Source organism: Eublepharis macularius, chromosome 15, assembly GCF_028583425.1.
Source record: "Eublepharis macularius isolate TG4126 chromosome 15, MPM_Emac_v1.0, whole genome shotgun sequence".
NCBI lineage: Eukaryota > Metazoa > Chordata > Lepidosauria > Squamata > Eublepharidae > Eublepharis > Eublepharis macularius.
Window position 1 is genome coordinate 48,888,411 of NC_072804.1, and position 121,896 is coordinate 49,010,306.

At 48.0% G+C, this 121,896-nt stretch overlaps 2 protein-coding genes across 2 annotated transcripts; both read left to right on the forward strand.

The window, feature by feature from the left end:
- Window positions 1–22,162: 22,162 nt before the first annotated feature.
- Window positions 22,163–94,542, forward strand: SPACA6 (sperm acrosome associated 6). The gene is made up of 8 exons (XM_054998922.1): window positions 22,163–22,280; window positions 85,263–85,340; window positions 86,582–86,650; window positions 87,981–88,004; window positions 88,081–88,158; window positions 89,941–90,044; window positions 92,775–93,000; window positions 94,322–94,542. The coding sequence occupies exons 1-8, from the start codon at window positions 22,163–22,165 to the stop codon at window positions 94,540–94,542; spliced, it is 918 nt and encodes a 305-aa protein (XP_054854897.1).
- A 9,503-nt stretch (window positions 94,543–104,045) lies between these two features.
- LOC129343649 (protein BTG3-like) lies at window positions 104,046–121,005 on the forward strand. Its single transcript, XM_054999986.1, is given in 6 exon segments — window positions 104,046–104,118; window positions 115,763–115,944; window positions 118,601–118,738; window positions 118,988–119,120; window positions 119,122–119,190; window positions 119,466–121,005. Coding segments are annotated over 5 exon segments (693 nt in total). The 5' UTR covers window positions 104,046–104,118; window positions 115,763–115,771; the 3' UTR covers window positions 119,646–121,005.
- Window positions 121,006–121,896: the final 891 nt, after the last annotated feature.

Below are 121,896 nucleotides of genomic sequence, written 5' to 3' on the forward strand. Positions count from 1 at the left end.
CAAATCAGTTATACTAATGACACACTTCCAGTGATGGCAAGAGGCGTGGCATATGCTAATGAGTTATGCTAATGAGTTCCTCCAGCTCTTTTTCTACGAAATGACCCCGGGAAGAAGGAACATGTTCAGGAGTGAGGCAGTGTGAAGTAGTGTTGGACTAGGACCTGAGAGACCCAGGCCTCTTCCGCATGGTGAACTTTACATCGAGCTTTCTGCATGTTCAACCCATAAGGATTGGATCTGCTTTATTCATCGGTTCTGGCCCCACACTGCTTCAATTCTTTAATTCCACACTTTGAGGGAGTTGAACCAAAGTGGTGTCTGTTTTTTTATTTCTGCGCTTTAAAAATGTCTGGATTCTGCTGTGGGCTTTGAGAACGCATCAGTTTCCTCAGTGGACGGGCTGAGCTAAGGGCTCATCATTTTCCTCAGTCCATCCGCTGAGGGCTGGTTAGTTTCCTCAGTTGATCGCTGAGGATATTTGCAAAAAATGTTTTTTTGCTTTTTTTAAAATCAACTTTGCAACACTTTGCCATTTAATTTTTTTTAAAACCAGGGAAAAAACGTGATTAGTTACTGTTCAACCAATCAGGATGCAGGGAAATAAAGGGGGGCAGGGCCAAGCCTCACATCGAAGAAAGCATTCTGCACTCCAAAAAAGCCCCGGGTTGATTTTGCTGGGGGGGGGGGGGATTCCAGAATGTGTGCAAGGAGGAAAGCTGCAGGAAAATCGAGAAAGATCAGTTCTGCAGCAGTTGCATGCTTTCTTCGTGTGGAACGCAAAAAAGTCTGGGAAGCAGTTTGGAGACGGAATCGGAGTATTTTGATCATCTGTGCAGAAGTCCGGAGAGAAATCGATGCAGTATGGGGCCAGAACCGATGCAAAAGCCCCATGCGGAAAAGACCCCCGTTCCAAATCCCCACTCTGCCATGAAAATCTTTGGGCAGCTTTGACCCACTCACTGTCTCATGGCTTAACCTCCCTTGCAGGGTTCTTGCGATGATAAAATGGAAAAACGAGGGAACGATGTATGCTACCCTGAACTTCTTTGGGGGAAGAATGAGATAAAAATGTACCATATAAACCAAATATTTTGACAGAGATTGACAGTTTTATTGCTGTTTATTTAGATATATATACCCAAAGCAACTTAGAACATTGTTCTCCTCCCCTCCAATTTATCCTCACAACAACCCTGATAGGTTAGGCTGAGAGTGTGACTGGCTCAAGGTCACCTAGCAAGCTTCCATGGCAGAGTGGGAATTCGAACCTGGGTCTTCCAGAGCTTAGTCTGACACTCTAACCACTACACCACACTGCCTCTCCCATGGCAGGCCCATGAAATATACAAATGTGGCATGCATCTAAGTTTCAGGGAGGTAGTTTGGGAAACAAACAAGATTTTCAGGGTACAAGCTTTTGAGAGTCAAAGTTCTCTCCTTCGCATTCTTCAGAAAGGAGCTTTGGCTGTCGAAAGCTTACACCCTGAAAACGTTATTAGTCTCTAAGATGCCACCCGATTGAAATCCTGCAGCTTAGACCGTGAGGAAGTAATCTCCTTATCTCCCAGCCCAAACTTTCCCCTTTCCTCACACTTCTCCATCCCTGGGAGAGATAACAGGATCTTCAGTGGTTTGGAGGCGTGCCGTCTCATCTGTAACGCCACCTAGTAACAGCTCCATGGCAGGCAGAAATCGACAGCTTTCCTCAGTGGGAAGACTCAGAAAAAGCTGATTCCTGCCTGCTATACTGCCCAGGGAGGGGCAGAAAAAGGTGAACTCTTATCTGCAAGCAGCCCCTGTGAATGGCAAGATGTGATCTCTAGATTTGATCTCCAGGTTCGGCCTTTTCTTCTCTGCACCTACTACTGAAAACCTTCTTGATCGATCTATTTCCCACTTTTCACCATCATGGGGAACCAAAGCAACTAACATTATTGTTCCCCCCTCCTCTCCTTTTTATCCTCACAACCAGGGCTTTTTTTCTGGGAAAAGAGGTGGTGGGTTGCCAGCACAGGGGGCAACTCCTGGCGGGAGGTGGTGCCCCTGGTACCACATGTGTGCGCGCAAAGTGCGTGCACACTCCCAGGGCCAATGACGTCACTTTGGGTCAGCTGGAACAAGGAGGGAGTTTTTAAAAGTTTAAATTGCCCTCTGTGAAAATGGTCACATGGCCAGTGGCCCCGCCCCCTGATCTCCAGACAGAGGCACGGAGGGCAATCTCAACTCCCCTCTGTCTGGAGATCAGGGGGCAGGGCCACCAGCCATGTGACCATTTTCAAGAGGTTCCGGAACTCTGTTCCACCACGTCCCAGCTGGAAAAAACCCTGCTCTAGACCCATAAAAGGTTTTTCCGTTTTACTTGCAGCATTATTTTTTTTTAAAGATCCTGATGATTCCTAGAGAAAAGTACAGCTGGACTATTATATTCATCCTTATAATCTGAGGACACAGCTTGGAAGGCAATCTAAACTCCCCTCTGTCTGGAGATCGGGGGCGGGGCCACCAGCCATGTGTCCATTTTCAAGAGGTTCCGGAACTCCATTCCACCACGTTCCAGCTCACAACAACAACCCTGTGAGGTAGATTTGGCAAAGAGTGACTGGCCTAAGGCCAGCCAAGCAAGCTTCCATGGCAGAGAGGGAATTTGACTTGACTTGAACCTGGGTCTCCAAGATCCTAGTCTGATGCTAACTACTCCACCACCTTGGCTCATTGGTCCCTGTGATCGCCAGCTTCCTACAACTGCAGCAGCCCAAGAATAGCCAGCAGCCATGGCCTGACCCTTGAACTCACTGGGGAAGTTCCCAGTGGCTACTGGAGAGCCATTGGTGGCCAGAAGCAAGCTACACCGTGTGGTTTCTGAGGTGTCAGCAATTCAAAGGCAGCTGCTAGGGATTCCAGTAGGCATGGAGGGAAAAAAAACCCTGTCCCTTTAATAGAGGTTTAATGGGCACCATGCCATGAAAAACTTCACTTGCCCTATTTCTACACATTAAAAGGACTGGATATTTTTCTTCCAGGCCTGTTGGGTACCCCTAGATGGTGGCAGGTGTCAACTTACCCTGGGTCCTGTTTTGAAATCTCAATCCCTCTCTGTAGCCAACTTCCTAAAAGGTGGGCACAGTTTGGGAGTGGACTTTTCCCACCCAAGCTATCCCAGAACGAGACTCTGCCCAGCTTGGATGTATTAATTTATTTCATTTATACCCCACTTTTCTCCGCCAAAGCAGCTTACAGCATTCTCTTCTCCCCCACTTTCTCTTCACAACAACCCTGCGAAGTAGGTTAGGCTGAGCACGTGTGGCTGGCCCAAAGGTTCCGTAGCAAGCTTCCATGACAGAAGGGGGATTCGAACCTTGGTCTCCCAGATTCTAGTCCCACACTAACTACTATACACACTGCCTTGCATAGCATATAGGAGGATGAATTTCCAAGTTTTTATAAAAATATCAGAATGATGGCTAAGGTGACCAGATGTTTAGGAAGAAGAGCCTCTTGCCTCCCAGAGGGATTCAAGTATAGCGTTTTCTGCAGCATCAGGCGAAGTTGTACCTGCCAAAATTTTCTCTTCCATGCCACGAATAAAAATGTAGAATCCCGGGTGTTTCTTCACACCTCAGCATCCTAAGCGGCGAATGTCCACATTCGATATGATTAATTTTCCTGAAGATCAATATGTTATTTCTCCTTTCCCAACTCGCCACCAAAGGTATGAAGGGAGGCAAAGGCTTAATTTCCAGTTTAGAGCTTTCTAATATGTTTGTTATTAGAAAGGGATGGGGAAAGAAATACACATTGCAATCCTTTGCATCCTTAGGGCAGTCCAAGCCTTTTGATTTTGGTGGGTTTAGATTGGGTTAACTTTGCATACGATTGCATTCTGCATAGAGAGAGATTAGAGCACATTTCTTCCCCAGCCACCAAGGATGCTGGCATTCCAGGGCAGCTCTTTGAAGGCCACAACCGACCAATCAGACCAGGGTTTGGGGAGTGTGGGCTGGGAAAGGGGCTGTCTGGTTCGGTGTCCTTGGCTCACCCCTCCCCTGAGCCGAGCAGGGGGAGGGCCCGGAGATTCCTAAGAAGCTTCCAGATGCAACTAAGCAGAGATGCAGATGGAAGGGGAGGGGGCTGGTATTCAACTGTAGCAGGGCTTGCAGGGGGCTCACTGCAGAGCGTTTAGGTCCACGAGCTTGGATCGCACCACGCCCAGCAACTCCTACAGCATGCAAAGAGGTTGATATAGCATGCAAAGGGGCATTCTTCTACCAACGAGAGGTATGGCAAATACTACACTCCAGAGACTTTAGAATACCTGGAGCTGCATGGAGCAGGTTGCTTTTCCAGAGATCTTTGTGCGAGGCCAGATGTAGCAATCGGGCACTTTATTATTTTGCAGAGCAGAGGCCCCACCCAAACGGGGATCTTTGCCATAGTGTTGTAAGACCTGCCCTTAAAAACAAGTAACGGGCCAGGGCAGCAATTTTTAGAGCCAATATTCTTTTTTATTTTTACTTTATTTATTTATGCACATTATTTATTGTCTGCCTTTCTCAGAGAGATTCAAGGTGGATTACGTAGTGTAAGTCAATATGAACTGTGGGTGGAATGTCCCATAAACAATGCAATAAGTTACAGCAATGGTCAGTACACAGTAGTATAGTCTGCAGTCCCAATCCCTTTCCCAAAGTATCTCTCTGAACCATTTCAATAAAGTACGGCCCTCCTATCTGAGTAAAACAGCCCTGCCGAATAATTCAGCTTTGCATAGTTTGCAGAAAGCCAGGAGAGTGGGAGCTTTCCTAACCTCGTCAGGCAGGCCATTTCACAAGATGGGGGACGGCACTAGAGAATGCACAGGGACAGACAGTTGTAGATTTGACCATTTGCAGAATGGTACCTCCAGAAGGCCCTGGGGATATTCTGAAATATAGTCATAAAATACTTATTCTGGGAGCCCCTATAAGAATGACACAGCTGTAAGAACGGTAGGTAAAAGGTAAAGGTAGTCCCCTGTGCAAGCACCGAGTCATTACTGACCCATGGGCATTTTCTTAGCAGACTTTTTACGGGGTGGTTTGCCATTGCCTTCCCCAGTCATCTACACTTTACCCCCAGGAAACTGGGTACTCATTTTACCGACCTCAGAAGGATGGAAGGCTGAGTCAACCTTGAGATGGCTACCTGAACCCGGCTTCTGCCAGGATCGAACTCAGGTCGTGAGCAGAGCTTAGACTGCAGTACTGCAGCTGACCACTCTGCACCAAGGGGCTCAGGTTGATGGAAACCCTAAAACGGTATAGATGGGAGGGTACAGTGCAGTGTTACCAACCTCCAGGTGAGGCCTAGAATTCTCTTGGAATTGTAATTGATGGCCAGACAACAGAGATCAGTTCTCCCTGGAGAAAATGGCAACATTGGAAGATGGACTCTCTGAGATCGCACACCTGCTGAGCTCCCTTCCCTACCCAAACTCCATCTTCCCCAGGCTCTGCCCCCAAATCTTCAGGAATTTCCCGACCTGGAGCAACCCTGGCTGCCTTTTCTCCCAGCAATCCCGAATAAGGTTGCCAAAATTAATTCCAACGTACGGCATGATCAAAATACAGTAATTTAGTCGTTTGGGGAAAGGTGTAGTTAGTGGTGATGCTGGGGTTTTCAAGGCAAGACATTGTGATTTGCCATTTCCGGCCTCCACATATCAACCCCGGTTTCCTTTGGAGGTCTCCTAACCAATTACTAACCAAGGCCAACCCTGTTTAGCTTCCAAGATCTGATGAAATGGGGCTCGCCCGGACTATCCAGGCCTTTAGAGATTTCTCATATTCTGTGACTCCTCATAATCCGAGGCCCTAAAATGTAGCTTACTCGGTGTGCATCCTACTCCATAGATACTCCTAGTTTGCTTGCAGGTGAACTTGTTATGCTGTTATCCACTTATGGGGCTGGCTGGTTTACTATTAGCTTTATTATATTATTTTTTTTATTTTATACAGCCCACCTGATGTTTGGGCTAGAATTTTTGGTTCCTCACCATCGCAGATTTTATGCAAGGATTTAGGACTCGGTGTCACCTTAATATGTGGCATGTTCCAAGTAGCGCAGACGTTTGCAACTGGCTAGTTGTTACCCCCTCTATACCAATATTGCCGACGTGTTTAGTTAGTCCTTTTGGAATCGCACCTAGTGCTTGTATTACTACTGAAATAAGTTCGTTTCTCCCAGAGAAACAACTTCAAATCTTTCTTTTTAATTTTATTTTTGACTCGTTACAGAAACAGCTACCCATATCAACAATACAGTTCTAAAAAGTCTACGAACTAGAAAATACAATATACTAGACCAGCATTTTTCCTCTGGAGACTTTGCCATTTACCTAGAATCTTAGAATTCTATCCACTATTCTTGGTTGAATGTAAAATAAGATAACCTTTTCCTTCGGTCTAAAAAAAAAAGAACTTCAAATCTTTATTATTATTATTATTATTAATTAGTGCACTTTCCAAGAGATGTTCAGCAAGCTATATGTAGTCAGCTCCCTCCCTTTTTGACCTCATAACAACCGTTGTTGTCACCTGGGAGAGATGGCCAGGATTAGACAGATACATGGAGGGGCGGTCTATAATGGTTATGATGACTCAAGGGAATCTTCATATTCAGAGGTGTAAACCTTTGAATCCAAGAAGCAGGAGGAGGCAACATTTAGGAGAAACACTTGCCTGCTCTGCCCTCTGGAATAACTAGTTGGCCACTGTATTAGAAAGGGTGCTGGGGTAGAGGAATGGTTGGTGAAGATGATGGAACTTGCAGAGATGGCTAAACTTACTTCTTTGATTAGAGAAAAGTCATTATCTTTATTGCTACCTGGAAACCCCTTATAGACTTTTTGTTCGAAACGGAAAAAAATGAACCGATGATTTGTAATTCTAGAGTGTTACGTTTGTGATTTTTTGTTTGTAAAGTCACTTCTTCATATTTCTTTATATTTTTACAGGTTTTTTTCTCAGCTTTGTATTTCTTTCTCTTTTTTCAGTTTTTTGTTAGTTTTTATCTTTTGGTTTAAATTTTTTAAAAAATAAAATTCAATTTTTAAAAAAGAAAGGATGTTGTAGTGGACGAAACACTGGTTTGATCCAGCCAGGCTCTTCCGATGTTATGTTCTAGTTTCATGCTTGAGTTGGGATTCGAACCCATGTCTCCCTGGCTCTTGGTCAGCACTGTGTCTCCCACCCCACATTGGCTCTCCCCCCCCCTCTTTCAGCAAGGCATGGAAAAGGGAGCTTTCTGACCTTGGGTAAAATCCTAACATTCCCCCTTGTACCAACTGGGGATGTCAATTTCATTTAATAAAGTGGCCCTTTAACCTATCAAAACGTTTAGCATTTAAACAGTAACAAGCGCACAGTCTATTGAACCCACACATATATTCGGGCATATTATCAGCTCCGCTACTAATTTTTGTTCAAAGAAATGAACATTGTGACATGTTCCAATGTGACTATTGTGCACAAATGATCAGGGTGCAGGTAACCCTTTACCAGTTTTCCAGGCCTCGGCAAATGTTTTACTGCAATACATAAACAGATCCTTATTGTTGGATAGTTCAAATGTTTATTGTTTTACTTCCCTAATACCAACCAGGGAATCTCACACTTCAGTTCTGGTTCTGGATAAAAATAAGGCAACAGAAGACTCTGCTCTTCACTCAGAGAGCAGAACCATAAGTGACAAAAGGCACAGGTTGGACACTTGTCTGCTTCCCTCAAGTTTTGATGGGAAATGTAGGCATCCTGGTCTCGCAGCTTCGCTCTCCGCTGTCCAATGGACTTTTCAACTGTCACTTGTCCAACATTCTGCCAAGCTGCCTACATTTCCCATCAAAACTTGAGGGAAGCAGACAAGTGTCCAATCTGTGCCTTTTGTCACTTGTGGTTCTGCTCAGAGTCTTGCCATACGACCATTTCACCCCCATGTTTTTTATCAACATGGGCTGGCTGGTACCCTGGCTATGCTGGCCGAGGTTATCTTCTGAGTGCAGATGAAACGAGACAAGAATATAAAACTCAATTACCTGTAACACTGGAGTTGCAATTCTAAAATGGTCCCCATAGCACTGGTAGTGGTGGAGAGTGCCCTCAAGTCATGGCTGACTTATGGCAACTCCCTGGTGGGGTTTCCATGGCAAGAGACTAGCAGAGGTGGCTTGCCATTGCCTGCCTCTGCAACCCTGGTCTTTGTTGGAGGTCTCCCATCCAATTGCTAGCCAAGGCCGACCCTGCTTAGTTTCTGAGATCTGGCTCACCTGGGCTGTCCAGGTCAGGATACCCATAAGCATTAGACGACATCATTTTAGTACCTGCCGTGGTGAATCCAAAGGACCTTTGGTTTAAAGAAAAAAATAAGGGAAAATTTGTCACCTTTCTTAGCACCAAAATCTGCCTCATCTCGGCTTACTCCAAAGTTGCACCAGCTTACTTCATGGTGGCACCAGCCCCTGGGTACCGTATTCACAAAGTAATGCTGCCGAGTTGTTATGTCACGTATCACACATGAGGCTTCTTTCCCCCATTTTATCTGCTCCACAGCCTGTGAGGTAGGACAGGCTGAGACTGACTTGCCCAAGGTCAGCCAGCAAGCTTCCATGTCAAGAGTTTGAACTCGGATCTCCCGGATTCTCCTCCAACACTCTGCAACACCACGTTGGCTTTTAATAGTAACATTTAAGGTGCCAGAAAACATTATGGTTCTACTCAGGATCCACAGCGCTGGCAATGGGTATAAGGGATTGTGATTCTGATGCCTGGTGCATCCCATAGGGTTGCCAACCTCCAGGTCAGAGATCTCCCAGAATTACAACTGATCTCCAGGCCAGAGAGATCAGTTTCCCTGGAGAAAAGGGCTGCTTTGGAGGGTGAACTTTAGGGCATTATAACCCAACTGAGGTCCCTCTCCTCCTCAAACCCTGCTCTCCCCATGCTTCACCCCCAAATCTCCAGGGACTTCCCAGATTGGAGTTGGGAATCCTACTTGTCAGCCCATATAAGGTTGCCATCCTCCAGGTGGGGCCTGGAGACCTCCCAGAATTATAACTGATTTCTGGGCTACAGAGATTAGTTCCCCTGGATAGAATATCTGCTTTAGACAATGGACTCTATGGCATTATGCCCTGCAGAAATCCTGCCCTTCCCCAGACCCCACCCCCCCCCAAACTCCAGGAATTTCCCAACCTACACTGGCAGTCCTATACCCAAGCCTGACCTTCCACACAAGGTTGTTGTGAAGATAAGGGAAGGATTATAAACCCCATCTCTGAGCTCCTCGGGAGGGGATAAAAAACCGAGTCCTTAAATACAGAACAGGCCCGCCTGCCCTACGCCCTTCCAAAATCCAGCACCCCCCTGGAAGGAAAGGGCCCTGCGTTCTGCTCCCGGCGTCCAAGAAACAGCGGGGAAGGGAGCGCCAGAAGCCGGCCTCTCCCCCCGTCTCTGCGCTCAGCCTCCCCGGCTCCTCCCCGGCTGCTCCTCGCTGCAGCAGCCAGCAAGGGAGGGGAGGGAGGCGAAGAGATGGAATTTTTTCCCCTGGCTCCCAGCCAAAGACTCAGCCTGAATGCCCGGCCAGAGCGAGCGGCTGGGGGAGGGAAGCAGGAGGCAGCCGAGCGGCAGAGAACGGAGCCGCCTCGTTTCTCTCTCTCTCTGCAGCCAGCCGCGCAAGCACGGGCGCGGGAAGACGCGCGCACGGGGAGAAAGAGAGGCGCCGGGCAATGCGCCCGCAGCAGCAACGCGCGCCGTTAGGATTCCCAAAGGAGAGGCGCGCGTATGGACCTGCGGCGTTGCCAGCCTCCCGGTGGGGCCTGGAGATCTCCCGGAATCACAACTGATCTCCAGGTTGCAGAGATCAGCCCCCCTCCCAATAGCTGCTTTGGAGGGTGGGCTCAACGGCATCACACTGAGGTCCCTCCCTCCCCCAATCCCGCCCCAAGGCTGCATCCCCAAAATCTCCAAGAATCTCCCAGCCTGGAGTTGGCAATCTTAGCCGACCTAATGAAGTCAAGGAAGGGCCCTTTTCTGGGTAGAGGGGATAAATCAGTGGATTCGTCTTGCTAGGGGTAGGCTTGGCATTTGGGGTGAACAGCGAGGACCAACGCCCTCCTTGAGTAGGGTTAGTAGAAAAGAGTCCAGTAGCACCTATAAGACCAACGAAATTAGTGGTAGGGTATGAGCTTTTGTGAGACGCGGCTCACTTCTTCACTGCTTGGGTAGGGTTCTCAGTTTTTGTTGCTGCTGAGGTGAGGCCTGGCGATCCCCTGGAATTACTACTGATCTCCAGAAAACAGAGACCTTTCTCCCTGGAGACAATGGCTTCTTGGGAGGGTCGACTCTATGGCATTATAGCCCCCTGAGGTCCCCCCACAAACCCTGCCCTCCCCAAGGCTTCACTCCCCAGATCTCCACAGCCATGACGGCCCCTCCACGTGCCCAAACCTCTGTCTAGACTGAGCCACTGGAAGCCACTTGGGCTCTTCGACTGGCTTGCATGCCCAACGAGGAGAGAGAGAGGTCTTTTGAAAAAGCACAAGGCTGCTTCCCAAATCTCCAGCATTCATGCACTTCCGATGCTCCTGGTTTTATTGGGAAGGGACTGAATGGGCCGGAGACACAAGTCAGTCGTAAAGATTGCTGTGATGTTTCCCACAAGGACAGAAGCTGCTCTCCGGCATGGGCACCAGGCAGAAAGCTCAAGGGCAGGTTTCCAGCAAGCAGCCTGGAGGCTCAGGTCATGGGGAGGGGCACAACGCCCTGCAAAAATCAAAGGCCCCCAGGGCTTGAGTGCATTAGGGCAGCTGGCCTGTTGAGCAACACACAACCAGAAATGGGTGTGCTGTTTTCAGACGGGATGTATCTCCTCTAACATGGACATCTGGATACCAGCAGGCAGGGCTTTTTTTCAGGGGGAACGCGGGGGAACGGAGATCTGGAACCTCTTGAAAATGGTCACATGGCTGGTGGCCCCGCCCCCTGATCTCCAGACAGAGGGGAGTTGAGATTGCCCTCCGCACCGCTGAGTGGTGTGGAGGGCAATCTAAACCCCCCTCTGTCTGGAGATCAGGGGGCGGGGCCACCAGCCATGTGACCATTTTCTTCGAGGGCAACCCACTGAGTTCCACCACCTCTTTTCCCAGAAAAAAAGCCCTGCCAGCAGGGATGGAGCTTATTTCTTGGGCCTCTTCAATGCCTGCCTCCATCAGCCTTGACTTAATCCTGGATTCTTCTTTTGCCCTTCCCTCCGGCTTCCAGTCGGGCCCGTAGTTTCATGTTCATCCCTGCGAAATTCCACCCATTTCTTTCTGTTCCGTAAGCTAAAACCCCGGTTCGTCCTTCGGTCATTTTGCAAGAACGCAAGAACAGCCATGTTGGATTAGACCCAAAGCCCATGTGGTCCGGCATTTTCCCGAGCAGCTGCCCGTAGGAAGCCCGCAAGCCAGATGACTTATGTGGGGAGTGACAGCTGAAGCTGAAGGCCATAATAACATAACTGGAACTGGGGTGTGCCCTGGAGCTTTACTAGCATTAAGAGTGTCACAATGCAATCCTCAGTGTTGTTACACCCTTCCAAGCCATAAGAATATTGGAAGAGCCCTGCCGCATCAGACCGCGGGTCCATCTAGTACGGCATTCTGTCTCACACAGCAGCCAACTGGTTGCCCTGGAAGGCCAATGAACAGGGCATTAAGGCTCAGCCCTTCCCCAGCTGTTGCATCCTAGCATTGGTATTCATTGACAACGGTGGCTTTAGAAAGATGCAACTTCACTTTGGATGGCACATTTAGGCTATTTTTCTCATGTGCCTCTTCTAGAATTGGATGGGTCTGTGGACCAAGACAGGGCTGTTCCTGCTAGAAAGCACAGCGAGTGGATTGTTTTGCATGCGTTGATGGGTTATCGTTGGGTGCCTTTTTAACTTTTGTACCACCCAATGTCAACGAAAACTCACTACGTTTTGATGAAGACAGTTCAGGCATTCGCTTGAGAGTTTTGGCCTGCATATAGGGATCGGCCATTCATCAGCATTGTTCTGACTGACCTTGGTCTCTCATTCTGGAGTGCGTTTATCACCTTTTTTGTATTAATTTTGCCAGCTCTGCTCTTGTGCCTTTAATAGCAGTTTGGCAGATAAAGCCTCATCCCACGTTTGGAAAAGCTTCACCTGCTAATCTTTGGGTTCCAGGTTGCTGACAAAGGCATGAGAATGGCTTTAAAAATCATAGAATCATAGGGTTGGAAGGGATCTCCAGGGTCATCTAGTCCACCCCCTGCACAATGCAGGAAAGTCACAACTACTTCCCCCCCACACACACACATAAACACCCAGTGACCCCTCGCTCCATGCCCAGAAGATGGCAAAACACCATCAGGATCCCAAACCAAACTGGCCTGGGGAAAATTGCTACCTGACCCCAGGGTGGCGATCAGCTTACGCTGGGCATGTAAGGAGCCATGAGAACTAAGCACTGATGTAACCCTTCCTGCCCTCCTTCTCATGGTCTGCCTAGGTTCACAGAATCAGCATTGCTGTCAAGTGGCCATCAAGCCTCTGCTTAAATACCTCCAAAGAAGGAGAGCCCACCACCTCCCGAGGAAGCCTGTTCCACTAAGGGATCGCTCTGTCAGGGAGTTCTTCCTAATGTTTAGCTGAAAACTCTTTTGATTTGATTTCAGCCCGTGGGTTCTGGTCTGACCTTCTGTGCCAACGTTATCTGGGAGATGGCATAATTTCTTCACAAATATTGCAAAACCGCGACAGTAAACATATCAATATAGCTTTTATTCATTTCCCTACTTTCTTCTGTGCAAGCCTTAAGCTTACTTTGGTTCAGAGTATGCTCCCATTTCATCCCCTTCCACTGCCCCATGTATTCTTCCTCCTAAGCATCAAAGACCTTAGCAGCAGCCATAAACCCTATTAAACCTTCCCGGGGAAGCCAATTACCACCTGTAAATGCATTATACTTGATCAGCCAGAGATTAATCTGCCCAGCAGCGAAGTGGGGCTCAAATCGGGGGATTGAGAGAGAGACTTGCAGAACTCAGCAGGTGGGGGAAAGAGACTGGGGAGTCTGGCTAGCAAATTGGGGGGGGGGACTTGCTGTAGGTTAGAACAGAGCTGTGCCTGTAGGAAAACAGGGCCCCCAAAAGTGGATTGTTCCTTGCCGTTTTATTTCCTGTTAATTATGCCTGCCCCAGTTTGAGCCAACGATAATCCCTTTTTATTCTGCATTATTTTCCATTTGTCCTTCCAGTGGGATAGCTATTAATATACCAGAGCAAACAACAACAGTGTGTTAAGCCAGCAAGAGCTCAATAAGATGGCTAAAACGAAGGATGGATGGCAGGACTGGACGAGAATCTGAGAAATGGGGGTTCAGACCCCAAATTAGCCAAGACTGGAGATTGATTGTGTGTGTGTGTGTGTGTGTGTGTGTGTGTGTGTGTGTGTGTGTGTGTGTGTGTGTGTGTGTGTGTGAGAGAGAGAGAGAGAGAGAGAGAGAGAGAGAGAGAGAGAGAGATCACTTTTAGCTGGATTCTGTTGTCTGCACAGGAAAATCCAGTTGGCCTGTGATTACTACAATGTGCCGATTGTGCAAGTTCATGGGTGAATGCAGCTCCAGTCTCACATTTCTCCATGTGTGACCCACCACATCATGAGCATGACTTGGATACAGGGGACTTGGATCGATTGAGCTTCAGTTTACCTCTGGTAACCCCAGTTCAGATGCCTGATGATGCCCTCATCTCTTGGCAGTTGGGATGAAGGGGCTCCTGATTGGTCCTCTGAAAAATATCAGAGGTCTGAAAGGAAATCACATTATAGGTGGTGACTTTCACGAAAACGTTTGAAAAAAGACTGTGAAATCCCTTGTGTTTGAGTTACATAACCTTGCCAGATATGACTGGCATACAAGGCTGGCTCATCTTGGACACCAGGTTTACAGCTATTTGCTCTTGGTAGTTGCTCTTGGCAACTCCTGCTAGGATTGCCAATTGTCCATAATGGACCTGGAGAATCTAGATATGGCATGCTTCAGACCAGGGGTCATTTCGTAGAAAAAGAGCTGGAGGAACTCATTAGCGTAACACATTAGCATAACTTATTAGCATATGCCACGCCCCTTGACATCATCAGAAGTGTGCCATTAGCATAACTGATTTGCATATGCCACACCCCCTGACATCACCTATCCTGGTTGCTTTGGACCCAAACCTGGCCATTCAGGGCCGAAATTGGGCACAAAATGGTAAAAAGGGGCTGAAAATGGCCGAAAAGGGACCCAAAATAGTCAGAACTGGGCTGCTGCTGAACAGGAGTGTGATCCCCCACCCGTCAGAGGCCCGATCTGGGCCGTTTCAACCCCAATCCAGGACGAAACGGGCTCAAAATGGCCGAGAGTCAGGTGGGCGGGGGCCACCTGACATTTGACCTCTTTGGGGAACTGCCGGAACTGCGTTCCAGCATGTTCCCCCTCGAAATGAGCCCTGCTTCAGACAATGCTTGAGCTTTGCTTCCACATGGAAGTTTTGCTCCAGTTTGATATCCACACTGGAGGGTTCCTTTTTTTTTGAGCATCCATACAGTGTTCACCTTCCAGGATTTCTCCTGCTGTGCTCCCATCTTTCCTAAGTCTGGTTTGATAGCAATGTTTTTGGAAAGCTCACATGTTGACATTCCATATGGATGGGAAGGTTCACAATTTTGAAGGACATGCCATTTCAGTGCAATTTTCCTTGTCTATGCCCCTGCCACCTTCACCCCCACCCACACACCACTGGTTTTGTGTTTAAAATCACGTAATATATGACTCAATATGAGTTTAAGTCTTTATTACTTGTATGATTTAGTGGTTAGCACACTAAATGTATTAGAGAAACTTGGGTTCAAATTATCCCATTGCCATGAAGCTCATGGAGTGACCTTAGACCAGTCACATCTCCCTGCCTAACCTACTTCACAGGGTTGTTGTTGGTGGAGAGTGCCATCAAGTCATAGGTGACTTATGGTGACTCCTGGTTGGGTTTTCATGGCAAGAGACTAACAGAGGTGGTTTGCCATTGCCTGCCTCTGCAATCTTGGTCTTCGTTGGAGGTTCCCCATCCAATTACTAACCACGGCTGACCCTGCTTAGCGTCTGAGACCTGACACGATCAGGCTCACCTGGGCTAACCAGGTCAGGGTACTTCACAATGTTACTGTGAGGGTTAAATGAGAAATGGGATGGCTGCTGCCCTGAAGCAGTGAACAAATGCAGGTGGAGGGAACAAAAGATCCAATATTTATTCAATCTTTTATCCAACCCTAATTTCTATTTCCTTGTGGTAAGGTTTGCTAATGTAATTGATGTCGAACAGTTAAAGCAACAGCTTGTTTTGGAATCCGTTCATCTCTTCAAAATAGTATCTTCAAATGGGGCCTTGTGGAAAGGTGTGCAGGGCAGATGGAGAGGGAACAGTCTCGCACATCGCAAGATATTGTGCTTTATAATTATTCACCACCTGGATTCTCTTGTCCAAACTGGGAAATTCAGAAGGTGACTGATTATGATAGCACAGTTTCCAGTGGTGTATGGATCCTTCCAGACAGACAGCCAAGTTATTGTGAAAAGTTATTTCGCTTAGGGGAGTAATGAGAGAAACAAAATGAATGGATGAATTAGTTAGAGGTTAATCAAGTTAGAGGTTATGTCAATTTACTTTGTTATGACCTGTGGGGACTGTTATAGCATTGTTTCTGAGACTTTGGACCCCACAGTAATTTTGTTTATTTTTTATTTATTTATGTCATTTATAGTCCACCTTTCTCACTGAGACTCAAGGCGGATTACACAGTGTGAGATTAGTACAATCAGTAGCAGGGACATTTCCATACAGTGTCAAGGACATTTCCATAAACAATGCCATAGGGTAAATAAATACAAGTTTACAAAGACATAGCATTAGCAAAGAATCCAATACAGGGTTGAAGAAATGCTGAAACAGAACATAAATCAATTCTAAGACTGGTATTAGACAACTTGACGCACAGGGAGTACATAGGAGCACATATTTAAAGCAACAGATAGTATGTAATAGTGATGAAGTCTATGGTCCCAAACTCATTAGTGAAGCATCTGAGACCCCCTCCCTACAAAACAGCCCTTCTATCTGAGTAAAAATGTCCTTTCGCACGGCAAGATCTGGATTAGTTCCATCATATCAAATGAATGACATCTTAGGTGCGCCTATATAAAACCATGTGCAAATATGCGATACTTCTCCCTCGTGGATGGAGGAATCTCGCTTATCAGGTGAATAACGCATATATTTGTATGCCTAATCACTTGGCCCGCACACAGTGGTCATTTGTGAGGTGACACGCGAGGTTTGGTTCCCACCATAAAATTGCTTTTATTCTGAATAAGACCACTTCTGCATGCAAAGTGGATGCTCTACCACTGACTGAACTACAGCCCCACCTCTGAAGAAGACCCTTTAACTGGACTGAGCCCACCCAACACAAATTCATTCTTTCAGCAGTGTCACACTTGTTCCCCCACAGCATTTTGCTAAAGGCTCAATGGTAAAAACTCAAACATAGATCCTGCCTTATTAAAGAATTGGCCCTATGAGAGGAATATCAAGTCTATATCCTCCGCACCTCCCCGGCCCATTGATTTCAATCCAGGATTTTATAACTTGACGAAAGGGCAGCTCTAGTTCTCGCTATACACAAGTGCGGGGACATGTGTGAAGATTATCTTGCCACTGCAAGATGAACAATTTAACTGCTTACGGGTCAACCCCAAAATGGCTAGAAGGAGTGCAGCCTGTCGTTGCTAGGCAACCCTGAGGTGCTCTTTTGGCCTCCCTAGGCATCACTGCCAGGCAGCTGGGACTAAAAGGGAAGGTGGTTGTGGGAACGCAGCCAGAAGATGAATGAGGGGCATGTTTAAAAAACAGCGAGCGTACAGGCCTAGCGCCTTCTTCGGGAAATCGAGGACTAGGGCATGAGGTGTCAGTTTGGGCTAAAATTTTCCACACATCAGGTCTGCCTCAGGCTGTGAATTCTTGTAGCCTATTTTAAGCTTTAAAATATCCAGCCATTTTAGAGGACGAAACGAGGCCAGGAGCAAATTGCATTTCCTTTGTTAAAAGAGAGCCGATTTTTCACAACTTAGATTCTCTCTATTGCCTTCCTTATACTACATTTCTTCGTAGTCAAGGATGGGCCCCTTTTCGGCCTTTCTACAGCCTGACTTACCAGTCTATAGAAATGATGACGTTCTTTAGCAAAAACTTCATTTATAGCGAATGTGCATCAGGTTTCAAGGCCTGGGAAACACTTTTTCTGCAATTGGTGGCTCCAGAAATTAAAAATCATGCAGAATCCCTCTCCTCTGATTTCAGTCAGGTTTTTCCTGTTGCAATGTCCCAGCAAGCTACAATTGCAAAAGGTAAGCAATCTAAGGGAGAGGGCAGAGAAAGCACTCTGTATAGGATATCAGGGACTTCCTCTTGTCCACAAAAGAGACAGTGTGTATAGTGGTTAGAGCGTCAGGCTAGGATTCTAGGAGACCCGCCTTTGAATCTTCACTCTGCCATGGAAACTCACTGGATGATCTTGGGCCAATCTCTTTCTTTCAGCAGCAGCTACCTTACAAGGTTGTTGTGAGGATAAAATGGAAGGAATTGTTCTGGGGAGCAAAGTGGGGTATAAATAAATAAAAAAGAGAGTTAGGACTGAGATCTCTTGAAGAAAAAAATAGGGTTTACGCATTATCAGTTTGGTTGCTGGGCTGTATACTGTACAATATGAAGCACTGCTCGTATGAAGCATTGCTCGTAGTCCTTTGAAGTCAATGGATTAGGATGACATGGAAATTCCCAACATTTTAAGAGGGAGAGCCATCAACAATTGTGGATGCAGCATAACCAGTATTTATTATAAAGGTAGGAAACATAATAGGTTGCTATGCAGACATTTATTTTTTTTTATTTATTTACATTATTGATAGTCCACCTTTCTCATTGAGACTCAAGGTGGATTGGTGGTGGAGAGTGCCATAAAGTCATAGCTAACTTATGGCGACCCCTGGCAGGATTTTCATGGCAAGAGACTAACAGAGGTGGTTTGCCAGTACCTGCCTCTGCAACCCTGGTCTTCATTGGAGGTGTCCCATCCAATTACTAACCAAGGCTGACCCTGCTTAGCTTTTGAGATCTGACAAGATCAGACTCTCCTGGGCTAGCCATATGGATTACATAATGTAAATCTGAGAAGTGATAGGACTTGTCGGGGATGCTTTAGGCTGTTCCTGCATTGGCCAGGGGGTTGGACTAGATGGTCTATAAAGCCCCTTCCATCTCTATGACTCTATAGTTCTATGACTAGGATATCTGAAACAAAGCATAAGTATTAGATGCCATCTGTTATCAATGCAAAAAAGTGCATTGTGTCTATTGTGTTGGTCATAACTGCAGGAAAGTTCTCCCATTTCAAGCACTGGGTCAACAGTAGAACTTTCTTTTGCAGTCTGGGATTAGTGAAAAGGGTTTTCTGGTCAGAGAATGAGAATCCCAGATAGAGTTGCCAACTCTGGGTTGGAAAATTCCTGGAGATTTAAAGGTGGAAGCTGGGGAGGGTCCTCAGGAGGTTATATTGCCTCAGAGCCCACCCTCCAAAACAGGCAATTTTTCCTGGGGAACTGATCTCTTGTAATACTGGGAAATCTCTGGGGAATCTGGGAAATTCAAACACCTCTCATTTTGTATATTAACCACTGGTGAATTTACTAAGGACTGAGGGAGGATATATCCTGGCTTTCACGTAATGTGGAAACTGAAAGAATGTGGCTATTGGCCTTCCTCCCCCAGTTTCCATCCTGCCTCTGAACCCACTGTCTCCTTTCCTTTGTTCACTCCCTCATGAACGATGATATGATTAATGCGCAACCACGAGTGTAAAGAAACACATACCGCATTGTAGCCCATCTAAAAGTAAGACCTCTCTGTAGGTAATACCACACAACAGACTGACTCCAACAATCAAAACAGACAGGGAAATGTTCTATATATACGGATTTTAGCAGAAACAATAGTAACGCTACACTAATGCATAATGATGCTCAAATACACCCACACAGTAGTTCCACAAAGATAGATGTATTCCCTAGAATGCCTTTAGGTATCATCTGTGGCTGTGAAGACAAATCCATTAGAATTTCACATACAATGAGGCTCTGGACTCTGCACAATATACGGTGTTCGTATATCTTTACAACAGACTTGCTCCTCTTTGTTTTTTCCCCCCCTTGACTTTCCAATTCAATAAGTTAGCCAACAGCAATACAGTGCCTTTTTAGTGGTGGCCTAAGGACGGGAAAAGAGGTGTACTTTGTTATGGATGCTACAGAACATCAAATAGAATTATATAGTCTATAGATGTCATTTCAGAAATAAATTAGAAATGTTTCTTTCATGAGATGATAAGTATGGAATAAGATTGTAGAAAGGTGGGACTGTTATACGTTTATCCCAGGCCTGGAGAAACGAGGCTTGGGTTTTGTGATAAAGGAACACCTTTTTCCTCTTCTCCTTTTCGGGATGGGGTGGTGTTATGATTGCTCTTTATTAAAGTTTTATTTCTTCCTTTTGTTTTGTGATTGTCTATGCATTTAAAATTTTGTTGCATATAAAGGAAATGCCTGTATATGCTTTTTTAAAAAAAAATTAAAAATTGACAGCTAATCAATTTAGCTTTTGGTTTTACACCATCAAAACTAATCCAATTTAGTCTGCAGAACAATCTGATTTGCATTTGAGGACAACCGCAGATTTGGGGCTTATCACCAAGCCTTGAAACAACTTATCCCCTCCCCCTCTTTTTTGTGCTGAAGTGTTTTAGGGACCTCCAAAGCTTGCACACTTGTTTTGTAATAGAAGTGGTTTTGTGAAATTTTGTTTGGTCCTGATAGAAAGCATTATGCAGCATGGGCTTTGGGAAATTGGTTTAGATTTCTCCTACTTAGAGACAACATGGAATGGGTGTTATTCAAAGATGCCCATGGAATCTGCTGCTGCTGTTTCATTTCCTCTGTATACCTTAGGTAGACACATGTCACTGAACAGTGAATCATTCCCTAAATATTTCCACCACCACCCCCTAACATCTCGTGTTAGGCATGCCAGGTTTCTGTTCTTCTGCCAGTCCTGGGTTCAGGAATGCGCCGGTGACCCGTCTCAGTGGCATGTACTTTAAAATGGTTTTCTGGAGCTTCCAGAGAGTTTTGCTGCATCATCCGTAATTCTCTGCTAGCCGATTTGCTGCGCTTTCTTGTAGATTAGCAGTGGCTGGCATGGAGAACTGGGGTGGGGGGTGGGGAGTGATGCCGTGTGTAACCTTTCCTCCCAAAGGGAATGTTGGTGGAACAGCTGCCCCACAGGTGAGGGGGGGGGGCTGGCAAGTTCAGAGAGTGGCCATTGATTCTTTTTTCTTCTGGAATTTGCAAAATCAAAGGCTTAGGTCAGGATACTTTGCTATTCCATTTGGAGGTCATGAGAAAAAGTAGGATAAACTCTCATTCATAACGCTTTAATCCAGACTGGCTCCTTTCTTGTGACCCTGCCTGTGGAGAGGCAGATTTATCCAGCGGCTGGGGGGAAAAGATACAGGGTCTCTTGCTTCTAGGCTGCTTGGGAGTAAAGTGGAGGGATAAGGAATAAAGCCTGATTTGAATCCCATCTCTAGCATGTGCTTGGGATGGGGTAGGATAGGCTGGTTCAGTGAGCGGGGATTAGGATTCCCTTGTTTAAAAATAGCTGGCCCCAATCCACTGGGAGCAGGGGATGCAAGTTTGCTGTCTCCAACTAGAGAGAGACAGGCAGCAAATTTATTCACCAGTTAGGGAAATGGAGCTTTAAAAAAAATTAAAATGCTGTTTTTCCACTGGGAATCAGTGGAAAGATAAGAGGGAAATGTCCTCTCCGTTGAAGGGGGAGCTACCTAAGCATTCCACACATGCCATTAAGAATGCAATTCTAGACAACAGGCTTAGAAAGGTGTAACTTCTGTTTAGGGTCGTTTCAGGGGGGTAGCCATGTTAGGAGTACCAAATTCAAGTCCTGTAGCACCTTAAAGACCAACAATATCTGAAGAAGTGAGCTTCGGTTTGCCAAAGCTTTATACCATGAACAAATTTTTGTCGGTCTTCAAGGTGCTACCGGACCAGAATCTTGCTCTTCTACTACAGACCAACATGGCTACCCACCAGAAACTACTACTATTATAGGGCACTTAGGAATGCATTGGTGGTAAAAAGTGCTGTCAAGTCATAGCTGACTGATGGCAACCCTTGGTGGGGTTTTCATGGCAAGAGACTGATAGAAGTGGTTTGCCATTACCAGGCTCTGCAACCCTGGTCTTTGTTGGAGGTCTCCCATCCAATTCCTAACCAAGGCCAACGGGCTTGCCTGGGCTATCATTACCAGTGCAAAAAAAGGGGGAACTCCACACGTGCTCAGGAGCACCATTCTCTCCTGATGCAAATGTTCCTGGGGGCTCAGCTCCAGTCAGTCCCTCGCCTACCCCATTGCACTTGCAGGGAACAGTTGGGACAGAGGGAGGGTTGCCAACCTCCAGGTAGTGGCTGAAGATCTCCCAGGATTACAACTGACCTCGGAACTACAGAGATGAGTGCCCCTAGAGAAAATGGCTGTTTTGGAGGGTGGACTCTATGGCGTTAAAGGTCCTTTCCCAGGCTCCACCCCCCCCCACCAAATTTCCAGGAATTTCCCAGTCTGGAGCTGGCAACCTTACCAGGGGGGTGCCCCCAAAGCAGCCTTCCTAGGGCCGGCTGCAGAGAGCACCAGCTGTATGCAAGCCCCCCGATTTAGTGTGTGCAGGAGACAGGATGATGCCTGCAATGAATGCATTTGCTGCAAGCTTTGGAGGGGGGGGGGGAGTGTTGCTTAGCGCAGCCCGGCTCAAGCGAATCAGCAACTCCGGGACAAGAGGGAGGGCGAAAGGGAGGGAGAAAGGGAGGCTGGGCGCTTCGCCCGTCCTTTCTCTCCCTCCTCTCCCGCCCCCCCCTTTCTTTTCCGGGAGGGGATCCAATATCCCGCCCCCCCTGCAACCAATGACATCACCAGCACCCCCAAAGAGCCTCTCCCAGCATGCAGCGCTGGCGGGCCCCGGAGACTCGGGCTTCGTCGACGGCTCGTTGCCGGTGGAGACGCAGAGGAGGCGCCCGGCAGGTGAGTGCGCCGCCAGGCTTGCGAAGGAGGATCGGGGCGCTCCTCTCCTCCCTGCCCCGGCCAGCGTTGCACGGATCGGGGACGGGCTCGTGCCTCCCCGCTTTTGCACGCCCCGGTGCAATTGCCACCCCGCTCCCGGGCAGGCTTCCTCCCTCTCCTCCTTTCGTATCTCTTTTCTCCCTTTCTCTCCAGCCGGGCTTGGCTGCTGTCACCTTCTCTCTGCCCGCCCCCTTCCTTCCTGCTTGCATCCCCGCTGGAAGTGCAGGGGCTTTACTCCCGAGTAAGTGGCCTAGGAGCAGCTGCCCTGTCAGCGCCCCCCCCCCGATCTCCATCCGCTTTCTCTCATTGGGCTCCCCCCTCCCGGCCATTTCTGCCTAGAGAATCCCCAACCTCTCCAAATTGCCTGCCTTCACTTTCCTCCCTTAGTTCTGCATGGGGGGGGGGGGGTATGCTGCTCTCTGCATAGTCCCCTTCCCAAAATAACCCTCTTTCCTCCTTTCTACCCCCCCCCGGTCCTTTACTTCGTGCATTTCTATCCCCCTCCCTTCCTCAACCAACCTGGGATTCTCCCCCCCCCCCGCAAATCTTCCAGCTGCCTTTCAAAGTGGCGGGAGAGCCAATTCCACCCCCTCCCCATTCTATGGGGTGAATAGATGCCTCCCTCCCCTGCAGGTGCAGCAACTCCTGGCTGAACAGCCCCCCCCCCATCCCTCCCTGCTTCCCCTGCGGGGGCCCCTTTCCACTTTCAGCTTCTCTGTGCTGTGTATTTTCCTGTGCAGAAGGCTGGGGGGGGGAGGAGAATGCAAGAGATTGGAGGTCAAGTTCGGAGAGAGAGAATCAGGAGCAAGCAAAGAGGAGGGGAGGGAGAAATCTCACTTCCTACCCTCCCAGATCAGAGGCACAGAGGGGGGGAGAACAACAGACACCCCCTCTTCCTTCCCCATGCGCACCTTTAGGCGCACATTCTTTGTTCTTCGGGATCTCCCCTGCTTTGGAATGGGGAAAGAGTGGATCATGGCAGCCCAAATGAATCAGGTAGGTAGGTTGCTGATTTGATGTGTGTGTGTGTGGGGGGGAGAATAATAGGGGGCTATCTGAAGTTGGGGGCCTGTTAGAGGGCATTTTGTTTCATTTGAACAAATAATTTTTGATTCCCTTCCTGGCCCCTCTCAGCCAAGAACTGAGTTCTCCAAGTATTGACTTTACCCACTTCCCCCACCCCACCACTTTTTTTCCTGACACCTTTCCTAGGGTGGGGGCAGTATACAATCTGCATTACATGAAAAAAAAAATCCCCTTTTGGATATTGTTTCCGCCCTCCCTCTCTTTTGTACACCTTTGCTTCAGCTTGTCTGCAAAATGGGGCGAAACGGACACCTGGTTTCTATCCTTGGTTGCGGGAGAACCGGTGAAATCTTAGTGGGTTGGTAGGGGGGGGGGTTAGGATCCCCTTCTGCAGAGGAGGGGGATATCTAACAGGATGGAGAGGGTAAATCTCTTGGAAATGGGGCCTGTAGTATTTTTTTGCACAGTGGCTGTACAGGAATCTGATCAAGATACTATTAATTACTGTTGTTACGAATGATGTTCTTAACGAGGGTCTGGGATGCGCACACGCACACACAATGTCTTGGAGACTGCAGAAATTTGCTTTCCCACCAAGCCCAGTTCTGCCTGTCTCCCTTTGCTCTCTGTGAATCCCTCCCTCTCTTTCCTCTGTCCCTGAATTCTGCCATATAATTTATTCATCCCAAGATGCACCTCTCTGCAGTTGCAGGCAGGAATGGGGGAGGGAGACTAGAAGAGATCGACTCCCCCCCCCCCCATGACTGTACATTTTCCTGCTACTGCGGCCCCTTACCTGTCTGTGATGGAAAAGGGGGGGGCATCATGGAAGCACTGGGCATTAGCAGAGCTGAATATTTGTCAGATTTTAAGGTTAAGATTTAATGGGTGGGATGGAACATGAAAGTAGGTGGAGCCCAGGAGAAAACAGCAAGAATCGGTTGGGGTTCAGACAGGGCAAGGGAAATGGGGTTATTTTTTAGTGTTGGAGCAGCGTCTCTCTTCTCTGCCCCCCAGTTTATAACTTGAACTTTCAGACTGAAGGATAGACGGAGAAATGGGGTGGCAGGGAGAGTCTGTCTTTGGGGCAGATTATAAAACTCTTGTTTGGGTGTGAATGGGCTGTGGATTCTCTGTTTTGAAATAGATTGGCGGAGCATTTGAGAAGCTATATTTAGAGAGAGAGATTCCTGTCCCTTTGCCCCCCCCCCATTCTTCTTCTGCCCCCAAGCAACTGAGGGCTGGCTTCAGGACTCACGAACCCTTGTCCCCGTCCCCTCTACCCGAGCTGAGTTGGTTGCTCTTTTGAAGAGCTGTGGCACTCATGGGGTTAACGTCTGGCAGTCTCCTTGGTGGGGAAGGGCGGGTCTGGAATTAAAGGGTCAAGGGGGAGAGACCCAGCTGCAGCCTGTCTGTGAAGCCAGACAGGGTCAGAGGTCATGGGCGAGGTCAGGGGTCTCTCCCAGCCGCAGCCTCCATTCATTGGGAAAACTGTCACCTAAGCATAAATCAGTTTGCCTAGAAGGGAAGCATGGGGTCTAGAGGCTATGAACAGGGAGGAGAGCTCAGTGGCGTGGCTGCTGCAAACTGGGAATGCTTTGCTCCCAGAGCCTTATGTAACACAGCCTTGCGGTTCTCCATGCATGAAAGCACACCTCCCCTCCCTTCCATTTTTCTCTGAACATAGAGACAAAATCCATTCAGGGCTCCATGTTGCGCCATCATGAATGTACACACACATGTATGCATTGTGACGTGCACAGATTCACCCTATGTGCACCACCAGATGTTTACACGTGTTCATAATAAGCACATTGGTACTCTAAGGAAACAGATGCATATGTTCTTCATCCGAGTTCTCAATGCATGTGCATGCAAACAGCCTCTGTTAACTAGGTTCCAAGATGTGGCATCTTGCATCTTCTCAGAAATGGGAGGGGTGTTCTTTGAGTTTGCCTGTTTTTGACATCTATGGCTATGTTGGCTGTGCATAGAAAACAACCAAGGGCAGGTGTGACATATCCATGCTCCGGACTTGTGAACAAACATAAATGGTTATATACTAGTTTATCTCATTCCTAAATGCAGTGATGCAACTGCAGATTCTCTGCCTATAGAACCAAATGCCCCACGATGCACTCCATCTTCCCATGTACCTTCTTGCTCATTCAAACCTATATTTGACACCCTTTCAGAACTTTTGGCTCAACAAAGAGTCCAGTCCCTGCATGCTTGCTTCCATTTTTCCATATAAAAACAGACACTATCCTGCCCGAACGCACCTATCTCCAGGGCCACAGAGATACGCCTCTTCTCTGAAAATTATACTCATTCCACGTAGATGTTGGCTCAACTCATCCCTTACATGGTAGTAAAGTACGCTCTGATGCTCGGGGTGGGGGTGGGGGAGTCAAGGCCTGTCCACACAAAGGTGAGATCCCATGCATGTTTTATCTGTAACAAAATGATAAAACAGCACTTTTAGCTGGGATTAAATGCTGCCCTTCTGGGCTGCGATTCAGCAGAGACATTTCACAGGGGAATAAAAGCAGATCTGAAAATTCACATGTGCAGCTTCCAGGCGTTATGCAAAGGCCTGGCTATCGATTCAGGTGATATCTCAACAAGGTCGCTTCCCAGTGGTCATTTCTGAGAACAAAGCCTACGATGCGGCTGCCTCTGAGATGTTGCGTAGCAGCAGCTGGTTGGATTTGAATTGCTTGTGCATGGTGGCCAAGATTTTGCATTTGAGGGGGATAGAGACTGGGGGGGGGGCAGCCTTTTAGGTGTGAGAATGCACCCTATGTAAATTGCTTCCCTGGCTATTCTCCATCGCTACAACCACCATGCTCCTCAAGTTGTACCCGACTTTATGTGCAGGCAAACTAGGCTGTATCAAATGAGAGTAACGGGGTCTTTGGCCTGCTCTTCCTTACCAGGTTTACTGTGCAATCCTAAGCATGCTTACTCAGAAGTAAGTACCTCTGAGCTCAGTTAGACTTCTCTCCCACGTAAGCGTGTTTAGGATCGAACTCGTAGAGGTGTTCCAGTACTTAGGTGACTGACTTTGACTGTTCATTTTTGTCTCCATATGCAGTTAGACTAGTGCAAGGTTTTTTAATGTGCCTGACGATTGCTAAGTGTTTTGGCCCCACATCTGAAGCCAGTGAAAGTATAATGCTGTGTGCATGTGCGCATGAGTGTGAGAGAGGGTGGGGGAGAGTTGTGCATTTTGCACTGGTTAGGATACGCTTGTGCATTTGTGGTTAGCTGACTGTAATGCATCGGGAGAAGATTTGCACGTAAGTACCCCTGACAGGGTGTGCCGAGGTGTTGCGCGCCTGGGGACGTGTTTGCTTTGTGGAGTGCACATGCACAGCTGAGATTTTGTGCATACAAATGCATAAGTATGCAATCTCACAGTCTTTCTCGCTCTGCTCCCCCCTATGCACCACCACACACTTTCACTCCTTGTGTTAGAGCCAGAATCCTCTTAAGAAGTTCACCTCTCAACCAGCTCTCAGGTGGGTAGTGTGTATATGTGATGTGTGAGCAGGGAGGGAGTTGCAGCAGAGCAGGGGCAGGTGGAGGAGACGAGCTTGTTGCAGAGGCCCTACCACTAGCTATTCTTCTCCTTCCTGGCTCCTGGCCCTTCTTACTCTATTTCTCAGCCTATCCGTTTCCCCCATGGATCTCCTAGTCTCCCCCCATCTCTTTCTATGTTCACATTCTCTCTTGTTGGGTGGGGGGGGGGAGTGCAAATTTCTCTCTGCTGATGTCAGCTAATTTGAATTGTGGTCTGTGGGACATGAAGATGTGTGTGGGAGAGCCGCTGTCCTTTTGGATAGGTGCGGTCACCATTGTAGAAATAGATTTTTATACGGAGGGAGGCTGCAGCAGGATAAATTGTCCATGTTGCACTGTAATGTTAAGGTCTGCATCAGGTCAAGATGCAAAGGAAGACACCAAGATGGTTCTCTCTCCCTTCCTTTTCCATTTCCCCACTTCTCCACGTATAGAGAGGTCCCACATGGCCACCTATTCCAGCCAGTTTCCTTTCCTCTGTCTTTCCCTCCTAATACACCCCTTAATACCTATCGCAATAGACAGCCCTTCCTTTCTCTCCATGAGTCCATGTTTCTCCATTCATCATAATCCTGGATGCTGATCTCTTTCTGCTGGTGACAGGTAGCCTCCTGCCCATCTCTGTATCCACCGACCCACCCACCTATCCATCATTCCTAAGTCTCATCCCACCAATGTCCGCCATACAACCCTTAGCGTTTATCTCCGGAGTACCAATTTACCTAACCATCTGCATGTACGGTCAAGTATGTGCCGATTTCTCTTCTCCGTCACGCCAATTTCCACCCAGCTTTTTAACCCATTCCCATTTTCTGGTGGTAAGAGAGAACTTGGGGTTAGGGTCTGACCTGGATTATGGGACCATAAAGAGTGTATAATGCAGCCTGTGTGAACGGATGACACGCCTCTTCTTCCTTACTGGGTTGGAGTCAATATGATCTTCCTTTTCTTTCTCTGTGTGACTCTCATCATACATGCCCGATCGATCCCTGAAACATCTATGTGTCTCTAGGGTTCATGCAGATGTTTAGCATAGCTTCTGTTCGGTCTGTTATAGAGAAACAGAGTTTGATGAGGGCACAAAAGATTCCTATTTCCCCATCATTAGGGCTGTGAACATTGGGACAGACAATGGTCAAACAGGGGTGAAGGAACCGTTCTGAACACAGAGAAGAAAGAGCTGTATAAGAACCCTCTTCCAACAGGATCAGCCACCATGTTTCCTAGAATTTGGACAGGAAAGATGCTGAAATTGGAGGAAAACCTATGATGTATTTATTCCCATCGTACCGTACGTTATACCAAATGCGTAAGGTTGGTCAGGTGGGGGCAAAGCCCTGTTCTGATGTAGTAAGTTGGAATGTCGGGCTAAAATCCTGGAGACCCAGGTTCGAATCTCCATTCTGCTGTGGAAGGTTGCTGGGTGACCTTGGGCCAATCGCTCACTCTCAGCCCAACCTCACTCATTGGATGGTGGTTGTGAGAACCAAATGGAGGAGTGGAGAATGATGTAAGCTTTAGGTCCCCATTGGGTACAAAGGCAGGGTATAAATAAAGCAAATAGATACATGAATAATTTTTTCTTGTTCCCATATGAGGCACATGGGGAAGGCAAGAAGCTGGAGCTCATGCCAGCCTCTGGAAAGGGTGCCTCTTTTGTGGGGAGAAGAATTTCATTGAGGTGGGGCCTTCTCTTCCCATCTCCAAGCAACTGGATGCTTCTAGTCTCCCCCCACCTACTGACATTTCTTAATGCTTCCTGAATAAATTCGCCATCATGAGATCATGAGAAGGAGACTAGGGGATGTGGGTATCTGAGGCTAATTTTAGATAAATTTATTTATTTCTTTACATTATTTATAGTCCACCTTTCTCACCGAGACTCAAGGTGGATTACACAGTGTTAGTACGATCAACAGTATGCAAAGGCAACATATGCAAAAATTTGCAAACAAGCCGAAATCTAATATAGAGCCCAAACAATGCTGAAACACAGCATAAGTAATTAAACATGGCATATTAAACAGCTCAGAAACCACCCACCAGGAGCATACTTATACGGGGCACAAATGGTGCCCTTCTGGCAGCTGAACCGTGCTTCTAGCCAGAGATTTGAGGTTTGGTGCTCCCTATGAAATGGTCAGGATTATAGGATTGCCTTAAATTCCTTTAAAAAGAAGATAAACATATGGGAAAACACGTTAGGTCTCCTAATATGATTAGTTGTTTCTAACTGTCCTCCCACCCCCTGCTAAGTATCCATGGGGTTAACAGGGAAATAGTGAAATTCTGATTTGTTTTCATGATTATGAACCGGGTGGTGGTGATCTGAGATTAACAGTGATTTACACGTGTGCTCTTTTGGCATATGGTTTGTCTGTGTGTTCCCATAAGGGGTAGGGTGGCGATACAAAGCAGACCCCTTCCATGTAGGCAAAATCCTGGCCTGTGTTTCCAAAGCAAGGATTCCTGTGTCCTCAGAAACTGTAGTGACACCCCCATTTCACTTATAAAGCAGCCCATTTCCACCATCCTTCCAGACAAAGTCCTGCATTCAAATCTCTTCCCGTCACTCTCTACTAATTGCAGCTTTTTCTAGGTGCCAGATTTGGGGCTGAAATCAAAGCTGTTTCCTCTTAGTGAGGGGGAAAGCAAAGATCCCTGCTTTGTGACTAGGAGATGGAAGAGATGGGATTTATTTATTTACTGATTTATTTCATTTATACCTTGCCTTTCTCCCTTATGGGACCCAAAGTACGTTACATTGTTCTCCTCTCCTTCATTTTATCCTCAAAACAACCCTGTGAGGTAGGTTAGACTGAGACTGTGTGACTGGCCCAAGGTCACCAGCAAGTCTCCATGGCAGAGCGGGGATTCAAACCTGGTTCTCCCTAGTCCGACTTGCTAACCACTACACCATGCTGTCTCTAGAGCTTTGGGTAAGAGTGCAGTGTATATATTGTACGCATGTTTCCTAGAGTGGGTTTCTTCTCCTAGGGTAGTGCCATCTTCTCAAGAGGCCATAGGTGTTGGGAGACAAGGTGTGAGAGGATGCTGACTTGGGGACAGGGTGTGTGACAGAAGAGACTGTTGGGGTTTCCAGGTTGCAGTAAATTAGCGTTGGCCTCCAGCAACAAAAAGGATACAAGACAAATTCAAGATCTGGGGTCCTGCCTGTGAGAGGTTTCCAAAGGGCAGGATTATGGTATCTGATCACCCCCCCCCCCAAAAAATATGAGGCATGGGGTATCAGCCCTCTTAGAGGCAAGATCCTAGAAGTTGTATATTAATGCGGAGACGTGAGATGTCTGTGGTCATGCCTTCTGTATTGTGGGTCTGTCTGACTTTTCGCTTTGGAGGGCAAAGCCTCCGGGCTGTTCCATTGCCTTTGTGCAGCGATGTGCCCCATCTTGGGGAACACACAGCCTTGTGCGGGTGTGTCTCACAACTCTGCGTGTGCGCCTCCGTGACACCGTAGTCTGGCCTGGTGTGTGAGTGCTAACCGTTGGGCACTGTTCTGCCGTTTCCCTTTGTGGGGCTGCGCCTCCTTCCTTTTCCTTGTGCTTTGTGAGCTGCTTGGGGGTTTTTTTGCTTGTGTGCACACATGTGGCATTGTGATTTATCTGCTGCTGCGTATTACTCAGGAGGTGACGGCTTGCTCTTTGTCTGCATCGCCGTGGTTGTTTTTATGCTGATGTATCACTGCAAATCGCTGTAGGAGCCTCAGGAGCTTGCTTGGACTATGGTGTTGGGTGTATGCAGTGCTTTAGTGCCTGGCCATCTTCTTGCTTCTCTGTGTGTGTGTTTTTGTGAGGCAGTCCTGCTTTAAGTATGTATCAGGTGCTAGACTGGTTCTCCTGGGACTCTGCCCCAACCCCACCCGGTAGTGTCTGTCTCACAGCCTCTTTCCCCCCTCCTCAAGATCCCCCTTCAGGGGTCAGGGAGTGCCAGCGAGACAGTCTGCCACCATGGCAACGGGGCCTAACACAGGCTGCAGCCTGACAGATCTGCTCCCCCTTAACCCTTCCAGGCCCAGACCTTGCTGTGCGCCCCCTCCCCACTCCGAGCTCTGCTAAAACCATTCTACCCAAATCTTCGCTGTAGCCCCCTGTGTTGCTAGAAAACACAGGGCTTTGCTCTTTCTGCCAATGCACATTTACTGTGTCAATACAAATCGACTTCTGCTCCCTGAACCTCATTTCCACAACTTTTTAATGCCCTCGTGTTCTGATTTTCAGTTCTGCGGCAGTCATGACTCTCAAATTTTTCTCCCAAACAACACCTACATTCTCCCCTCCTTCGTTTTATTTTTAGAACAACAATCCTGTGAGGTAGATGGGAGAGAATGACCAGCCCAAGGTCATCCAGTGAGCTTCCATGGCAGAGCAGGGAATTGAACCTGGGTCACCCAGATCCTAATCCAACCGTCTAACCAGTATCTCGCACTTCTGACTAGCGTGCTTTCTAAAAGTCACAATATTAATGTGGATTGGAAACATACACTTCCGGCCACATGTGTTTTCTTCTCATGCAGCTAGCTGTAGATACAGGTTGGATTCGTACCTCTTTCTGTTGTAAACCTAACTAGACAGCAGATTTGTTGTCAATGTTGTTGTTCTATAGTGGATCTACCAGCTTTGGTGTGGCATGCTGAGGTTTGAAGTTCTTGAAATATTGGGGCATTATGGCATAATGAGAAATGCAGAGGTGCAGAAGCTAAACACAGAAGGATGTGGTTCATGGGTGAAAAGAGGAAATGTATATTTGAAGTTAGGATTTTCAAGATTTTGGGGGGTCGTAGGGGTGGTCCAGGCCAGCTGTCTACCACATCCCCCAATATGGAACTCTGCTAATGTTAAAAAAAGAAAAGAAAGGGTGCCTATTTTTAAGCTAACAAATGTTGGGAGGTCATGTAGAAGCCACAGATTGACAATACACAACAGCTGCCATGAGCTAAGGTGCGGAAGGGAGTCGGCAACCCTTTCAAGTGACAGTATCTAATTCATGCCTGGCCCCTGCTCTTTTAACTGTTAGGTAAATGAGGGCATTCTAGCTGTTATCAATTATAATTCTCTCCTCTGTGCAACTGTTTAAGAATCCTGATGAGAAAAGGTTGGCTGCCCTTCCTCCATTTTGTTCACACAGGCATTATATGAGAGTCTGCTCCTTTTCCATGTTGGGTTTGTCCACCATACAGCATGTGGCTGCTTGCCCAGTAAAGAGGAAGGTGAAATTCTGGGTTACCCCTCCATCGTTTTAAAAAGGGCAAGTTCCCTGGAGAGGTGGCATAGAAATTATCCAAATAAAGAAATAAATATGATACTCTTAAACGAGAGGGGGAACAGTGTTGGGGGACTTCATTTCTTAAAGTCAGTGGGTGACAAGACAGAAATATGGCTTAGCCTGTCCAGAATAACGCTTACAAAACAAAGAAATGCTGTTCACTTCTGTCCGTGTGCATCCCGAGTGACAAGGGTTTTGAATGTTGTTGGTCTGTTGCACAAGTAGGAGACCAACTGTGCAACATGTCGAATTTAAGTTACAAGACTAACCAAGAGACGAGACGTATGCTTCTATGTTTACGTGAGTGTCCTTCCAAACTGACCGTTGGTTGAGCAGATGGGCCGTTTGTCCCAAGCCCATGTGGGTGAGAGGTTAAAATAGTCAGTCAGTACGGGAACCCATCAGCCTTCGTTACGGCTCCACAGCCCTGGCCTGCCTGCCTGAACAATTAGACGGGTGTTGGGCAGTGATCTTCAGTCTTTCCAGATGCCGAAAGCATGGGACCTGCGGAGCAGGAAGCATGTGACATCAGAGTCACGTGACAGGAAGAGGGGGAGCCAGGGTTATGACCTTGCCAATGCCAAGCCCAGACCCATGGGCAAAAGGACAAGACAGCCAGGACGGGAAGTGCAAGCAAAGTACTGGGAGGTGTTAAACCAAGGGGCAGAACCTCGGAGATATCTTCACCACCACTGGTGCTGACCTTGCTTCGCTTGGACTTCCTCTCCTCAGCACCATGCAAGGAGAAGCAGGAGGCATCGTTCCCTTGCTCTCTATTCATGCTTACTCTCCAGAAAGCAACACCCTCCCCTAGTAAGCTTGGTAGAGACTTGCATCCCAGCGGGTCGGGTTCTGCAGCCCACCTGAAGATCTCCATCCCTTGGTTGAAGACCACTGGTTTAGGAGATGTGGGATGGGAAGAAAGCTTTGTGGTTGCTTAGCAACTGCAACATGTACCCCCCCACACACACTCTATTCCTCCGCCCCCAATTCCTGGGAAATGTCTGGCTGTGACTAGGGCGGGGGCTGCTATGCAGGAAGCAACCACTGTGGAGGTGGCCTGCACATGTATGCAATGTATTTATGTATTGAGCATTTGTTTTTCTGCTCCACAGCTTCCTTAGAAGGGCCTTGTAGCACCTGATGGCCATTTTTAAAAAAGCATCTGAAATAATCTCCAATGGAGGGGGGACTTACAATTTTAAAAAAATGCAGAGTTATTAAAAGGAAAACCCTGCAAGACAGTAAAAGGCCAGCAAGCAGAAAATTAATAATAACAGACCGACGTAAAGTGGCAGTCTGCCTTGCTCTGTAAAAAACCTGTCGAAATAAGAACGTCTTCAGAAGGTTAGGACAAAGCTACCCTGGTGGGTTTCCTGGAGTGGGGATTTCCAGAAAGCGCACATGTACAGCCAGACAGCGTAAGAGCAAGATTCGAGTTTTCCAACAGGACAAATGACAGCTCCCCAAGGTTGTTTCTAGCCAGGAAAACGGTGCAGAGAGGGAAGTCTTAAAGCCCCCCTCCCTTCACCCACCACTCCACTCCCTCCATCTGAATCAGTGCCCATTCACATCAAAACCCTAAGTTTCAACCGGGAACTCTGAGCACTTGTCGGTTGGACAGGACCCACGAACACTGTATTGTTAAACTTTAAGGTGCTCCATCCATAACAGCCCTGTTTTGAGATCCTCCTGTGGTTGGAATGGTACAGGCAAGAACCAAAACCTGAGAAGGGCCTTCTCTGTAACAGTCACTTCTTCAACGGGACAAACATTTATTTTCTGGAGCTGTTTCACTTTGGGAAAATAGCAACAGGGTGAGGGAGCTTAAGCCCCCTCTTTCCACTCATCCTTATCCAAATCAGCCCAGATAGGAGACTTGAGGTCCTAAAATACAATTCTGCTTAAGCCCCCCTCCGCTCTGGCCACCTTTTAACCAGCTCTGCACTAGTATAGAAGCACAAACAAGATTGCTGAAATCGACAGTTGTCTTGGAAGGTGTATGCATGATTTTAATTTTACTTTACGGGTGTCCATGGAAAGGTTGCAGCGACTGAGAGCGATATAGAGACCACACAACGTGAATGACCAGTCGAGGAGAATGTATCGAAAGGGTGCCTGCTGCTTCTTTTTAATGGAAGAGTGCGGTTTTTCTCCTTTTATCAGTATTTGGAATTTTAAGGCTCTCAAAGCTACGCTGCCATTTGGGACAAAAGTCAAGAAGAGCCCGACTGCCTCTCAAAATTCAATCACTTGAGGATAGAGCAGCACATTTCTTTTTCTTTTTGTTGGTGTGTGTGTGGGGGGGGGGTGAGTGATTTGCATTTGTTGGCCATACCCTGGGTATAGCCAAACAAACTGGTTTTGTTCAGTCAGGGGCTGTCCAAGCTCAGTCCAATTAATCAATTGATTAACCCGATAGATCCGACCCACCTTCTGATGAGATCTTCTTGCCTGACCGCCAAGAAGGAAAAGCATTTTTGACCGAGCAGTCTGTTGCACAGAAGCAGGCTGTAGGGTTGCCAGCTCCACGTTGGGAAATTCCTGGAGATCTTGAGGGTGGAGCCTGGAGAGAGAGGGGTTTGGGGAGTGCCGTAGGGTCCACCCTCCAAAGCAGCCATTTTCTCCAGGAGAACAGATCTCTATGGCCTGGAGATCAGCTGTAATTAAGGGAGATCTCCAGCCATCACCTGGAGGCTGGCAACCACAACAGCTGGCATGCCACTAAGATCAGGATCCAAGCCAGGAGGAAGGCATTATCTGTCCTACCAGAATTTCCTAGCATGCAGACCGGGACTTCTACTTAAAACATCTTGTTTTTTTTTTTTAAATGCAACAACCCTCCAAAGGATTAAACAGATGTATGAAATCCATCTATCAATGTATCAATACAAATACATCTATCTATTAATACCTCTTTGTCAGCAGATGGATCCTCTATGTTCAGGGGTAGTATACCTGGTTACTGGATGCCGGAGATAAAGAACAAGTCGATCCTTGTGTTCCTCTCCCCCTGTGCCTTGCTGACACAGCTTCCAGATACATCTGGAAAGGTAGCTGTTAAAAACGTATAGATTTTACTTCATTTATAACTCTCCTTTCTCCCCAGCAGGGACTCAAAGCGGCTTACATGGTTCTCGTCTCCATTTTATCCTCACAACAACCTTGTGAAGTAGGCTAGGCTGAGAGTGTGTGACTGGCCGAAGGTCACCCAGTGAGCTTCCATGGCCGAATAGGCTTTTGAACCTGAAAATGCTGGTTTCAGTAGATCTAGCAATATTCTTCGTGAGCTCTTTGGACTACCTCTTCAGGAAGGACAAAAAAAATCCCCATATTCCTTAAATCAAACTTCAAGCAGTATAGGAATACCTTGTTTCTCTTCTGCATTGCTGGGCCTGGAATATGAAACAATGTTCATAGTTGTGTGCAATTAACCCTACCACCCCACAAATATGGATTTATCTTCTGAAGAAGCATTAGAGGATGGCACATCTACAGATGGTTTGCTGAGTGCTGTAGTCTTCTGCTGTAGCATAAACGCACAGCATTTTATGTCAGGGTCCAGAGATTGAATTCATTCATGTGATTCTCCACACCTAGGGTCTGCAGTCCATGCTCCGATCTCCTGCTGTGGGAATGGGACTATGCCTTGCACATCCAGTTCTGGTCTCCTGGAGAAGGCATGCCTCTTTTCATTGGACGCTGCCGTTGTGTGCTACAATGCATAGCTGGGCTGTGGGGATTTCTCAGGACACAAAAATAATCCTGTTGGATCAGAAAAATGGTTCATTTAGACCCACACCCTATGATTGTCCAAGCGCCCCTAAAGGTCCACAGCTAGGACACAAAAATCAAATTTCCCCCCGCAGCAACCAGCATTCAGAACTTCTGAATATGGAGGTCTCATTCATCTCTTAGGCCAAAAAGCCACTGCCGGACATTCCTCTGCACATTTGTCTAATCTTCTTTCAAACCTATTTTAAACTAGCGGCCATCGACACATCCTGTGGCCAAGAGTTCCCCAGATCAGTGAGGCTCTGTGTGCAGAAGTACTTTGTGTCTTGCAAACTGTGCCATTCAGAGGCCCAGAATATGTCAAGAGATCAAGTTATGCGGCAGTCTCTCGGGATTTAATTGGGGATCACATCTTGGGCCGCAAAGGGATTTGTCAGCAGGTAAGATTACCTTGGATTTTCTTTTCTGCATCTTCTTAGTGTGTGGTTGCTCGGCTCATTAGCTTTGAATCAGCTGGATTCTGGTAGAACAGGATCTGTGTTCAGTGGCACCTGAGAGACCAACAAGATTTTCAGGATATAAGCTTTCAAGAGTCAAAGCTCTGATGAAGGGATATCTTTAGTATCTGAAGAAGGGAAAGAGTCTCGAAAGCTTATACTGTGAAAATCTTGTTCGTCTCTAAGGTGCCACTGAACTTAAATCCTGTTCTACCCAAATCCAGCTGATTCAAGCTAATGAGTAAAGCAGCTATTCTACTGCAGACCAACACAGCTATCTACAGATTTTGGTAGCAAATTATCCCTTGCCTACAGTTCCCCTTTTTGCCTCCTGCTCTCTGCCTGCTGTACATCTGGATCATATGATTGTATTCCACATTTCTGCGATGGCACCCTAGAAGCATAGTAATTGATGACAAGGGTGGGAAACAAACACCTACATTATGAGTGACAGGTCTCCCGCTATGGAAGATGACCTTGCAGAAATCCACCCCCCCCCCCAATTGCCTGGCACTGCCTCAAAGGCCAGTGTGTGGGGACTGGGGACGATTGAAGAAAATGGGGCTGTTGTGAATTACTTCTGACCAAAAATGGGAAGTGAAGTCATGGCATCGGGCACAGAGCTCTAGAATTTGCCCCAAAGTTGATGGTTTAACCATAGAGTGTTGGCAAATCCTAGAGCGTCGCCCCCAACATCATTTTCATTAAGGTTTTTTTTTAACAAAAGTAGTATTGCCAGTCTCTGATTCCTCAAATCCTCCTAGGGTGCCAGGTGGTGGATTGGCATCCCTAGTCAGTATCTTTTTCATTTTTAAACACTAAAAGCAAATGTGTAGTCTTTCAGGTTGTGAAGACAGGCTCAAATATGGGCAGGCATTGCTGGGCAAAATCTGTCAGATGCCAGAGAGGACCCTGAGTAGAAATTTTACTGGTCAAAGGCTATGACTTCTGCATTTTGCATTGCTTTGCCCCTCCTTTTGCCAAAGAGAAGCCCCATCAGTTATGCAAATGTACGCCACAATCCTTATTTTGTGTAGGTTCCAGAATGGAACATGAATTCTTGTGCCATACACTCTTAGGTTCTATGCCACCCGTTTTCTTCAGACCTGATACCACTTGCTCATTCAGTGTGGAGAATCCAGATAGCATTGCTTTGTGGCACTGAGGATTCCCAATAATATAACCTCCAGGTGTGCAATTGAAATAGGATCCCAGTAAAAAAAAAAATGTTGTGGACAAAGTGGAACAATGGCCAGAATGAAAGGTATTATGATAAGTTCCTTTTGCTAAAGTTATGGAATGTCAAAATAAAGTTAGTTCCTGTTTTAGGGAGTACTAACTTCAGTGTTTAGCAATTAAAAAAAAAAGGATGAGTGCCAACAGGGCAGATTAGATGTGCATCTCAAAATTTCCAGCAGGATAATAATATAATGGAGCTTAAGAAAATCTCCCCTAGTGGCCATTATAATTATAAAGGGAATAAGGCTGGCCAGACCTTATGAGACATAGCTGTTTCCTTTCCATCTAGAAGTTTAATGGGAGAAGTATGGTGGATCTCTGTGGCTTCAGAGCCGCTGGCAGTATGACATGAGCTAGGGCATGAATGCCTCACCAGGGCCACATCAAAGAGATGACTAGTCAAGTACGGATGCCACATCTATTCAAGTCCAACAAGCTTTGGCAGAATGAGAAATCTAACCCTGTACTGTACTAGAGGCCTTTAGATGTAACACTGAGAAACTTGTGCTGCCTGAAGTCAACCTCGATTGCATTGGACCTTGCTTCGTATGCTCAAGGGGGTGTAAAGCTCAGCCCTTCTCCATGCTTGGAAGCTTCTTGGCATGCTGCGTGGAGGGTTACCAGCATTGCCTCATAAAATGGCAGGAGATTTTTGAGGAGGGTACCTGATAAGAGTGAGTCTGGAAAGGATCTGATGTCACTTCTGGTTGATATTCTAGGAATTTCCCATGATCTCTGTGGAAAAGACCACAGATGCATGGGGAAATTCCTAGAGCGTCATGGACGGATGCCGGTTTTTTTCTCCTCGTCAGTTTTTCAAGGATGGGGGATTGGGGCTAAGATCCGGAGCTTACTCTCTGTGGCCAAGCAGACTGGAAGTCGACCTGGACTCAACAGGCATATTGTTTTGAGAATGCATGTTAAAGCCCTAAAGTGTGGCAGATCGGGTCTGTTCCAGAAAAAAAAAGAACCTGCTTCAACTGGAGCCATCGAATGCCGGTTCCAGCCGTGCAGACTCTAAGATATGTTGCCCAGTCATCCTAAGCAAACATTGGTTCCTTTCCTGTCTGACAGCGTCAACCTAAGCAGAGTTCTGCCAGTCTAAGTCCACTGACTTCATTGGATTGAGAAGTATGTGACTCTGTTTAGGATTTCCCTGAAGATCTCCTGGTATTACAGCTGATCTCCAGGCTACAGAGTTCCCCTGGAGAAAATGCCTGCTTTGGAGGGTGGACTTTGTGACATTATATTCTATTGAGGACCCTTCCCTCCCAGGCCCCTCCCTTCCCAGACACCGGCGATAAATATCCAGGAATTTCCCAACATAGTGCTGGCATCCCTGCCTATTCCTGACCACAACTCTGTAGAAACCGTCAAAATGTGGCCTGACATACAATGAGGCATGTTGATACCCAATTTTATGTATAACCAGATCTCGGAAGCTAAGCAAAGTTGACCTTGGTTAATAATTGGATGAGAGAACTCCAAAGAAGACCAAGATTGCAGAGGCAGGCAATGGCAAACCACCTCTGTTAGTCTCTTGCCATGAAAGCCCCACCAGGGGTCACCATAATTCAACTATGACTTGAGGGCATGATTTCATTTTCCATGCGGACCACTAATGTTTACAGTTTTATCCACTTTCCCCTTCTCCCTCTGTGTTCACCCTTTTATCATTGGTAGTACAATCTCTTTTCTTATTTAACCTGTTGTGAGCTGTGTTGTACTGTATTTACCCAAAAAGAATATGGCTCTGAATATAAGTTGACCCCCCTTTAAGAATGTTATACACACACCAAAAAAATTACTGAACATAACTGTAACTTGTATGTAAATGAAAGATAATTAGCCGGATACGTGGAGCGGGGGGGGGGGGGCTAGTCTTGCATTTAAGTCAATACAGTGATTCTTAAGAACATCTGGAAAATGTTTTGCATCTGATGGGAATGAAAGGTCCCTGGAAGACCTGTAATAATAACATTTGATTTAAATAACCCCACTTTGTAACACCCACTCTGAGCAGTTTACAAAATACGCTATTATTATCCCCATAACAATCACCCTGTGAGGTGGGTGGGGTTGAGAGATCTCCAAGAAGCTGTGACTGACCCAAGGCCACCCAACTGGCTTCAAGTGGAGAAGTGGGGAATCAAACGCAGTTCTTCTGATTAGAGTCCTGCCGCTCTTAACCACTACACCAAACTGGGATGGGATGAGACCCCTTACTTCAGCACATAAAAGAAACTGCTTCTAATTGGCGATGGGGAGAGAAATTCTTGTGGACTAGTACCAGTAGAGAGATTTCTGGAAATTAGATGGAGGCCGTCTCAGGATTCATCAAGCTTTTGTTTTCCACAACTAGAAAAATGGCTTTAAAAAAAAAAGAAATTTGAGGTTCCCAGGGCTTGTGTGCTTTGTGAACATTAGCTTTGAGTAAATCCTTCTAAAAGGGGTTTTGTGTTCTCTGTGCCAAAGCAAACTATCATAATTCTAGGCTCAGAATAAATTAAGAGGGCTATAATCTACAGTTAAAGAACCCAATTCCCACCTGATACCTAATTCTCAGGAATTCCCAATATCTGATTCTTGGCCTTAGCTAAGGTGGAGAATTACTTTAAGCAAACACATTGCTGGAATTGAGCACAGAGGCACTTCCAACTCCCATTCAGTTCAATGGGATTTACAGAGAAGTCGCTGTTGCCGTTTTGCCCGCTGCATTTGCCCTAAGCATGAGACATGACACTAAGCAAAAAATGTGTAGATTCTAAAGCACCAGCGTCAAACATTTGGATACACTGGAAACCAGGCACCAGGGATTTTTCTAGAGCTAAATTTCTGTCTTTATCTTCTCCAGATTTTGATGACCCAACATTTCTCCTCCTTGAGAAACTATTGGGGAAGGGGATCAAAGGTGAAGGGAATGGAGAGATTTCTGACCGTCTGTGGCCTGGTTAAGAAGGTTCTGTGGGTCACAGATTCTGTTCCTGTTGTGGAAGGGGTAAAATCCTCACCACCGTAACCTTTGGTGTGGGTGCCTTGCACAAATGTCTAAATATGCCTTAATGCCAACTCTGGGTTGGAAAATTCCTGGATATTTGGGGGCAGAGCCTGGGAAAGGCAGGATTTGAAGCTCCACAGGGATGCAGTGCCAGGTACTGCACTCTTAAGCTGCCATTTCCTCCATTGTCTGGAGATCTGTTATAATTCCAGGAGAACTCTAGGCCCCACCTGGAGGTTGGCAAAGCCAGCACCTGTACTTTTTAAATGAAACCCTGCTTCTGTAAAGAAGGGCCCTTCTTGGTGGTAGCACCAATATTGTGAAATTCCTTCCCCCGAGAGGTTCAATCTGCACCCAACCCCTTCATAGATCGATTGATGAAGCTCTGTTTAGGCGGGCTTTTGGTTTTGACTTTTATGGTGTACCGCTGAACCAAGCTCTTGCTGTATTGGTTTAAAATCAGTTCTTATTTACTGTAAGCTGTTTTGAGAGTCCTGCCACCCAGACAGCAGGGTAGGACTATTTGAAACAAGCAAACAAAATAAATGCATTCTCTCTCCCCACCTTCTCCTCCCTTCTGAGATGGAAAAATGGTACAATCTGATCTTTCGCACATCCAATCTCCAATGCAAAATGCTCACAACACACATTACAGTATGAACCTGATGAAGGAGGATACGTCAGCACTTCCTCCACAAGAACAGGGTGTCCAGCCCGAGTAAGGACCTGAACCCAGGCTCTAGGTATCATTCTTACAATAAATTATATTATAGTACGTTTAAAAAATTCATCTTCCTGAAACACTGTTTGATATCGTTATTGTGTCTTGCTGGGGAATGGGGTCATTTGCTAGCTCTGCAAAACTCAAGATAAAAACCCCCCAACAAAATGCAGGAGGTATCCCCTCCCCTCTCCCCAAAAACAAAATGTCCGTGGAGCTCTGATCAGATATCCTGAACGGATCCGTTACAAATAACTGCCTGTTTTTGTTTCTTCTGTATTATTTCTATGACACCGCTGGTGTGTTGCGAAGTACAAGAAGACAGGTCTCACCCCAAGGTTCTCCAAAATTTGAGATGACTGAGGTGTGGGGAGATGCAGGAAAGGGATAATTGGGGAGGAGACTGATGCGATTGGTCCAGTTATCATGTCCACCAACGATACTTTTACTTCTCAAGACTAAATTTGAAACCTACGTGCAAACAGAATCTCAGCTGGCATTATGTTCTTACTGATAAAAAGACTTTGTTCACCATGTAGAACTTCCCACCATTGACTTCAGGGAGCATCACTTCCCCAGTTAGGAAAACAGGGAATATCCACCCTTCGTTCCCTTTCTGGGACTTCAACTCTCCAATCCGTCTTCCTTGCAGATTGAAGGAAAACGGTGCTCCCTGGCATGAATCAAAGCTAAGAACCCAGTGCGCGGAGAGGTGGGAGGTAGAGACTTCTAAAATCTCCCCCGTGGTCTTGTGCGTAGATGACCTCTCAGTGATTGACAATATTCTCCCTTCCACCTCCCTATTACCAATGTTGTACTTTCTGTAATAACCAGGCCAGAGTATTCATGCCTCCTCTGGTTCTGTATCTACACTACCAACGTGTGTTGGCTGTAAACCAACCACTGAGGTGGACCAGCTATTTAACTTACAGGGAAATTTCCCGGTGGGCTACTGTCTGGTCAGCCCACTACGGGCCCAGAGTCGAGTGCTAGCAACTGTGCCAGTGCCTCAGTGCCACTTAGCCTGAATCCTTTAGCGGCCACATCAATCAGGGTAACTCACTGTTTGCCTTCTCCTGTGCTGCCCTCAGTTTGTGCAAGGAGGCAATGGGTGACCCAGTGGTACAGGCTTGTAGCATCACGGGGGCCACTTTTGCTTCCCAGTCCGACCTCGCCATCCACTTTTAACTGGGACTCTGGGAGATGTTGAGGGGAAAGGCTGACCCTGCGAGGTGTCCTTAGCTTTCCTCCAAGATCGCTGCTGTCCTCGGGGTTGCCTAGTGCAGGAAGAGGCAATTACTCTTAAACTAGCTTAAGTCGAGGATGTAGATACATTCTCTCTTTGAGTGGAGGGTTATCCCTCTCCCTGCTGGCAATACCCTTTGTTGTGACAAATGACTTTGCGCAAGGCGAGAAGCCGGTGCATGCTCCAGCCGCGCGTCTGCCTGCAGTGGCCATTGCAGATGGCTCCACCCTAGGTATGCTAGTCGCTTCCTTTTTGTTTCAGTTGGAGGAGAGAAGTCAGTAATCCCCCCCCCCCACACACACACACGCTCATCTCTCCACAATGTGCAATTCATTGCTCAGGAAATCAGCTGGTTCTTTGGGGAGGTTTTAGATCTGATCAGCCTATATGGGTGAGCTGCCAGCCCCGTTTGAAGCACATGCTTAGCGCACACATTTAAACACATTATGAACATCTAGAAGCTGTTGATGCTGAGTCAGACTGTTGATCTGTCTAGACTATGGTTGCCAACCTCCAGGTTGGGCCTAGAGAGATCCTGAAATTGCAACTGATTTCCAGACAACAGAGATCAGTTCCCCCGGAGGAAAAGGCTGTGGTGGAGGGTGGACTGTGTGGCTTCGTACCCTGCGGAGGTCCCTCCCCCCGCCAAACCCACCCTCCCTATGCTCCTCCCCCAAATCTCCAGGAGTTTCCCAGCCTACAGTTGGCAGCCCTAATCCAGCCTAATTTTGGTAACCCTTAACTAGTCGTCGCTCTCTAAGCCTTCAGGAAGAGGTCCTCCTTTGCCTGAATTTTTTTTAAAAATGAGGATCCTGGGAATTAAGCTTGGAGTTTATTCATACAAAGCATGTGTATTACCACTGAACTGCTGCCTTTCCCCATTCCCGTGGAAAATGATGACATGCGGGAATGATCAAATGAGCGCCAGTTCAAAATGAAAACTGGGGTGGGGGGAGCATGTGAGAACAGCTCCTCCTTTTGACATGGTGGGATCGCTATCCATTCTATGTGTTGTTTATCTTCCATTCTTGCTGCGGATGCTGGAATATATCCTCCCAGTCGAGGCTGGTGTTGATGAAGGTAGAAAGTTTCTCAGGGGTTTCAGAGCTGTCCAAGCTGTCTGAAACTGTTCAAAGCTGTCTGCCCAGGGGGGCCAAGAGGTTACATAGCAAGTAGCCACTCTCTGTAACTTCTTTCTCCCCCCCACCCCACCCCCAAGAATCACCAGGCGCTCCTCGGTCTTTTCTTAGTCAATCTGTGAGCTAGAAACTTGCCTTTCACAAACAATGAAAATTGAAAACCCCGAGGATTTTTCAAGGGAATGAGCGGGTACACCTCACAGAACCTTTTCTATAATGAGTGGGCAACTGTGCTAGTCCACACATCAAAGCCTACAGAGCTGATAGGCGACTTAATCTACACTGTGTGGGTCAAATACTTGTGGTGCGCTAGTTGGGCAGCTGCTGGATAATTATATCTTGTCGTAGATAAAGTCCAACGCTGAATTACTGTGGTTTAAAACTTATATTCTACTGTTCTGCTCTCACAAGGGCCATCAAGGCAGCTAACAAAATAAAAAATACACAACAAAAATGACATATTAAAACCAGCCAAGGAAACCATGGCTGTTTCCAGGTTGCTTACCTTCACGCGGGACGTCGCGCCTCGTTGCGGGGAAAATGCGAAATATCGCGTTTCCTCGCGCGAGTTTTGCGCGACGTCGTGTGACGTCGCACAAAACTTGCGCGAGGAAACACGATATTTTGCATTTTCCCTGCAACGAGGCGTGACGTCCCGCGTGAAGGTAAGCAATCTGGAAACGGCCCATCAATCCAACAAACCCAGAGCTAAAATACAAACAACATATATACAAAAAAAAAAGTTTTCATTCACTGGCAGAAAATGGCAACAGAAGGGCACAGATGAATGTCTCTGGCGAGCGTTCCAGAATTTTGATTAGACGAAGGATGTTCAAAGACAGATGCAGGCCTTAAGATCTGAATTGGCTCTTAAGCCCTCACTTCTAACTCCTTTTTCTCAACATTGAGCTCAAACTTGAGGAAAAGCATGGTTTGAAATGGGCCTCAGGCATGAAAGGGTAAAGAAACAGGCGAGGGGGGCCCCAACATGATTAGAGGGAACGCTTCTCCAGGCAGTGGGAAAGCTTGGCTGTCTGTCTGCTTGGGCATCTGGGACACACTGCTTAGAAGAAAAGGACTAGTGTGGTTTGGTGAACCTCCATGTAACGCTAACTCGCCTTTGCCACCTGTGCATAATCAGCAATTTCCTGCTGCTTCCCATATCGGCAGATGAGGTATTGTGTGGAGATGTGCATGGCTTGCCACAAGGTCAGGGAATGCTAAGTGAGTGCGTCTGAGACCTCTAATCCTCTCCCCGCACGGTCCTCATGCAAATGCTCTCTTGTAGAACATTGCTTACGCCTGGTAGGAAGGTGGCTCCCTTATGGTGGGATGCTCAGAGGGGTGATTTGGAGTGTAGTAAGAAGGAGGGTCCCATAAGTGGCAAAGGGCACACAAAGGCTACCATTAGAGCATCCAAGAAGGACTGAGACAACCCAGAAATTATAAACTTAGGGACAGCCTAGAGAAAGGGGGTACCAGGTCAAATCAAGCTTGAATTCTCCCTAGAGGCTAACTGAGGCTATCGTACTTTGGTCACATCATGGGAAGACAAGATTCTCTGGAAAAGTCAGTAATGCTAGGAAAAGTGGAAGGCAGTAGGAAAAGAGGAAGACCTAAAACAAGATGGCTTGAATCAATAAAAAAGCCACGTCCTCCAGTTTGCAGGATCTGAGCAAGTTTGTTAATGATAGGGTCATTCATAGGGTCACCATAGGTCGGAGGCAACTTGACGGCACATAACACACACACAGAGAGAAAATTGTTTCTTCCTTTCTCATAATACTGGAATTCTGGGTGACCAAAATGTTGGCAGTAGATTGAGGACAGACAAAGGAAACATTTCTTTCCACCGCAATGCACCCTTAAGCATATGGAATCCACTGCCACATGATGGGGTGGTGGCTACTAGCTCGGAGGGCGATCGAAGTGGATCAGACCAATTATCTGAGGGAGAGAGACCTCTCAGGGGCTTTTAGCCATGTAGGTTGAGTGGAACTTCCATGTTCAGAGGCAGCATGCCACTGTATCCCAGTTGCTGAGGGGCACAATAGCAAGGGAACCTCTGCTGATGTAAACACGAGGCTAGGTTAAAGGTGCCCTCTCAGCTTGACCTAGCAGAGGTATGAAGGAACACTCCATTTGCCACACCCTGCTTCTTCCAGGGTTAAGTAGCCTTAATATCTTGGAGGTCTCCCCAGTGTGTACCCCCTACTTTTTAAAAAAGTTAATCCCTCCCCTTTGTTATTTATTGGAAAGAAATAAGGCAGGGTGCAAAGGGAGAAAGCTATGCTCAGTAGCCGGTAGGGCGGTGGGAGAGAAATCTAAAATGGCTGCCACTGGGTCCTTGTGCCGAAGCGGCTACTGTGAAAAAGCAAGTTAAGATGCATGAGAAGAAAAGCCAGAGAAAGTCGGCAAAAGGGAGATGTGCAGAAATTCAGGGGAAGGATTTTTAAAAGTAAAAACGGGCCTCCTTCCAGAGCCAAGGTGGACCCCAGGTGTGACAGTGCTGTTGCTGAGCTGACTCCCCCTTTCCCCCAAAAGAGTCAGAGAAAATGGGGACGTGAAGGGTATGGTTTCCTGGTGCAGTTACATTGTAGGAGATGGTTGCACTTAGATAGAGGGAACAGGGTTAAAAAAACAGGTCCTCTTGGGCCTGTAAAGAGAGCACGCTGTAGAGAATAATCCTGTCCAAATTTGGGGTTTGCCCCGTGCTAGCTGTGAACTCCCTGCTCTGGACAAGCAAGCAGGCTCCTGCTGAGCCAAGCTGAGCTGGGCGGGGTGGGAGGAGAGAGTTAACCAGGGCCGTTGGATCATGGCCCAGAGCTCCGTTTTTTTCCCAGCATCCCTTTCTCCTTTGCTCTCTCTCCCTCCCTCCCTTCTCTCTCTTTCTCTTCCCCCCCTCCGCTGGCATTGAGCATTCGCTTATTCTTCCAGCAAAACACCCCACCTCCCTTTCAGCTACCCTCTGCTATTCTACCCCATTCCCTCTGTTGTCTCTTCCCCTCCCTGCACCAAGCTTCGGGCCGGAGCTACCCCAGCTTGGCACACCCTGGCAGGGCTCCCGGCCTCTTGTCCCTCTCGCCCTCTGTGCCAGCCAACCCCCTCCATTTTCTTTCTCCCTTGCTTTCTAACCTGCATTCTCCCGCTTTTGTCCCCCACCCAGGGCATCTCTGCGCCGCACCCCGAAGATTGCGTCCCTGAAGATGACCCCGTCCAAAGCAGGGTGAGGTGTCACGATACAGACTTTCCCCGCTCTTTCGTGCCAATTTTGCGCAAAAAAAAAAAAGTTTCATTTGGAGCTAGCTGCAGAGCTGTGGGCTGAGATTCAGGGGCATCCCTAGAGCCAGTTAGTATGGGGTGGGGCACTGAAAAGCTTTCGGACTTGGAGGTGGGGGGGACTGGGATGCAGAATAACAGCGGAGCTTCATTTTGGGGGTGAAGGGAACCCAAAACAGGCTAGAGAGTCGTACATGTTGTTTCGGGCTGGATCTTCATCGTGTCAGAGTCCCAGGGAATGCAATAGGCAGGTGGGCTGTATTTTTCCTTCCCCCGTTCTAGGAAGAAGGGAAGCATGGGCCAAAATTACTGACCACGTTGTGCTGAACCATGGCATACATAATTACGACTGAGCAGCCCTTACCCCATGCTTCTTCCTCTATTCTGTGAACATCGATATATATATAAGGGTTGTTCTTATGATTGCCTCAAGACCCCCGATGTTGCATTCTAGTTGCTCTCCTGATGCGCCTCTTAACTCTGGCACGTGGCCTCTGGTCTCATACCCTTAGGGATCCTTCACTCTTCGGCATCTTTAAATTTAGATTCTACTAACGCGAGGCACCTTGGTAGCGCCAGAGCCAGTGTGGGGAGACTTTCTGTCCATACTCCTACACTCAAGCTTGGTTCTGGAACCGCTGCCCCTCCATCCCAAACGTTAGCTTAAGCTCCCCGGGCTTGGTTGTAAAATTCTTTGGCCGCAGTGCCGTTGTGTAACAGGACTGAAGGCCTTTCAGGAATTCCCCCATCAGCCTCTGGGCTGGAAGATCACAGCAGAATTAGAGAAGGAGCCGGTGGGGGGGGGGGTTGCTTCAGGCCCCACAGTTCCCGGGGAATCTGAGCAGGCCAGGATTTGGGAGCAAAATGCAGCCACGGTATGGGGAGGGGATACTAAACCCTCAAGCCTCATCCAGACCCCGTTTCATTTGTTTCTGTTTTGCTATCGGCGCCTTCGTTTCCATTTATCCAACCGTTCAGAGCTGGGGTTTTGCCAGCACGGGGTCAAAAGAACAAGGGTTATGTGAAGGGGAATTCAGGGCTGCTGCAGTATTTGTGAGGGAGGGTCACATTTAAGGAGTGTTGCTTCAGGTTGTGTGTGCAGGATTTGTAGGGGGGAGCTGCAGTGGGTCTGGGCTGAGAGACGAGAGTCGCAGCACTGATGGAGGCTGCATACGCAACGCTGAGAAGGGGGCTGGCGGGTGCCATGGGCGATGGATCGACACAGGGAGGGTGGATTGGCACAATGCCAAGGCCTAGGCGGCCGTTGCTAGGAAACCCAGGTTCCCTTGGCAGCCAGACCGCCGTTTCACTTTCACTAAAGGGTGAGGGAGACGAAGACGGAGAAGAAATGGGGAGGGGGGCCTAGTCAGGCGCAGCCCTTTGAAGAGGGGGTGGCAGTGGAGTTGGGTCAAGCAAAACCATTTGGGGAAATAGGGGCAAGGGCCTCTCATGGAACTGGGCCTCGGATGAACCAGTCTCCATGAAAAAAGTGGTTCCTTTGCTCCTTGAGGGGCCGTCGGTTCTTCCCCTCACCATCCCCCAAATAGTGAAGGAACCAATTTTTCCCTCCACAGGAGGAAGCGTGTGTATGCCTTTACACTTCCTGTTCACACTGAGGTGTGTGTGGGGGGGTGGGGAGCAGATCATAAGAAAGAGAGACCAGGATTGGGCCATAGTTGTGCCATTCAGATTTGTGGGGAGGCAAAGCTCCAGTGTAGAAGCCTCCCCCCATAGAAAACTGTATGACAGACATAATAAAAACATCCCCAACTGCTAGGACCACTGTTCCCCCTGCCCTTTTACCCCATTTTCTGCCCTGGCATGCTCTCTCTGACTTAGGGAGGGAGGTTGTAGGCCTGCTCTAGTCCCTTCTTTTATCCTTCTCACAACCGGCCATTTTGGTCTCCTCTAGTTCTCCCTCTAAAGGAGGTTAACAAGACCCGTTTTTGAAGTTGGGGCACTATTGGAGAAGGAGGGCACTTGCAGGGCAGCTGTGAAAATTCAGATCAGGTTGTGGCAATGGGGACGGCATATGGGACAGGCAAGACGAATCCCAACTTGTCGGAAATAGAGCTGGCAAAGACGGTTCCGGCTTCCATGCTGGGGGAATATTGGCTGGCTTGCTGGACTTGGGGGGGAGGTCAGCAGGTTGGTATTCCGGCAGCAGCTGGCAGTCTGGGTGGGGTGGGTGTTGGGATAAAGGCTCTCACCGTAAGGGCTGGAAGGCATGAAGGGAAGATAGATAGCAGGAGGGGGTGGGAGGACAGCCGCTCGGGGATGGAAAGGCCTGGTTGGCATTTGCGGCTGGCAAAGGAGGTGGCAAATAATGATATAGGAAAGGAGGTTTGGCAGTGGGTTTGGGGGGAGGGTGCATTTTGAGGCCAGGTTGGCCAGTGGAGAAGGGCTTTCAGGCAGGTGGGTGGGGGCGGAGGGCTGTCTGCTTGGCACTACAAGGGACGGAGGGCTGGCTGCTTGGCACTCCAGAGGCCAGCCTGCTGGCGGGCAGGTTGGCATAGCATACCGCAATACAGCGTGATGTGAATTCATTAGAGGCCAGAGTGAGAGAGCGAGGCAGGGAAAGAAGGGAAGTAGCCGGGGGTGGGGGGGAGGGAGACGGGCACTGACCCAAAGGCCAGACAATGGCAGCAGGTAACCATGGTGACATGCCCGGCTGTGCCAGCCTAGCTGCTGAAGTGGGGAGAGAGTTATCCAGACAACCCCTGGGGAATTACCCTCCCACAGTGGTGGGGTATGGGAGAGGGGAGGGTCACTCTTTTTCATTCTTCCCTTCTGTCTCCTATTTATGAATGTGTCACCGGTGCCAACATGCCTTCCCCCTTCTGCTCCTTCTGCTCCCATATTCTGTTTCCATCTCCTCTACTGTCTCCTCAACCTTCTTGCACCTCTTTCTTTTCATTCCTCTGTTACTGTCTGGCTTGCCCCTATTCTTTACCCCCAACATGCACTCCCCAATGGAGCCCCTGTTCTTTCCAGTCCATCCCCCTTCCACATTCCCTTTTCCAAACCAGGACCCTCCTGTGTTGGTGGTGCTCAAGGGAGGGGGCAGGGAGGTGGCACCGTGCCCAGATCTCAGTACTCTTCTTTGCCTGCACGTCTCTATCTGTCTTCCCAATTGTCTGTCTCGATTTTTGCCCCCCCCTTTCCTCTCATTCTCTGTGCCATCGTCACAGCTGTCTGCTTGCTTCTCCCATCTCGCCATGTTTGGCCCCCTCCATCGTTCCGCCCCCCAACAATATCTTGGCCCAAGATGCTCGACAATAGACATTATGTAGTTTTATCTCCCATTTTGGCATAACTGTCTAGGGAAGCATTTGTAGGTTTGCTTTCTCCTTGGTTCCTATCAAAACCCTGCAATTTGGGGTGGGGAAGAGGCACGTCTGGGCTTTTATTTTTTCCTTTCCTTACCAGACTCTTCTTCTTCCAGTTCTTTTTTTTTTGTCCTTTGTGTGTCTCCTTTATTGGCTTTGTTCCTGGTATCCCTTGCAGCAGGAGAAGCCAGTGTCAGAGGGAGGGAGCCTCCATGTATGAGGTTCTGGGGTTGACCTGGGTGAAAGCAATCTTGGCTGCAATGGGTCTGAAGTGAAAGAGTGGGGCACAGATTTTGTCGCCACAGATAGAGTTAGTTGTCTATCCCAACTGTGTGAAGGTACAAAAGATCTATTTCATTCTGGCAAAATAAATGTCTTCCAAGGATTCCTAACTTAGGCAAAGGGATTGCAGAATTGGACTTGCCCATTTCGGCATAAATTCTCCCGTGACTTTTCCTCTAAGGGAATGATTCCTAAAGCAGCTCCCGTGAAAAAGTGTGGTACCTCAGCAGTGGTCAGTATATGTGGCACCTGACCTCAAGAAATGTCAGTAGCCCTATTGGATATGTTTTGGCTTCTCTTGGTTTTCCTATATCTTGATTTGAATGGGATGCTAGCTGAGGCGAAAGAACTCCCTTATGGGACTTGACACTTGCATGGTATCTCATTCAAATTGGGTCGCTACCCATGCAAAGCAGCCACGTGAATCATGTCAAGGCCCTGCACAGGTGTAAATTCCCATAGAAGAGATCCTTTGCCTCAGTTTCCTGAATCAAACTTACATTGTTATACCTTCAGAGGAACGTTTAGATTCACGATGAATTTTGGCTCAAGTGATATTCAATTTTGTCCTTTTCATGGGGGATCATCCTAAGAGAGGATGCTAGTTTGAACAATTTGAGGAGGGTGAACTTCCCTTGAAATTTCTCAAACCTTTTCCCTGTAGATGAAATTTCAGCCCAAATTATACTGGAGGTGAAATTTCGTCCCAAATTTCACTGGAGATGAAATTTCAGCACGAATTATACTGGAGATTCGCTGGAGGTGAAAATTCAGCCCACAGTTCACTGGAGGTGAAATTTCGGCATGAATTATACAAGAGGTGAAATTTCGTCCCAAATTTCACTGGAGATGAAATTTCAGCATGAATTATACTGGAGGTGAGATTTCGTCCCAAGGTTCGCTGGAGGTGAAAATTCAGCCCACAGTTCACTGGAGGTGAAATTTTGGCATGAATTATACAAGAGGTGAAATTTCATCCCAAGTTTCGCTGAAATTGAAAATTCGGCCCAGATTTCACTGGAGGTGAAATTTTGGCAGACGCTGTTCTCAAGCAGTCCAAGAGAACCCTCCACGCTCCCAGGGCCATATAGTCTGAGATATGTTGTCCTCCAGTTGTGGAATTCACACCTGAGCGCTGTGATTTTGCTTTTTAAGAAACCTTTGTCCCCAAACAAATTTCCAGGGCTACAGAAAGCTGCTCGGTGCAAAACTACTGAAGAGAGTTCATATAGGGAAGCTCTGATAGAAGCACACACATTTGGGTTTCTTCCTCAGAAAGGATCTCTGGACCAGAGCCTACTTTATGAATCTCTCAAGACAGACATGCCCTACAGAAGGAGACCTCGAATATTGAGGACCAGTGTGGTGTAGTGGTTAGAATGGAGAATCCAAGGTTCACGTCCTGTTCTGTCATGAAGGTGGCCTTGGGACCGTCGTTATCCTATCAGCCTAACTGACTTCAGAAGGTTGTTGTGAACATAGCCTGGGCCAGGGTTTAGCTTTTCAGTACTATCACGCATAGAGCACTAACTGTGTTTTTCTGATGGCATGCCTGCTAAAAAAAAACACCCTATTCTTGCATTTAAGTCGATACTGTACTAAAGAGACCACTTGCCTAAATTCATTAGAAGAATAGTGGGTTTATGAATCCAATTAAAAATAAAAATAATTCACAATACCAGAAGGTGTCAGTTCCAAACAGGCTTATTATAACCTTGTATAAAATGGAAATCTACTCATTTTCAGAGTTTACTCAAAGCCAAGAAACTGCAAATACGTAATTCCTGACTTCTACCTTCAAACCCACTAGCCCCGGTTTTGTTTTATTCCATTTCTACAGCCTCCTTTGATCCGAGATCCTGGGATCCCCACAAGGAATTGTTCCAAAGAGAAGTGGGGGAAGGACACTCCTAGAGGTAAGAGAATTCACTGAATATTCTCCCCACCCACCCCCGCCGCCCCCACACTCCAAGTTTTTAATCCACATTTCTACAACATTGTGCACATTCAAAAGAAAAAGGTGCAGCGTGGATCTGATCTTGCGAATTTACGCATCAACCTTGTGGCTAGGTGTCTCATTTTACGAAACACCTTGGAAAGAAATTATTTCCTCAAAACTAGCCAACAAGTTCATTGACCATTAGTTTGCACTGGATGGCCTGGGTGGTGAATTTTATTTTATTTTAATTTCATTATACCCTACCTTTCTCACCAACGGGAACCCGAAGCAGCTTATGTCACTTTCCTCTCCATTTTTTCCCTCTCAACAACCCTGTGAGGTTGGTCTTCCTTCTCACTGGTGCCCCAGTTTTCCTTTTGCTCATTCAGAACTGCCTCCGGCCCGGTCTAGACATGCAGCAAAATGCGGCGGCAGGGTACTGGGGGGGTAAATTGGACTGTACCACTTCAGACTATTTATTCATTTGTTCTTTTATCTCCCACTTTCCCCCCAAATGGGGACCCAAAGTGGCTTACAACATTCGCCCCATCTCCATTTTATCCTCTACAATTAAAGAATTAAATTTTTCCCAACTACCCCTGCATGAATAGTGACTCCAAAATGGAAATCTAGCATAGCCCAAAAAGGACTAGTCTAGAATATTTCTCTTTGCAGTGCTATTACACACACACATGCACACACACACGCACACACACACACACACTCACTCGACCACGATCTTTGAAGTGGGTCAGGGTTGCCAGTCGTAGACGGAACCCCTGCAGGAAGCTTGGCACATATTTAAAACAATTGCAAAACATCTTCAGCTTAAGCAATCAGACATTGCACGGGTCAGAACTGTCGGCCTTTAAAGCACGCTAGTTCGTCTGTGTGAATCAGCACCCATCAGTTTCGTTTGACCCAAGTTGGCACACTCCACCCCCGTCTGCCCTGTATGTCTGAAAACTTGGATAGTGTCAACTGAGTGACTCAGGAAATCCTGAATGAACCATCTTAAAAGTCAGTGAAAGGGTTTGGTTTAAATAAACATGCAGCTTCACAAATAATGTGTCTCGATGTGTTTTCGAGGATATTGGCAGGCAGGTGAGATAACTTAAATCAGACAAGAATTATCCCTCACACTTTGGAGGGAAAACGATGTTTTTTTCTTTTTTCGTTCCATAGGATAGTCTTGTGTCAAATAGTGAACAAATTTGATCTACAGTCCCCAGCGCAGTATAGGGGTTAGAGTGTCAGAATAGGATCTGGAATGACCCAGTTAGAACACCCACCCCGCTCTGTTGTGCAAGTTCACTGAAATTTTTCCTCAGCCTAACTTCCCTCACAGGGTGGCCGTCGTGAGGATAAAATGGAGGAAGGGAGACCAACATAGCAGTTTGGGGTTCCCGTTGGGAACCCCGATTGATTAAATTAAGGGGCAGTTCACACTCGGGCATATTCACCGCTTGAATTCTCCACATTTGGGGATGGGCAGGCAATGGAACCTGAGAAGAGACTTAATTGGAATTTGTTGTTTTTGCAAACGAGACGATGCAAAATATTTTTTAAAAAAAATAGTGGCATCAACTCGGCTCTCCATTCGTAAAAGAATGTGGTCACTGGATGTCACAGTCATCCATTCTACCAAGATAGCCCCGAATCTCCAGTGGATCTGGAGTTAATTGATTTAAACCCATAACTGCTCAAAAACCAATGTAAGAACTTAGGCCCTGGGATGAGGAGAGGTGTATGCGTTTTGGGTGGGATATGCTGGCTGAGTGACATGAAGAAATCTCGTGTCCTGGCCGAATCAGGATGCTATGTGAGCATAAAAAGGTGTATTTTTTAAAAAATGCTGCCCTTCCTCTACAAGGGCTCACACTTTTTTCTCCTCATAACAGCCCTGTGAGGTAGGTTTGCCTGAGAGCTAGTAAGTGGCCCAAGCTAACCCAGTGAGCTTCCAGGGCAAAGTGGGGAGTTGAACCCTGGACCCGCTAGTCCTAGTCAAAACCCTGGCATACAGTTGCCCACCAATAGCTGGCAACCACTGGAATAAGGGTGGGGATCTGAGGGAATGGATGTCTGAGGTAAAAAACCATAGAGTTTTGGGCTAATCCTACAGTGGCACGCCGTCATGGAGACATTACATCTGGGTATTCGCTGGAAGTGACATCGCAGCATCAGAATAACAGTGATTTTCTCCTGGTTTTCCCCTGCTGCCCACTGAGTGGGCACAAGCTGAATCCAGGGGCTCACGTAGCAAATATTTGTCACCCTTAAGGGCAGCAGAATGGAAAACAGACAGAGATAACCCATGGGGTGCAATTCTTCTGCCACCCTCCCCAAGAAAATCTGAGCAAGCTCCATTGAAACAGGAGCTCAGCAAGAGAACTTCTTGGAGGAAAGGGGTTGAACCCAGTATTCATTTGGGAGATCCTCAGCTGCAGGCACCCCCATATCTTCGGTGACTGAATCTCCCCTCCCTCCACCTTTATGACAACGAGGTGCCCTGAATTCTAACATTCGTTTACCTCCACTTGTCAGGATTCTGCTAGAAGGGTAACCCTTTACTTCATGTTTTCCGGGCCCTCCATCGCCAATCTGGTTCAAGTTACTTTCAGATTTGAGTTGATTCATGGTTTCCTCTTACACCCTGCAGTGAGTCAGCGCTTAGAGGGGGGGGGAATCATTCCTTATTTTGTTCTGAAAAGGAGGAGGTGAGGCTTTTGTTCACATTTCCGGAGGCACAAATCTGCGCTGTGCGGTGAGAAATCAAGGGCTGGGATGCGGAGCGGGGACTGGAATTGTGGAGCTCTTAAGATGGCAGCAGGTTCCTGGAACTTTTTGTGGCGTGGATGCATTTGATTATGGTGTAGGGCCTGTTGTGGATTCTGACTTGCCTGCGTGGGTGCAGGAGTGCTAGGGGTGGCCGGTATACAATAACTGAATTTCTCCCGATGGCAGAGCCCACCTGATGGAATAGTGCCGTCTCCTTCCTTTCAGCCTCACCTTTGCAAGCTTATCATTCAAACCCTGGACTGGGTGACAAAGTGTTCATATTTTCTTGCTGCCTGCCACAGAGTCCACTGGACATGCATTATGTACTCTGACCCACGGGGACGCCCCCAGCCCAGGTCTTGGATAAAGGTCTTTCCCTATCCTACTACCTTTAGGAAATAGTTTGGGACCGTAGTTTGGGGGGTAGTTTGGGACTGTCTGTGTTACCATCAGCTTGTTATCCAACCCGTAGGGGCCTCTTCTGGCTTCTGCCATCTCGTTCTTCACTTCGGTCGGGATCTGGTGGGACCCTCAAATACGAACTTTGCTTGTGTTTATTAGGTCTGTGTAGGGGGCAGAAACTTTCCCTTAACCTACAGCAATTGTCTCTGAGCATTTCAGAGCCTGAACTCGCCCAACCTCAACTTGAGAGCCAGTTTGGTGTAGCAGGTAAAGTGTCAGACCAGAATCAGGGGCACCAAAATCCCTCTCTGCCATGGGTCTCATCGGGTGGCAATAGTTTAGGCACTCTCTTTTGCCCTAACCTCCCTTGCCAGGGGTCGTTGCATGGGTCAGATGAAGGAACGGAGACCAATGAATGCTACCCTAGAGGAAGGGTGGGATTTTTTTTACAAAGTACCTGATAATAACCCCATTCTACAACGTGGGGGGTTTTTTCTTCCAAAATGGGTTTTATGCATTTTTTAACAATGAAAATTATGGTGCAAAAATATACATTCGTTTGGGGGCCTGGCTTGGCAGTCTTGGGGCCTGAGGAACTAAACCATGTTCTGAGACATCTGCAGCTGCAAGCTTTGAGAACCAACCTTGAGCCTAGAAGGCAGCTGCCATTTTTTATTCACACGTTTGCCAGTTTGTGTCTAAAGCAAGGTTTGGCAGCGAGTCTGATTTTGACACAGAAAGTAGGGTGAGAGGAACTGTAACAACCCCCCCCCCCCAAAACCCAAACACCTTTTCTTAGTTTCCCTCACTCACACCCTCCATTTAGTGTTAAATAGACCACTTGTCCGACCCCCCCCCGCCACCCCCTCATGCAAACAGGGCAGGCACAAGAATTCTCTTAGTTTGGCCCTAACTAAGAGGGCAGGTGGATATTTATTTTACTACGTTAAAAAAAAAATCTGCCCTTCCTCCAAGAAACTCCTGGTAGAATTTATGGCTCTTCTCCATATGATTCTAACAACAACCCTGCGAGGCAGAGAGAATGAAGGGCCTGAGGTCACCCAGTGAGGTTCATAACTCTGAACGGGGATTTGAACCTGAGTCCCAGTCGAACACTCCAGGGAATCTGGCTGGAAATTCTGACCACGAGTGTTTGGAAGTGGTGCTTGTCTTAGATCATCCGGAGAGAAACCCTTGTTTCCTTCGACTTCCACCTGTGTGCGCGTTCTGGCCCTGATCTTTTAAGCCAACATTTCAGGCGCCTGCAGAGTGCTGCCTGAACGTGCACAAAGTTCATGTCTGATCACAGTCGAGGGTAAAGGGGCACACAGCGTTCAAAGGGTGGCTTTCCAGCAGTCTCCTCTTTTTTTCCTCTGAGCGTTCATTTTAGAAATCAAACTGGCAAGCAGCCTGAAGCCTCTGGATAGGCTTGGTATAAATAGTCGAGGCCTGGCCTTCTGCCCTTGCCTGATCAACAGAGCGATATCCTTTGCTTGCAGTGCTTTGGGACAACGCCGATTCGTGGCTGCAGCTCATGCTGTCGAACATGAGGGAGCCAGTGGGGAAAATTCGCCAGCCTGTGCCTGGTTTTGGGGTGCCATCCTTTGTATGAACGACCCACCCCGAAACTGGTCTAGGGCAGGCATCACCTCAGGGAGTCTGTAGCATATCGTTTTGCAAAGAGATATTTCAAAGGAGGGCAAATTTAGAGGACGGGAGTGTCTTTAAAGTGGAGTGGCCTACCTTGGAGCCAAGCTGCATATTCCATGGGGATCCTATGCGACTCTGAGAATTCAACCTCCCCTGCCCCCAACACACAAACACCTCTCCAAAACAAGACAAGATATGCAACCGAATATCTGCAGACCGGAATTCTGGAAGAGCTTTCCTCCAAATGGTTAGGGCATTTTTACACCAAGCATAATTTGTTTTTTTAAAAAAATACTCGATGATCTAAAGCATGCCTGTGGAAATTGTTTGTGTATGGTATAAGAGACACAGGTAACAAAGCAACAAGCAGTATCTCCAATTTTATCTCCCCCCCCGTCCCTTCTCAAAAATGCACAATAGCTGTCTGATAACATGTTGCGTTATGTGGTTAGAATAGAACGGCATGGACACAAATGGTACAAGGGCGCCCTCTTGTGCTTTTACCCAGAATTGCACCCTGGTTAACCCACTGCTTTTGCCTTCTGCTGCTGCTTGATGGTCCAGTGTGAAGGCTCACGTTTCTCTTTGTCTGCAGACACGAAAAGGCAGTCTGCAAAAAAGAAAAGAAAAGAAGTAGGTTTTACCAGCTGGAAATAAACTGGCAGGAAGGACTCTTAATTCGAGAGGCTGCACGGTCCAGTGGAGAGAATGGGTTGCCATATAGGAGAGCAATCGTTCCAGAGGGGTGGCCACAATCATCTGTTGCAATAAAATAAGCAAGAATCTCATAACACCTTAAAGACCTAATAGCATTTTATTCCAATATAAACATTCATAGACTAGGGTGCACTTCTTCAGATGCTATGAGCTGATCCACGCTGTGCAGTTCTTGTGTGTGCATGTGTGTAGGTTTGTGTTTACAAGCTTTGCTATACTAGACACAGAGAACTGGCATGCCATAGTGCATAGGACGTAGGACTAGGATCCTGGATTCGAATCCCCACTTCTGCCATGGAAGTTCTTGGGCCAGTCACATTCTCTCAGCCGAGTCTACCTCACAAGAGGGCTGTGAAAAAAATGGAGGAGGAGAGAAATGTCAGGGCTTGCCGCTGCTGCCGCTGGGCGTGGCCCTGGGCGGTCTGCTCCTGACGTCACAGGGGGGCCAGGGATTCTGCAGGACCCTGCTCTGTGGAAGGAGGGGCGGTATACCTCACCCAGACTCCCTCTCAGTCCACTCGCTGGCCTGCTCAACCTGGCCTGCTTACCCTCTGCATCCTCCTTCATCTCCTCCTTCCAAGACTCTCCTCCAAGCCTCCACCCTTGCATCTTACTGCTCTCACTCCACATCATCACTCCTCACTCACACCCACCACCACAGGGCTCTTCCCAGCCAGCTTTTATAGGGCTTCCTTCTACTGCCCCACCCCTCTTCCAGCCTGGCCTTGGGCTGCACCAAGCAGTTGCAGCTGGGGTAGCTGATCTGGCCCCACTGACCAGCACCAGCTGTGCCTTGTTCTCTGGCTGCCCAGCCTCCCTGCCTTGGCTGATTGCTGAAGGCCTGTCCAGCTGCAGTCCCCTGGCTAGCAGCTCGGCCTCCCTGGCTGAGCTGATGGCTGAAGGTGGGTCCAGCTGCGGCTCCTTGGCTGGTTGCCCAGGGCTTCCTGCAGAGTGCCTCCAATAGCCCCACCTGGAGTGGCTTGGCTTTTGGCAACCCCTGGGCCAGGCTACTATTTTCTAGCTGGGGCGTGGCTTTGGGTTGTTGGGGCTGCTGCTGCTTCTCCTCCTCAGGTAAGGTCTTTGGGTGGGTGACTGCTGGGCTCCCAATCCCTCTGCCCTTGCCCCCTTCTGCCTTGCCTAGCCCCCTTTCCCTCCCTAGGGGAGTGGGACTCGCTGGCCTCTCTCTGGCTCCCCCTGCCTCCTGAGGCCCTGGGCTTTTGCCCCTTGCCCCTGGCACCGGCAGGTTCTGGCTCCATTTGCCTGTGGGAGGGGTTGACCTGCTGTCAGCTGGCTGACCAGTTGACCTGCTGTCTGCTGGCTGCCCCCTCTGTTTGCCTGTCAGCCCGGCTGACCTGCTGTTCCCTCCTACCAAGTCTGGGGGCTGGGACTCAGACCCCGGACACACCCCCCCCACTTAGCTTTGAGTTGTGGGGGTCAGGGTCAGACTCAAACATGCGGGACATGAAGTCCGCATCCACATGCTGCGCCCCCTTGCGGTACTTGATGGTGAACCGGAAGGGGAGGAGGGAGAGGTACCACCGCAGCACACGGGGGTTGTGTGCCTTCATGCGGTGGAGCCATTGCAGGGGTGCATGGTCCGTTAGTAGGACAAAGGGATTATTGGCCAGGTAGTATTGCAGGGCCCCCACTGCCCACTTGACCGCTAGGGCCTCCCGCTCCACTGTTGCATAGCGCCTCTCTGCGGGCTGCAGCTTCCGACTCAGGAAGAGGATGGGGACGTCGGCTCCGTCACGTTCCTGAGTCAGGACTGCCCCAAGGCCGGTGTCAGAAGCGTCTGTGGCCAGCGTAAAGGGTTGGTCAAAGTCCGGGTTCCACAGGGCTGTGGTATTAGAGAGGGCTGACCGCAGGTCCTTGAAAGCTGCTTCTAGTGCTGGGGTCCACCGGACTTGGTTGGGCAGCCCCTTCTTTAAGCAGTCTGTCAGGGGGGCGGCTCGGGAGGCAAAGTGGGGGATGAACCGCCCGTAATACCCCAGTAGTCCCAGGAAACGTCGGACCTGCTTCTTGGTCCGGGGCTGGGGGGCATCAGCTATCGAGGCCACCTTGTCTGGTGGTGGGCGAACTCGGCCTCCCCCGACCACAAAGCCCAGGTACTGGAGTTCCTGGAACCCCAGGTGGCTCTTCTTTGGGTTAGCCCGTAGTCCGGCTCGCTGGAGGGCCCCCATGACAGCTTCCAAGTGTTGGAGGTGGGTGGGCCAGTCTGGGCTGAAGATGATGATGTCATCTATGTACGCCATTGCATACGCCCGGCACTCTCCCAGCACTTGGTCCACCAGCCGCTGAAACGTGGCAGCTGCCCCGTGTAGACCAAACGGCATCTTCTTGAACTGGAAGAGGCCTCGTGGGGTGGCAAAGGCTGTCTTCTCCCGGTCCGCTGGCCGCACGGGCACTTGCCAGTAGCCCTTCGTCAAGTCTAGGGCCGACAGGTAGCGGGCAGACCCTAGGTGGTCTACCAACACATCTGCTCGGGGCATGGGGTATGCATCGAACTGGGCCACCTTATTCAGTTCACGATAGTCGATGCAAAATCGGGTGGTCCCATCTGGCTTGGGCACCAAGACTATCGGGCTCCTCCAAGCGCTTCGCGAGGGCTCGATTACCCCAAGCCTGAGCATCTCGTCGGTCTCCTTCTCCACTGCCTCCCACCGCTTCCTGGGGATGGGGCGCCAGGTAGCCCGGGCTGTCTGCCCCGGGGCTGTTGGAATGGCATGTTGGATCAGGCTCGTGCTGCCCGGCCTGCGGGAGAAGACCCCGGGAATCCGAGCCCAGAGGTCTTGTAGCTGGGCCCTCTGAGCTGGGTCGAGCTGAGGGTCCACCTTGGGCTCCTCGAACTCCGGGGCATCAGTGGTCCAAGGCAGCACACTGTCAGGGAGCTCTAGCGGGTCCTCAGCCACGCCGCACTCCTCTTTTGGGCGCTCGTGCCACTGCTTTAGGAGGTTCACATGCAGGGTCTTCCGCCGACGCCGGCCAACCCCACACTGGACTTCGTAGGTGGTGGGGCCCAGCACCCTTCGAATCTGGTAGGGACCCCTCCATGGGTCCCCTTCCTCTCTTGGGAACACCGAGTGATGCACGAGGACCTTCTCTCCGGCCTGGAAAGTCCTCATCCGTGCACCCCGGTCATAGGCGGCCTTTTGCTTTGACTGGGTGCGAGTCAGTCTGCGATTTGCCTCCGCTTGGGACTGTTGCACCCGGTCACGGAGCCGGCTCACATACTCCTGTATGGGGGGTGCGGGGCTGCTGGCCCGGGGCCCCCAGCGTTCCATCAGCCGGGAGAGCATCCCCCTTGGCTTGCGCCCATATAGCAGCTCGAATGGGCTGAAGCCGGTGGAGGCCTGCGTGGTCTCCCGGAGGGCAAACATGAGTGGGTCAATGTACAAGTCCCACTGGTGAGGCTTGTCCCGCGTCATCTTCTTCAGGGCCTCCTTGACGGTCTGGTTCAGCCGCTCTGCCAACCCGTCTGTTTGAGGGTGGTAAGCCGAGGTGAACACCTGCCGGATCCCCAAATTCCGGCAGAGCTGGCGCATGGCTGTGGCACGGAACGGGCCCCCCCGATCCGTCAAAATTTCGTCTGGCAGCCCCACCATCGCGAAAAACTTGGACAGGGCCCGTACCATCCCTGGGGTCTGCATGGTCTTCAGCGGGATGACCTCGGGGAACCGCGTGGCATAGTCCACAATCACCAGGGCAAAGCGATGGCCCCGGGGTGTGCGTGGCAGCGGTCCGATGAAGTCCATTGCGATGCGTTGGAAGGGCGTCTCCATGACGGGCAGCGGGGAGAGGGGGGCCTTCGGCGGGCGGCGGGCTGCCACCCGCTGGCAGGTGGGACACGAGCGGCAGTGGGCCTTCACGTCTGCATTCACGGAGGGCCAGAAGAATTGCTCAAGAACCTTCCTCAGGGTCTTGTGGTGCCCCAGGTGCCCGGCCCAAGCGTGCTCATGGGCCGTGCGGAGGACTTCTGCCCGATAGGCTGCTGGCACGAGTAGTTGGCGGACCTCCCCCTGGCCATTTGGGGCACGAGCTAGGCGGACCCAAACCCCTCCTTGCTTCTCGATGCGAGGGAGCCGTTGGGACCTCCGTTCATCCCGCACTTGCTCCTCCTCCCGAGCGGCTGTCTCTCGCAAGCGCTGCAAGGACTCATCTGCCCCTTGAGCCTCACGGAATGGGTGGTCTGCCAGGGTTCCAACTGCGTCTCCAGTCCGTGGTTCTGCCCCTGGTCTGGTGGAGGGACCCTCTCCCGGGTCGTTGGCCTCCTCCACTTGCAGAGCGGTGGCAACTTGTGGGTCTGTCAATTCCCCTGCCGCCTTCAGCCGAGACCCGGCGATCTCTGGGGTGTCTCTTCCCAATTTCTCCGCTGCCTGCTGGAGGAGCCTGAAGAACCCCGGGGCATCTCTTCCCAGCAGTATTGGTACAGGTAGGTGAGCTAACTGGGCAACTTCCATTTGGTGGTGGACCCCTAGGTACTCTATTGTGATTAGGGCCGTAGGGTACGGCTGGGTGCGGCCCATCACATCTGTCACCGGGATCCAGCGGTGCACTGGGGTGGCAGCTGGGAGGAGCTGGGGCCGAATTGCTGAGACTGCACTCCCAGAGTCCAACAGGGCTTGTAGGATCAGCCGGCCTATCTTCACGGTGGCGCATAGACTCTGCACCTGCTTGCCAGGCGGTGGGTTATTTTCCCAAACGAGGGCGCAAACCCTTGGCAAGGCCTCAGTGAGCGCGCCAGCTTGCATCTGCAGCTCCGCTGTCTGTGCTAGTTCCACTGGAGCGGCTGGGTAGGCTGCCTCCAGCTTTCCCCACATCCTATCCTGGCGTTCCTCCAGCCACGGTCCGAGCTCCGCTGGGGCGGCAGCCTTGGGAGGCTGCCCCTTGACGGGCGCCTGCGTCGGAACGTCTCTCCCCGTACGGGCCACCAACTTGTCAGGGCTTGCCGCTGCTGCCGCTGGGCGTGGCCCTGGGCGGTCTGCTCCTGACGTCACAGGGGGGCCAGGGATTCTGCAGGACCCTGCTCTGTGGAAGGAGGGGCGGTATACCTCACCCAGACTCCCTCTCAGTCCACTCGCTGGCCTGCTCAACCTGGCCTGCTTACCCTCTGCATCCTCCTTCATCTCCTCCTTCCAAGACTCTCCTCCAAGCCTCCACCCTTGCATCTTACTGCTCTCACTCCACATCATCACTCCTCACTCACACCCACCACCACAGGGCTCTTCCCAGCCAGCTTTTATAGGGCTTCCTTCTACTGCCCCACCCCTCTTCCAGCCTGGCCTTGGGCTGCACCAAGCAGTTGCAGCTGGGGTAGCTGATCTGGCCCCACTGACCAGCACCAGCTGTGCCTTGTTCTCTGGCTGCCCAGCCTCCCTGCCTTGGCTGATTGCTGAAGGCCTGTCCAGCTGCAGTCCCCTGGCTAGCAGCTCGGCCTCCCTGGCTGAGCTGATGGCTGAAGGTGGGTCCAGCTGCGGCTCCTTGGCTGGTTGCCCAGGGCTTCCTGCAGAGTGCCTCCAATAGCCCCACCTGGAGTGGCTTGGCTTTTGGCAACCCCTGGGCCAGGCTACTATTTTCTAGCTGGGGCGTGGCTTTGGGTTGTTGGGGCTGCTGCTGCTTCTCCTCCTCAGGTAAGGTCTTTGGGTGGGTGACTGCTGGGCTCCCAATCCCTCTGCCCTTGCCCCCTTCTGCCTTGCCTAGCCCCCTTTCCCTCCCTAGGGGAGTGGGACTCGCTGGCCTCTCTCTGGCTCCCCCTGCCTCCTGAGGCCCTGGGCTTTTGCCCCTTGCCCCTGGCACCGGCAGGTTCTGGCTCCATTTGCCTGTGGGAGGGGTTGACCTGCTGTCAGCTGGCTGACCAGTTGACCTGCTGTCTGCTGGCTGCCCCCTCTGTTTGCCTGTCAGCCCGGCTGACCTGCTGTTCCCTCCTACCAAGTCTGGGGGCTGGGACTCAGACCCCGGACAAGAAAGATGCTCTAAGCTGCTTTGAGTACTAGTTGGGTAGAAAAGGATATAAATGTATAACAGCAAATGCATAACATTTCTAAATCCCAGATCAACCTAGATTTGGGGAAAGGGAGGGCATATCCCAGCGCAGCCGTATCCTTACCCTCTGGCCTGGAGGTAGCCAGTGTCTCTCAGCCTTGATTCACCATCTGTAAATTGGGGCTAGTCGTTTCCTACTTTACAGGGGTGTTTGCTCAAGGCAAACCAAAGTGCAGTCTCTGTGTTAAAGTGCTGTAGAACAGCTTTCCAATGGAGCTTTGGGGAAATGACAGTCTCAGAGGCTACCACCTGTATCGCTCTCAGGGCTTGCCTTTCTTTTCCGAGTACACGTGGTATCATGAGCCAATATGGGAACTTGGACAGGGTGGCCACCACGAGACACAAAATGGGTGGAGAAAAGGAAGAGGCTCAGAGAATTGCTTGGGAAAGCTCAATGCCGCTGCCTTGGGTGAGGAAGGGGGATTTTGTTACTCAAGGAGGTTGGCAGTCTAAACTTGGAGACTTTTCTTGAAAACGCGGGATGCCAAAGGCCCAGGTTGGATTCCTGGCTTTTCCCGTTCAGGTATCTCAGCAAATAGGGATTGGGAAAGACCTTTTCTGCCGGAGACCCTGGTGAGCCTCTGAGATAACTCAGTGGTTTGGTTTGGTTGAAAACATCTTCATGCGTTCCTCCTGTGAGAAACACGAGAATTAACTACCTGGTGATCCTTCCTCCCAATCCTAGGACCAAATGCGGACTTAAGAATTTCCAGTCTTAGGACGAAAGAGTTTGTCAAGGCAAAGAAACTTGCTAGCGGGACGTCTCATAGGCCTGCAGTTCGGAGCTCCGCCCTCTCCTCACCTTCTGCTCAAGGTGGCTTTCGAGCCAAAGCAATTGCTGACCAGGACTTGACCAGTAGGGAGGGGCCATGGCTGAGAGGCAGAGCATCCGCTTTGCACGCCGAAGGTCCCGGGTTCGATTTGTGACTTCACAGGTAGCAGGGGAAGCAGAAGGGGGGGAAGCCTGAGACCCTGGGGATCTGCTGCCAGTCTGAATACACAGCACTGACTTTGAGTAGACCAAGAGCCAGACTAGGGGTAAGGTCATTTCTTGTATGCATGTGATATAAAAAGTAACTGGTATTGAAGGATTTTTCTTGTTTTTTTTTTTCTTGGAAGCATTCCTCCCATCCATTAAACTAACCATATTGTTCCCTCTCCGCCTGTCTCCCTATCCCCGCTCTGTTTTTTTGCAGCTGTGTGGAGTTTGGTGCTGCTGTCCTGCTGCACAACAGCATGCCTGGCTTCTCTTCGAATCTCCAGTGAGATGCATCATAGCTGGTTCCTGCTTCTCCCTTCCTCCCCCCCACCCCCCACCCCCCGCCCAGGAGCGGCCACCTGCCACTGCGGGTTTTGCCGGTTGCCATAAACCCGTAGATCCGAACTTGCGGTACAGCTTTCTCACACAAGCTCGAGTCTGTGGGTATGTGTCGATCTTGGCCAGTACGTCCAGACCTGCCGCTTCACTGGGCCTGCTCTTGAGACTCGGGTCATAGCCAAGGGTTACCCCCTCCACGTTTAAAAGGAAGCTGATCTTCCCATAGGGGAGGAAATATTTTTAAGACCTCTTAGCGGCCCCTTTTTAGCAGGAAGCACTGGGACAGAGAAAAAAACCCCACAGAATAGGATATGGTGCACAAAATTCTGTTAACGAAGAACCTCGATTTTCATGTAAATGTTCCACGTCCTCCTTCCCCCACAGTAGGTTTTGTCCTACCCAGCAAGTTTCTAGTCCCTATGGCTGTGGAGATATGACTTAAGGCAGGTCAGAACAGCCTGCTGACAGCTTGGAAGCCAATCGGGTGGCTAAATAAAATTTTGGTGGTGTTTCTACCTCCATAGCTCTATACCCCACCTCCTGATTAGCAAAGAATGAGAATAAATTATCCAGATTAGCCAAGTTGAATAAATTGTGCCAAAGCAAAATTGTGCACGCTTTCTGTAATTTATTCAGGCTGAAAAATAGGGATTGCTGATGTGCCAGATTTTTTATTTATTTTATTTATTTTTTGTGAGCAGAAGACAAAGCCTGCCCAGGAAGCGCTTTGCCACCAGCAGTGGGTAAGGCTGGCTTTTGCCAGTGTCCAAAACTATGGAGAAGCAGGCTGACTGTTGATCTCTGCTGCAATATTCCCTGCTTGCATGCATAGGCGGGCGAGGATTCTTCCCCCCATGCCACGTGAGCAGCAGGAATCTGGTGCAGCTGGCAGGCAGAGATCCGGCACACGCGCAAAGAGAAAGGCACTGCCCAGAAATAACCGCCCTGAGCCCAGAAGCTCCATCGTCTAGTTGCTGATGCTTTGCAGCTGGCCGGGTTTATGCAGTAGTGGACGCATTTTTTTGTTGCCCCACATCCTTTGGCCCGTTGGCCTACACGAGCTTAGAACCTTTTCTTGCCCATAGCCAGATGACAGCCAGACTCCCTAGTGGGCAAAAACTTCCCACTTTGTACACAAAGACAAGAAGTTTCTGTGATCTAAGCAGTTGCAAAACTGGCCACGTACCAGAATCGGACGTTCATCTCCTACAACGCGACATCTCTTCCAGAGGACACATGACCAAGTTCTCCAGTGGAACCCGTTTCTTCTTGCCAGGACAGCTTCTCATCACCAGAGGAACCTTTCTCCCTTCCAGCTCGGTGGCGTGTCTCGCGTTGAGGTAGTAGGTTGTATGGTTTAGAATAACACCATCAGGAGATAACTGTACAGCCTCCTAGCTTTCCCTGGGACAGCGCCAAGCCACGAGAGACAACTTGTCCACCTGCCAGCCGAGAGTCATCTGCCATAAGGGGTGAGTAGCACTAAGACTTCCTGCTGCTAGACACAATTCGGCTTCTCCACAGCATGTGATAACGTACCAGAATGCGACGCCATGTGCAGGGCTTGTGTGTGCACAGCACCATGATGCCCAAGCACCAAAGAGAGGCAAAAACGTGGCAGTGGGCATGGGATTCATATTCCTGAGAATTGACAGTTTTGTCTTGTTGTCCGTCCCCCCAAATCCAGTTTCTATCCCTTATGGTTTCAAAGATACTGCTTAAGGTCTATGAGCCATGCTTGAGGACTGAAGACAGACAATAATTTGTGTTGCAGGAGGTTTGAAAGAAGCCTCGTTTCCAGCCTTGTTTTGGACCAACTGTCCACACTGGTGAAACAGGTTTGGCAGGTTTGTGAAACAATGCAACCTGCCAAACCTGTTGGGCCAGAGGAGAAAGTGGAAGGAGTGTCCACACCGCAGGAAGCATTTCCCCTTTCAAAGGGGCCTTCAGTTCTCAAATAAAAAGTGTGTTTATCTGTCTCCAGATTCCAAAGATGGGGTGGTTTCTCGATAAATTGTCTGGTAGTAAAGGGGCAGGGCGTCAGTGACCAACATCACTTCTTGCCCTTGTCTTTCCTCCTACCTAGCAAATTCAGGGGACAAAATTCTGCCAAAAGCAGAGCCCGGTGAAAGAAATTGTGCAAAATGAAAGAAATTATGTCTGTGTGCACAAGGTTGCAGAATTAATCTTATCCTGGTGCAAATAGTTTCACGTTGATTGTTTTAGCAAACATGAGCTTTTGATTTGTGTTCACATATGTGCAATTTGTTCAATGTGCAATGTGTAATCAATATATTTTTTAAAAAGTTAACGTCCCACCTCTCTTCAACATCACCCAAAAGCAATGTTCACGGAGTTTTCCAACTGGTTTCCCATCCATGGGTTCTCCAGTCTCCAGCCTGTATAAACCCAGCAAGGTTTAGCAGAGTTAAGAGCAGAACCTTCCTTTGGAGGAGCACTTGCCATTCCCACAAGTACCACCAGTTTGGTGAAGTGATTAAGAGCAGCAGGACTCTAATCTGGAGAGGCAGGTTTGATTCCCCACTCCTCCGCTTGAAGCCTGCTGGGTGTCCTTGGGCTAGTCTCAGCTCTCTGGAGCTCTCTCAGCCCCACCCACCTCACAGGGTGTTTGTTGTGGGGATAATAATGGCATACTTTGTAAACCGCTCTGAGTGGGCATTAAGTTGTTCTGAAGAGCAGTATTTAAATTGAATGTTGTTGTTGTTGTTGCTGTTGCGATGGTGGTGGTGGTGGTGGTGGTGGTGACGTAGAGGAGAAAGGAATCAAGGCGAGGCAAGGCGGGTTCTTGGAGCGATATCCGGCATTGACCTTGCTCCAAGGATCTGGGGTTCGACAGTTACGATAGAGTGGGAAAAGTGGGAGCCACCCTAAATTGGAGGTCCCCAAATCCCTTTCAGGGGCAATCTCACATAAACAGAAAACGAGCTGCGGCAGCATCGAAGAGTCATGGGGTATGTGTTAGGTGAGGTGGAACAGTCTGTGTTTTTCTCTGCATGGGTGTGTGCTGGTGTCAGTGGCGTGTTTGGGTGTGTTGAGTCAGCCCTCTGGGGTGTGACTCGGGGTGCGTAGTCAAGGTCCCTTTGCGTGTCCTCTCTCAGCAAGCTTTTAACAGCCTGTTGCGTTCACCCATTTGGGAACATCATATTTTGGACCCATGGAATAGATTCCTACTGCAGGCCAGTGCTATTCTTTCCCAGTTTAAGACATCTGGAATGAAAAAGGGTAGAAGCCTAAAGATGGTCTTTTCTCATGCAAACCTCTTCAGAGTTAAGCCCAGATTTAAGCCCATTGAAATCAACAGGATTAGACAGGACTCACTCTGCATAGGATTGCGCAGCCAGGACTGTTCTTTGGGTTGTCTTTCTAGAGCATAGTTGTTGTTTTTTTTTAAAGATGTGCTGGGATATGTGGACCAGCTGTGTTTTTTCACCTTTGCAAAAAGTGTGCAGTCTGAAGGATTCTTTGTTTGCTGTCGCTCTTGTTTGGGCTGCGAGCGACTGTCTGGTGTTGCGCGGAAGCTATTATGGGATGTCGTCTTTGTGAGCAAGCCTTTGCAACGGGGTTATGAGACTATAACGACGGGGAGAGTACCTGTGGGCATAGGGCATGTACATCTTTGGAGGCAGGGGGAAATGCACATATGGTGTATAAAGAACGTAAGAGAATCTCCTTCTGGTCCTAACAAAGCTTAGAAACCAACCATCAGGGGATGGCCGTCCTTGCTTTTCTCCCTGACCGCTTACAGATGTACTGCCTCTGAATATGGAGGCTCCATTCAGCAAGCCCTGATGATCCCAATTCCCTGTGAATCTTCCTTGTTCTCAATTTTTTTAAGCCATCAGCCTTCGCCACCACTGCACTGTCTGTCCAGTTTGCACAACAGTCTTGTGCAGTCCCCCTTGCAGTGCACAGGATGGACCCATGACATGCTGCATTGTGACGCACATATGTGTGCGTTGTGTTACCCCGGGCAGTTGCACGTTCCCAACCTGTGGCAGGCCGGGCAACACTGTGCATCTCAGCTCGCGTTGTGGTTGTGTGTGCAGGGCTTTTCATGCATGTGTGTGTGTGTGCTGCTTTTTTAGCACTGTTGTTCCCCTTCTTGGCATGCTGCGTGCTCTCACATGTAGGGCACGGTGTGTGGGGTCTGTGAGGGCAAAGCACCGGCCCGGCCCCACCTGCCCGGCTCACCTGCGGCTCATTGTCTCGGTTTGATGCTATTTGAATTTTTCCCAGCCAGCCAGCTCCCCTCCCCGTCCTTTCCGCCGCTCCCTCTTCTGTTCTGCCTCCCTCCTCTCCTCCCTCCCTCCCTCCCTCCCCCCCTGCCGTCTGGATCCAGGCAAGTCTGATAAAGTTCCATTCCAGACAACAGCCGCATTGCGTTGCTACAGCATAGACAGTGGCGCGGCCCAGGGAGAGAGCGAGTGAGAGAGAGAGAGACGTACAGCCAGAACAAGGCAGTGATGGGGAAACAGAAGAGAGAGCATCCATCAATGAGATCCTCTGCCAAGCCGAGCCAATGCCAAGGACGAAGGATGGCAACCGAGGAGGGTGGATGGCGAAGAGGATCAGAGCAGGTTCATGTTCCCTCTGTGGGTGCCGGGAAGGAAAAAAGATTGGCAAGGGAATTGGAAGGACCAGGAAAGCAGGGCAGGGGGAGAGTGGGAGAAACAGGTGAAGACCAGGGGGAGGGGGAGGAGGGTGACCCGGAGCAAGGAGAAGGGGGACGGACGGGGAAGGTGGGGACCAAAGGTATTGGGGAAGGGGTGCAGCGGGACAGGTGAGGGTGCCAGGAGCCGGGGGGCAGGAAGGGATGGGGCATGGGCCGGGGGGGGCAGAAGGGGGGCATAACAATGAGTTTGATCACAAAGAAGGGGAGGGGGTGTGTTTGGGGGGGGAAGCTGCTGTCTTCCTTGGAAAGATGACAATCACTCGAGCAATGTCATCTTCTTCTCTCCTGCCCTCAGGAAACGTGTGGGGTGTTTGGAAGTGAAAAGGTGGCAGTTATGGGGGGGTGGGGGAGATGGAGGGAAGCCCTGCGTTCTCTGGGGCTCAACAGTTGCCACCAGGGGCTCTGTGTCCAGATGTCATCGTGTGCCTCCCCAGGATGCCTTCTCTCCAAGCAAAGGTAGGCATACGCCTGGCACCTGCCCCCGGGATTCCTCACTGGCATCCCATACCCGCCCTTCGGAGCATTTCCTTAGCCTAAAACACACAGACCCACACTTTCCGGGGGAAGCCTCATTTTTTTCCTCTTAAAAAAGAGGGATACGCTGTTGTAAGCGCATTGGGAGATTTTTTTATGCCTACACCTCGGGGACCACACCCACTCAATGGGATTCCCGTCTCTGTGCCCCCCACATATGCAACACTCTTTGCATGGCACCGTTTTAGCCTTTCCTTCTCCCTCAAATGCACGCACACACACACACACACATTGTAGCAATAATCCTTCCTGGATTGGACAAGAATGAAGCATTCTGTGTGGGAGGGGACTGTGTGCATGCAGGAAACATAAAGACCAGGGGGAACGGATCCTTGGAGGGGCTTGCAAGGGATGTGGCTGTAAGTATGTGCAGTGTGGTAAGTTGAACATGTGGGCAAGTTATGTATGGGGTGAAAAGGGGTGATGCTCCGCCACATTAGTGCGCCAGAGAAGCATCTACTGGGGATGTGCAGACAGCATGTACAGAAAGGTACTTAGAAAGAGAGGGACAGTTGGGCGGAGGGGCAGACACATGAAGAGGGCATTGTCTGTGAAGAGGACAGTATGGTGCATAGGTAGGGGAGGGTGGCTTTTGTGCAGCGTGGTGTATTGTGAAGAATGTATAAAGGGGATGTCTGAATGGAAAAGCATGCTACACTTGCATGTGTTTGTGTCTGTGTGATGTGCCAAATTCCATGACAATTAAAGGAGTGTGTTTTGATGAAGAAGGGGGCGTTTCTGTGTGCATAGCAGCTGCAACTGTGCCAGTCCTTAATATTTATCTGGACCGAATGCATTCTTAGCGCAGTCTCCGGAGCATATATGCTCAAGCCTTTTTTCAGTATTTCTAGATCGGAGCACGTCCAGAAGGTTGTTTGGATCCAACCTAGTCTTGGACTGATGGAAGTTCAGTGTGCATGTGCAGGAGTGCGTGAGGTGTATATGTTATGAGTTGGCTGCAAAGCGATTTGTGCATCTGGGGGTTTGCTTTGGGGGCACCTGGCGTTACGATACAAGCAGGCATGCAAGGAGAAAAGGAGGCTGCCAGGGACCTGTGGCTTTGGAAACATGCATGTGTGTGTCTCCCTCGTTACATCACAGAACTGTTCACAGTGTCTCTTTCGGCTCGGTTTCCTGATGGGTCCCCGCCAGCAACAGCAAGAAGATGGCAGCCAGGTGAGTGGCGGAAGGGTTAAAGGGCACAGAAAGCCACCTTTCTGTTTGGGGAGGGATGTTAACACATCTCTCCCCAAACAGAGAGCTGTCGTAGCACAGTGGTTAAGTGGCTCACCTGTGATTCAGCACTCTGCTGGTTCAAGTCCCACCACTGTCATGAGCTCAGTAGGTGGCCTTGGGTCAGCCCCTCCTCTCAGCCCCAACTCCCCAGCTGTATTGTGGGGAGAATAACAGCACTAACTTGTTCACCACTCTGGGTGAGGCACTAATCTGTCTCGAAGAGCGGTATATAAGCACAGTTATTAGTATTTTTTATTATTATATTCTTGGAGGATAAACCTGCCCAGTGTGATATTGGTCCCTGTGACTCACACTGCAGGTTTTCTGTCGCCTCTCGCCATCCCGTGGCTACCAAGGGGACATTTCACAGGAACAAGCTGTTCTGAGGGCTGCTTTCCCCTGCCGCCTGTGGGCCAGCCAATCCATTTGCCATAAGCAAAGATGGCCCATTTTTCAAAAGGGTGAAGACCATAGCCATAGCGGGGCTTCATCCCGCAGTAGACAGATTCGTCTGACAACCTGCCTCAAGAGCAGACCCCACTTGGATTGAAGAATGGCTACGGGTGCCATATTTATCAAGATCCAGGCGTGAGAGCATGGATGATTTCTTGTGGGGAGAATAATCACGGCCTTTGCAGGATTCAGGGTAAGAATTGGCCATTCTCTCACATAAGAGATGAATTGATCACTCCCCCAAAGCCCCCTGGGTTTAGAGTTGCCAACTCTGGGTCAGGAAATTCCTGGAGATTTGGGGACGGTGCCTGTGGGAGGAGGAGTTTGGGAAGGGATTTCATCTAGAATCTATGGTATACCATAGAGCCTGCCCTCCAAAACTGCCCTCCACGGGAACTGAACTCTGTAGCCTGGAGGTCAATTTATAATTCCGGGAAAACTCCAGGATTCATCTGCAGAGTGGCAGCCCAGCCTGGGCCCCAACCCATTTCCTCAACTAGAGTTAGAACTTACCAGAGGCATTAAAATCCTCCTTTGGGGGTGGCAGGAGGGGAGGGGGGGACAATTCTGTGCCCTCTGGCATATGCTGGAACCTTTAATGCTGCATGCGGGGCAACCTCTCCGGATCCACACTGGGGCTGAGGCCTGCATTGCAGAGGTGCCGCCAATATGGCAGCATGGGTTGCTCCCCAGTGAACAATTTTTCCTCAAAGTATTTCTTCTGGAACATTCTGGCAGCTCTTCCTCCTCTCTGGGCTTGACACCAACCCACTTTCCACAAACTTCTCAATGCGTTATCTTTCAAAATGGAGACCAAATGCTTGTCCTTAAAAAAAAAAAAAAAAGTTCTAACCTTGATTTTCTTCAGAACTCTCATTAACATTATAGTTCCTTTAATTAAATGGCCTTGACTAGCCTGGATTTTAAATCTGTTTCATAATCTTTTCAAGGGCTTTTTTTCTGGGAAAAGAGGTGGTGGAACTCAGTGGTGGAACTCAGGACCTCACAATGACATCACTTTGGGTCAACTGGAACAAGGGGGGAGTTTTTTAAAGTTTAAATCACCCTTGGTGAAAATGGGCACATGGCCGGTGGCCCCGCCCCCTGATATCCAGACAGAGGGGAGTTTAGATGGCCCTCCGCGCCACTTGGCGGTATGGAGGGCGATCTAAACTCCCCTCTGTCTGGAGATCAGGGGGCGGGGCCACCGGCCATGTGACCATTTTCAAGAGGTGCCAGAACTCCGTTCCACCACGTTCCAGCTGAAAAAAAGCCCTGATCTTTTCTTGTATCTTTTTGAATTATTTCACCCCACCCTTTTTCTTTATGATTTGTTCCCGTTTAGAAACCCTGATGTTTCCTTGCAGACTCCAAACAACAGTCTTTTTGAGTTCTTCTAACCGGTTGGCTTTTTTTTTTTTTTTGCTATTAGGATCTCCTAGTGGTGAGCCGGTGGTTGTGTCCAAGGCTGAACATGCCAGGTGCTTTCCCTGAGAGCTGTTGGGGGAATTTCTCTTTCCAGGTTCTCTCTTGGAAGTTGTTGGCTGGAAACGTTTATATCTGAGTTTGTAGAAAGCAATTCTTATTGCTATTGTTGCTTTGCTTAAGCAGCAGTAGTTCTTTAATTCGGATTGGTTGAAACATCCCACAATATGAGAAGTGAGCTTTCGATTTCCCCCAGAATTCTTCTCCATATTAAACATTTAGCACAAAGCCACATTTAAAAAAAAAAAAAGCGAAGGCAGGAGGCCCCAAAGGAAATTTTATCCCCCTCCTGGCTCTTGAAGGTGTTTTACTCAGCGACTGTCTGAAAGAAGAATTCTGTGGAACTTGAAAACTTGTTCATTGTGTCCCTCATAAAGTGTTTTGCACTATGGTTGCTTTTGGATTTTTAGATGCTCCGAAGTGAGGTAGCCAGCTTGATGGACGCAATATGCTAGTCGCTGCAAAGAGTGGGGATAGGTGGTCCTCAGGGGAAATTTTCACTGTATTTACTTAAAGCCCACTTTTCAATTAAATTAGCCCCTATTGTAGCCTATATACAGTGCCCCATAACTGAACTAAAACATCATCCCAACGCCAGTCAAAAGAACAGCCACACATGATAAGATTTTCCCTGTTAAGATCCTCCCAAAAAGCTTTTCGGGAAAGATGGCAAGCGAAAACAGGCGAGGAAAGTATTCAGCGATCAGGGGGCCACAACAGAGAAAGCCCTGTCTCCTGGAAGCACCTCACCTCACCTGCAAAGGTGTAAACTCTCAGAAAAGTTATGGGAGATACTGGGCAGGAGACTTGTGGATCTGGGTGCTAGAAGGTGATGCAGACAGATGGAAGGCCTTGATGCTGAGAGCCAAGCTACAAGTGACACCTAACACAGGTTGGACACTTGTCAGCTTCCCACAAGTTTTGATGGGAAATGTAGGCATCCTGGTCTTGCAGCTGTAATGGAGAGCCAAGCTGTAAAACCAGGACGCCTACATTTCCCATCAAAACTTGAGGGAAGCTGACAAGTGTCCAACCTGTGTCAGGCGTCACTTGTAGCTTGGCTCTGAAACAGATCTAGGAAGAGTGAGCAGGGAGCAGCACAGAATGGAGAGACTGGCAAAAGGGGAGATTTCCAGAAGGCGCCTGAGCCCTTTTTTCCCAAAAGAAGAGAGATCTGGCTGCCAGCTTGCCTGGAGGTTGCCTTCTCTGACCCTAGGGAGACTGTTCCCCCTCATTCCAGAAATTTGGGGAGGGAGCAACTGTGGATCCCCCAGTACAAGGAAATCATTCTGTACATGCTCAAGAATCTTTTGAGGAGGCTAATTATCTGAAAGAGAGCCATGGCAAACAAGGCCTCCGTCCGTTGGCCCCCAATTTGGAATTAGAATTTTTATATTCCAAAGCAACTTTGGGGGGGGGGAGCTGAAGGGCATGTATGTCGTGAAGTTTGACTCTGCCGAAGTTTCGGGGTGTTGTTGGAACTTGACCGGAAGTGCTGTTCTGCTTTGGGAATGAGACGAGGAGCTATAGGGGTGGCAAATTGTGGGGAGAGGTACCTACTGAGTAGAAAGATGAAGGTAATAAGGCCTGAGAGGCACAGAGATGGAAGATTTGCTTACAGGTTTTATTCTTCTCATGCTAACCCAATGGTATGCCTTTTCTCCCTTCCCTCTTTACAGGTTAAGTCACAGGGGGAAACTGTCTCGTCCCCCCTCTTCTTTGCATATCCCCCATAATTTTCTCTGTCTTCTCGCTTCCTGGCACCCTCTCTGTCCCTGAGACCCTTAACCTGTGAGGAAGCCCAAAGGTCACAGGTGAGGTTCTTGGGAACTGAGCGGATCGCCCTGTCCCCTCCACCCTGCAATAACGCCTCCCTGCGTCACCGTTTGCACCCGGCCCCCAATGGGATGCAAAAAAGGGGCTCGATAGGCCAAGCAGCTACATCCCTTTTTATTTTTTTGAAATAGCATCGCTCTGTTCATAGAATCATAGTGTTGGAAGGGACCTCCAGGGTCATCTCGTATGACCCCCATCAACTCCCTGTCGGTCATAGAGAATGACAAAGTGTGGGAAGACAGCTGCAGAAGGGGAAAGGTCCCCAGCTGTAGAAAAGCCCCAGGAATGGGCCACTTTTCTAAGGAAAGCCATTCCATCCCCTTGTCATTCTAGTCCTAAAATCACTAGCAAAATCTGAAATTCCCCCCTAGTGTTACTAGCAAACCTTTTGACTTGGCCAACAAGGAGGAAAGCCCCTTTTTCAGCTATCTTCAGGGCTTTTTTTCAGCAGGAACACAGTAGAACGGAGTTCCGGCACCTCTTGAAAATGGTCACATGGCCGGTGGCCCCGCCCCCTGATCTCCAGGCAGAGGGGAGTTTAGATTGCCCTCCGTGCCATGCTGTCTGGAGATCAGGGGGCGGGGCCACCGGCCATGTGACCATTTTCGCCAAAGGCAATTTAAACTTTAAAAAACTCCCCCCTTGTTCCAGCTGACCCCAAATGACATCATTGTGCGGTCCTGAGTTCCACCGCCTCTTTTCCCAGAAAAAAAGCCCTGGCTATCCTTGACCTATGATCTGAATCCCAGGCAATGGAGAGCGGAAGCAAGCCCGAACTGCCTTCTGCAGCACGTCTTTCTTGCAGACTGACCCAGGTTTCTAACACTTTAGGCAAAGAAGCCCTGGGAATTGTTGTTTTGTGAATATGCCACAGAAGCCTCACTATGAAAGGGGGTTTTTTTAAAGAGTTTTCCTTCCCCATCTTCCCTGAAACCCCTATGGTTCTTTCTTTGGAAGGAAGACACAAGAGTTAAACTGACAAATATCAACACAGTACATATGTCTAGTATAGGACCTTTGCAAACTGGCCGTTACTGGGATTCACACTACGCTTAGAGGCTTACCTGAGCATGATTCAAGAGTGAGAAGACTGTTATCCCTGGCTCCTGCAAAGAGACAGATAAGGCAGGAGAGAAAGCCCCGATTTACAGGTGGCGCACACTGCTGGGTCTACTCAAGCTGCGGATGGATGTCATACATCGGTACAGGTCCCTAGAGGCAGGCACATCATTGTACCACCTGCGATGGGCAATTTGGTCCCCTCTTCATGCCCATTATCACTGGTGGGTGGTTACCGGCAAGTGTGAAAAGCACTCTCTGCTCCCGGCATGAGCCACACCTGATTTCTAGCCGCTGCCCCAATGCTGCCCCCTTAAGCCACCTCACAGTTGTGTGGCTGGATCATAACTCCTAAAAGGAGTTCTTCTAACCCTGTGTGACCCGCTGCTGGTCACAGATTTCACCACTGTGTGGAGCAATGCTGAGTTTTTTTCCACTATCCCTCCATTCTTTGGAGGTATAATAACACCAATTATAATTCCAGAGTGGGGAACAGGGTTACTCTGTTGCAGCTGGGATTGCCAACTTTGGGTTGGGAAATTCCTGAAGACTTGGAGGTGGAGTCTAGAGAGGGGGGAGTCGGGGGGGGGGCTCAGCAGGAATGGAATGCCATAGAGTCCCCTCTCGAAGCGGCCCCTTCCTCCAGGGGAACGGACCTCCGTCATCTGGAGATCAACTGTAATTCCAGGTGAACTCCAGCCCCCGCCTTGAGATTGGCAACTTTAGTTGCAGCAAGAATAAAACCACAGTCTTGCAGCATTCTGAAGACTGACAATAAGGGGCTAAAATGTTCGTTTTTAAAGCGGCACAAAACCCCTTCCAATTATAATGCATCCTCGGTTTGTTTTCACCTGTGTTAAAATATTGCTTTCCCCCCCTATTTTTTTAATGGTCATATATGAGAACTAGCCGGTTGCTGCCCTAACTTCATCCAGTACAAACCCCATGTTGTGGCGGCCCTGTTTGGAGGCCTCCAATGCGCCAGTGACGTTGCCTGCTTTGACCCCCCTCAACACACGAGGTTGCCTTATCCCAGCACTGGTTATATGTTACAGCGAATGCATGCCCATCCTGCATGTTTGTAAGAAAAGAACAACGCACGTTCACGTTGAAAATGGAACCAGGGACTGATGCTTGGATAAATGTGGGGTTTAAATCACATGTTCGGCTGTACATGCATTGAATGTAACACCAGAATTTCTGGATGCAAGGATAAAAAAAAAAACCTCACGTGTACACTGCTATTGTACATGCAAGCTTTATACCTTGTGAACTGGGCTTCTGAGTTAGAGCCAAACTACAAGTGACGTCTTACACAGGTTGGACACTAGTTGGCTTCCCTCAAGTTTTGATGGGAAACGTAGGCATCCTGGTTTTACAGCTTGGCTCTCCATTACAGCTGCAAGGCCAAGATGCCTACATTTCCCATCAAAACTTGAGGGAAGCTGACAAGTGTCCAGCATGTGTAAGACGTCACTTTTAGTTTGGCTCTCAGACTCGTCGTCTGTCCAGTTTAGTATGGTATAGAGTGGTATAGCTCTCCAGGATCTCTGATGGATGCTTTTCACTGGAGATGTCAGGAACAGAATTTGGGACCTTCGGCAAGTTAAACAGATGCTCCGCTACTGAACCACAGCCCCTTCCGGAATGACCCAGGAGGGGCCTAATCTCAGGATAAACCGAGTCTCTGAACACTCCTCTGCCGTGTCCATGAGCAGCCGCGGTTTGGCAATCCCAACAGACCTCTGGGAAGAAAATCCAATCTGCTTGAATAAATTCCCAAATTGGAAATGATGGTCCTCACCCAGACTGACATATAGACCTGCCTTTGCTTGAATTCATTCCACTTCCCAGTTCCGTCAGCCTGAATTGGCAATTTGGATGCTAATTCCCCACCCCGAGTGACAGTCCTGATTCCCGTTTGCTCATGGATTCCCCAGATGATTGGGTCAGCTGACCTGTTCACCTTGCAACAGGGTCATTCCCCAAACCAGCCCCTCTGCAGCAAGTACGTACAAAGCTGCCTTATACCCAGTCACAGCAGTGATCCATCCCAGAACTGCCTGCTCTGACGGCCACAGCTTTCCCAGAAATGGGGGCACAGAAAGGTCTTTTTCCAGTCCCTGCTATCCAGAATCTTTTAACTAGAGATGCCAGGGGTTGAACCTCTGGCAAAGTTCATGGACCATATCACAGATTTAGAAGAGTTAGCTGTGTTAGTCTGTAGTCGCAAAATACTAGAGTCCAGTAGCACCTTTAAGACTAACCAACTTTATTGTAGCATAAGCTTTCGAGAACCACAGCTCTCTTCGTCAGATGCATCTGACGAAGAGAGCTGTGAATCTCGAAAGCTTATGCTACAATAAAGTTAGTCTTAAAGGTGCTACTGGACTCTTTACTATAGCACAGTCATGTAATGGTGTAGGGGGGGCAGACATGGCACAGTCACATTTCTTGCAATGAATACTTTTTATTTTATTAATATAAGTTTAAAACCCCAATAAAAAGGGAAAAGAGAAAGAAATGAACAAGAAATAATGGAGAGAGAAAAAAGAACAATTTTTTTTAAAAAGAGCAAAGAAAAATAATATATATTTCCATTTACCTTGGTGTTCAAAGCATCACAGTTCTTCATCTCATTGTAAGTGTGGTGTAGTGGTTAAGAATGCAGGACTCTAACTTGGAGAACCGGGTTTGATTCCCCACTCCTCCTCTTGAAGCCAGCTGGGTGACCTTGGGTCAGTCACAGCTCTCTCAGAGCTCTCTTAGCTCCACCTACCTCACAGGGTGATTGTTGTGGGGATAATAATGACATGCTATGTAAACCACTCTGAGTGGGTGTTAAGTCATCCTGAAGGGCGGTATATAAATCGAATGTTGTTATTATGCTATTACAGTAGGTTATCCTGTGGGTCATGCCAGGCCTTCATAAGGAACAGCCTTAAACTCAGTTCATAACTCAGGAGAAGGATGTAAGTTGCGGATAGAAGTTTCAATAGAAAGTCCAAGCAAGGCTTCGACTAGCATATCAGGTTTCTTGTTTTTCACCTTCCCATTTCTCCTGTTCCCTATGGTTTCTATGCTGCTCCCAGTGCACTAGACCCAAGAGTTATGCTTCCTTATGAGATCGTTTATCCCTAAATATGAATGTAAATACACAATCCAGGGATGTGTAGCCATTAGGAGTTCCAGTGACCTGTGGGAACAGCTGTTCTCTTTCGCTTTACTTCATTATACCCTTACCTTTCTCCTCTATGGGGGCCAATCGCAGTTTACAACATCCCCTCCATTTTATCCTCATAACAACCCTGTGAGGTAGGTTCGGCTGAGTGTGTGTGACTGGCCTAAGGTCACGCAGCAAGCTTCCATGGCAGAGCAGGGATTCGAACCCGGGGCTCCAGATCCTACTCTAACACTTTAACCAATGGGGCAGAGTCTGATTGAAATCTCAGCTGAGGAAAGATGGGCCATTCTGGAATTGGGTTTCTGACAATGGGGTATATAACGCTCCTTGCCCCGACACCTGTGCCAAAAAGCAGCACTCCAGACCGTGTTGCTCATTGCACAGAGAGAGGTTTCTCCCCAAGCAACCAAGGCCAGCCCCAAAGTGCTGTGGATACCTGAGGCTGGTAGCATGAGAGGTGATAGACATGGCTTAGCTTTGCCTCCAGGGGCCAGGCAGCTGTAAGCCAAGTCTCTAGGGGAGTGTAGCTGGGTCAGTGGCAAAGCATTCACGCTGCACGCAGAAGGTGCCAGGTTCAACCCCCTGACATCACTGATTAAAAGGATCCGGTTGTCGATGATGCGAAATGCCTCTGCCTGAAACCCTGCTGCTGCTAGTCACAGTAGAAAACACAGGCCTTGATAGGCCAATGGACTAACAGGAAAAGGCTGCTTTATGCATTCATAGACATTCAAGATGAACCCCTGAGGTGCTAAGCTTGCTCCCAATGACTAGCTAAGTAAGACACTCACCTCTCACCTGCATCAACACCTTTCACAGGTCAACGTTGCCTTTTTATTGTCCGTCATGACGAAAAGGTTGCCCATCTTTGTTGTTAGAACAGTTCTCAGCTTTGAAATGGAAGTCCAGGAACATCTAAGATCCAGGCTGTAGGGGTCTAGCGCTGCTTTCATCTTCTGCACTGTGGGGCACCAACAGAACTGGTGAACCACTTTGGAGCTACCAGCCACGACTCCTTTAATATAGGAGGAAAGAAGCAAAACCTGTCCAAGAGGATTAAAATCCCATGGAGATGCCGAAATACTACAGAGAGAAGGGACTTGTCGTTCATTTCTCGCCCGAGGGAGCAGATTTGGCAGGTGTCTCTGTGCCTTGCAGGCTTTTCAGAGAGAGGCACCATCCAATGGCTGACCCCAAATATTGCAGCAGCGTGGGAATACCGTCTCGGCATGCAATTTGAACTGGATGGCTGTTAGGTACCTGAGCAAAACCCGGTCTTACACATATGTTTTTCCCTCCATGGTCTTAAAGAACATACTGGCAAGCTCTTTTTAAAAAATAATGTGTACCTTACTCTTACAAATGCAGGGGATACAAGAGTACAAAATAGAAGGGGTAGGAATTGACAATGGGAGTAGCCTAAAGCCCTGCTAGATCAGACCAGCGGTCAATCTATTCGGGCATCCTGTTTCACATAGTGGCCAACTACTTGCCCTGGATACCCAATCAACAGGGCATAGAGGCCCTGATGCTACCTCTAGCATTGATATTCAGAGGTTGACTGCCTCTGAATAGGGAGGTTCCCTTTACTCAACATGGCTAGTAGCCATTGGTGGATCTCCTCCCTGAATCCATCTAACCCCCTTTCAAAGTTCGTGGCCATCACAACGCCCACTGGGCAATTCCACAACTGAATTCCACATTGAGTAGAAAAGGATTTCCACCAGGAATCTGTGGCTCATCGTCATAACCGAAATACTTGGAAGAGAGATTTTCTGAGCTTCTGCAACTACAAAGGTCTATACATGGTGCTAAAAATTATCTTTTGGACAGGCCACCAAGGCTGTCTGATTATTCCCCTTAAGTGAATGAGGGGGCATTCTGGAAAATGCACTCAGAGCTCTGCCTAGATACATTCCATTCCAGAACCACGCATGTGCGCTCTCTTTAAATGTAACCTCTGCTTCCAATCTTAGTTTATTGTCTTTTTGGTTTACGAAAGAACTGGCAGCTAGAGCTCAGCATCTCTGGGCATGCACAGAGTTCCTAATGCTAAAGCAGCCCTCCAAAAAGGACCGATAGGAATATGGTTTGTGATAATGTTTCTAGTACCATTTCCTTTGTGAAGGACGTCGCTTACCCTTCTGGGTGAACTGTGGAATCATCTCCTTGCCTGTGGAGGAGACGGTAGCTCACAGAGGCTGTGCAGCCTGAGATGGTATGAGAGGCAGCGACTATACTACAGAAATAGATCAAGATGGGTAGCCATGTTAGTCTGTCTGTAGCAGAAGAGCAAGATCCAGTATCACCTATAAGACTAATAAAATTCTAGCTGTACCTGAAGAAGTGAGCAGTGACTCACAAAAGCTCATACCCTACCACAAATGTTGTTAGTCTTATAGGTGCTGCTGACCTCTTGCTCTTTTCTAACGCTACAGAAATGTCAATCCTGTGTGACACCTTTGTGCGCTGGTGTTCACAATGACACCGAACACGTGTGTAGACGTGAGAACCACACCATTGGCTTTCCCCCTCAGGCTTGGCATCCTACCAACTAGCCCAAAGGACCCAATCCTATCTGAGTGATAACATTCAAACTGAGTCGTCATCTTAGTCGAATATAAGAGTATGGCTTATCCAATTTCTGTTGTGGGTTCAAGCGGCATTCTGGTGACATCATGTGTGGGGAGCTATTTCTTCCTACCACACCAACAGTCTCGTCCCCAGGTCTGGAAGGCTGGCCTCTATCCCCGACCATGACCATAAACAGTGACTGGTTTTTGCAGCCATGTTGGAATACAAAAAAAAGGGGGGGAATTTTTAAAAACCCAGTTGAGGTGTATGGAAGTGGCCGTAGATTAAAAATCTGGGAGCAGAATTTGGAGGGCTGAAGGCGCGTGGTTTGGGGACAAGGGCTCCAGACTCAAGGTTGTACGGGCTCTGCAGTTCTCATCTGTTCCCGTATCGATCTAGTTGTCATGAGTAAGGGCACCTCCTGCCATCTCCCCCCCCCTCTCATTTAAAGGACATATTCTCAGCTTCAAGCTGAGCTGTCTAGTTTCCATGGTGACAGAGGTCTGAGGCCTACAGCTCCCTCTCCTTTTCCCATTACAGTCTTGCATACACACACACATTTTCCTCCCCTCCTTCCCTTCAGTTGCCTGTCACCATGCCAAGAAAACCCAGAACTGTACAGACAGGGGAACAGCCACAACAGGCAATTTCTTATCCCGCCAGCGCAAAGCTTCATTTTCTCTCAGCCTCTTTGTTCCCTTGCACGGTCCCGATCCTTTAACAAGGTGAGGTGCTTATGCAGGGAGCTGTCAATTGGGCTTAAGGTGCACATACTCTGGGGGCAGGACAGGTGTTGATCCTAAAATCCCTGGGCCTGCAGGGAGGACATAGAAGCCGAATTTAATACATGTCTATCTTGCCTTTGTACCCGGTTCGGGCAGCCAGCAATGAATTCTCTGTAAAAACCACATTAAAACAACAATTTCAAACCCATCTCCACCTGTGTGTGTGCATGTATGCGTTGTCGTGTCTGGCTTATAGCAACCTTATAAATGAAACAGACATAATGGAAAATAGATCCAGAGGAGTTAGCTGTGTTAGCTTGTAGGAGCAAAATAGTAAAAGAGTCTAGTAGCACTCTTTAAGACTAACCAACTTTACTGTAGCATAAGCTTTTGAGAACCACAGCTCTCTTCGTCAGATGCATCTACTTTTTGAGAACTGTGGTTCTCGAAAGCTTATGCTACAGTAAAGTTGGTTAGTCTTAAAGGTGCTACTGGACTCTTTACTATAATGGAAAATGTCACACACACCGCACAAAGCTCATAGACACAAAATGTTATTCCTTTGCCCCTGTAAAGACCAATGGGGAATCATCGATCTTAGTTTGGAGTAGGGTTGCCAGCATCCAGGTAGTGGCTGGAGATCCCCCGGAATTACAACTGGTCTCCAGGCCACAGAGATCAATTCACCTGGAGAAAATGGCTACTTTGGGGGGGTGGACTCTATGGAATTATGCCATGCCAAGGTCCTTTCCCTCCCCAAAACACATTCTCCAGGTTTCACACCCCCCCCCCCCCGATCTCCAGGAATTTCCCAACTTGGAGCTGGCAACCCTAGTTTGAAGAGAGAGGCCATGTCACAAATGGGGGGCCACCACAGAAGAGGCCTTGTGTTTTGTGGAAACCACAGAAGAGGCCCTCAGGAAGGAGGCGCCTCGCTGTACCTGAGCCAGAACATCACAATTGTCTTGAAGGAGATCCTTTATGACATCACCAAAGGGTTCTTTTCCTGAGTGTTCCATCTCAGGGGGCTTTCTGGCTCCTTCCTAGTCAAGCGGATGATGCCCTTTGGATATCCCATGCTTCTTTGGCTGGCCTTCTCCTCCCAGGCAGATGCCTGCTTATACTGCTTTTCGACTCATGACAAGCGCCTTCGGGTTTGCCAATATTTTCTGGGCCATGCTAATGAACAACACGAGGCCTGCTTGATAGCTCTCTCAGCTGCCTTTCAGCCATATGGCAAAACTGAGGTGGGTAAGTGCAGTCCAATTCAGCACTGAACCCAAAATGTCACGCCTGGGGGCAAGCAGAGTAGATGGCTGTGGCAAACGTTCTGGAAGGTGCCTGGCAGCAGGCGTGTGCGTCTAATTTGTAAAGTTCACGGCAAGTGGTTGCTAATGTTCCCCTGATCTTGGTAGGCCTGGTTGAATGAGGAGGGCAGGATCTGACCTGGAGTTTTAGAGTTTGGTGTCTTTTAGTGTCCTTAGGAGGTGGACTATGAGCAGAACCACAAGTGACAAAAGGCACAGGTTGGACACTTCTCAGCTTCCCTCAAGTTTTGATGAGAAATGTAGGCATCCTGGTCTCGCAGCTTCGCTCTCCGACTGCTGTCCAATGGACTTTTCAACTGTCACTTGTCCAACATTCTGCCAAGCTGCCTACATTTCCCATCAAAACTTGAGGGAAGCTGACAAGTGTCCAATCTGTGCCTTTTGTCACTTGTGGTTCTGCTCTAAGAGTGAGGAAAGCGAACTGCATTGATGCTTTGCTTTTTTGCTCACTAGCTCCTCAACACATGTCTAGGGCTATTCCTCCCCACCTTTTCTAGGCACCTCCCCCTGCCATATAAAGCCCCACCCCTTGTCTCCCAGCCCCTCCCCCAAGTCTCAAGGGACCAAACCACTTAAATGGAGTGTGTGGGAGTAGGAAACAGCTGTTCACAGCTGTCTCGTTTTTTTCCAGGTGCATTCGAAATGGAAAAGCTGAAGGATATTTTTGCCAGGATCCTCTTTTACCTGGAAGAGAGAGGCATGGCCAAGGGTGGGTACCAATTCTTCATAGAATTCTTGCCGAGGCAGATCTAGAACACACCTTGTTGTGATGGCCCCCGTGTGGCTAAAAGCAGTATTTTCTATCCTTTGTTTACTCGCATGCACGTTCTCATGGCTTTCAGTGGGACATACTCCCAGATAAGTGTGCAATGCTATAGTCTGCATCGGGTCTTATGTGTTCATGTTCCTGACAGGGTAAACTAAGAAAATCTGAACTAAACAGAGAAGGGGGTGAAGGAAGGGGGCAGCCAAGGAAAACTCCAGAATTTTAAAATACTAGCTTCCATCCTACCAGAAACGTTCCAGTCTCTTCCAGGCAGACTCCTTCACCTGGAGGAAGGTTTCCAGCCAGGCAGGGCTTGAGGTATTAGGATACAAGCTGTTGAATTCAGAAAAAACAACTCCCAGATGTGGTTTGTAATGCCTTAGACAGTGTGTTGTCTGCATAGGGCCTACTGCTTCATTTGGTGTACATCTTCGCGGTCCGACCAAACCGTTTTTTAATATTCGGTAATCCGCCTTGAGTCTCAGCAAGGAAGACAGGCAATAAATGAAGTAAATAAAACAGAAGTGGGGAACTATTCGTTCATCAGAATTGGGATGGGGGGAGCAGCAGGAGCAGACGAAGAAAAAGAAGGGCGTTGGGATGGGAGACATGTGTGAATGGGCTAAAAGGCTGGCCCAGTTCTCAGCTCCAGGATGCACCCAGGAGGTAGGGTTACCAGGTCCTTATACCCTCCCAGCAAGAGGGGGAGGAGAGATCTGGCACTTACCTTGCAACTTCCAGGGGTGTTCTTGTGCGCGCGCAAAGCACTGGTGTGCTCCCAACACTACTGCGATGACATCACTTCTGGGAAGTAGCATCATTCCGCCAGCCATGGGCGTGCTCCTGCGCTTTCATGGTGCCAGTTCAGCCCATTGGGGGGCAAAATTGGTCCCAGCGAAGGTCGAGTGCATGCTCATGGCCAGTGCGATGACATCACTTAAGGAAGTGATGTCACGCCCTACCAGAAGCTCGCCCGGTGCTCTCTTTCCCAGGTTGCCTGCCGGTGGTGGGTGATCGCTGGGAGTGTTGCCATCTCCCGCTGATCACCATCGATCGATGGGCAATGGGGCAAACCCCGGAAGATTACCCACCACTGCCAGGAGGTCCAAAATCTCCTATCTGGATGCAGGCTTTCATACCAAAAACACCAGACCCAGCACACTTGCCTTTGTCTTTCCCCACAGTGCCGTATCATGAAGCCATTCCAGAGGCGGCTGAAAAGATTCAAAAAGAAGTGGCGCAACTACAAGCAGGTAATGCCAGGACACTGAGGAGGTTGGCTTTTGCCAAGGTTCCATTTCAAAGCCTTTCTCCCTCTGGTGTCTGTCACATGGATGGTTTCCAGTAGGAAAACCCACCAGCTGAGGTCATCTGGGGATTCAGGGCGAGGCGTCACTCATCATCGTGTTGGTGATACGTGGCTCTCAATCTCTTTGTTCGTTGGAATCAGATGGTGCGGTGGATGAACGCAACAGATGTCTGGAGGTGGCTGAGGGTCCTAATAAATTGAAACTCAGCTCAGATGGGATGGGGGTAATCTTAAGCAGGGAGGGGGTTTTCTAGCATAGGGTTGCATGCAGGGCTTTTTTTCTGGGGAACTCAGTGGGTTGCCCTCGGAGAAACTGATCACATGGCTGGTGGCCCCGCCCCCTGATCTCCAGACAGAGGGGAGTTTAGATTGTCCTCCGTGCCGCTCAGCGGCACGGAGGGCGATCTAAACTCCCCTCTGTCTGGAGATCAGGGGGCGGGGCCACCAGCCATGTGACCAGTTTCAAGAGGTTCCAGAACTCCGTTCCACCACGTTCCAGCTGAAAAAAAGCCCTGGTTGCATGCCACCAGAAGGGTCGGCTCATATCTTCTTGGCAAGATGGCCAAACTCCAGGTGGGGCTGGAGTTTCCCCAGAGTTACAACTCATCTCCAGAGCATCTAGACCCATTCCTCTGGAGAAAATGACAGTTTTTGATGTCAGATGCTATAAAATCAGAGCCCTTATTTATTTTATTTATGTCTTTTATAATCCGCCTTTTTCACTGAGACTCAAGGCGGATTACACAGTGCGAGATCAGTACAGTCGATATCAAGGACATTTCCATAAACAATGCCCTAGGGTAAATAAACAGAAGTTTACAAAGATATAGCATTAGCAAGAATCCAATACAGAGTTGAAGAAATGCTGAAACAGAGCATAAGCAATTCTAGGACTGACATTGGGCAACATAGAACTACCCTGCAGGGTCGTACTTGAAGCACAGGTAGGGCACAGGAGCACATCCTTTCTGAGCTGCCATCCCCCAAATTCCGCCTTCTGCAAGCTCTTTCAAGTACAATTACATGGCAGTTATGCATCCATCGGTCCACCCCATCGATCACTGCATTGCCAAGAATGACACACCAAATGGCTTGAATGTACCAGTTCCTTCTAAGTGGCTAGAGGAATACACTGTATTTCTGAATGGCCACTGAAACAGCCCTGTCCATCCATCAAGATCCCCCCTTTCACCAAGTTTTAAGATAGCCAACAAACTCCGATAATAAAAACACAAACTGTTTCTAAAACACCACTTTTCCTCTCTCCTCCACAGCTCCGGCCTGCATCCCGCCGTGCGGTGAGTCCAAAAGTCGATTGCTTTCCTCTCTCCTGTTCTGTTAGCTTCTCCTAGCAGCCTTTATTATCCCTCACAGGGTTCCAGAAAGAGGCCCGTACCTACAAATGCAAATCCTGCCGTATTGTAGAATGCCCGCTGCCCATCGACTGCCCAGGTATGCCCCCCCCCAACTTTCCACCTAGATTTGCTATTCCAGTGGATTTGTTGGTTTATTTTCTTGAGAAAATCACGTCCTGCCTTTTCTAGGAACCTCTTTTTTTATTCTCTATTAAAACAAATGGACCAAAGGAGGTGAAATGTTAGAGGTCTGTGAGCAAGACTTCTCACCGTTCCCAGAGTGGCATCTGGAAATCAAAATTCAGTCCAAGAATGCAAATGGAGGAGCACAGTTCTTAGGATGGGCTGGGCCCAGGCATAACAAAAGGGTGTGTTACTTCTAAGTAGGGTTACCAACCTCCAGGTGGGGCCTGGAGATCCCCCAGCATTACAAATGATCTCCAAGCTACAGAGATCTGTTCCCCTGGAGAAAATGGTAAAGAGTCCAGTAGCACCTTTAAGACTAACCAACTTTACTATAGCATAAGCTTGCGAGAACCACAGCTCTCTTCATCAGATACAACTTTATGCTACAGTACAGTTGGTTAGTCTTAAAAGTGCTACTGGACTCTTTACTATTTTGCTCCTACAAACTAACACGGCTAACTCCTCTGGATCTATGACCCTGGAGAAAATGGCTGCTTTGGAGGGTGGACTCTATGGCATTATAACCGGCTGATGTCCCTCGTCACCTCAAAACAAATCTGCCCCCAAATCTACAGGAATTTTCCAACCCAAAGTTGGCCACTGCATAGTGGCGGGGGGGAGGGGGAGGTGCCAGTCTCCTGTCTCACTTTGTGCTAAAGACTTCAACAACAGCAGTTGGGCTGTTGCGTAGTAGATCCAGATACAAGCCTGAAAATTGCCCGTCTCCTTCCTTGGGGAGCTTTAGCATGTTTTTGTACTAAGGTCAGGGCTGGTGCCAGGGTTTCTGGCGCCTGAGGCAAGATACCTACTTGGGCCGCCCCCCCCCCCCCCCGCTAACCAATTTTAAAAAACAGAAGAAACGTAGGAAAAATGAAAATCACAAAACTTGAATCACAAACTGACCTTCCCAATGTCCAATACCCATCAAATTTGCAGGGGACCTAGTCCTCACTGTTCTCTAAAGACCCCCCCCCCCAAGTTTCAGAGATATTTAACCCTGGGAAAGGCATGATCCTTGGTTTCCCCCCCCCCTTTCCTGTCATCTTCTCTTCACAGTGGCAAAAACGGGAGTGTCTGCTGGCAGCTACTTTGAGGGGCTACAAACTGACCTTCCCAATGTCCAATACCCACCAAGCACACAAAGCAATAGGCACAGCCTGATTGACCCACCAAGCGTACGAAGCAATAGACACAGCCTGGTTGCTTCTGCGCTGCGCAGCCTGTGGCGCCGGTGCTGGGTTGGGCCGGGGGGGGGGGTCATCGGGGGCCGGCATGGGCCACAGCGCCTCCTTCAGAGAACTGTGCCCGAGGTGGCTGCCAGCTCCACCTCAATGGGCACAGCGGTGTTAACTAAGGTACAGGGAACTGGGCTTATCTCTTACCCAAGGAAGCAACACCCCATATCTAAGAGCGTAACTACAAGTGACAAAAGGCACAGGTTGGACACTTGTCAGCTTCCCTCAAGTTTTGATGGGAAATGTAGGCAGCTTGGCGGACAAGTGACAGTTGAAAAGTCCATTGGACAGCAGTCGGAGAGCTAAGCTGCAAGACCAGGATGCCTACATTTCCCATCAAAACTTGAGGGAAGCTGACAAGTGTCCAACCTGTGCCTTTTGTCACTTGTAGTTCCACTCTAAGATTAGGAATGTTCAGGTTCAGTCTTCTCTTTTCTCTTCTTATTCCCTAACTCTAGTTCAGGATGTTCACAAAGTTGAAGGGGACATCACTGTTCTGAAGTGCAGCGTGAAGTTCTCGGTTCCTCCAGAGAGGCTCATCAAGTGGAAGTTCGTCAAGGATGTCAGTGAGGGTTTCTGGGCCCCGCAAGAGCCCGCACCCCTGCCAAAGACCCACACTCTACAGAAAAGAGTCCAGTAGCACCTTTAAGACTAACCAACTTTACTGTAGCATAAGCTTTTGAGAACCACAGCTCTCTTCATCAGATGCATGGAGAGTACGAAGAAACTGGTCAGAGATATATAGGGGAGGGGGAGAGGGTGCAGGGAGTGAGGGCCATGTAAATGCAAATCAGTTGCAAAAGTCATGAAAGAGGTGGAGCATACAACTCAGGCTGGGTGCATACTCCACCTCTTTCATGCTACAATAAATCTGGTTAGTCTTAAAGGTGCTACTCGACTCTACTATTTTGCAACTACAGACTAACATGGCTAACTCCTCTGGACTTGCTAAAAGAGTATTGTGTGGGGCGGAGAGAGGGGGGAATAATAGAATGCCAGGCAACTATTTCTTCCTTGGTAAATGCTTAGAGCAGGTGGGGAGCTTTTGTAGATTACCCTGGTGATGTCATGGGTACTAGCCAATGGGTATCTGCAAGACTCCGGCAACTTCTTAAATATTTTGCTAGTATTTAGAGGGGGCTGTATCTTCCTAGCCATAATACACCACTGTGCAAGGGCAATTTATTTATTCATTTTTCACTTCATTTCTATCCCACGTTTCTCTCCAGTGGGACCCCAAAGCACCTTCCATCCTTCTCCTCTGTTCTTTGTCACCACAACAACCCTATGAGGTAGGCTAGGCTGAGAGGGTGCGGCTGACCCATGCAGCAAGTTTCCACGGCAGTGTGGGGATTTGAACTTGGCTCTTCCGGAATCTACTTCGACACTCTATCCGCTATACCAGCTAAATGTACTGCCTTTGTTTTGTTTCATTGGAGGGGTGATGGTTATCTGAATTCTGTGCATCAGTTATACTGTTTGATGGAAAACCCTGAGAGATTCTGTCCGTTATTTTCCAAACCCAGGGACTGAGAAATTTGTTTCACATTAAATGTATATTCTGCCACCTAATCTAAGTACATGCTTTACAGAGATATGGGAACAACTAATAATGGGGGGGGGGGGGAATAACAGATAAACTACAACAAGCAACAAACTTCCCTAAAACAATAAATTTCCTAGAGAAATGGTATCCATTTTTAGAATACCTCTCCGAAAACGATTTATTAATAACAAAATCACCCAAACAGGCAATTATCAGTTTGGAAGTCTAGCTATAAAGCAACAGAAATATACAAATATAAACAAGGAATCTTGCATAAACTTTCATTCACAATGCCAACAAGATATCTCATTTGTGTAACAACATAGCAAAATACAATATCCAGCTTTATAAGTATAAATGTGTTATTCAAAGTTGTTACAGCGACACCATTTTATGTTATTGTTGTGTGTATAAATACACACATATATATATATATATATATATATACACACACATATGCACATTTTAATATATATATATATTAAATATATATATTATATAATATATTAAATATCTTAATATATATTAAGATATAAAAATGTATATTCTCACGCTGGGTAGTGGTGGGTGAATTCACTCCCCCTGGTGGTCAAAATAAGAAATAAATTAAACATATCCATCTTTGTGCCAGAGGCCACTAGACCTGAGATTGAACGTGTGGCCTGCTCTGGGTCCTCGTCTCTTGTCTAAGAACCCAAGGGTAAATAGCCAATAAACCATTATATACAATAAATATATGGCATAATAATCAATTGTCTAGCAGTAGAGCAAGTATTTATTGTCTTTTCTGCTGTAGGAACAGAAGACTTATTCACAAATTACAGGTCGACATATTCTCCTAGAAGAAAGATATTAGGATATATATGACTGCATGTACTGGCAAGCTAATGCATAGTTTCTGTTTCACACAAGCAAAATATCTTTTTCAAACTGTGAATGTTTAATATAGGTAAACAGATGAATAGATACTTTGAACTTTTAAAGCTGGAATTAAGGTACCTACAGTGCAATCCGACAAATGCTTTCCTGAGACTTGTGTGTGTGTGTGTGTGTGGTGCCCTCAAGTCATAGCTGACTTATGGCGACCCCTGGTGAACTGTTATGTAATCCACTTTGAGTCTCAGAGAGAAACACAGAGTATAAATAAAGGGGAAGGGAGGGAGAGGGAAAGAGAGAGAGGGAGAGAGAAAGAAAGAAATAGAAAGAAAGAACAATCAACATGCATTTATCACATTATAAATTAATCCAGAACACCAGACGTGTTTGGGCTTTCGCCTTCTTCAGTGGTGTGAATGTATTATACATTACAAGTCAAAACTTGTCACAAGCAAAAGGATTAAGTACAAACAATATCATGCATGTACTGTAAAGAGGACCAGAATTCAAAGGAAACAAGACAGGGACAAGAAAGGTCACACCACAACTATTTCACCACAGGAAAAGTTAATGCAAGACTCTTTCCATGCACAGAGTTCAGCCACTTTGTTTCGCCCCTACCCCTTGGTTAGCTCCTAGGAGCCAGTGTGGTATCATTGACCAGAGAACTGGATTCAAATCTCCCCTCAGCCACAAACTCTCTCTCAGCCTAATCCACTTTACAGGGTGCCTGTTGGGAGGGCAGAGAACTGTCCATGTCAACCTGAGCTACCTGGGGGAAGGACGGGATAAAAATAGCTCGAGTACAGCTTCTGAGAAACTGCACCAGTTTATTTCACGCTGCCCCTCTTTCTGCCCTTTCCCTCGCAGATTCGAAGCCAGGATCTTTCGTTCTTCGAAAACCTTTACACTGGAACTGATTCTTCCTTCATCATCAGGCCCACGACGGGAGCCCATCACGGAACATATGCCTGTGAAATTGCCGAGGGGAACGATGTACTGGTCAGAAAGTATATATATCTCAATGGTGAGACCCGGGGGCAGTTTCAGGGTTCTGAAAGGATGAGGCAGAAAACTCACCGTGGCGGTGCAGATGGTTAGTCAGGTGGCCTGAGTAATGATCATGCCTGGATTGGGCTTGGAGGCAGAAGGTGGAGCTATGAATCCATCCTTCTTTAAGCCTGACCTTCCTTTGAGGAGTTCAGGACAGCGCACGCCATTCCCACACCCCCTTTTCTCCTAACAACAACCCTGTAAGGTAGGCTAGTCTGAGAAAGCATGACTGGCCCAGGACTCCCAGTGAGTTTTATTGCTGAATGGGAATTTGAACCCAGATCCCAGTCTGACACTGTAACTGGTTCACCACACCAGCTCTGAACACATGTCGGCCCCTCAACCCCCATACGTACTCACCCACAACGATGCTCGGTATTTATTATAGTCCCTTCAGATACATTTTCTTGTTGGAATCCATATAACAACCCTGTAAGGTAGGTCCGAAGGAAAGTTCCCCGTATTGTAGATGGGGGAAGGGTGCTGAGGCCCAGGGCGGTGAGAACCAGTGTGGTATAGTGGCTTGTGCATCACGCTAGGAATTGGAGAGATCTAGGATTGCCAATCTCCAGGTGGTGGCTAGAGATCTGCCAGAATTACAACTGATCTCCGGGCTACAGAGATCCCCTGGAGAAAATGGCTGCTTTGGAGGGTGGATTCTATGGCATTAACGCCATAGAATCCACCCTCCAAAGCATTCAAGAGGTCCCTCCCTTCCCCGACCCTGCCCTCCCCAGGCTCCACCCCTAAATCTCCAGGAATTTCTCAACCCAAAGCTGGCAAACCTAGAGAGACCTGGGTTCCAATCCTGGCTCAGGAACCTCACTGGACACTATCTGACCCTCCCAGGTTAGTCATTCTTACTCAGCCCAACCCAAACACAGGAACCTGCCTTATCTTGAGGCAGATTCCTGCTCTATCAAGGTCAGTCTTGCCTACCCAGGGTCTCAAGTAGAGGTCTTTCACATCACCTACTGCCAGGTGATAACTGGAGATGCCAGGGATTGAACCTGGGACCTTCCACGTGCCAAGAAGACGCTCCCCCATTGACCCACAGCCCCTCCTGTGTCCACCACGGTGTATTCCCACCCCCTCCCTCCCTCCCTCCCTCGTTCTTCTTATGGATCACAGTTCTGGAGCAGGCCGCTGGGCCTTTTGAACAGCAGAGGCAGAGGACAACCATTGTAGCTTTCACTATGACTGCACTCCCATACTGGTGGAAATCCTGTCCGGGGATCCAAAGGGCTTTTTTTTGTGTGTGTGGGGTGGTGGTGGCGGCTGGACCCATCCAGCTGACGGACCTGGGATGGAGAGCTTGAGCGTCTCGGGAGAGGAACCGCCGGCTCTTTCCCTTTCTGCTGCAGTGACGGCAAAGCAGCTCGGAAAGGAAAAGGAACTACAAGGGATGTTCCAGGCCATCCTGAACGCCCCACCAGGGGCTGCGGCAGAGGAAGTGGTGGAGGAAAGCCTCCCTTCTCTGGAAGACTTGCTGCGGGAACCAGACTCGCTGCACAAAAAAAACGTGCTCCTTCTCTTCGTTGGCCTGATTTTGAGCTCGATGCTGGTTACTCTTCTGCTTATGTGAGTGTCGAGGGGCATCCCCAAGAGGGTGGGCAGGAAGCTGCCAGGCACCCTTTCTGCATAGTGCCCACAGTGCCCAGCCCGAGCCCCAGCTGCGAATCCCCTCCCCCAGTAACACTTGTACTGAGTTTTAAAACCCCAAACGAGATCCTGTTCCCGTGAGCCGCTCTTTGCTTATTATAATATGCCAAACCAAGTTATTCAAGAGGGCTTTTTCGTCAGATCGGAGGGCTGCACTGTAAGGAAGTGGTCTCAAAGAGAGGTAAAGGGATAGGAATTATAGACTTTGCTATTGTGTACTGTCTGTTGCTGTAAGTATGATACTACTGGGTAGTTTCTTTGTTGTTTAAAACAGAATCACAGGATCATAGGGTTGGAAGGGACCCCTAGGGTCATCTAGTCCAACCCCCTGCACAATGCAGGAAATTCACAAATACCTTCCCACCCCCCAAACACACACCCAGTGACCCTCACTCCATGCCCAGAGGATGGCAAAACACCATCAGGATCCCTAGCCAAACTGGCCTGGGGGAAATTGCTACCTGACCCCAATATGTCAGGCTTAGAATCACTGATGGTCTTTCAGCATTTCTTCAACTCTGCACTGGATTTCCGCTGCTTTTAAATCTTTGCAAATTTGCATTTATATATCCTAATATGTTTTTTTATCGAAATATCTTTGAAACTGACTGTGCTGACTCACACTATGTAATCCACTTTGAGTCTCGGTGAGAAAGGTGGACTATAAATAACGTAAATAAATAAATATAGCCCTGCTTTCCATGGCTTGAGGCAGTGTTTAAATCCAATTATTTTTTAAAAAATTACAAAAAATGCACATAACTCCCTCTCCTAAAATAATGCCTACAGCTTATGCCCTATCAAAAGAATTGCTAAAAATGTGCCTCCCCTCCCCAAGGAATCTGTTTCATATAACAGGAGTTATGATGGGAAACTGCAGTTTTCAGTTGATGCCAGGAGGGCTACCTTAAGCAAGGGGGGTGAATATCAAGTGGTAGCCTAAGGACCGTAACAGGTGAATGGAGTCATATGTGAGTCCTAGGCCCTAGGCACTTCAGGGCTCTAAAGGTCTCTACCAGCACCTTGAATTGGACTCTGAAACAAACTGGCAACCAGTGCAGCTGTTTTAAGACAGGCAAGAGATGTTCCCTTTGGCTCACCCCTGACAATTATCAGGCTATCAATCTGGACCCACTGCAGTATCTACATTGCATTCAAGGGCAGCCCCAAGTAGAGATAATTACAGTAGTCTAACCACAAAGTTACTAAACTATGGATCAGCATGGCCGGATCTGCAGAGTCTAGGAAGGGAGAGTGTTGGTGAATGAAATGCAGCTGGATAAAAGGCACCTTTGGCCACTACACCCCCCTGCTTTTCAGACAGCAAAGTTGAGTCCATGAGCATCCCCCCGGCCTCTTAACTGTGAGGAACCTCCTCTGCAAACCAGAAGTGGATCCAGTCCCTCTGAAACATAAGCCTCCCCGGCCACCATAACCTCTTTTGACTGAAAAGGCAGGACAAAAATAACCAACATCCACACTGTCTGGGCTGAATTTCTAAACGGATGAATGCTGGGATGGCAGATTTTGTAATGCAGAAGCCACATCCAGGACTTTTCTACCAGGTTCTGCTCCCGGAGCCTTTCATAGCAGTCCCAAAGGCAGAAATATCTCCTCGGAAGGGAAGTGCTTTTCCCTGCTTCATTTCTAGAGGAGTGGCCCATGCAGAAGGCAGAAGAGCAGAAGCAAAGATAAAATATCCAAACCCTCCCCTGCCTGCAAAGCTCTTCAGGGGTGAAAGGAAAAGACAGACAGTACATAGTAGCAAAGTCTATAATTCCTATCCCTTTACCTCTCTTTGAGACCACTTCCTTACAGTGCAGCCCTCCGATCTGACGAAAAGGTATTTTAATTGTGCTCAAAACTTCTGTCTTTTCTTTTCTCGTCTCCATTGTGGCCCAAGCCAGTCACGGGGAGCCAGGAGGGGTGGTGAGGCCCTTATTCCCTCTGAAGTCCACAAAAACTTCTCCCGGCATAAAGGTTTGCTAGTCTCTAAATTGCCATGAATCCTCCTCCTTTTTGCTGAAACAGATTACTGCAGTCCTAAACACACTTAGCTGGGAGCAAACCCCATTGAAGACATTGGGACTTACCTCTGCAGGGACATACACAAGGGGGCGCTGTAACAGGGCTGCCCCTCTGCGCCGGTATCTCTTCACCTATTAGATTAATTTACCATCACAATACAGTCCTGGGTAGAGTTACACCCTTCTAAGCCAATGGGTTTTTCCCACTGTTTAAACGCCCGCTGGCAACAAAGGGGACTTTCCCATTGCAACCTTTGGCAAGGGTATCTTTTGATTAGAAACGCCTTAAAGCTTCCATTCAGGGTTATCTAATCTGGAATGACTGAATGATTTCGAAAGCCCGCTCATTCGCTGCCTCCCTTCCTGCTTTCTCTCTCTTCCCTAGGGGAGTCTACTATTGGGCTACAGACGTGGAGCAATCCTGAATCAGAGAGAAATGCATGGACCTTTCCCATCCCCCCCCTTTCTTGCTGCCTTCTCCCCCTCCCTGGCAGAGACTGCACTGAGATATATTATTTATGTAATAAAAACCTCAATCAAGTTATGCCCTCAGCTTCTAGCACTGAGCTACGAATTGTGCGTTATTCGTATGAGATTGAAGATCATTTCTCAACAAAAGGGCAGGAGGCTTCTGGAAACGCAGGCTTGGATTCTGAGCAATGTACACAAAACCATGCCGGAATAGGGGTCTGCAATCTGTGGCTCCAGAGCCAGACATCATTCAGTGCAGAACCAAATCTGTCCCAAGAAATTCAACAGGTACAGCTGGACCATTGAACTAGTTCTGGAGACTGTTTCAGGTGGGTAGCCCTGTTGGTCTGCAGTAGTAAGAGCAAGATTCAAGTCCAGTAGCACCCTAAAGACTAACAATATTTCCTGGGTATAAGAGTGACGCTTTCTTTGCCAGATCTGACGAAGGGAGCTTGACTCTCAAAAGCTTGTATTCTGGATATCTTGTTGGTCTTTAAGGTGCTACTGGACTCGAATCTTGCTCTAGTTAAGGAGAGTTTTTCGCTTACTGCTCAGGAAAGTTGCTAACTCGGTCAGTTAGAGTGCAAGCCTAAGAACGTTTTCCTGGAAGTAAACTCCAACTCGATAGCGTTCTGAGCATAGCAGAGGAAGTAGGGTTGCCAGCTCCAGTTTGGGAAATTCCTGGAGATTTGGAGGGGGGAACCTGGAGAGGGTGGAGTTTGGGGAGGGGTAGGACCTCAGCAGAGTATAATGCCATACAACCCATCCTCCAAAGCCACCTTTTTTCCTCCAGGTGAACTGATTTCTATGCCCTGCAGTTGCAATTCCAGGATATCCCCAGATACCACTTGGAGGTTGGCAGCCTTAAGAGCGTGGCACTATTAGTCTTTAAACAGGACAGCTGCCCAGCATGGGAGATGCTGGTAAAGGGACAAGGCACCAGGCACTTTGTGTCCTATTGTTCTGCCAGCCCTGCTGCCCACCAATCCTCCTTTCTCGTCTGATATTGGGTCACAGTAGCTACTGGAGACAGAGAGACAGAACAAGGAACTAGCAGAATGGGGGCAACAAGAGCTTCACGACTGCTTGGCACTTCTACGGTTTTTAGTAAGACCATCCTATTGAATGTACTATTAGTGCATTCAAAGCACTTCACCAGCAGTGTCTTGTTACCCTCACAACAACCATGTTTGGCCGGTCAAGCCAATCCTCTTATTGCAGAAGGGCTAACAAAGGAGAAGCCAGTAGAGATGGCTCCTAGTTAATTAGTTTAATTGTGTTATCTCTAAATACGGTTCCAGTGAGTAGTCTTTTCTTACAATTAAGTTGCCACTTGACACAATTAATTCCCTTTGTAAGCCCATCATTTTCTGGCCCTTTGACCCTGCTGTTCAAGGAAGAAGGAAAGACAAGCTGTATCTTTTAGGGCTTCAAAGCGGAGCCTGGATTTCTCCCAGAAGTGCAATTGATTTCCAGGGATCGGTTTCCCTGGAAGATCTGGCAGCTTCATAGGGTGGACTTTACAACAACACATCTCTGCTGAGTTCCCTCTACCTCCAATCTCCAGGAATTACCCAGGCCAGAGTTGACAACTCTAGTAGCCATCTATAAGGCTGCCCTATGAAGATCCACTCATTGCATCTGATGAAGTGAGCTAGACTTCAGGTGAAGTGTGGAGTGCATCAAAGAAAAGGCTGATTATTGGCTGTGTTATGTGTGTGTTATGTGCCGTCAAGTCGCCTCCAACCTATGGCAACCCTATGAAGGAAAGACCTCCAAAACATCCTATCATTAACAGACTTGCTCAGATCCTGCAAACTGGAGGACGTGGCTTTTATTGAGTCCAGCCATCTCCTTTTAGGTCTTCCTCTTTTCCTTCTGCCTTCCACTTTTCCTAGCATTATAGACTTTTTCAGAGAATCTTGTCTGAGTCAAAATGTTACACGAGAGAGTGGAAAGGCAGACATAACATCGGAAGAGCCTTGCTAGATTGGCCCAGTGGTCTATCTAGTCCAACATCTCTTTTCACACAGTGACCAACCAGTAGCCCTGGAAGGCCAACAAACAGACCAAGACATTGCCTCCTAGGGTTTAAGAGTTTGGTTATATGCAGATTTACATTGGAGTAAATCCCAGTGAACTCAGTGGAATTTTCTTTCCAACGCATGTAAGAATTTACTCGCCTCCCCCACCCCCAGAAAAATGCCCATGGTTTTCTGTAGAGCTGAAAACTACCTATATAATCAACATTTTTAACCAACATGTTATCCAAGGAGCGAGCAAGCATGTATCTCCCCATCTTCATTTTATCCTCACAACACAACCCTGCGAGATAGGCAACAGAGATGGAGACCCAAAGGTCTCCATAGCTGCACAGGAATTTGAACTCAGGCCTCCTTTGCCCTAGTCTAACACTAACCATTGCACCCACTACCTGCTGTAGCATTCTGCATGAACTCAAAAGCTTGCATTTTTTCTGTAAACCAGAGCTATTGATGTAAGAAAAATTAGTATGTTCATATCTGATTTTTGTACTTGGTTTTCGGAAGTAAATGATGCTACCAGCACACACACACACCCCATTTGAAATGCATTCTATGAGTCTAGCCACTTCAAGAGGTTTGAAAAATTTGCTTCCATGAACTCAACTTGAATTGCAACAATAATCACAGACAGGGAGGCTTGTTATGAGGGACTGGAAAGCCACCCTGTGACCTTGATAGCTGAGCAAGGAATTGAGCACTCATCTCTCTCCCTTGCCCTGAGTTCAGGTCTCCAGGAACTGATGCTAGATTATCCACCCCAGCCTCACACCTGAGGAACTTTGGCCACTCAAAGCATGTTACTATTTAAAAATGACCATCAGACGTTTTGTTATGCAAAGCCAGCCTGGATAAGTGTGAAGGGAGGGGCAACAAGAGGGTGTCCTGGGGCTTATTCCAAAGCTCATCTTATCTGGCTATCCTGCTTGACGTAGTAAAGCATTTTCTGATTTAATCACCAGGTAATGTTGGGTGTGTCGTCATCATCCCCCCCCACTGAACCAATCACCTTTTGCATCCCTAAGACACACCTTTACATCACACTGGGTAGCAAAATGGTTCCTTGTTTGGAGCAACAAAATTCTTTGAAGCTACCCGGGCAGTTCCTCCAGGCATCTGTTGCCTCCCGAGCCCTTTTGCCACACGTCTTTGGTGCTGGTTGTGTGCCAGATGGTTTGTGCTTTGTACGAATGAGAAAGGCCCGTGCCTGCAAATGCATGCATTATACAAAAATGAAACAGGACCTCAGCGTCTCCTTTAAGATTTTAGCACCTAACCTACCTCACAGGGTTGTTGTGAGTGTAAAATAGAGGCACTGTCCTAAGTTTCTTGGAGGAACAGCTTGCTAAAAATGCACTAAATAAATGACGCTCCTTGCAGTTCCTTGGAGAGAAGCAACACCTGCTAAGCCAATATGCCCAAAAAGGATATATACATCAAAATGATCAAAACCGGGATTTGACTTGCAGCTTGGCTTTTAGGTGGATTCCAGTTCTAAAAAAGGTGGAAAGGTATTGCTTGAAATTTAAACCACAAGAGATGCTTTTTAGCCAATCAAGTTTATATATTCCCCAAACCTCAATACAGGTGGCTTTTTTGAGACTCTGAAGGGAAGTGTTTTCCATGGTCATCGATCCAGAGGTGATCCAGAGGAGTTACCCGTGTTAGTCTGTAGTTGCAAAATAGTAAAGAGACCAGTAGCACCTTTAAGACTAATCAACTTTATTGTAGCATAAGCTTTTGAGAACCACAGCTCTCTTCATCTGATGCATCTGACGAAGAGAGCTGTGGTTCTTGAAAGCTTAGGCTACAATAAAGTTGGTGAGTCTTAAAGGTGCTTCTGGACTCTTAACTATGTTTTCTTTGTTAACTTTGCAAGCCATCTTAAAAGAACCAGTATAGTGTAATGGTTAGAGTGTCAGACTAGGATCTGGGAGACCCAGGTTCAAATCCCCACGTGCTTCCATGGAAGCTGGCTGGGTGACTTTGGGCCAGCACACACTCTTGGCCTCACCTAGCTCGCAGGGTTGTTGTTTGTGAGTATAAAAGGGAGGAAATGAGAAAGATGCAAGCCACTTTGGATCCCCACTGGGGGGAACAGTAGCAATATAAACGAATAAAATAAATAAAACTGGGTGCCTCTTGAAAGGTGGCGTACAAATTGCCTTACTCAGTTATATAGACGACACAGACTAGTTTTAGGTGCGTAGCTGTGTTGGTTTGCAGGGAAGACCAACTAGAATTCCAGTGTATGAAAGAAAGAAAGAAAGAAAGAAAGAAAGAAAGAAAGAAAGAAAGAAAGAAAGAAAGAAAGAAAGAAAGAAAGAAAGAAAGAAAGAAAGAAAGAAAGAAAGAAAGAAAGAAAGAAAGAAAGAAAAAGCTACTTGGAAGGTTGTTGTGGGTTTTCCGGGCTGTATTACAATTGTATTGTAGCTTTTGGTGCTATACCTCTGAAGATGCCAGCCACAGCTGCTGGCGAAACGTCAGGAACTACAATGCCAAGACCACGGCAATACATCCCGGAAAACCCACAACAACCATCGTTCTCCGGCCGTGAAAGCCTTCGACAATACATAGCTACTTGGAAGTTGCTAAATGGAGATTAGGTCTTTAGAGAAAATGGCTGAAAATAGGTCTGGTTATTGCTCATGGCAATGTCAATCAGTCATGAAATTTTGGGATGATGTTCTCACCCAAATAAAAGAGATTACGGATTATGACCTTCAATTTGATCCTCATCTTCCTTGATTTCTGGCATAATTTGAATGTTGCATCGATCAGGCGAGATTTAATTGATAGCTTACTGGTGGTGGCTAAAATGCTGATAGCATCACGATGGAACCAGAAAAATATCCCAAATATAGATCAATGGTACGTTAAAGTCTGGGATCAATTCATATCAGAAAAATTATCATACATCATACGTAAAAATGAAAACCTCTCTTTCAAATCATCTTTCTTTGAAAAATGGTGGCCCTTCTTTGAATTTATTGCTAGCAAAGATATGTCTCCACCAAATGACTTATACCAGACAATTCTTGATAGTTAATCACTCCGTCTGTTAGCATATATAGTTAAAACTGTTCAAACTGTATTTTATCTTCGTTGTTGTTACTTCATGATGTTAATGTTATTGTTCAACTTATTTCTTCTTCTGTAGTTGTAGCTATTTGTTTCTCAATAAATAATTTAAAGAAATAGGTCAGGTTGTTAAGATTTGTAGACTAGCTCAAGAATGTGTTTACAGAGCTGAATGGGAAGACCTGCTGAGCAGTCTCTAAGTTCCCTGGAGATTCGACCTTGGAGAAACATTTTTCAGACCCTCTGTGCTTAACTCCCTAGTCCTCCCACAGCTGTAACACCAATTAACGGCTTAGCCCTGATTGGTTCCTGAGTTGCCCGATAATTCACTGAGGCCTGAAAAGATAACTTCTCAACTCACCCCTTTACCTAGTTCTTCCTCATAATGCAAGTTTGCCAAAGAGAAGCTGCATGCTATTTTTATTATCCATAGCATGTTCATATGCTGAATTGACCAAGTACATGGATGGGTGAGATATGCAACAATGGGAACCCCTTAGAGATGTTCAGGTCACTCTTTAGATAGGCGGTTTTAATATTTAGCGACAGTAAGCATTCCTTGTTTTAATGCCTGTTGCCTGAGTAAGAGTGCTTTATGTTTTTGGAGACTCTCCTTAATGACTAAACATCTTTTACTAAGCTGTGTCTGGAACTCATGTCTTTTGTGTGGGTACACCCCAGAAATGAACCTGAAATTGGAAAGCCTGGCCTTTGGGAAAGGGAGAGCTTTCAGTCTCACAAAAAAGTGGAACGTGTCCTGCTTACCTGGTTGCTGGAGTGCTTGTACTCACTCGATACTCAAATCTGGGAGTAGTAGAAAAGAGCAAGCATCTGAGCTGTGGTTCACAAAAGCTCAGACCCTACCACAAATTTTGTTATCCTTATAGGTGCTACTGGACTCTTGCTCTTTTCTATTGCTACAGACAGATGAACACGGCTACCCATCTTGACCAAACTGAGGTTGCGGGTTCTCTGTAGATGTGTTGACTCTCAAAAGATTACACTCTGAAAATCTTGTAGCACCTACAACACTGAACAAACTTTGTGGTAGGGTATGAGCTCATACCCTGCCACAAATTTAGTTAAGTCTTGTAGGTGCCACTGGACTCTTGCTCTTTTCTCCTGCTACAAACAAACCGCTAACAGACCTTGATATATCTGAAAATCTTGTTGGTCTCTAAGGTACCACTGGACTGCAGTCCTGGTGGTCCAACGCGGCCATCCACCAGGGCTGATCCTGCCCTTACAATGCAATCCTAAACAGAGTTAGACCAGTCTAAACCCACTGAAATCAATGGGCTTAAACTGGAGTAACTCTGTTTAGGAGCTTTAAGACTAACCAACTTTATTGCAGCGTAAGCTTTCAGATGACGAAGAGAGCTGTGGTTCTCGAAAGCTAATGCTACAATAAACTTGGTTAGTCTTAAAGGTGCTACTGGACTCTTCAGTATTTTGCAACTACAGACTAACACGGCTAACTCCTCTGGATTGCACCGCCAGAACATGAAATGTTTGGAGTGGGAGGAAAACTCGAGCTTTAGTAAAATTAAGGTAAAAGGAGGGAGATAAAAACCCGAAGGCGACGCCTGTTTTTGCTAGCCAAAAAAGCGGCCGACCACCCGCACGCCTACAGGGGCTGGGCGCAGCGCCCCCTGGCGCCTGCATCTCCTCCTGCTGCCTGGAAGTTCCCACGCGGGCAGGATCTCCTTTTATGGTCGGTGACGTGTGCGGAAGGCAGGGAATCCCCTCCCCTTCTCAGCTGGCGGGGCGGCCTCGGCTGAGTCAAGGCGAGCCTGGAAGGGACACGCACTCGCTGGAGCGCAACAGAGAACCGCGTGGCTGCGAGAGGGGAGGACGGAGCGGAGGCGCGCCAATCAGGTAAGGCCGGGATCGGGGCCTCGGATGGGCGCTCGCCTTTGGGTTGGTCCGGGAGGGGCTGAACTGAATCGGGGAGGTCGATTTTGCTTAAGGTTTTGGTAAGTCCGTGGGGGACACGTGTTCTCAGCCCCCCCAGTCCAGGATGGGCTTCATCCTGCCCTGGGGTCGCATCCTCGTTTGGGGGGGGGGTGTCATTAATCGCCTTTAGCCAAGCGACGACCACCCACCCACCTATCCAGCCACTTCGCCCCCGTTGCTTTCTCCTACGCTCCTGATTTTTTTGTTGTTGTATGTGTTGGTTGGGCCACTCTCATTTTATTCCCCCACGTTTGATTCCTCCTCCCCATCCTTTCCACCGACGGCCCCGATCACACGCACCGTTTCCTGGAAAGGAGGGAAACCGACCACGCTTTGGTGTCGAACTTGCTTCGCTCTGGCTAACTCTTTTGACTCCATGCCGTCGCACCGATCCACCTCTAAGCCCCTCTGCCCCCCCCCTCCACTCCTGCCGACAAAGCTCAGACCAGCTGCTAAGGTTGCCAACCTCCAGGCGGGACCGGAGTTACAACTGATCTCCGGACGGCAGAGATCAGTTCCTCTGGAGGAAAGGGCTGCTTTGGGAGGCGGACCCCATAGCATTATACCTTGCTGAGCCCCCTGCCCAAGCTCTACTCCCGAAGTCTCCAGGAAGTTCCCAACCCGGAGTTGGCAACCGTAGCTCCTGCCCCCCCCCACTATCTGAGGCTCCGATCCTCATTCCTGCCCGCTCCCCCTCTCCGCCTCCATCCCATAATACCCCCACCTCTCTGCCTACTCCCCCCTCCTCTGCAACCTCCCTTTCTCTTTCTGCGCATTTCCTCCTCCACCGGTGACGCTCTTCTGCTTTCCCCAGAAGCTGATGAAATTGGCCCGTAAGCTCACCATGTTTTGCAACGAGAAGGTTTTTATCAGCGCCAGACCGAGAGGAGGGCATGGCGTGGGGTGATCGCTGGGGGTGGAGGAAGCGCCTACCCTGCCCGGATGCTCCCTCCTTTCATCCCCCACTGGTAGAAACTGGATCGCCTTCGGAGCGTTTTCCTTTGCAAGCCAGAAAAAAAGGCCTTGGGCTACAGGTCGTTTGCTGCTGATAAAAGTTTTGTGCAACCTTAAAAGCGAACCCACTGAAGCGGTTCTGTTGTCCCAAACCACAGGTGCCAGCTCCAGGTTGGGAGATTTGGGAAGGACGCGGTCTGGAGAGGGGAGAGATCTCAGCAGGGTATAATGCCGTAGTCTCCAGGGGAACGGATTTTTATAGTCTGGAGATCAGTTATAATAATCCATATCTCAAACCCACTTTCTCAGGTGTGCGTGTGTGCTCAAGTTGCAGAGGTTTTTGAGGCAGACAAAAGGGACAAAATTTTGTGAGTGATGGGTTAAAAGGTTGAACTAGACCCAAATCCGTGTTGATTGGGCGCTACTTAACATCTATGATCAGGTCAGAAATGGCTGATAGGATCTTGCCAAGATCTGGTTTGCAACAACATCCGGTTTGCAACAGGATTTGCAGTCATTTTAGGTGTGCGCGATAAGGGTGCAAAGTGTTGGCTGCCCTCTGTCCCTGACTTCGATTAGGCAGAGGTATACTGCCTCTGAACAAGGAGGCTCTATTCCCCCTCCATGAATTTGGTCCGTTTACTTAAAAAAAAACTAGTCCTACTAGTGATGGCTGTGTTCCCTTTTGCTGAGCCCCTAGTGCAAAATGACCAGGTAGTCTCTGTAGGTTTCATTAGGGGTTAATGTTTTGCTTCTTGATCCAGTGCAGAAGTTAATTTGGGCATAGGATTTTAAAAAAAATATTTATTTTATTTATGTCATTTATAGTTCGTCTTTCTCACTGAGACGCAAGACAGATTACACAGTGTGAGATTAGTACAGTCAGTATCAAGGACATTTCCATAAACAATGCCATAAGGTAAATAAATAAAAATTTAGAAGGACATAGCATCTGTTTAGGTGTTTGCTTTATCTTTACACCCTCCCACATGCTACATTTGGTATAAGCAACCATGCGTACGTACCAGGACTGCACGGTTGGAGCCTTCAACTGTAAAAGCTAAAAAGGTCTTGTGCATAGCTTACTAACGTTATGTCTTTGTAAAATTGTGTTTATTTACCCTATGGCGTTGTTTATGGAAATGTCCTTGAGATGTACTAATCTCACACTGTGTAATCCACTTTGAGTCTCAGTGAAAAAATGCCCGTCAGACATAATAATGATGATGATATTTTACAGCAATACTTGGCTGATAGTTAGATCTCCGGTGGATACTTGTATCATCTTAGCAAGGCCAATCAATGATAACATGTGATCTTTATTATTGATTGTGTTGCATGCAATTTGAATAATAATAACAGTAATAATAATGCCACAATCACAGCACGCTATAGTCGCATCTGCTTCAACCCCTCAGACAGAGATACTCACTTGAAAAATTTGCAATTACAATATATTGATGTTTTTATCTGGTTTTAAACTAATATGTTTATGTATTTTATGTGTTGTATTTCACTCTGAGCCCGGTCGCGGGGAGAGTGGATTAAAAGTATAATTAATAATAATAATAATTGCCTAAGGAAGTATTACAATAATTGTAGCATTTGGGGGGGTGCGTTTATCATACAAAGGGGCCCGATCTCCACCGTCTCCAGTTAGAGAATCTCAGCGTGTTGTCGGCCTGAAACTCTAAGCGCAGCAGCAGCTGAGAGTAGACTGTGTTGAGCTATGAGCTTAGATGGATCCACGTTCTAATTTGGGTCCATAGTCTAACTTGACACACACCCTTTCTGATATGAGCAGTCTCTTTGCTGCATCCCTTCCTGCATGTTGCTATTGCCTCAGGGGGAGAGAAAGGACATAGAGCAGAAAATGGGAAATGTAGGCATCCTGGTCTCGCAGCTTCGCTCTCTGACTGCTGTCCAATGGACTTTTCAACTGTCACTTGTCCAACATTCCGCCAAGCTGCCTACATTTCCCATCAAAACTTGAGGGAAGCAGACAAGTGTCCAATCTGTGCCTTTTGTCACTTGTGGTTCTGCTCTATGTCGATCCCTGCTTGAGATGTGCACTGCTGTTGGAAGTGGCTCTTGGGGCTGGCGAACCTGTCCTATTGTGGTTTATTAGATGTCCACTTGTACCTGTGTTTTGTGCAGTTTGCAGAGTTTTTCTCGGCAATGTGAAAGAAAAATGTGCATTCTCCTATGATCAACTCAGTGTGTGGGGAGTGGAGAGCAAATTCTATATTCAGGATTATAGGCAGAGAGATGGAAATCAAAACAGCCAAGATCTTAAACTCCCTGACTGCCGTATCAATCAATAGCATGCTCACATTTGGGATGCCAGTGACAGATTGCTCCCATTTTACAGTTTTGGGGCACTGAGAGAAAGAGATCTGCCCAAGCTCGCATAGTGAGTCTGTGGCCAAGGTGGGCTTTCAGTGCTCATCTCTTAGGCCTGTAAAGCGGTTCACAGTTTGCGCAAGTGCATTCTGGGAAACCACTTGAGTTTCACGTGGTGCCGAAATCTGCACAGGTTTTTCAAATTCAGATCTGACATGTCCGGGCACTGACCTCCTTTGCCATCAAGTTCCCTTCAGAAGTCTTGTATGTGCCACAGAGGTCTGACGGGGATTTTCCCATAGGGAAGTTGTGAACCACAGAAATGGAGAGTTAGGTACTTCCCCCTCCTCCATTCTGGAGTACCACTTTAGAAACCGTGTGTGTATGTGTGATTTCAGTAGGGGCAGGTATATTTTAAGATCAGTATTTGCAATTCATTTTTTGTACTTTTTAACATCTGTTAGCCGTATTGCTGATGGAAAGCCGAGGTATTGCTTTGATACGAACACTCGATGTTTTGTATGCATTCATTGGGGTTTGGATTTTTTTTTGGCTAAAGATAAAGGATTTGTGCTTTTGGCATGCATTCTGAGCCTGTAGCATAATTTGAACTGGTGATAAAGCCCCAACGGCTTGGAATGACCTGTTCCATAGCCATTGCAAGACCCCCAACAATACTAGGGGATGGTGGGGTGGCCTTTACAGGGGGAAGCAACAAGGGGAGAGGGAGGGTGCTTACTCCTGCCAGTTTCTCCCTACAAAGGCTCCCCCAGCTTTGAGATTGAACTGAAATCAACTGGGGTAGGGGGCTATTTATTTATTGGATTAGATTAGATTTTTAGTCCGCCCTCCCCACCGAGCGGGCTCAGGGCGGAGCACAACATTTTAATTTACCTAAACACATAAAAGCAGATAAAACATTACAATAAAATTTAAAACACTACATACAATAAAAACTTCTCACATGGCAATGGAAGAGTTACTTCATTTCAGACATGGCTCATATATCCATATCTATAGATATATATAGGGTGGTGGACAGATCTTTTCAAGTCCAGTATGGCTGGCGGGGGCCCAGCCTAACCTCGGCCATATGCCTGGCGGAACATCTCTGTCTTACAGGCCCGGCAGAAGGCTAATAAATCCTGCCGGGCCCTGGTTTCATCAGATAGAGTTCCACTAGGCTGGTGCCAGGACCGAAAAGGCCCTGGCTCTGGGTGAGGCCAGGCGAGCCTCCCTAGGACCGGGGACCACCAAAAGTTTTTTTGTGTGTAGAACGAAGTGTCCTCTGGGAGAGGTGGTCCCGCAGATATTATTATTTAATTTATACCCCATCTTTCTCCCCAATGTGTCTTATGTAATTCTCCACTCGTACACTGAATCCCCACAAGAACCCTGCGAGGTAGATTAGATTGAGTGTGCTATGGCAGAGTGGGAATTTGAACCTGGGTTCCCAGACCCTAGTCCAACAATCTAACCACTACACTGCACTGGCTGTTAGGGTATAATTCCATGTGGCCTGAAACTGTGGGTGTTTGGAGTGGTGGAGCACACAAGAGTCAGTGTGGTTTGTGGTTAGCATGTCAGCCCTAGAAGCGGAGAGGTCTGAGATCGAATCCCTTCTCAGCCGCAAATGGGTGACTCTGGACCACTCTCTTTGAGCCCTCCCTACCTCGTAAGGTTGTTGAAAGGGTGAAATGGAAGAGTACCGTACATAACCTTGAACTACATGCAGGAATGGCAGTGTGTTGTAGTGGTTGGAGTGGATTGGGAAGGCCCAGGTTTAAACCCCCACTTTGCCATCGTAGCTTGCTGACTTACCATGGGACAGTCACTCTCTTAGCCTAGCCTACCTCACAGGGTGGTTGTGAGGATAAAATAGACAAGAGGAGAAAGATGGTGTAGGCCACTTTGGATCCCCATTGGGGGAACCAGTGGATAACGGAAGTAAATAAATAAATATGGCTAGATACCCCCTGCCTGCCTTAGTTTGGGGTAGCAGGAAGTGAAAGGGGGTGGCATAAAGTTGCAGCATTGGAGAGCCCCTGACCCTTTTTGCCTTCCACTGACTTTGCTTTGGGAACTGGGAAGAACAAGCTGGAAAGTACAGGGTTTGCCCTGGGGATTGCCTGTTGGCGGAAAGCCCCTCTGCCTTTTCCCTCTCTCCCTACTTGGCAAAGTTTCCCCGGAAGATCTGGCTGGAAAGGGAGTGTTAGTGGAGAAGCAGAGGCCAAAGGGGTAAAGTTTGCCTCTATTTTTTTGTTTTGCTTTCAACCTTGCAGGGAACTGGAGAAGGGAAAGCAAGGGAATTCCTACCAGCCAAGGAAATAAGTGGGAAAGACCAGGGTTGCAGAGGCAGGCAATGTTAGTCTCTTGCCTTGAAAACCCCACCGGGGTCGCCATAAATCAGCTATGACCTGGGAGCGCTCCCCCACTTCCCCCAAACTCCACTCTTGATTTTTTTAAGGGACCCAATCCAGAAAAGAAGGCAACAGGATAACCTGTACATCTCAGGAGTGTTGTAGCATCTAGAAGCTTAACTATTTTCTTTCAGGGTCCAATAGTACCTTAAAGACCAACCAGATTTCCAAGGTATGAGCTTCCAAGAGTCAAAGTTCTTTGACTCTCAAAAGCTCATACCTTGGAAATCTGGTTGGTCTTTAAGGTGCTACTGGATCCAGATCTTCTTCTTTGACTGCCGACCAACACAGCTGCTCACCTGAAACTACGAATTAGAATCTCACTTTCTCAGCGCCGTGTGTCTGATGAAGTGAGGTCTAACTGGGGAAATAGTCTGATAGTCTTGGAGGTGACTCAAGGCGGGTTTGTTTTTACTGCCATGGACTAACGCGGCCGTCTTTTAAGAACTGCAAATGTCTCAAGGCTATACATTCACAACTGCTGAGGGACAAAACGACAGCAAATTTTGTGAAGATCTGGAAACCTTTCATGGACTTTCTGTATATAAAAGAGAAGTCAGAACTAATGATCTGTGGATTTGAAAATTAGAGTTATAAGGTTAGCAACAAATGATAGGCTGAAGTAAGCGGAAAAAATGCAGATATCTTTGCAGTAAAGTCAAAGTTATATGTTTAGTTAAGATCTGGGTATTAGTTATTAAGTATTAATAAAAGTATTAAGAAAAAGAATTCTGTAAAATGTTTAAATGGTATGTCTCCCTCTATGTTCTTGTTTATTTGTTTGTTTTTATGTTTTTGTTTCTTTATGTGAACTTTTGCTTGGTTGCTGTAATAAAATAATTTTTTTAAAGGCTATACATTAACACCATAATGGGTAGCGTGATTTTAAATTCCCAGTTGACTCCTGGCAAGCTAGGTTAACAGTGCAGTCCTAAAAAGAGTTTCTCCAGTCTAAGCCTGTTGAAATCAATGGGTTTAGGCCGGAGTAACCCTTCTTAGAATTGCACTGTAAATTGAAATGGATGGGGGAAATGTGAAGGGTTTAGTATCCCTGCTGTACATGTAGATTTCCTGTAGGGTCTGGCTTTTGCATTGGGAACAGAAATAAACTTAGGCTAGAAACGGATGCAGACATTACTGGGCATTCAGATTTCACTTCCGCAAACAGGTTTGGCAAGGGTGATTTTTTTTTTCTCGATTGCACAAACCCGTTTGGCCAAAGAGACCAACAAGACAAAGAAAACACACGTAGGCCAAGCGAGGCGTGCGTCTCCAACCCTTTTCAGTCCTTTGCACGTCCAGCTGAAGGAGCTGAAATGAATTTTGAAAAGACGCGAGACTGTTCAGAATTTGCATGGGAGGTATCCAGACCTCAGCATTAGTGGCTTCTGATTTTGGCTGCTTCCACACACGTTGGATAATCCACTTTCAATACTCTTTAGTGAACATTTGAAACTGCTTTTCCATGTGTGGAACAAAAAATCCACTTCCAAAGGATTGCGAAAGTGCATTGAAAGTGCATTATTCAACGTGTGTGGAAATGGCCTTTGAGTGGATTTGGGGGGAAAGGACAGGGCTAGTTTTTGTTTATTCATTTGTACTCCGTCTTTCTCTCCAGTGGAGACCCAACGTGGATTATATCATCTCCTCCATTTTATTCTCACAAACGCTCTGTGAGGCAGGCTAGGGTTGAGAGCGTGTGACTGGCCCACAGTCACCCAGCAAGCTTCCATAGCAGAGGAGGGAGTTGAACCCGGACCTCCCAAATCTTAGCCCAACAGTCAAACTGCTAACAGCGATTCTATTTTGTCAACCATATTTTGGGGCTGAGGTCTGTCTCAAAGTAGTTTGTGGGCCTTGGACGTCATCTTTCGGTGTTCTTTTGTTGATCGCTTCCAAGAGCCTGCTTTTCTGCAGCCTTTTTGGCCTGGTTCCACTATGAGGTCATTTCATTTGGGGGCAGATGCAGGTGAGTCACCGGCACTTGGCTGAAGCGAGGATACATCAGCCTGCTGTATGGCTTGTGGGTATGGGGGGGGAGCTAATAAATTGGCCCACAGGCCACTTGGGAGGACTGTATATTTGGAAAGATCCCCAATGTTCCAGTAAAACACCTTGCAAGTGGAAAGCTAGCACAGCAAGCCAAGGAAAGGGCTGGAAGTTTTCTCTCTGCTGTGTGCGTTTTCTAATTAAAGGGTTTCTTCTTTTTTAATGCAAAGGACCATTTGAAATTACATGTTGGCTGTTCTGACCTTTCATTCTCCTGCATGTGTAAATCAGGTGTGGGGTGGGGCAGCCTTGGTTGTTCCTGGGTCAGCAAGTTGCAGGGGGGAGGGGGACAGGAGTGCCCTTCACTCATCTTTTGTAAGGCCCAACTTGTCCTGTTGCATTCTGTTGTCATTCATGCTTTTGTCAGGGCAGATTTTCATGCACAATTCAAGGTGCTGCTTGTGAGCTATAATGCCCTCAAGGGTTGGGTTCTACATACTTCTCAGCCCCCCCCCCCCCCCCGCTGTTGTTATTATAATAACTGCTGAAAACAGGGTACATAAAGGAGACATTTTGGGCTCCACGATTGTGGAATTTGCAATCTCAGGTTTTCCTTCTGGCAGCTGGTGTTCAGTGGCTGTGATGAAAGAAGCGTTTCTTTTTTTAATTTTAAATATTTATGCTCCACATTTATCCCCTGCCTCCATTTTATCCTCCTAGCAACCCTACGAGGTAGGCTATGTTGAGAGAGAATGACCAATCCCCTGGTCACTCTGAGCTTTCATGGCAGAGAGGGGATTCGAACCTGGCTCTCCCATATCCTAATCCGACCCTCTAACCCCTGTGCCTCACTGGCTTTCTCTGTCTAGGTATGAGATAGCTGGAACTGAATCCCATTTATGAATTGGATCGGACATTCTCTTTACAATAATGGTTGGCCCTGATACTTGTGGGGAGCTCCCAAGCTGGGGATGAAGGCAACAGCTTTTCTCTGTGGGTTTGCTCCCAACTTTGGTCAGTCAGAGGTAGACTGCTTCTGAAAATGGAGGTTCCATTGAGTCAGCCTGGCTGCTAGCTGTTGATAGAGCTTAGTTATGTGCATTTATCTAATCTCCTTTAATAGGTGTCTACAGCTTGTGGGTGTCTGTGTGTTTGTGTGTGTTTTAATGTGTTTTAAAATTTTTACTGTTGCTACCTCCCCTGATAACTTTGGAAAGAGTCAGTCTGAAAAAGTGAACTCTGGAAGTAGACGGAATATATTCTCACCTAGGGTTTCGCTTCTCGGCTTGCCTTTGACATTTATACATTTAGTAGCTTTAATGCACAATACTTCCTTCAAGCTCAGGGCAAGGTCCGTAGTTGTCTCCCCTCCTCCATGTTATCCTCTCAGCAACCCTGTGTGAGAGAGAGACCCCCGGGCTTTGAGACAGAGTGGAGATTTGAACCAGGTCACCCGGATGCTAGTCCGACACTAACCACTACACCACACCGTCTCTTTGCTTGTAAACGTGTTACAAAACTGAAGCTGCCTGCTTGGGCACAGAAAGCACCTCAGAATAATTAATTTTGGGGTGTGGTTGACCTTTCCTTCCCCCCCTTTCCTTCCCCCCTCCCCTTGAGTGATCACAACAACAATGACCCAAAAGGTCTTGTTTGACAGCATTCATGTCATTTTGAGTTCGGGCAAGCAATTCCTTTTTCAGCAATAACAAGCCATAAATCTCTTGTGAAGTACAAACAGCTTTGTGTGTGTGTATGTGTGTGTGAGTGAGTGAGAGAGAGCGCAAACGTGCATGTAGTCATGTGCCTGTGTTGATGTAAAGGAGTGTGCAACCCCCCCCCCCTTGTTTTGACTCTTTCAGGCCCATCCCCTCTGTTGCAACCACTTGAAACTAACTCAGTGTACTTCCGTGTCCCAACACTCACAAAGACAGCCTGTTCCAGAAAACTGGGCCAGTTAATTTGAGTTGACAAGGGGTGGTTATTGCCTGTAACTGTGAGGGAAAAGTCAACCTGCAGAATAATAATAATAATAATAATAATAATAATAATAATAATAATAATAATAATAATAATAATAATAATAATAATGTGGGTAGAGTGGTTGGCTTTGGTCCAGGGAGACTTCGGTTCGAATCTCTGTTCACCTCCTTAGGGGACTTTGGGCCAGTCGTCCTCCCAACGACCCTGCAAGGTAGATTGAGCTGCCCAAGAAAGCTGGAATCAAACCTGGCTCTGCAGTGAGATCCAGTTTGGTGTAGTGGTTAAGAGCGTGGGACTCTAATCTGGAGAGCCGGGTTTGATTCCTCACTCCTCCACTAGCTGGGTGACCTTGGGCTAGTCACAGGTTCTCGGGGCTCTCTCAGCCCCACCCACCTCACAGAGTGTTTGTTGTGGGGATAATGATAACATACTTTGTAAACCGCTCTGAGCGGGTGTTCAGTTGTCCTAAAGGGCATTATATAAATTGAATGTTGTTGTTGTTGTTGTTGTTGTTGTTGTTGTTATTTTAGTACAGACGTAATCTTGCCTTGCAAAAAAAAAAGGGGAATTCTCTTTTCGTGCTGAAAAGATGTGCTTAGATTTTGACTCTATAAAGATTCCCCCTCTGGTTGGGAATTACTCCGGGTTTGGCACATTGCTGAAGTTAAGGTTGGGCATCCTTCTCTCCCCTCCTCCTGAGAGCTGATAAGTCATTTTGCGGCTTGGTTCGCTTGCTTGAGTCATTGGGAGCACACGTTTGTTCCAAGCTCTTTGAACATATATCCAGCTGGCTTTGGACTGCGGTTGCCAACCTTTCCAGGAATTGTGCACCAAGCCCTGTCCAAAGGACGGCAGTCAGAGGTATGTTGGACTCCAGAGGCAACTGTGCTGTGTTGGGTTACCAGTTCCCATTTGGGAAATTTCTGGGAGCAGGCTGGAGATCTCCCGGAATTACAACTGGTCTCCAGGCCACAGAATTCAGTTCCCCTGGAGAAAATGGCTGCTTTGGAGCGTGGACTCTATGAAATTATACCATGCTGAGGTCCTTTCCCTCCCCAAACTCCACTTTCTCCAGGTTTCACCCCCTACATCTCCAGGAATTTCCCAACTTGGAGCTGGCAACCCTACCTGGGGAAGATGGAATTTGGGGAGGGGATGGATCTCAGCAGGAATATGAGTCTGAGTTCACCCTCCGGGCTGTTTTCTTCATAGGAACTGATTTCTATAGTTTGGAGAATAGTTGTAATTCTGGAAGAAGTCCAGGCCCTACCTGGAGGCTGGCATCTTATCTGCTGTGCCTTCGTGGTGCCCTGGCTCCAATCTATTGAGAAGGCAGAAATGCAAGCCTGCTTTATATCATAAGTCTGTCACACACACACACACACACACACCACAACTACAGGTCCCCCCCTCCCCGTTTATGTACCATTTGTGGAGCGCAGATTCGCCACCTGTGGCATTCATTTTTGTGCAAGGGGCTGGCCAGTGGGTGGGTTACTGTGGTCTTTGTTTTCCTAGCGAGTAGGATGGAATGGCCTTTGTCTCCCTTCTATGGAAACAAACCTGCTTATTCCACCCCCAGCCAAACGGTGTGCTCGAGGCCAGAGTTGTGACCCAGTTGTTGCCATCTGATGATGTAACGGCACTGCAATCTCCCTTCCGCGGGTGACTCACTTTGCTATCATAAGCCGGAGTCACTTCTTAATGGCTCGTGTCGCAACTTCGGAACAAAGAGTTTCTTTGTGTCCGAACGGGAACCCTCATCTACCTGCCGAGTTGGCCTTGATGGGAGCGGGGAGGGGGCGTGCACATTTTCAAAAAGTGCTTCGCTGCCGACGCCTCGGACACTGTGAACAGAGATCCCGTTTCCTTGACAGGGAGTCGCAATGAAAGAGGAGGTGGAAACCGGCGTCAGGTTCCTCTCTCGCCTGGTGAACCGACACAACAAGCTGGCAAAGGGGCAGGTGAAGCGTTTTGGGGAGAGCCTGGTCACGGTTCTGTGCGAGCGGTTCAACGAACATTGGTACCCGGAGAACCCCCTCAAGGGACAGGCTTACAGGTAAGTGGGAGAGAGGTTTCCAGCGACGAGAAGGCCACAGTATGGTACTGTCCCCATGATGAAGAAGTTGGACAAGGTATGGGACAGTATAGGTTGCCTACATTTGAATTCTTTGACTCTGCCATTACAGGGTACCAGTTCGGTACAAACACAGGCAACTTAAAAACCTCTATGAGGAAGGGGTGGATCATGGAGGAAAGGTGTTGTAACTGTGTGAGAAGTTGAACCGCAGCACGAGCTGCCCGTATGAGAGCCGTGAAAGTGCCTTTATGGGTAGCTTTGAAAGAAAGAAATGTAGGGGGGCAGACCTACGACTGTGGACTCCCTTCCTCACAGAGCCATACCTTGGAAACTTTCTGGATTTCAGAACGACTGTAATCGGCTACTTTATGAGTTGGGAATGTCATATGTACCCCAAAAAACGCTTGGTTTATTTTACGATCGTGGCTTTCTGCACAGGGTAAACCATAATTGGTTCTAGCTTTATCTTATTTATAATGAAGAGCCGAGTTTAAGGTCGTGTGAGGTCTGGTCAAATATGTACTTGCTTTTTTCTCCCCTTGAGGCTGTTCCAATTCCAGCGTATGACCCCAATGAGTAAGGAAAGAGAAGAATCTTAAATAGGTTTTCGCACACCCCCACGTTAGTGCTATCATTTTTATCATTACATAGTTAATAATCTAACACTTCCTTCATAGTAAAGAGTCCAGTAGCACCTTTAAGACTTTATTGTACCATAAGCTTTCGAGAAGCACAACTCTCTTCATCAGGTGCATCTGACAAAGAGAGCTGTGGTTCTCGAAAGCTTAGGCTACAATAAAGTTGGTTAGTCTTAAAGGTGCTACAGGACTCTATTTACTCCTTCAGAGTCTCAAAAAAGCCACCTGTATTGAGGTTTGGGGAGTATATAAACTTGATTGGCTAAAAAGCATCTCTTGTGGTTTAAATTTCAAGCAATTCCTTTCCACCTTTTTTTGGAACTGGAATCCACCTAAAAGCCAAGCTGCAAGTTAAATCCCAGTTTTGATCATTTGGATGTATATATCCTTTTTTCTTCTTTCTTTTTGGGGTATATTGGCTTAGCAGGTGTTGCTTCTCTCCCAAGGAACTGCAAGGAACGTCATTTCTTTAGCGCATTTTTAGCAGGCTGTCCCTCCAAGAAACTTAGGGCAGTGCACTGTTCTCCTCTATTTTACCCTCACAACAACCCTGTGAGGTAGGTTAGGCTGAGAGTATGCAGCTGGCCTAAGGTCACCCAGTGAACTTCCATGGAAGAGCTGGGATTTGAACCTGGATTTCCCAGATCCTAGCTGGACACTCTAACTACTTCCCCATCCTGGTTGTCCAAAGAAGCAAGCAATGGGGACAAATAGCATCTGCGTTTTGAGACACTTGCCCTCCCCAAGGACGGCCTCCCCCTACTTTCTGGCATGTTTGGGTCAGTATTTTTGTTTGGGTTGGTGGTTGTGTCTCAGCTTTCTGTGGTGCTGCTACACATCCTTCTGGTGCCACCCCCTTCTGGGCTCTGGCATTTTTTTCTGCTCGTTGAAAGGATGGTGGCCTTTTCACAGAATCTGCAGTTAGGACACCAGACTTTTGTTTGTTTCTGTAATCACGAGGACTAGATTAAAGTTCCTGTTTCTTAGAATGAAAGAGGAGCCGTGGCAATTACGTCCGGCGTTGGGGGCTATTGCCCGTGCTGTGCTGCACGATTGCAGACCATCGTTCAACACTCTCAACTTTGTCTTGTTGTTTGTATGAGCAGTGGTATGGCTGAGCAGTGATCTAATGCCTCTTTATGGGGTGGGTTGTTTGCACAGCGAGCTGTGAAAATAACTGTATTGTGCCTCTCAAGGCTATTTGTAGAGCTGATCCAGACACAATTTGCGTAGCAATTGGCTGATCGGTCTGTATGTCACTACCCTGTGGGTCAGAAAACTGTGGGGGGGGTGCTCTTCTCCTAGTTGGATCGTAGATAATTACCTAGCAATTCTATTGTGCTTGTGTACACAGTAATGTGCAATTGCGTAAACTGTACAGCACATGATGTACTTAAGTATAGATCGAGCTCACGGCTTAATATTGTTTTTACTTGGAAGTGTTCTACTGAATTTACTGGGACTTACTCCTAAGCAGAAGACAGGGAGAGAGCTTCTCATATTATTGGAACTTGGGGTCCTCGGGTGAAACTGATGGGCAGTAACTGGAGGACAGACGCAGCAAAGTCCTTCACACCATTTACGTATGGAATTCACTGCCACCAGAAGTTGCGGCCGCTGGTTTAGGTAGCTTTTAAAAAAGGATTTGGCCAACTCAGCCAATTTGTGGCTGTTATCGGTGAGGGCTAAATGAAACCTCCATGGTCAGAAGTAGTATATCTTTGAATACCTGGGGCAAGGGAGCATCAATATCTTGTTTTTATGTGCAGGTTATGAGTATCCCAGAGGCACCTGATCTTCCATTGCAAAGTCAGTCCTAGTCTGCACCTATCCTGTTAAAGATCAATACCGAATATCACACTGTCCCCCCTCCCCCAATCACAATTCAAAACAATCGAAAGATGCCAACAAGTTTCAAGCAACTGCATTTTTAACATAAATCTATCTCCTGCGGCCAAGACCCTAAGCCCTGTTCTCTTTTCTCTTCTCCCACTCAGGTGTATCCGGATCAACCGATGGCAAAAAGTGGATGATTCCCTTCTGAGAGCCTGCAAAGACTGTGGTCTGGATTACTCGGACCTGGCATTGCCCCGGGAAGTCTCGATCTGGATCGATCCCGGTGAAGTTTGCTGCCGGTGAGTGCATTGCATATTAATCTCTTTCAAAAGGGCTTCTCCCTCCACCCGTTGATAAATGTAGGCGTTTGCCAACATTGTCGTGTGATAGCACCGATTTCCTTCGGCGCCTGACAAGGGTCTTACTCCAGGACAGACACTCTGCTTTGGATTACGGGATCTTTGTTGTGGGATAGAGCTGAGAGGAGACAAGATCACACTCTGTCCCTTTCAAGCGTCTTTAACTTTTACCCACTCCATCTCCATCAGGCTTGGCGAGAACAACCATTACTTCAAGGTCAACGAAGAAAAGAGAAGCAGCAGCAAAGCATCTCCAGAGCTGGAGACGTCCGACTACCATTCTGAATCTCCCTCGGAGAGCTCGTCGGAGGACGAGGGGGCCGGCTAAACCTCCCAAGGCAACACCGGCGCCGAGCAAAAATCGCACCGGGGGAAGTAATGCTACCAAGCAGGTGAGGCGAGAGAGTTCCAAATGGTAAAACTATATTTTGCAAAATGTATACCCCTGCCTTTCTGCCCTCATCAGGGCCACCAAACAACGAATTGTGTCTTATTTGGGTTCGTCGATAACACTTGCATGTCTCAAGCTGTGTGGCCTGAGCTAAAAGCCAAGAGCCCTTTGTCTCGGGCCTCTGGTCCCACCCGAGTTAAATACACTGCCTTTGGATAAAAGCAGGAGAGGGGGTGAAGGCATTCCTTCTAAAGCCTCTTCTTTTGTCTCCCTTAGGCGACGCAGTATTTCTACATGCCATCTCCTCTCTGGGTCCCGTGTCCCCAAACCTTGGTGAGCTACATCCCAGCCTACCAGCCTATGACCGTATACTACATGGCCTCAAAATCTCCAGTTCCCAGGAAACCCAACCCGAACCTTGTAAAACGGCTCACCAACCGGGCATCTAAAGCTTGAGGGAGGGGTGGAGAGGCTGGGCAGAGCCAGGGATGCCTAGACCTTGCCCAGTTCTCTCCGTAACACGCTCTAGTCCAGCGCTGGACTTTAGAGCAGACAAAATGGGACGTTACTTTCAGGACCTAATGAGTGTTTTATTCCTTTTTGGTGATAACTGAATCCTGGGGAATTGTCCTGTGCTAGGTGGGGAACGCCTGATGGTCTCTTACAGTGCAACCCTAAGTAGAGTTACTCCAGTCTAAACCCATTGAAAGCAATGGGCCTAGATTGGAGTAACTCTATTTAGGATTGCACTGTTAATTTCTCTCCCCCCCCCAATGAAGGGGAGGAATCACTTTCTTATGGTGCTGAGACAAGCGTAGCATTCCAATTGTGTATTAACTAGCACTTCAGTGTACAGTGTGAACCAGAGGGCAGGGGTACCCCATGTTGGGCAGAGATGAAACTAGAACCAGACATCAAGGGGTTTTATTTCATCTCTGGCAGGGAAATGAAGTATTTAATTATTGTGGGGGGAGGGGGGAGGAAAAGGGGTTCTGTTTTTGACCCCTGGAGAGGGACGGAATTCAATGGGGAAGAGCCACATGTCAGGACTCTTGCCTTCTCTTTTCCCCATCTCCAACTTTCTTTAAGATATTTCCTTTTTCTGCGACACTGGAATTGCAACAGCGGGTGTGTATGCTTTTTTAAAGGCCACTCCAAATTCTACTGTGAGAAAACTAGGCACGGTTTGGCTTGTGTGTAAATGACAGAAAATGGAACAAATATGCGTGAGTTTGGCTTATTTTTCTTAATCTGTTCTGCTCTTGCCAGCTGTGGGAAGGGCAAAGAGAATCGAAGCCCTACCTCCATTGCTCAAACCTTGCCCGCCCAGCTTCCAGAGTTTTATCAGAAGCCCTCTCCTATGCTTTTTACTGCCATAAGGGCTAGAAACCTGTTTGTTTTTTTAAAAGACATTTAGGCTACAAAATTGGGCACCAGATACCAATTTCTATGTTTGCACAATGCAATCTCTGGAAGCATTCAGCTCTGCAAATAATACTTACCTACCTCAAGAGATGCTGTTCTAAAGAAGAATGAAATATAGAGTGTATTTTAATTTTTGGTATTTTGAAGGACTTGTTGTTGGGCAAAGTATTATTAATATTGTTATTGATGTTGATAGTTAATATATATATATCTTCTGTAAATAACAATTGCGGGTTTTAATTTATGGAATGAAAATAATTGTGTAAATAACTTTTTATCTGCAGCTGGTTTTTCATGCACAATTGGTAAATGTGTATCTTGTCTTTTTTTAAAAAATGCAGATCTTTTCTAAACGAAGAATAATAATAAATGATACCGACAATTAACAATATGAAAAGAGTGGTTTTGTTTATTCTGGCGCAGAATGGCCAGAGATGGAAAGAAAGACTGGACTCTGGATATTTTGCATGTGGGACGCTTATTACTCTATGGCCGTTCACGTGCTAAGCGCACAAAGTATGCTTCATGGAGATTGCAATCTGAAAATGGCCTGGGTAGAGTGTAGAAAGAGGCAAGAGAAAGATATTCTTGCTGGTCAGTTGCACATATTTAGGAAGAGTTCGCGTCAGTTGCACACATTTAGGAAAAGTTTATGACTTCCTTGGGACATGGTGGGCTCTTCTTCTTTCAGCTGCCGTACTGCAGTCCAAGCTCTGCTCACAACCTGAGTTCGATCCTGGCGGAAGGTAGGTTCAGGTAGCCAGCTCAAGGTTGACTCAGCCTTCCATCCTCCTGAGGTCGGTAAAATGAGTACCCAGTTTCCCGGCGGTAAAGTGTAGATGACTGGGGAAGGCAATGGCAAACCACCCCGTAAAAAGTCTGCCATGAAAACATCATGATGCGACATCCCCCCCATGGGTCAGTAATGACTGGGTGCTTGCGCAGGGGACTCCCTTTACCTTTAAGCAGAGGCTAATGGCCATCTGTCAGCAATGCTCATTTTATGACTTAGTATGAACTTAGGCAGATCATGAGAGGAAGGGCAGGAAGGGATGAGCTTGTGTTTGGGTCTCATGGGCCTTCCTTATGTCCCCAGGGTAATGCCAATGGCCACTCTGGGGTCAGGAAGGAATTTTCCTCCGGCCAGATTAGCTGAGGATTCTACAGGTTTTGCCTTCCCCTAGGCACTGAGCAGAGAGGGGCAGTAAATGAAAATTCCCTGCACTGTGTAGGGGGTTGGACTAGATGACCCTGGAGGTCCCTTCCAGCTCTATGATTCTAG

Excerpts from the sequence above, each read along its gene's own strand:
- SPACA6 (XM_054998922.1), top strand. The coding sequence starts at position 22,163 with ATGACATCACCAGCACCCCCAAAGAGCCTCTCCCAGCATGCAGCGCTG. Across the intron at positions 88,005-88,080 it reads GGCCTGCATCCCGCCGTGCG|GGTTCCAGAAAGAGGCCCGT; the intron begins GTGAGTCCAAAA and ends TATCCCTCACAG. Across the intron at positions 93,001-94,321 it reads TCACCGTGGCGGTGCAGATG|TGACGGCAAAGCAGCTCGGA; the intron begins GTTAGTCAGGTG and ends TTTCTGCTGCAG.